The sequence below is a fragment of the Drosophila santomea genome, chromosome X (genome assembly GCF_016746245.2).
Source record: "Drosophila santomea strain STO CAGO 1482 chromosome X, Prin_Dsan_1.1, whole genome shotgun sequence".
In the NCBI taxonomy this organism is placed as follows: Eukaryota; Metazoa; Arthropoda; class Insecta; order Diptera; family Drosophilidae; genus Drosophila; species Drosophila santomea.
Window position 1 is genome coordinate 8,954,096 of NC_053021.2, and position 108,429 is coordinate 9,062,524.

The 108,429-nt window shown below is 43.3% G+C and overlaps 15 protein-coding genes across 32 annotated transcripts; 8 read left to right on the forward strand and 7 right to left on the reverse strand.

Moving 5' to 3' along the window:
• Nucleotides 1–4,571: 4,571 nt before the first annotated feature.
• LOC120456064 (E3 ubiquitin-protein ligase highwire) lies at nt 4,572–48,130 on the reverse strand. Its single transcript, XM_039642654.2, has 23 exons — nt 47,816–48,130; nt 44,877–45,987; nt 44,428–44,814; nt 43,249–44,368; nt 42,486–43,185; nt 42,275–42,414; nt 41,647–42,212; nt 40,535–41,585; nt 40,190–40,471; nt 37,589–40,130; nt 37,382–37,529; nt 37,218–37,320; nt 37,015–37,150; nt 13,315–13,428; nt 12,623–13,238; nt 10,467–12,459; nt 9,927–10,408; nt 8,538–9,854; nt 7,124–8,482; nt 6,678–7,019; nt 6,143–6,607; nt 5,890–6,083; nt 4,572–5,817 (listed from the first exon to the last, which is right to left on the reverse strand). Exons 1-23 carry the CDS (start codon nt 47,884–47,886, stop codon nt 5,328–5,330), a joined length of 15,729 nt encoding a protein of 5,242 aa, XP_039498588.1. The 5' UTR covers nt 47,887–48,130; the 3' UTR covers nt 4,572–5,327.
• Nucleotides 17,026–28,060, forward strand: LOC120456065. Of its 2 annotated transcripts, none has more exons than XR_005616800.2 (6): nt 17,026–17,644; nt 24,386–24,647; nt 24,714–24,871; nt 24,938–25,227; nt 25,309–27,022; nt 27,265–27,404. XR_005616800.2 is itself a non-coding variant. In XM_039642655.2 (6 exons), exons 1-6 carry the CDS (start codon nt 17,396–17,398, stop codon nt 27,753–27,755), a joined length of 2,538 nt encoding a protein of 845 aa, XP_039498589.1. In that variant the 5' UTR covers nt 17,026–17,395; the 3' UTR covers nt 27,756–28,060. The 2 variants fall into 2 exon arrangements, 1 of the variants encoding a protein (XP_039498589.1); XM_039642655.2 differs by having other exon boundaries at nt 25,309–26,396; nt 27,265–28,060.
• Nucleotides 30,108–36,704, forward strand: LOC120456067. The gene is made up of 5 exons (XM_039642656.1): nt 30,108–30,263; nt 34,204–34,579; nt 35,015–35,392; nt 35,455–35,614; nt 35,670–36,704. The coding sequence occupies exons 2-5, from the start codon at nt 34,412–34,414 to the stop codon at nt 36,362–36,364; spliced, it is 1,401 nt and encodes a 466-aa protein (XP_039498590.1). The 5' UTR covers nt 30,108–30,263; nt 34,204–34,411; the 3' UTR covers nt 36,365–36,704.
• A 501-nt stretch (nt 48,131–48,631) lies between the features above and the next one.
• On the forward strand, nt 48,632–49,366 carry LOC120456397 (NADH dehydrogenase [ubiquinone] 1 beta subcomplex subunit 7). Its single transcript, XM_039643226.1, has 2 exons — nt 48,632–48,790; nt 48,856–49,366. Exon 2 carries the CDS (start codon nt 48,857–48,859, stop codon nt 49,208–49,210), a length of 354 nt encoding a protein of 117 aa, XP_039499160.1. The 5' UTR covers nt 48,632–48,790; nt 48,856; the 3' UTR covers nt 49,211–49,366.
• A 567-nt stretch (nt 49,367–49,933) lies between these two features.
• On the reverse strand, nt 49,934–51,199 carry LOC120456396 (transmembrane emp24 domain-containing protein 5). Of its 2 annotated transcripts, none has more exons than XM_039643224.1 (2): nt 51,122–51,199; nt 49,934–51,057 (listed from the first exon to the last, which is right to left on the reverse strand). In XM_039643224.1, the coding sequence occupies exons 1-2, from the start codon at nt 51,128–51,130 to the stop codon at nt 50,338–50,340; spliced, it is 729 nt and encodes a 242-aa protein (XP_039499158.1). In that variant the 5' UTR covers nt 51,131–51,199; the 3' UTR covers nt 49,934–50,337. The 2 variants fall into 2 exon arrangements, with proteins under 2 accessions (XP_039499158.1, XP_039499159.1); XM_039643225.1 differs by having other exon boundaries at nt 51,173–51,192.
• Nucleotides 51,200–51,967: 768 nt separating this feature from the next.
• LOC120456662 (1-acylglycerol-3-phosphate O-acyltransferase Pnpla3) lies at nt 51,968–54,021 on the forward strand. The gene is made up of 2 exons (XM_039643595.2): nt 51,968–52,602; nt 52,835–54,021. Exons 1-2 carry the CDS (start codon nt 52,138–52,140, stop codon nt 53,729–53,731), a joined length of 1,362 nt encoding a protein of 453 aa, XP_039499529.1. The 5' UTR covers nt 51,968–52,137; the 3' UTR covers nt 53,732–54,021.
• A 2,322-nt stretch (nt 54,022–56,343) lies between these two features.
• LOC120455938 (lipid storage droplets surface-binding protein 2) lies at nt 56,344–61,066 on the reverse strand. 3 transcript variants are annotated; one of them, XM_039642466.2, is made up of 5 exons: nt 60,585–61,066; nt 58,791–59,228; nt 58,191–58,241; nt 57,655–57,836; nt 57,234–57,517 (listed from the first exon to the last, which is right to left on the reverse strand). In XM_039642466.2, exons 1-5 carry the CDS (start codon nt 60,775–60,777, stop codon nt 57,374–57,376), a joined length of 1,008 nt encoding a protein of 335 aa, XP_039498400.1. In that variant the 5' UTR covers nt 60,778–61,066; the 3' UTR covers nt 57,234–57,373. The 3 variants fall into 3 exon arrangements, with proteins under 3 accessions (XP_039498401.1, XP_039498402.1, XP_039498400.1); XM_039642467.2 differs by lacking the exon at nt 57,655–57,836 and having other exon boundaries at nt 56,344–57,517; nt 60,585–61,065; XM_039642468.2 differs by lacking the exons at nt 57,655–57,836; nt 58,191–58,241 and having other exon boundaries at nt 56,344–57,517; nt 60,585–61,065.
• Nucleotides 61,067–65,492: 4,426 nt separating this feature from the next.
• LOC120456610 (microsomal glutathione S-transferase 1) lies at nt 65,493–66,350 on the forward strand. Its single transcript, XM_039643525.1, has 2 exons — nt 65,493–65,962; nt 66,052–66,350. The coding sequence occupies exons 1-2, from the start codon at nt 65,712–65,714 to the stop codon at nt 66,302–66,304; spliced, it is 504 nt and encodes a 167-aa protein (XP_039499459.1). The 5' UTR covers nt 65,493–65,711; the 3' UTR covers nt 66,305–66,350.
• Nucleotides 66,351–66,646: 296 nt separating this feature from the next.
• On the forward strand, nt 66,647–67,706 carry LOC120456609 (microsomal glutathione S-transferase 1). Of its 2 annotated transcripts, XM_039643523.2 has the most exons (4): nt 66,647–66,937; nt 67,014–67,049; nt 67,149–67,228; nt 67,418–67,706. In XM_039643523.2, the coding sequence occupies exons 1-4, from the start codon at nt 66,773–66,775 to the stop codon at nt 67,668–67,670; spliced, it is 534 nt and encodes a 177-aa protein (XP_039499457.1). In that variant the 5' UTR covers nt 66,647–66,772; the 3' UTR covers nt 67,671–67,706. The 2 variants fall into 2 exon arrangements, with proteins under 2 accessions (XP_039499457.1, XP_039499458.1); XM_039643524.2 differs by lacking the exon at nt 67,014–67,049.
• A 189-nt stretch (nt 67,707–67,895) lies between these two features.
• Nucleotides 67,896–68,616, reverse strand: LOC120456612 (cytochrome c oxidase copper chaperone). Of its 2 annotated transcripts, none has more exons than XM_039643526.1 (3): nt 68,464–68,616; nt 68,222–68,398; nt 67,896–68,137 (listed from the first exon to the last, which is right to left on the reverse strand). In XM_039643526.1, the coding sequence occupies exons 2-3, from the start codon at nt 68,371–68,373 to the stop codon at nt 68,053–68,055; spliced, it is 237 nt and encodes a 78-aa protein (XP_039499460.1). In that variant the 5' UTR covers nt 68,374–68,398; nt 68,464–68,616; the 3' UTR covers nt 67,896–68,052. The 2 variants fall into 2 exon arrangements, with proteins under 2 accessions (XP_039499460.1, XP_039499461.1); XM_039643527.1 differs by having other exon boundaries at nt 68,222–68,401; nt 68,464–68,574.
• Nucleotides 68,617–68,887: 271 nt separating this feature from the next.
• Nucleotides 68,888–69,645, reverse strand: LOC120456362 (translation machinery-associated protein 16 homolog). The gene is made up of 2 exons (XM_039643157.1): nt 69,520–69,645; nt 68,888–69,452 (listed from the first exon to the last, which is right to left on the reverse strand). The coding sequence occupies exons 1-2, from the start codon at nt 69,520–69,522 to the stop codon at nt 68,913–68,915; spliced, it is 543 nt and encodes a 180-aa protein (XP_039499091.1). The 5' UTR covers nt 69,523–69,645; the 3' UTR covers nt 68,888–68,912.
• A 187-nt stretch (nt 69,646–69,832) lies between these two features.
• On the forward strand, nt 69,833–72,278 carry LOC120456361 (lipoamide acyltransferase component of branched-chain alpha-keto acid dehydrogenase complex, mitochondrial). Its single transcript, XM_039643156.1, has 4 exons — nt 69,833–70,027; nt 70,462–71,136; nt 71,199–71,597; nt 71,660–72,278. Exons 1-4 carry the CDS (start codon nt 69,956–69,958, stop codon nt 71,891–71,893), a joined length of 1,380 nt encoding a protein of 459 aa, XP_039499090.1. The 5' UTR covers nt 69,833–69,955; the 3' UTR covers nt 71,894–72,278.
• Nucleotides 72,279–72,966: 688 nt separating this feature from the next.
• Nucleotides 72,967–95,773, forward strand: LOC120454952 (MAP kinase-activating death domain protein). Of its 12 annotated transcripts, none has more exons than XM_039640730.2 (23): nt 72,969–73,578; nt 76,886–77,023; nt 77,117–77,529; nt 77,681–78,203; nt 78,280–78,641; nt 78,696–78,822; nt 80,417–80,449; nt 81,024–81,118; nt 81,191–82,322; nt 82,391–82,594; nt 82,798–82,848; nt 83,402–83,771; nt 83,832–84,217; nt 84,281–84,763; nt 85,221–85,316; nt 85,648–85,905; nt 85,963–86,202; nt 86,270–86,542; nt 86,625–86,792; nt 90,082–90,090; nt 93,381–93,453; nt 93,536–93,582; nt 94,171–94,497. In XM_039640730.2, the coding sequence occupies exons 2-23, from the start codon at nt 76,901–76,903 to the stop codon at nt 94,348–94,350; spliced, it is 5,646 nt and encodes a 1,881-aa protein (XP_039496664.1). In that variant the 5' UTR covers nt 72,969–73,578; nt 76,886–76,900; the 3' UTR covers nt 94,351–94,497. The 12 variants fall into 12 exon arrangements, with proteins under 12 accessions (XP_039496666.1, XP_039496665.1, XP_039496664.1 ...); XM_039640721.2 differs by lacking the exon at nt 94,171–94,497 and adding an exon at nt 94,779–95,773 and having other exon boundaries at nt 72,973–73,578; nt 77,690–78,203; XM_039640720.2 differs by lacking the exon at nt 94,171–94,497 and adding an exon at nt 94,779–95,773 and having other exon boundaries at nt 72,974–73,578.
• On the reverse strand, nt 78,950–79,624 carry LOC120454955. The gene has a single exon (XM_039640734.2). The coding sequence runs from the start codon at nt 79,512–79,514 to the stop codon at nt 79,065–79,067; it is 450 nt and encodes a 149-aa protein (XP_039496668.1). The 5' UTR covers nt 79,515–79,624; the 3' UTR covers nt 78,950–79,064.
• A 1,134-nt stretch (nt 95,774–96,907) lies between the features above and the next one.
• Nucleotides 96,908–100,054, reverse strand: LOC120454954 (probable cytochrome P450 4s3). The gene is made up of 4 exons (XM_039640733.2): nt 99,752–100,054; nt 99,051–99,504; nt 98,249–98,955; nt 96,908–97,792 (listed from the first exon to the last, which is right to left on the reverse strand). Exons 1-4 carry the CDS (start codon nt 99,900–99,902, stop codon nt 97,614–97,616), a joined length of 1,491 nt encoding a protein of 496 aa, XP_039496667.1. The 5' UTR covers nt 99,903–100,054; the 3' UTR covers nt 96,908–97,613.
• Nucleotides 100,055–108,429: the final 8,375 nt, after the last annotated feature.

Below are 108,429 nucleotides of genomic sequence, written 5' to 3' on the forward strand. Positions count from 1 at the left end.
TGGATATAACCCGTCCTAACTAACTAAACTAACTAACTTAACGAAACTCGGCTTGAGCACTCCGGCACTCGCACTCGCTTGGCTCCCTATATTGTAGGCTTATAGACTCGAAAACGATAGAGATAACGATAACGATAACGAAAACTCAACTCAACTCAACCAAATAGTTAACTCAGCAACAGTAAAGCTTAAGTAAAACCAAAAAGATATAGACAGCAGATATGTGGCCGCTAAACGAAACGACAATCGACAGACCTAAGAAAAGAAAAACGAAAAAATACTAAGATCACAAAACAAAAAAAAATGAAATGATGGTATTAGCTTATTCTGTAGTTGCAAGCAAGGATCAAATATGATTTTCTCGGGCAGTGTAAATACTTGAATTAAAACTTAGCAAAATATGTTAACACACGCCACTCACCAACACTTACAAACAAACAAAACATACACACATATTTTGTGATAAAAAACCATTAGCTAAAAAAACAAAACCAATATGAAAAGTTTAGAGAAAAAGAATTAACCTAGATATTTGTTTATGCTGGCATTTGATAGGCTTGCACTTGGCATATAGTTTATACCGGCAAAATACGAGAAGTACTCTTCGGGTGACGATATACAGTATGGTTGGTTAAATATGAGATTGAGGTGTATGATTATCCTGGGCAGTTTATAGGCAAGGTTTCATTACGTTTAAGTCGCCAGAAACATCGCATCCATCAGTTGGAGTCCACTTGAATCTCGTTCGGTTACCGTTTTGATTACCTAGTTGGTATTTGATAATTATTCGATAATTGATATTTGATGATACTTAGCGTAGTAGAGAGGGGGCAGAACCGGAACTCCCGACTACGGATACTTACATACATACATACGAATTGTCTTCCCTGTATAGTTGGGGGAGTTAGGAGGGGTGGGGGCCTGGATAATCGGGGTTTCGAGGTTCTGTCCGCGAAAGTTACTTAGTTCTAGTTGTAGTTTTTTTCAATTCCCATTCCCAAAAGGGCGGCAAGCCCCTCCCCGTTAAAAACCAAATCAAACCAAAAAGCAATTCAAGTGGTATTAAATCTGAGTAACCAAAACTCCCTCACTCACCCACTCCTTTTGCATATATACGTATTCCCAATACTCTCAACAATGAATCAAAAGTTAATGGATAGCGAAGAATAAACATTTGTTGCATATGTTTAGGCCTTAAGTTCTAGTTGAAAGTTTAACGAATGTAGTGGGCTCACTGTAAATAGGTTTTTTTTTTTTTTGAATAACCATAAATCAAATTTACCTAAACATAAATATATATAAAACTAATTAGTAACGAATAATTAGGCAGCAAACCAACTGAATAAGGAAAGCTAAGACGCACTAGGCCGGAAATGGGAAACGATAAGACGATAGTCCTCATATAAAGATTCGACAGCACTGATACGGTAGCAGTTTAGTACTCGTACTGCTTCTCGAACTCGTTATGTTTGACCCTTTCTCTCGCCAATCTCTCTCTCTCACTCTCTCTCTCTCTATCTCACTCCTCTATGTCTGTCTCTCGCTTTCGCCCCATCCTTTGCATACTTTTCGGGTGTTTTGGACCCAACTACACAGAGCCTTATAAATATAACCTAAAGTAACTAAACCAACTCAAGCAGCATTCAGCAAACTAGCAACTCAGACCTAATACTGAACCTAGCATTAGCATTAAAAGTGAACGAAAACGTGAAACTAAAAATGGTGCAATTACAATTTTTAGATGAAGCTGAGCGAGCAATTTAGTCGAAATTTATATTGAACAATTTATGGGAAAATGGATAGTTTGTGGATTTATATATGCGAATCTCATGTATATACACACCCAGGCAGGAAAAATGTTAGGAAACTGAAGAATAAAGACACCCATTTCAAAGCCCAGATAGGAGATCTTCTAACCTTCGATTTCGCCTAGAAAACGCCCGATTCAGTCTGATATTTATACAGATCGCCAGATGGTAGGCTATTGAAGATCGGTTCGGGATGGTGTTCGGATTCGGGTCCGTGTCCGTCTGCTGGGATATTTTCTGAGCGGCGCCAAAGAAACTGATTAACCATATTATTATTATTATAGATATGTACATGTATATATGTGTACCTCTAGTTACACCTAGAAAGATAACGATGACAACCTATCAAAATTAAGCTTTTATACGCCAGAATTTTTTTCTAAACAACTAAAAAAAAACAAAACGAAAGTAAACTAAACTAAACAAACTTAAAGAAACACTCAAGAATATACACAATTAATGCAAGCCAGAGAAGAGAGCATAATTAACTCACAACACTCAATTAACGAATACCGTTTACAAAAAAAAAGCCCCAAGTGAAAACTAAATTAATTTAAATATACATTATACAATGATAGAAAAAAGCCTTAACCAAGTAAACACGCGCCTCATTTTCGTTTTTTCCATTTATTACGTAAGTCCCACAGCAATGCTAAAAAGAAAAATATTAAGAAATACAAAAAATATAACGGCAAAACCAAACATCCTAAATATATACTGATACCAAACAACAAAAATATTTAGCATTATGCTCTAGACTCTAGACGAAAAAGAACCAAAATTTTACAACAACAAAATGAAATAAGAACAAACGCGATCAAGCAATGTTAAACATTTTCCACCAATTTGAGAAGCATAGTTGCTAAAATACCAAAAAACAAAGAAAAAAAAAGAAGAACTACCTAAAAAGAGAAACCGAAACTTATTTCGAACACGCGCCCTTTGTTTTTAAAATCGAAAAGCTGCCTATTTATATATTTACAAACAAACAAACAAACAAACGAAACGAAATGCGAAATGTAATGAACCTGTAAGAGGATTACAATTAAACTACAAATTAAACAAGCCACTAAACTACTACATAATTCAATTGCAACATTCCATGTAATGAAAATATACCAAAAATAATACAAGCATGTAAAAATAGTTTGAAATCAATTGAGTTTTGGTTCAACGCGCCGAAAACTTAGATACATCGAGCTACGGCTTGGCAGAGCAGATTTACAGTTATATACATACATACACCCACATACATAAGTATATATATACACGTGCATATACGCCGATATATGTACATATATGTAGGTAGTTTATACCATTTAAAGCTTGCTAAGACTCGTCCTTGAGCCACTGTTTAAACGCCAGGAGACAAGCCGCGAAATCGATCAATGAAACAGAAACAGAAACCGAAAAAGTTGTAACATTTATTTGAGAATCGCTGGATTAAAGCCTACAGTTAATGTGTATAGTTACTTGATTATTGCCGAATTCGACCCACACTGAAAAACACACACATACTAACACCAACACCAACACCAGATTCAGGATCAGACAGGCTATAAGCCCTTATTTCTGGGTCTAAAACGGATCGATCGAAAATAAGGGAACTCAATACTAAGAACGCGGCGAAGCAAAGAATGATGTTTCAGAACCGCAAAAGGCGCAGAACAGAAGCTAAGACACAATAAATGAAAAGAAACAAAGAAAAGAGAAATACATACATAAATGTTTTTAAAAAATACGATTCACTTCTTTTATTTTTCCTATGGGTGGCAAACAGACTTATTCATATGGTAAGTAGATCAACGATTGCCATTTGAATTCTTCAGGTGATAGATAAGTGTGCATGCCATCCGAATAAGTATGCTATATATTTTGCAATTCCCTGTGAGGTATCAAGATTTGAGCAAGTAAACAAAAACACCCGGGTGCCTGCTGTGCGTTGTGATGATTCTAATGTCTTAACAAAAAACAATCATATATATTATTAAATAATATTTATACATAATTAACACTATTATATTTCTATTGTTCTAGCTGGCATTTAAAGTGAAATTATAAAATTATAGGTAAGATAGCTGAAAGTATTACGTTACATTAAAAGGAAATAATAAATAATACTAAGTACTAAATACTAAATACTAAATACTAAATAATAAATACTAAATATTAAATACTAAATACTAAATAATAAATACTAAATATTAAATACTAAATACTAAATACTAAATACTAAATAATACTAAATACTTAATACTAAATAATACCAAAATATAGGTGCCCTTCTCTGCGCTTCTCAAAAGTTCTACATAAGCAAACCACTTTTTCGATTTTTTTTTCTATTTAAATACTAAATGTGAGTGAGTGGTGCAGTGTTTTTAAGTGGCAGCAGAGGATATCAACAGTGTGATTTCGACCTACTGGAGGAAGTGCCTGAGCGAGCTATTTTCCAGGAGCTACAACCAGCTGTCAGCTGTGACGTGGAAAGAGATTGAGGAAAGGGGTGAGTACCTGGTGTCTACGACACACCCGAGTGATTACGAGACATAAATGAGTGTTTTTGCCACTGATCTCATTTTGGGCACTTGCCTGTTCTGCCTGTTTGGCTTCTCTATCCTTCGTAGTGAGTGGCGAGTGTGATCGATTGTAAATACCCGCGATGACCGGTGTGAGTGGCACCCGACACTCAAATTTGTTGAGTGTGATTAGATTACTAACCACGATTTTTGATTTGCCAATAACAATGAAAATATACATTCAGAATTGATTTTTATTGCATCCTTCCGTTCGTCGCATTCATAATAAATATATATAATTTAGTTATTTGCAATATATATATAAATGTAGCATTATGTGCCTTTGCTGGAGTGAGGGTGAGGAGGAGTAGGAGGAGCAGGAGGAGGAAGAGGAAGAGGTGGGTGAGGGCCGACAGGAGGAGGTCACGGAGTTCAGAGGTCAGGGAGCAGGAGTATTATGTACACACTTCACGTGCTCTCTCTCCCGCACTCGCTCTTTCTCTCTCTCTCTCTCTCGCTCGCACTCGCTCGCTTGACTCCGAATTGTACATTAAATAATTAGTGAGAGAATTTTTGATCTTTAAATGGGAGATTCGATTTGGTTTGGTTTCGAGTGTTACAAAATAATATTGCATGGGGTTAAAAATATGCTATACGCTATTTGCTATTTGCTATTTGCTAATCTGTAATCCAATATCCATCGTCCAAATATCAGCTGTACCAGAATATGCTAATCCATTTCCGATTTCCATTCCATTTCCGTTTAGTGAATTAATATCTAATGGAATGAAAGTAATATCCATCCCAATTGTGTACTGAGTGTGGGGGGGCATTTCTTCTTCTTGGGGGCTTTTAATCTCTACAAATATGTCCGCGAGTCATCCGACTGGGACCAAACGGTCGACCACATGTTCAGCGCCAGTTCCTTGTCGTCATCGTCGTCATCGTCCTCGGACTCCGGTTGAGTTTCCCACACATCATCACGCTTCATCACTGTGTGTGGCTAAAATGTTTGGGCATTGCGACAGACGCCGCAGCCGAGGGCGAACTCCTCGCCGGTGGGCGGATGCATTACGTGCAGCGGACACTCGTCGCCCAGCAGCTGCTTGGCTTTCGGTCCGGCCGGGCACTGGGGTAACTTGACCTTGGGTATATTGGTCAGTCGCTGGAAATCGTCGTGGCAGGTGTCACAGAAGTGTGTGGTTCCAAAGCAGAAGTACACCGCCACCGAGCAGCAGTAGCGGCACTTGTACTCCAAGAAATCGGTGCCATGCTTGGGACACATCTGTGCCCTGGCCACATCCGAACAACCGCCGCATACCAGCTCCTCCGGATCGAACTTCTCGCCAATTTCCGCATCACAGCGCGCCTCGCCGCCGTAGTACGCCTTCTGGCACTTGAAGCATACATAATATGCATACCGATCCATCGCCAGCTGGGTCATGTTGACGTCTTTGCTGTTCGTGTCCTTTACCACGCCCTCGTACTTAATCCTGCAACAAAGAAAAACAAATTGAGTTGATTAACCAAACGGTTGTAGTTGCCAAACTATTGCCATCGCTTACCGCATGAGAGCCTTGCGTTTGACGTCCTGTTTGAGTCCATTTATCGGCTCCAGGATATCGGCCAGCAGGGGATGCTGGATGTCCGCCTTGCAGATTGGACACAGGGAGAAGCCAAAGGTGATGCGTGGTCCGCTCCATCGCTTCTCCAGTACCGCCTTGCAGCAATGATAGTGAAACACGTGACCGCACTCCAGCTGCAAAATTGTTAGAAATGAATGGCATTTCGTGGGACATAAGCTAGCGTTTCTCTTACATGTATAGAAGGTGCACAGGACAATGCCTCAACGAAGCATATCATGCACATGTCGTCCGCATCCTGGGTGAGCTTCGGATCCCGCAGCTCCTCGGCCAGCTCGTTTTCGCGCGTATGGCACACATGCTGCAGGCAGGGCAGGCACTTTCGCTCGCCGGTGACTCCGCCACACGCATGACCACACGGCTTGGTCTTTAGACACGAGTTGGCCGCGTACTCCTGGCACTGGGCATCCGCACACACGTTGCCGATCTCGAGCAGTCCAGAGTTGCCGGTTAGGCCGCAGAAGCGACACCTGCCCACCGCCTCCTGAGGACCCGAGATGATCGTGTGACTGCCATCACGGAACTCCACCATGGCCTTCAGCGTCTTGGAATCGGCCAGGGCCAGCAGCCAGAAGAGCTTTGTTCGGCCACAGGATTCATGCAGCTCCACACGGATGGCCTCCTCCTCCTCCTTGCACACCTGTAATATAAAATGGGACAATTTTGTCATCATACATATGTATATGGGATACCAGATTATGACTACACACCGTTCGCTTGTGGGAGCGAGTCTTGCGGTTCAGATGCAGAAAACGATCGCAGTCGCCGCAGAGCGATCCACAGGTCTCGCATTGGATGATGGCCGCTGTTTCACCATCGTCATGGTTGCTGCACAATGGACGCGTATCGCACAACTTGGACCACTGACCGGAGGATAGCTTCTCCACGTGGTCACGCTCCAGGACACACAGACTGGCCAGTGCCAGCCACAACGTGGAGGTCTTGGTGCAGTGCTCTGGCGAGCGGTAGATCTCCTCCAGCCGTGTCAGATTTAACACAGATTCGGCAATGGCCGCCTTGGTGATCTGTGACCACTTTTCGCTCAGCTTACCCTGTAGAAAGACAGCGAAAAGTAGGAATTAAAGAGTTAACAAATTGTTAAAGGCTGCACAATAATAAGAATAATTAACTTTCTTAACTCTAAGCCTTCACTTACGCTGGCCAAATCTCTGATGAGACTGATAATGCTCTCCGCCTGCTTGGTGGAAATGACTCCGTTGAGGAACCAGCGCTGGTTGAGGTTTCTCTTCGATTCCTTTCTCGGTGGCAAGGCATCGAACTGGAAGGGATCTGTTGATCCCGGCTCACCGGTGGGTGGTCGTGATCTCAGCTGCTGCACTGAGAGATCTAGGGAACTGCAGAGTCGCACAAAGGCCGGAGTCTTCTCCTGCTGTCCCGCTTTCAGAGCAGCTCCTCCGTTGCCCGTCGAACTGCCGGATACGCCTCCAGAACCAGATGGTCCCGCTGAGGCAACTGTTGTTTTTACCTTCACCTGCAACTGCAGTGACTTGGCAATGACGGCCAGGAATATATCAAGCAGACCCAGACGGCTCATATCGAAATCACTGGCCGACTGATGAGCGATACTATAATCCGCTGGTGGTAATCTTTGCACTCCCAGTAGCTCTGCAAAGCTCTCGGGTGTTATTTCCGGCAGAATGCGGCGTAACAGAGCCGTAACCTGTCGTTGGACGCGATCACTACCGGTGTGCAGGAGTCCCAGGAGATCCCGGAGCAAACCATGTTGCTGGGAGAGATACGAGCGACCAACTACGCTGCCCGACAGAGCCAGCACCATGCTAAGCATCTCGAAGCAATAGGTATCCGGCGCTCGACTCCTCTCCGGCGTAATCTCGCAGCTGGCGGAAGTGGCAGGAGCGGGTGCGGATTGCTGTTGGGGTGACTGTTTCAGGACGTGCGCCAGATTGGCCAGTTCCCAATCCTCCTTGGCTCGCTGCGCCTCCTTGCGAATGGCGTGGACAATGTGAACGATCACCTGTTTCTGCAGGTGCGATAGTTTGCTACGCGAGAACAGAATGCCCACCATGTGCTCCCTAAGATCCAACGAATCGGCCAGAAGGGAGGTACTCGGTGCTCCGCCACTTGGAGGTCCTATGCCCGCCGAGTCCGGAGGCACCAAATCCGAGCTCACATTACTGATCAGTTTACCAAATACCTGGCCGGTAATCAATCGGAAAACTCTCAGGGTTTCCGCCTCACAAATCTGCTGTTGGATGCGAGAGGCATGGCTTAATCGCAGGTGAGACTGGTGCTTGTGATCCGATGGGTCCTCGGCGCCCATTGCTCCTCCTATGGGCAGGCCAAGCAACTTGATTTGGCGCACGCGCAGCGTGTTCTCCGGTCCATGGAGCTCCAAACGGAAATGCGTACAGCTGTCATCGCAGATCTTCGCCGATATCCAGGAGCAGGCCTTTGGATCCACATCCGCCGACTTGATGACATTCGTGTCGCCCAGCGACTGGCCGGCATAGAACACCACGTTGAGCACCTTGTTCTGGAATATGAGTTGTATTAAACCAATGTCAACGTCAGTGAACCATTTGACCTACCTGAATATCTCGACTATTGTCGATGTGCACCAAAAGATAGCGACAGGCGTAGTTCAGCTTGGTCAGTGACAATTCGATGATCTTGCACTTGTTGCGATCCTCCTCGTCGCTCTCCCAAAATGTTTCCGTCGAGTTATCCGTCAGTGATTCCGCCATGGCTGGACGCGACGACACGGTGACCTCAAACATTCCAGACAGATCTGTATAGCAAAGGAGCCGTGCTCCCGCGCCCGATGATCCGCTCGTCGTCGCAGCCGGATGCACCTGATTGTGCTCCGCATCGCAGTCAGGTTTGAGTATCGTGGAAACGGCCATGGCATCGTTTTGCTCATCCGACTTGGACAGTATCTTCGAGATGTTTCCAAATACATGCGAACTATGCAGGAACTGATGATCCGCCTGGCGAAAACGAATGCCAAAGCACTGGATAGCAACCCGTTGCAATGGCGATCCGAGCGGCAGATGGAGCGTTAGATCCGCCACCGATTGCAAAAGCACGTGCAGAGACTGGGTGATTAGATGGGCAAATCTGCCGCTGATCTGGGTATAAGCCACCGGATGTTCCAGTGCAGGTTCGGAGGCCTCGTCGCCCCTTCCCTCTGACTGATGGCCACCGGTGGGATTTAGGGAGCTCACAAACCACCACATAAGATCGTGCAGGCACACACCCTGGGTGACACTGCGCAGGAGCCAGTTAAGCGCTTGCAGGGCATAAATCCTGCAGGCAGCGATTCTCAAGCTCCTACGCATGGCTGCCCTCAGTCGGTCCAGTTCGTGTTTCTGAGTGATGAACGCCATGGCGGGACGGGTGAGCAGTAGGTTGCCGCCACCATTCTGGCCAGCTGACTGATCCAGTCCCAGCGTGCCAGACCCATGATCCTTGCCGCTGCCGTCGCCGCTGGCTGTCTGCATAACGGAAACGCTGGCCAGCAGCTTTTGCGGCACCAGGCGACGCAGATGCTCCGAGGGATAACAAATCAGCAGGGATCCATCACCTTCGCTGGTAGAATTATTCCTTCGCCTGTAGACCACTTTTGGTTGACCCTCCACCGGTGGCGCTTGGTGCTGCTGCAGTTGCAGATGCATCTGATGCTGCTGCTGCTGGTGGTGCGGCTGCTGCTGCTGTGGGTGGTGCGGTTGCGGATGGTTATGCTGGGCCAGCGATGCCCAGCCCTGGCCCATCGAGTAGCTGCGATGGAACTTGGACAGATTGCCACCACCCACTGATCCGGCTGCTGTGGTACCTGGCGCCAAAGAGCCAGAGAGCAACTCGTAGTTGTTCGGTTCGCAGGACTCGTAGGATATCTCCGACAGCGGCTGCGGGCGCGAAAGGTAAGATTTGGTTAGAAAAGGACTTGAAGCTATCACCAATAGCCATCTCATACTCACCCTATCGTAGCCATTATCATTCGAGTTGGGCCCCAAACCAAACATTTCGTATGGCAGATCCTCGTGCCCAGCCGTGCCCAGGCACTCCAAGCACGCGAAGCTTTCCGGCGCCAGCCACACGTTCTCCGGCGCCACCGGTGGGCCACCCACAAAGCTCTTGCGGAATGCTCCACTACCCACACCTGGACCAAATTTGGAGCCACTCAATCGAGTTATACGGCTGCAACGACTGGTGCTCGGCTTCAGATCGGAATTACCCAGCTGGTGTTCGATCACCACGGGCATGGCCACCACGGACATTTGCTGTGGGGAGCGCTTAGAGCTGGAGCTATTGGCGGCCAGGCTACCTGCTCCTCCGGCTGCCGAACTGGAACTGGAGCAGAGCTCCAGCAGGAATGTGGCGTTCTCTCGCATCGTCGTGTACACCTCAGCATTGGCGATCAATGTGGTGGACTTCACACCAAACAGATTCAGTTCGTTTCCTGCAAAGACGATAAGGATTTGGATTGGAATCTACATAGTGTGCATCGAAAGACTTACCTTCGGCGGCACTGGACTCCAGTTGGCGGGCGGCACTGTTGATGTTGTTGGCGCTGCGACAGGAGGCGAGATAACGATCGCGGCACGGATCGCACATCAGGAACCAGGATGAGGCACCTTTGCCACCCTCACCGCAGTTGCCAGCCCATCCCTCGCAGAAGATGCCCACGGAATTGTAGCCCTTGCCTTTGGCCGATTTCCCGCAGCCAGGATGGGCAATCCTCATGTGATAGGTCACGGGCATGGGCAGGAATAGTTCGCAGATTTCGCACCAGCTGCCGTCGTCCTTCTTTTTGCGCTTGCATTTCCTGCCCAGATCTTTCTCCCCGCCGGATCCCTGGTCCGAATTCTTGCCCTCCTTGCCCTCGGTGTCTGCATATCCGTTAAGATCTCGACCGCCGGGTGAGAGCAGCCGGGGCTCCCTCTGCTCCAAGGCATTCGACTGTACAATTTGAACGCAACCGGAGCAGATCTGCTCCCACAAATAGACAAGACATCGCAGAGCCGGCGGCAAAACGCTTACCATTTCGGGCAGAGCCTGCAATTTCTGGGCTGGATCCTCGCCGGAATTGATGGCTGCACCGCCACCACCGCTAAGGAGATTCTTCCGATACTTGCTGCGATTGTGCAGCGAGCAGTTGCCACTCTTGGTGAGGGTTTCCAACGTGCTCGGCCGGATGTTTAGATAGTTACCCGCATTGGCCACCTCCACGGAGTGCCGCTGCTGGGCCTTCTGCTCCCGCGATAACTGCAACCTAGGATCACCGGCCTCGCCGCGACGCGTGACCACGGTGGCGCCCTCCTTGGGCAAACCGGGATGGAATTTGAGGAAACTGGCACAGGCCATTGCATCGTGGACGACGCCTTCGTGCCAAAGGAGGGCAGCAAACACCGCACGGATGCTCTCCGCGAATGAAGGAGGCATTGCCCGTTTGATTGGACCCATGGCGTTCCGCTTGCAAGCCGTGGAAGCGGAAGTGGAAGTGGTGGCCAGCTGCAGTTCGCTTTGCTGCTCCCCCTGACCCGTCGTCGTTGTGGTAATCTGCAATAGGCTCAGCTCATCCTCGAGGCCACTGGTTTCGCTGGACACAACGGCACTACGTTTGGGCGTATGTTTCGGTGTGGAAAGCAGCGCCGCCGTTTGACTGGCCGAATAGTTGGGTCTCCTCATGCTGGCCAAACTGAATTCCGGATCCTGCTCCTGCTGGCTGCGATTGCCATTGCCGCGCGGCGAGTCCTGACCACCCATCGCACGTACCAGCTCCCGCACCGACACGCCGCCGAGTGGTGGCGAATGTGACGGCGTTAGGGGCTGGGATCCATCGACAGCGTCGCCCTTGAACCACTTCTGCAGGGCCTGCAACTTGATGGCTCCACCGCCCACGACGCCAGCTATGGCGGATCCTATGTGGGCGGGCAGTAGTTCAACGGCGGGCAGTGCCTCCTGTTCCGGCTCTCGAGCATCGGTATCCTCATCACCCACCTGCTCCTCCTCCTTTTCGTGCTCCTCCTGCACGTGGGCCTCACGTTCGGCGAGATCGATGTGCTTCGCAGGATAGAGGAAGGGATTGGTGGACTGGTGACCGGCTAGGAAGCGTCCTGGCTTGGTCTTGGCCGGACTTAGGACTGGACTGGGATCCGGTTCTGGTTCGGGACTCGCCTCGCCACTAGCTGACGGCGTTACAGGCGGCTGCTCCTCCTCCTCTTCCTCGGCCGTTGCGCCCTTTCGCACGGGATTCACCTCCTTGTCGGTGACTGGCTGGAGCAGCATCCTGGCCAGGTGCTGATTGAACTGCAGACACCACGCCTCCGTCGGATACCAGCCCATGGTGCAGTGCTGCCGTATGGACTCCGTGGATAGCCGCAGCCAGACGCCATCATCGTTCTCGATCTCATCGATGAACGAGATCACGCCGCCCACCCGCACCACGCCCACCTGTTCCGACTGCAGCGTAGGATGCGATCGTATCCGCAATCCTGAACTGTGACGAGCCTGAAATCGGAATCGAGGATTAAATTATCACCTGATTACTGTACTAATGTTCTGTTCTGTGACTGGTAGTCATTTTTAAAAACTGATAAAATAGATAAAGCTAATAGATAAGATTGCTTATCTGCCATTATCTGTCTTAGGAAATAACAATTGATTTTCCTACCTGAAAGCGGCGCAGCTTGCTGGGCGCTTGTGGCCTTCGCTGAGCGCTGCTCCTCTGAGTGGGCGGTGGGAGGATGCCCTCCTTGACGTCCACGCGGTAGACCTCCTCCAGCGGTATGCCATCGATGGTCACCGCCAGGCAGTAGGCGCCCACCGAGCTGGGCGTCCACTGGACACTGAAGGTGCCATCCTCCATGTCCTTGGCGTTGAGCAGTTCCGTGACTCGTGTTTGCACCGGACTCGCATAGCGCAGCTCCTCGAACGAGTAGTTGGTGTAGGGCTTCATGAAGGTAATCGCCTTGAAGACCATCTTCTCCTTGGAGGTGGGCTCGTAGTTGAGACGCGGTGGTGGCGCCATTCCGCCCCAGCCCCACGTGTCACCGGAGGAGCGACGCATCCAGACATTTGGACCGGTTGCCGAAACTCCGGCTGCTGATGTGCCGGGCGGTCCCGTTCCGGTGGCACTGCCATTGGGACCCGAGCCCGTGGGTATCGCCTTGATTTCAACCTTGAGTTCCGGCACCAAAACCGCATCCCCATACTGATCCCGTATGGTGACCGTCACCTGGGAGGGCCAACCGTAGCGCAGCGGCTCCGTGATGGTGTTCAGCTCACATCTGGCGAAGGCGAAAAGCGGAGTATTAATGGTAATACCAAATATTTGGTTTGTGGGCATGGAATTGGGCAACCTACTTATTGGGATCCAGTCTAGACTCCGGCTGCAGCCAGGCGGCCAAACGGGCGCCCGACGATCCTGGCGCACCGCTGATAAAGTCCTTAAGGAACTGCCGCTCATTTGACTGCGATCTGAAAAGATGGAAATATTATAAGATGCAATAAAGTAATGCCAATAAAAATACGAAGTAAGTAGGTATGTACATATGAATGTACATATGGTATGCATACTTTATGAGTATACAACTTAATTTGTATAGATTTTTCATAGTTTCGCATAATTTGTAATTATGATTGGTAACATTAATTATATTATATATGTATATTATTATAATATATAAATTACATAAATGACTCCAATGTTTAAATAAGTGCTAAAACCGCATTAAAATACACTGCATTGCATATTCTGTATGTACATACATTATGTACGTATGTATGTATTTAGAAAATGCCTTGAAAGTGAACAAATATTTGTTTTCCAACTAATGAAATAATGTTGTAGAAGCATAAATGGGCATACATATAACAGTCAGAATGCATTCACTGCTCTTCGGCCTGGATGATGAGGGGTCAATGGTTAGGGTCACGAACTGAACAGGTAGAATCGCGGTGCACTTAAATCCATTCCATTCCATTCCACTTCAATCCAATCCAATCCCATGCAATCCAATAAGACGCACAGCATCAAAGTTGGACCGCCCGGCTGACCTGCGGTTCGCAGGCGGAAGAAGTGCGGCACGTAGGGCGACTGGAAGTCGTGTGGAAGGGGGAAGGGGGGAGGCGGAGGATGGCTGGAATGGGTCGAAGGGCACGTAACGGCACAGCGGGCGGTGCACGTGTGCGATTGACTGGACAGGCACACACATGCAGCGACGTGTGAGAAAATAAAAGGACGTCGGATTGAACACTCATTCATATGAAGACCGGTACCCACACTTATGTATCCCATTGTTGTCTTATCATACTCAGCAAAGTTATATTACTTTATGATAAGTATTTCGATTACATACTTAATACATAATACCTGATAGCAATGGTACATGATACGTTTTATATGTACATCATTTAAGGATAGAGTAATTGCTTCAAATGCTCTTTAGTCAGACCATGACTATGAACTATCATTATAATGATTCGATCCAATATAAAACTGTGTACAGAACGTAGAATGATATGAAATCCAAATGGAGCTTAACAAATGTTCGAATGCGGTCAACAGGTGACTTAGCTCGTGACAATCTTTCCGCTTTGGAAAATTGGGGGCTGTAACGGTCGCATTTTTGGGGGAAAAAAAAGGGAAATGGAAATGGAAATGGGATGGGGAATCCAACCGAAACACACGCAAAGCTGCGTACACACATTTTTATTTACATAAAATGCAAATAAAACAATACCAAAAAAAAAAAATAAATACAAATGAAAAGGAAATGGGGAACAAAAAAAAGGGGAATGGGGAAAGTGGAGTTTCAGTGTTCCAATACACAAACTCATGGAAGGCGACCCTGCAATTCACGGCGAAACTAAAAACAAAACAAAAGCGATAAATGGGGGAGAAGGAACGAGAGGCAAAGATAGAGAGATGGAAATAACAGCAACAGCAACAACAACAACAAAAAGGGCAGTTGTCCCACATGTGTGTGAAAGTCCGTAAGTGTGCGGGAGCTACCTGTGGGAAACACGTTTCCACTGCAATTTACCCCATTACCCCCCCTGAAACCGCCTCCCATTCCCCCCTCGTAGACAAATGGAAGTGGAGCGGAGAGAAAGGGATGGAGTGATAGGCCCAGGCCGGGGGCATTGAACGAGAGGGAGTGCAACGGGTAGACGTGTGTGCTCCCTATTGCGGCAATGTAATCGTTTATTCATTCATTCATTCAATTCAGTTTTTATCGTGCCACAAAATGCGGAAGAGTTGCCTTGTCCAAAGGGGCACAACAAATGGCAGCAAAATGAAAGTGGGGACAGAGAAAGAGGGAAAGAGGGGATAGCCAGAACGCAAGAAAGAAACAATGACAAATAAAATATATGACATTCATCAAAATCTTTATCGCACACTCAACTCTATGAAGAAGTCGAACCACTACGATATATATGTAATATAATGTGATCGGATGAACAACATTATCGTATATTTATACCAATCGTGATTTCATGAATTCTAAAGAAAAGCCGTCATTCGATAAATACAAATACATGTAATACGAGATTACCGACAAAGTATATTAATAACTAAATCGAACATACTAAAAATATTATAAATTGTACTGATATGAGCAGCAATTTATAAACAAATAAAAACCAATAAAACGATTTTTGGAAACAACTGTCTGTAATGCCTACAAATCGTGTCCTCCAACTCCTGAAAAATCATTGAAACGTGAAAAAATTGAACGTGAATATCATTTGAGTCTGGTAATTAACTCAGGCTATAAAATCACTTTAAATATTTCAAATGATATGGGTATTTTATTGATCGAAAATAATAAAAACGAAATGTTTGGCTTGAGTTCACTCAAATATCTCTGGGGATTCCTCTGGCACGCCCCCATTATAAGTTGATTTTTCTTTTGGAAATCGGGGAGGTTTTCGGAAAGGAAAATATCGTGATACTGAAACACAGGCAGAAATCACCGATACGACGATGTATGTAATAATTGAGTGGTTCAGATAGGGCGGGGAACCCGTATCTCCGTTCAACGCGGAATGATCATCTCTCTCTCTTTCACACTCTCTCCCTCTCTCTAACTCTTTTGCTCTGGAACTTCCGCTTTCCGTTTTGCCGTCAAATTGAACGCGAATTGATTTGCCGCAATATGTGGGGGATGCACCGAAATGGGGAAAAGGGTCAATATCCATTGCTCCCTAATGGCTTCAATTAAATTTACCAACCAATTTCTTCCCTCACAAAACACTTTTCTACTTTGAAGTTTCTACGGACTTATACATAAGTATTGAAATTAGATATAAATGGATTGTATGGATTTTGTAACCAATATTAGAAGAACGTTACAAATTGTGTAGCAAAGTTGTAAGTGGACTATAGGAATATGCATATGGGATCAGAAAAGATAACAATAAAGGGCGACTTTAAGTGGATTTCAGCTGTTCTTGTTCTTTTATATATATGTATGTATGTATATTTCATCGTATTCTTGTTATTTTCTTCTCAGGTTTATCTACTCCAGAGAGTGAGCTTCTTACATACACATAGACATCTATGAACCCGGCATGAAATGAAATAAGAAGCGCAGCTCAGCGGATTTAATTTATCTGAAAGCCCCGCGGAGAAGCCGCGAGATCAGCTGTCTGGGGTCTCGAAGAGGGACCGAGAGAGAGAGATAGAAAGAGCGAGAGAAAGGGAGAGAGAAGAAATAGTATGCAGTGAGAGGCATGCACTGGGAGAAACTATTCCACTTCCACCATTCCTTAATAATAGATCATATACATTGAGTAGCTTTGATTCAATGAGAAGTTTTAAGCTCCGTGTGATTTCAATTATAGTTGTTATATACATAAATGTAATATACAATAAATGTAACGCAGTTAATCAAATAAATACCTCAGTTGAATACCGATTACATGATTCAAGATGCTATAAGGTATACTTTGCAGTGTATTGTCTTATGAGACATGAGAGAATGAGAGAGACCGGGAGAGCCATATTCTCATCGGTAAGGTGGAACATTGAATCGGAACACCAGTACTACTCGCCGATCGCCGAAGCGAGTTTCATTCTATAACGAACTGCCCTCGAGGAAGCAACAAGGTGGGCGCACACAATCGGAACTCGCGACGATCTCATTGGATTGAATAGACGACATATATTACTTTTTTTTTGCATTTTTTTTCTCAAGTTTTTTTCTTAAACATTTCTGCGGATGACGAAGAGCCGCATTAATATGTGTTTTAGTGCGTGCGATCGTGAAAAGAAAAGAAGAGAGGAGATATAGTGCGGAGTGACCTAAGCGGTTTATGTTGTTGAGAAAATCGATTGTCGAAACGAAAACGAAACTGTTTTAGCACAAATAAACAAAATAATAAGAGAAAAGTTTTGCTTAAGTGGGGGCAAAGTGAAGACAAAGTGAAGAAAACCAGAATGAATTTGGAATGGATTACACTGGTCCTATTCGGCATCATTGCTTCGTTTTCTGGCCAAGATGCATTTACCTATCCGGAGCGCACTGATCGTCAGCCCATTTGGGGTGGCTATTCCCAAATTGGTGGGTCGCTGGTGGATGCCGCCCACCGGGAGAATCGGGAAAGCAGAGAGAACAGGGTGGACCTGTGCCAACACTGTTTCTGCACCAATCTTAAGGCCATCTGCGATTACCAGCTGAACAAAACGGTGAGTTTAGGTTTTGTCATATGTATGTTATGTATCACTCATCGATCCGCAGTCGCACAAAACCGCACAAAGGCGGTTTTCAGTATTACTTAATCGGTCATCGCTTTTGATATCTAGATATAAGGTTTTTCAGTTGGCAGAACAGGGACAGAATCAATGTGGTTTTTCTTGGCTTAATTCAAACAGCATTTGGAAGTGACCATTCTAGAACATTCCAGAACAGCAATGGCTTATCTCTTAGCCAAGTTTAAAGCTTTCTACAACTAGAACTTCCTGCAATCGCGTTTGCAGTAACGCTGCACATACATATACATACGTACATACATATGCAAGTAAGGTGGAAAGTGATTCATAACAATATTCCCTATGAAAAAGTGTCACTTTTACTGTGGACATACTGTGACATTATTAAATGGACTTCATTATATTGTTGTTGATAAAACCACTTGATACCAAAAGTGGCCCAACATATTTTATGCTAACACAAGGTGCATTTTAACAACAAAACCAATTTTTATACATTTTTATTGTTCGAATAAACCCTCTAGATGATCTGTTTAATAGATCTCCGATTAAACAGATTAGACAGCCAAATATTTTATCAACGCCGTGCTGATTAATTCAAGTGTGTTTTACAGTCATTAATCAAATGGCGTCGTACCGATAAGATCCTTCTTTGTACCGACATGGCAAAAAATATTTCTCGTTGTAATGCTAACTGAATTTTAAGATTTTCGAAAGTAAAACCTACATATTTTAAAAACTTTTGGGAATCAAGCGGATACTAAATAGATTCAAGGCTTAATTATTTTCACTCCAAAAAAAAACATGTATACAAATTATTTACTGTATACTTTTCTCCAAGTACTTCAAAGATTTTATCGGCCTGCGAAAAAAACAACAATTTTTTCGCTTAATGTGTAAAGTGTAAGGTATTCGACCCTGGAATTTTGGGGGAAAATTATAGTTTTCCGGACTTGAGAAAATGCGCTTTGCCAGCACTTTTTGATTAATAGCACGCCGAATTTAAATGTAAACAAAAGCCAAAGCTGCGTGCAAAATAAAATGAATGAAAGAACGAAATGAAATTAAATGAAAGAAGGCGGCGTCGTTGCCGCTCCCTCTTCCACTTGCCGCCCCCTCTACAAGGTGGAACGCCCCACCCCAAACCCCCTTCCCCCCTCTTCGCTCCACCAACCCGTTTGACAGGTTATGCTAATGAGTCAGGTGTGCGTGTGTGTGTGCATTTGTTGCTGCTCTCTGCGGCTCTCTGAAAACAAAGAGCAAGTGCAAGTGATTGCAGACTGAGTTAATGGATCGAATTCTTACTATATAGACACTAGATAGCAGTCTTTATCACCCTGCATATCTATAAAAATACATACATATATAAAAAATACACATTTTCAAATATTATGTTCCACACAATTTTAGTTGTATATTTACTTATTAGTCATAACTAATTATGTTAGAACTGGGAACACATTCATTAGCTATATATTTCATGACAAAAACAAGTTATTGTGTGAATAAGGTTAACGATCTTGCAGATCATATGAACTACAGTTCATTATACTAATAAGCATATTAAAAATGCAAGTGATTGCTATTTATAATTGAATTTCCACACCGATAAGGATAAGGGGCTGCAGTAAATAGTGCTTTAATTAATTTACTTAGATTTGCAGTCGCAGGCACTTAGTGTTATACTTGTCATATTTAATTGAAAGCAACTATAAAGTATTTCGATTAACAGAAATATGAAGGTCATTTTAATTATTCGGACTACGTGCGCGTATATAGATTTAATTGAGCAGGGAATACATACAATTCGAAAATGATTTTGTTATTTATTAAGCCAATATGTTTAGAAAACAAATCAGAGTGCCGTTCCAAGAACTAAAAGCCGTTTCTACACACAAATCAGTAATCAATAATCCAAATGCTCTACTTTTCCGCTACTCAAGATCTGTGTTTATATATACATACATATGTATGTATATGGAAAAGACATATGACCTATGCATGTTTTGTTCGCTCCGATCCAAAAATATATCTTCTAGTTCCATAATAGATGCAGATATGCCTTCTATCGCCTCTATCGCCATCCAAGCCATTGGATTCTGCACTTCCTCAGCAATTGAGTGAACTTAGATGCTTTTTTTCCAGCGGATGTGGGTGACACTTTCCCCACCCCCTCCTTCTGCCACTTATCGCTTCTTTGTGAGCGATTGAATTCGAGTATGTGCGCCGCATGTGTCGTCATCTTATAGATACATAATTGTATTTATTTATTTGCTGTGTGGGCCTGCAGTTCAGTATCAGTTCTCTGTGTGCAAAGTGGACAGAAACTGAAAGCGAAATGAAAATCGAAAAACGAAGAACGGGTGGATAACAACAGAACCAAGTGGCAATGCATTCCACCCACTTTTCCTACCCAAATAGCTCCCTTGAAATCTATTGATTGACAGTAATAAGCCAGAGAGACCTCATATATAGTGTCGACAGCTGGAGAACACTGGAAAAAAAACAGGGCAAACTCCTCGAGGCAAAAGTGGTTTAAGCATATGCAGCTGCACTGCGAGAAAAATTTGCATTAATGCTGGTGTTACAATTGCTAATGTAAACATTCATTGCTTACTATTTTGTACTGCAAAACTGCTGCTTTTATTTATATTTCAAGTAAATGCAAAAACTGCAATATATTTCAACATTTTCTAGCTGTGCAAGGAAAGAGGAATTTGAGGTGGGGGCTTATTTTCGTTTCGAGTGTTTCTGCATTAGTGGAATGCGCCTACTTAAATTCCCATTTCGAATGGCTACTTAAACTACTTGGGACCAAATGTTATGCCTGTGAGCTGCTAAAAATCCATCAATTGCCTCAAATTGAATGCTCGTTCCACAAAAACAACAATAAACCAGCAACAAAGTGAGACGACGAGGAAAAGCGGAAAAAGAGGAGTGTGAATGCAATGAGGTGGGCCACAAAAATACATGTACATACAGATATCATGGAAAATCAGAAGTCAGCGCGCTAGGAGGTATCTAAATGTGCACTATTTGTAGGTAAAGATACAATATACAACATGCAATATACAAGATACAAGAGATATAGAGCTAGTAGTAGGAGAAAATGTGCATAAGATATCATTTTGCAAATAATTCCGTCAATCGGTAAACAACTTTCGATTGTTTACACAAGCCACACAGCCATTGAAAGCCACTTCGATATGGAAATGGGTACAGAAACATTATCAAAACATATGCACTCGATGTGTGTACACACTTTGGCTGCACAAATCTGTGTCCTAAAAACCATAAAACCCCAAGTCATTCGGGATGGTGTCATTTGTGAAAATCAAAAAAAAAATCGTATGTTATCTTAAGATATAATTCTCGATAAATATTATATGTATTATTTCGTATTTGGTTGAAAATTGATAATATGATAATATTGAAAATATGATATACAAGAAAATGAATGGAAAGTGACATATGGATACTTTCTGTTTTAACTTATAATACGAGTCCCAGACATTCGATAAACAATGTTAGTTTGATTCGCAAGCCAAGAGGAAGTTACATAAATGTTGTTTATAAACATGCAATTGGTAAACAGAAGGATGTTTCAGTGTCGATCGACCGAATAAACATTTTTGCAGTATAGTATTTTCATTGGAGAGAGCAGTTTTCACCACTTCAACTGACCAAAAAACATTTGCTAATAAAAAACGTAGGTGGTTTTCTGTTTTCGGTGCAAAAATGCCAGTTGTTAGTTAATGCAATAATACGTTTTGCTCCAACTACTGTTTTGTAAACTGTTTTCAAACGCAAAAACGCAGTATTATCTAATTATTTCTTGAGTACAAAGGGAGTGAATTATGTGTTATGTGTTGTTTCTCGGAAAAGAAAAGAATTCTTCTTTGCCAGCAAGTCACGTAGTCATTTTCCAACCGAACGTGTCAAGTTTGCATTATCTTGAATATACCGATAATGCTACGATAACACACCACCAGATGCACTCGCTGCAGGGCATGTGTGTCCTGGGAAATGCATTGGGAAACTCCTTTTCCTACCATTTTCCAGCCATGTGACCAGCATGCCATTTGAATTTTTGTTTTCGGGTTTCGGTTTTCTTGGGCGCATAAAATATATAAAGAAATGAAGAGATATAGATACAGATACTGAAAGAGAGCGAGGTGGATCATAATTTATTTTTAATTGGCTTTGTTTGGTTATTTATGTTCTGTTTTTGGTTTTGGCACTTCCAGCCAGGCGACGGCAGCTATTTCCGCTTGTCTGCCACGCCTTCCGCCCCCCACCCCGGCCATCCTATATCTTCCAAAACTCCATACCCATACTCCATACTCCATACTATATGATTCCGTTCCAAAAATATATCGCTTAAAGTTGTCGCTACGAAAAAATGCCCGGAAAATGTGAAAATTGTGAGGCGGAATCTTTTGGAGAAAAGCGCCCTTAGATATATCGGTTTGGATCAGACAAAGAGTGAGAGATTCTATATATAGAGCGTAGATGTTAATATATTGACCATATCTACACAGTGAGAAAAATCTTTATAGAAGATACTTCCTATCTGAAGGTACATACATATATTGTGAAATTGAAGCAAAGTTCTGTTGGGCTTTTACTTAAAGTTCGAATGTATGACTTATCTTTAGGAATTTTTTTCGTATATATAGAAGCTACGGATGTGGATATATATATGTTTAATTCTATGACGATATATGGACGTCGACTGACGAGATGGAACTTCATAAACTTTTTCAGATATTTTGGCCACAATTTTGTTTGTTATTCCTTGTCGACTGATGGTTCCCATAAACTTGAAACCGAATGTGGACGATGGGGCGGAGAATGGGAAATGAGAGGAAAAACAATGTAAAAAAAAAAAAAAAGAGGGAAAACGGGGAAGGGAAGCGCTTGGAAAAACTGTCTGTCAGACAAACAAGCAAATTAAAACTCACACGTAATTGAGACTTCCTCTTTAAGAGGAGAAAAGAGCGAGAAACTGGAGCAATTGAAAGAAATTGCGCCCAAAGGCGTGTAACAAACAGACCGAGAAGAACAAAAAAAAAGGGGGGCATTCAGCAGGAAGAGGGCAAAAAAAAAAATATTAAAATAAAAACAAAAATCCTAATAATAATAATAGTAATAATAATAAAAACGAAAGCAAAGAAGGCCACAAATCTCGGAAAGAAACCAGCGGAAAACCAGGAATTGTGTGCTCTGTGCCAATGCAGCTGTGGGGGGGCTAAAGATCCAGATTCAGGTTCGGATCCAAAGACATTGAACCCACTACAGCAAGCACAGCAACTTCGAGGCCAGACAAAAGAGCAGGTGGCCAGACTTTCCGATCGAGACGTGCATTTTAAGTACACCATAGCCCCCTCCGTCAACAGTTTCATCATTATTATGTGTCATTGTGTCAATATTCAGCAATAGTCAGAAGTACAAATGGCTTAGATTTGTTTAATTTCTTTTGGATTTTTTGTGATAATAAATAATGCGTATTATTGCTGGCTTTGTTTATTGCAAGTATTTCACAAGAAGTGAGTTAGTCACAAATCAAACAGAATTGGCATAATAATACTAATACTAATAAAAATAGTAAATAATACTTTGAAACGCTACATTTTCTATTAGAATTTCCGTTTTAGGCAATCAAACGAAAATTTTTCTTTTAATTCATATTATTTAACCAAATCACTTCAAAATGATCCAAGATAATCTGAAAGCACATGTTCCTCATAAAAAAAAAAAAAGATCTCTGAAACCCTGGGATTTCTTGAGAAATGCTCCGCTCTACACTCTGCTAGGCTTTCCATTCACTTAAGGGCCGAGGTAATCCAGATTCATTAACGCAATGAGCACGATCTTTGGCACTTCAGTGTGATCGCCAACACGACCATTCACCATCCACCATCATTTGCGACCATATGTCGTGGTGGACATCTCGTCAGTGGCCATCGCCAGCACTTTGGGTTGCAACTATTTTCACTTAATTTAATGAGAAAATTGCACCCTCGGGTGAGATGGTTCGAATGTGAGTTCGAGTTCCACAGCTTGGGGTTCTGCTTCTTCAATGGAGCAATGAACGTTGCGGTCAAGTTGTCGTTGTTGTCGTCTGATGTGGCTGCGTTGTTACTGCTGCTGCTGCTGTTGCAGTTGCTGCTGTTGCTGCTGCTGTTGTTGCATCTCCCATTGTTGCTGTCGCAGACACTGCGTTTAAAAATAACACTAGAGTGAGGGATACAGACCGCAAGAAATGTAAGTCAAGCGGCACAGACCCCCGGCAACAGCAGCTCCAGATGAACAAAAAAAAAAAAAAGTAGAAAACGAAGAAAATTGCAATAGCTGCCGAAAAGTGAGTCATATTCGGTAGATAAGCTAGCTCCTAAAAGGGTTGAACCATGCCAACAAGTTCTAATTCTGCAACAGCACAGATACATATGTATGTACATCAATTGAAATACTTTCTTACTTCGTTATTTATTGCCAATTAATTAGTTAACAAACAGCTAATAAGTATGCCATTAAAATAAGCTAATGCAGCTTTAGCTTTTATAACATATGTACATAACATATATGATAAATAATAAGATGAAATAAGCCGTGATAAGAAAAGAGTTACACATTATGTGTGTTGAATCAACACGGAATATAAAATTGCTAAAAGTTTAATCATTTCTTATCTTGTTTATTTATTGTCTCCAACAGCTCTCACACGAATTTAACGACAAATTATTGGTGCCACTGAACATCAAATATATTGAGGTGCGACTGACTGCTGGCACCCAGTTCGTGATGTACGAGAACTTCTTCCAGGACAACCAGGTGAACTACTTTGGTGTGATCGGAGTGGGGAAAGATGACCAGGTGGAAATAACCAGCAATGCATTTAGCCACAACAAAGGTGGCTATCCCAGCATCGAAATACGAAATGTATTGCGCGTTTTTTTGCGTGACAAGTTCCTGACAGGTAAAAACGATCAAAGTATTTTCTATCTGGATCGCAGCATTAACAAAACAAAATTATACATTTCAGGTGCGGAATACAAGCTGCTGGTGGAGGATGTGGCACAGTTGACCGTATTCTCCAATGCCCTTCAGATGACCAATCTGGACTGTTCCCTCAAGCGGATCAAGCAGCTGAATATGATGAAGAACGCTTTCAATCCCGGCGTTGCCAAGTATGGAATAAATGTGAGTCACTTGTATAAAATCGTATATGTATGTATATGTTTATTCATAAATCCATCGTTTCAACAGCTCCGCGTCGAGGATTCGTACATCAATCAGCTGGGTATCTTCGGCGTGTCCATGGGCAAGGTGAGCCTATTGCGCTGCCACATCGACATGATCATGAGCAACGCCTTCGATGTCACCAGCATCAAGGAGCTGATCATCGAGGGCTGCAACATCTCGGTGATTGAGACCCAGGCGCTAACCAACAAATTGCACAGCGATAAAGTGGCCATTCTGGACACGGTGATCGGCACGATTGAGGGTCAGGCGATCAGCCAGAGCGGTATAACCACCATGATTATGTTTGGAAATACGTGAGTCTATATATATATAAATATGTCTATGGCAATTTTCCTGCTCCATACTAAATCATTTTTCCCTTCTTGCCCATACAGAATCACAAGGATACGTTCGAATGCCATTCAAATAGCCGCCGTTAGTCTGTTCATACGCAACAATTCAATGAGCCACGTGGAGCCCAATTGGTTGAGTGTCAGCCAGGCTGATCAAGTGGAGATTGCAAATAATCGCTTCCAGGACTATGGACGCTGTGAGCTGAACATTGGCTCCTCAAACTGCAGTTTCCGCAACAATATACTGCAGAATCCGCAAGCGGGTAGCCTCAATTTCACCTGTCGCGTCCACCAGGTGAGCGTGGGCAACGAGTGCACGTGCAACAAGTCCTGGCTATCGGAGCTAACCGATCACGATCTGGAATCGGAGATCATGTGCCAGGTGGCAGAGCGTGATGGTGACTGCTTCAATGCCACCAATACGAATGTCCGCCGATATGTCAACGAGGCGTGTAGCAGCAATGTGACCCGTTACTGTATGGCTGGCCAGTGGCTGACCAAGGCGGACAGTGATCAGTTCAGCGACTCCAAATTGACCATCAAAATGATTGCATCGGTGATTGTGATATTCACCCTTTTGCTTGTTACCATTGTCTGGGTGAGTGCCAAGATTTGGCGAAGTGGATGTGGCACCGCTGGCGGTGGCAGGGCCGCTGATAAATGCCTAATCGAGGACGACATTCGCGAACAACTGTGCCGCCAGGCAATGGAACTGAGCGAGGGCAGTGCCGCACGCAAGGGTATACTGAAGCTGATCAACGGTCATCTGGGCAAGAATGAGTGCTACGAAAGGATCTTCTTTGTACTGGAAAACATGCCGCAAAAGTCGCAGTTGATCGAAAACCTGCTGCTTAAGCACATATCGCAGAGTCACCCGGTGACTCCTAGTGACAACAGTGAGTCGTTGGGTGAGGCATATCCCATGGACGGTTACATTTCGAGTGTCGGTGGCAGTGCCATAGCCCATAGCCAACCGCCACAACCCAGCGCGCCCAGTCCCAATCCCAGTGAGGGCAGATTCGATGATGAGCCCATCTACCAAGAGCCCGATCAGCCGCTCATCTGCGAGTACTCAGTGCCGCCGCCGCATTCCGTCGAGGATCCGTACTCGGAGCCGTTCAATGCGACGAGTAAGTACGGCAATGATCAGAACTACAACTACAACTACAACTACAATTGCAATGGCACCAACAACAGGCGTCGTTCCGGGCAGAACTGCCGGTCCGAACTGCAAAAAACCCAATCGAATGCAATAGATAGTCTTTCTCCTCTAATTGACTCGACTAACTGAAAAATACCTTATAATATGTATATAACCATCCAATATTGTACTTATAACCCTAAATGTTTAATTACGTATGGAGCGGATAGTGGTTATTTAATATTTATTATGACAAAATCGAAAACGAATCACGCGAATATCGAAAACTACAAACTTTAATCTGTATATAGTAAAGCATCGGAAGCCAAGAACGTAGACCTAAAGGAATAATACAAACAAATTGCGACGTAAAATCGTAATTTGCATAACTATACACAACTTTAACACAACACGTACATATAGTACGTAAACAACACATATATGTTTTTTTTTTAAGTGTCCCCTCACTCTTACACATGTACGGTAGTTTTAGCACCCAAATATTATTGTATATTCACCCAAAAATTATTACACAAGAAAACACAAGGAGTCGAGTCAGAAACACACATGGGCAAAAAGGCAGTTCACAAATGCGGAACGTAATAACCCACAAAGGTAGTAAAAACAAATCGTAGTTAAATATTTCCAAATGCTACCCTAAAACATGGTGATGGTTTTCAAATTCTCTCTTTCTATAAATATCTTTGGTATATGTATGATGTATGTATGTGTAGATTGTATTTCTATGTGTAACTGTAACTAGATCTATATTAAATTTATATATCAATCCCTTTATCTTGGTGTAATCAGTTTGTAAACTTCTTCTTTTACTGAAACCATACCATTATTTTTTACAGATACGAACGACATGCCACCGGCATATCAATATGCCACGCCCATGCGCATCCTGACACGCCCACGGACACAGCAGCAGCCATCGACGATGGTCAGTTATGCCACGCCCGTTTGGCGGTCGACTCCAAGTGCCACGCCCACCAGCCGCCCGCCCTCGGGAACACAGGGCTCGGCCAGCGCCACATCGCCAAGAGCTGTCAAGGATCTGAGGCAGGCTCTACAGAACTCCCCACAGTTCCATCCCAACCAGCTGACCTCAACGCGCAACCAAAGACAAATCCTGCAGATCCTGCCACCGCACCAGCCGCTCCAGCCGCCGCCCTACAGTCAGAGGTCACTGGGTCACAAGGGTCAGCGGAGGCGCAGCTTCGAGTGCCTCGATGGCGCTGCCAGCCTGGCGGCCATGGAGCACATGGACTCCGGCTCGGATCACTCCGGCGGCAGCGATGTTACCGTCCAAATTGCCGATGTGATCGACTACGCGGATGCCTAAAAGTATGCAGTATCCCCAAAAATATATATAGTATTATATATATAACCATAAATCTGCCACAACTGTCACATCTGCCACCCACAAAGAGTGTAAAGGATGAGATAATAAGAGATAATGAGGAGAGAAAAAAACAAAAAATACCGAAAACACTATGTGATAATATCTGGATATGCAATGAACTGAGGAGCGCTACGCATATCTTAATAGGGCGAACCGATCGAGGAGTTATATGTACCATAAGCTACATTAAGTGAATTAAATTTAAATAAAAAGCCCAACCGACAAATTGTCTAACGATATAATTTATTTTGGGGCTTGACTGCAAATGTACGTCATACGCTGAGTTTTCAAATAATCAATTATATAAAGTAAAAGGCTTTTTGTAGAATACATATAACATTTGCATTAGGCTTTAAATTCAAGCTTTAAATTCCATATTAAATACATTTATAGGTATGATTTCAAGAACGAGAACTTGAAATGAAGTGACAATAGCTCCAGCATTGCAATAAACAAACCGTAAAACATATTCATCCAATTTTCATCGAGAGGGTGGCATATCAAATGGCCGACTACTCAGTTACTTCAACAAAGCACTCGCCGCCTATGAGACATAAATATTAATCGCTATTGGCTTACACAGCTGTTTTGAACAAACGGCTACTATAAACAAGAGCTGAAACTGAAACTGAAACAAATATCAAATTGAAGCCCAATGACAGGGAGAAAAAGCCGAAGCAAAATGCCAGGCGGGTGTGCTGAAATTGCATTTTGAAATGTTGCTTAACTTGATTTGCAAGCGCGATCGTTGCGAATTAAATGTTGTTGCGGCTTTTGCAGCAGCGGCTGCCATGCAAATGCGTTCTAAAAGCCTTTTCGAGTTATTAATGTGCATATATGGTCAGTAAGTCAGTCAGTCAGCCTGATCAGCTTGATCAAAATAAACGCGGCACTGCGAGAAAAAAAGACTACTACCGAAGTATAAAACAATTATCAAGCATGAAAGAATTATAACCATGTCCAAATCGAAAAAGCAGTCTTTAATCAGGAATATATAAGGTATTTTGAACACCTTTAATTCAAACCCATGTTTATATGCTTTCAGTGCAGATGAAAAGAAATGTATTGGCAAAAAGCAGCATAAATCTGTTAAATAGAATAGGCAAATTCTCCTAAACAGCCATAAATATAAAATGCTCAATTTGCCACACTATTTTTTCAGATACAGATATGTGTTCACCTATTTATATAGCCAGCTTGGAAACAACAGTTTTAAGGTTGATTAAACTAGTAATCTAACTCGGCAATTTCCAAAACTTTAGTTTGTATGTACATATTTACATAATCGTATGTATGTATGTGTATGTACATAGCTCAAATCTTGAAAAGCGAACCGCTAAGTGCTGCATGTTTGCCGTGGCCGGCGAGTAAATTTCATTTGATTTGTGTTGATCTACTGTCCACCTCTTCATTCTCCCCTTTCTCATCCTTTTCTTTTCTTCTCTTCTCCTTTCTTTTCCTCTCCACTCTTTTATGGCCCCTCTTTCGCCGCATTTTGCGGGGGCTTTTCAAAAGCGGCAAGTGTCAAGCAATGCGTGGCATCGTTCAATTAAACGCAGCGCAAGAAATTCAGATACTGATTTAAATTAAAATCCATGCTCAACTTCAACTTGACATACACTTAGAAAAGGAAGAGAGCAATGCGGAATTTTAAGTTATAATTTCATAAAGTTCGAAACTTCTAGCCAAACGTAAAAATACCGTTTAATTTTCTGCATTTGGTTTTAATCTTTGATTTTAGTACTTTTAATTAAAGATGCCCAATGCCAACTTGAAGAAAATTTCTCTGAGTGCAGCTAGTAATCGCAAAAATTCTTCACCTTTTTTGTGGTATTTTTTTCAGTTCTGAGTTCTCAGTTTTGAGCTTGCGATCGTTGGAGAGACGCAGCCGCTAAATCGCAGCAGCCAAAGTGGCGCTCGTTCCACTGAAATCCGCTCCAGAAGAGAGCGGAGAGCAAAGTGGAGACTTCAATAGCGATGAAAGCGCCAAAAATGGCGGAAAAACGCTAAGTAAAATAAAAAATGAAAATAAATGAAACTGTTTTAGATCTGAACATTACGTATACGACTCATTGGTGGAAAATTATGCATACGCCTAGTTGAACGGGGGTACAGTTCAGTTTAATTTATTTATTCAGTTCTTCAAAGTTTCGTTGTTAGCACTTTATACAAAACTCAATTAATATGGACAGCGAGCTATCTATATGCTGGCACATTAGCAGCCAAGAGCGCATCACTGATTCTGGCCGGAGGTTGGGCACTCGCGTTCGCCGTTTGGCGTTCGCCGCTTTGGCGCTCAGTTTGTCATTTGCACGCGCTTACGCCGGTTGGCCGCCCAACAAACACAAGCCTTTGTAGCGGAGAAACCGCCGGAGCACTCGCGTGTTTTTAGTTTTAGCAGCTAATAGAAATAAATGCGACTATTTACTTGGGCAATTTGCGACTAAGGTGCGCTTAAACACATCACATAATTTTTTTTTTTTTAAGTGTTTTCCATAGTTTTCATATGTGCCAAAAGCCAAAAGTGTGTTTACGTGTGTGTGCGTTTCTGGAACCGCCATAAAGTTCAAAGTAATAAAAAGTAAAAAAAAAAAAAAGTAATAGCGAGAGAGGGAAAAACTGTTTGCGTTTTGCCTTTGCAAATATGCTGGGGGACAAGTCAAAATCAAAAAAAAAAGATTTCAAACAAACGGAGAGAAAGAATTCTTCCCTCTTTCAGCTCTCTTCTCCCGATTTTTTTTTCGCGGTGATCACGACCCACGCATAAAAAAAACAAAACAAACGAAACACACAAACAAATCAAAGCCCCAAACAAGAATTTAGCATCTCTCCATTCTTGTGTTTTATACTTGTTTCGTTTTTCTTTTTTTTTTTGCAATTCCCCCGGGGAATATAAATTAGCAGTGTGGATTTGTGAACAAACGCCCCCTTGCTAAATAAAATATATATTTGTATATATGTATGTATGTACGTATTTAAATTGGCAGACACCTTGCCATATATCCATATCCATTATGTCCGCTGCTCGTCATCGTCGTATTTTAGATATTTCAAGGTTAAATGACGTCGGAGGAAAGCAAACGTTAAATAAAAATCTGTTTTTAGTTCGCGTTTGCCATAAAAACAGTTTCGGAACGGCAAAAAGTCCAACCCCAAAGTCATTGTTACAAAAATGTATTTGCAATTTGCTCCAAGTCACAGTCAAGACTCCAGAAAACGAACTTTTGGATATCAAATTTAAATGATAAATAATGAAATGGAAATGTTATATATTTTGATTTAAAAATTGCAAGCCAAAGACTTAATTCCCAAGGAATCTAAATGGCTTTTCTTTGAACCATTTTAAACTTTCAGTCGGTTAATTTGTAATGTGAGATATGCTTCACTTAAGGAACTTTTACTTTTATGAAAGGTTAATCAAAAATTGTGCCAAGTGTATGAAAAGAGGTGGCGGAGAACCAAAAGCAAAGCAAATGCACGAGTTTCAAGTAGTAGAAAGCAAAGAGCAGGCTAAAATCATTAACCCCGTCAAGTGGCCTCAGCATTTTACATACTTATACTTTTTCGCTTTTTAAGGCTGGTTGGACCTTTGGCTAAATGAGCTTCTGCGGTACATTCGCTTTTAACAATTATCTTCGGGCTTTGAAAGAAAGTCGGCGACAGTTTTGCAAAAGATAAGATTTGCTAAATTGCTGCAAAGCTTGTAGTTCATTTTTTTATAGCCATCTTTACGGAGAAAATACACATTGAGAAATAACGTAGAAAAGGGCAATGACAGGATTTTGTAAAAAGGTGTAGGTTTTCTAGTAAGGCTCAATGAATGATCATAAAAATAATGTTTTTTTATGTTTAATAATCAAACAGAAACATTTTCGTTTCATTTTTCTTGTTATGCATAAAATGCAAGTTTTAAATGTGTGTTATATCGAGGTAAAACTTGAATTCTCAATGTTTTACCATGACTGATTTCCCCAGACGTAAATACTCCAGTTAGTCATTAAGTTTACCGTTAACGCCATTCAGCTGTGTAAACTGCATGGAGTAATACTTTTCAAAAGCCCTGGTAACGAAACACGCATGTGTCATCGTCATCCTGCGAGAATTGAGTCAAATGTGGCAATCACTCGACTACTGACTCACTTCGTTATCTTATCGGATGTATGGATACAAGGTGGTGATAAGATAGTGCCCTGGAATCGGGTAACCTAGTTACTACCACGATGTGAAGCAGTTCATTGCAATGCTAGCTTTCGATTCGTTCAGTTGTGCTTCGATTAAATTCCAGTCAATAGTTGCAAGTCCATGAAATGTGCTAATTGCCATTCGCACATGTAATTGTGGCCAAAATAACGACTGTGGCCAATGTACATGGTTTAAAAGCTTTGCTGGCCCAATGATTGCAAAAATCCAAAATGATGTTTAATGCACGGCTGAAAAGCCCATGAATATTAACTGAAATATTGCACAATTCCATTTGCCACCTGTCATTATAGAGACGCCAAAATTGTGGATTTTGTAATAGTAAGTAACTATCGGAAAAACCCATTTTTTTAAATTCTCAGTTAGCACTATTGCCACCTTTAAATAAGGCCCAAAGGGCACATCTGATAGGACATAGAAACACTATTTATATAATAATTGCCTCCTAATTGAGCGTAATAAAGGGGCGTAGTCCAAGGGGATTTTATGGACAGTAATTGTACGGATTTTACGGTGCGTGTGCGCGACTTTTTACTCGACAGGAAATGCAATTGCGCTTTAATTCAATTTCCTAACCGCAAGTCAACTCAATGAATGTCACTTCATTCACTTGATTCACTTGGTTCACTTGGTTCACTTGGTTCACTTGATTCAACCCCAAAGGGTTGGCCACCGGCTCTGCAACGCATCCGGAATTCTAAGGCCCCGGCCCGTGGGGTGCAATGTACATACTTCAATGATAAAAATAGGGACAATGAGGTATTATGACTTTAATAATGAATTTTCCTTGTTTATAGTGAGACATTAGATCTGCACTATCTTTACAACACTCCAGTTGACAGTATCTTTCGAACTAAGCCAGTAAAGTACTTCCATCAAACATTGAGTTGTAAAAACAGCGTATTAACCTGTTCCTGGAATTGCATTATCAAAAGTAATTCTTTAAGGGCTTTTCACAAAAGATTTCCCAACTGCAGTTTGCAGTTTGAATATGTTAAGTGGGTAATACGAATATAGCGCTATGTCAGACTTGGCATAATCGTATGTGATTCTGAACTTGGAGCCTCTGGAATGCCCAATCGTGCCGGTTTCTCGAATTCCCCGACTCGTGCGCAAATATTTAAGCAGTCGCCACTTGAGATCGAGTTGGAGACTCAACATTCGACTCTCGGACTTGAGTAAATTTCCCTCTCGCGCAAATTGAGTTCTATAAACAAATGGAAATCGAAATGGCCATAAACAAATAACAAAGCATAATTGCTCATGTTCGGGCTACCATCAGAGACCCAGACGAAGTCTCCATTTCCATTTCCAAGGGCCAGAGAGATTTTCAGTCCACAGTTTTGGTCGATCGTGCATGTGCGACCTCAGAATTCAATTAACGGATGGAGGAAACGGTGGTGATTGGAGGGCAGGAGAAACTGCTGACGAACGAAGTGATCACAATTGGAGAGGGTGTTGTGATTCAATTAGACCCTCGTCCACGTCCACATTCACGTCCACAACTTGAAAAACGAGTGTGTTTGCAGATCGTTGGGCAATATCGTTAGCTGATTATGATCGACACTCTCAACTGCCACCAAAGTAGTTGGTCCAAAATTCGTCTCAAGATCGGCAATCGATCACAGTTGGAAGTTCATTATGTCGTTTCTTGCAACACTTAACTGCCCCCTGAAGCTTTTAGAAGAACTGATACGCCACTTTGCCAAGAATATTCACATTTTGCAGTAATGACCAAAAAATTTGTAGATCATCAGATCAGATTCAAAAATGTTGGAATATAAACAATAGGCTCCTAATCTCGATGCACAGAAATAATATAATAACTTACATATGTTAACCAATTCCAGTTCAGAATACAAAATTTTACGTGTAGAAAGATTTTTCAGTAACGTAGAATAACTTTTTTGAACAACTCGTATCTACTACTAACTAAACTAAAGGAATGACTTCAGATTTTAAATTTCCCCCCAATATATTACTTTCTTATCTTAAAGAAAGCAGAAGTGTGTACCCATTTTTTTCAGTTAGTTTTTGGCGGTTGTGGGCTTTAGAGTGAACGTAGCATCATCAGCTATAAAGAGTGAAATAAGCTTGATTTCAAAACGAGACACACACACACGGCACCCACCCAGACACACAAATGCAAACGCACACAACAATAATACGAGCTTCACGTGTATTACAGATAAGGAACACCTTCAAAGATAAGGCTGGAGCGAAACGGTCTACAATTACGGCGGAGAGCAGTGCTCGGCGGAGCGGATGGTAAACACAACTGGAAAATGAACAAAGAGTGGGCCGGAGAATAGAGAAGGCGAAAAGTGTGAGGGCGCGCAAAAGGCAGCAGTTAATATGAGTGAATAATTGGCCACAGGCGGATCAGTCGACCAATCATGCGGAATATCAGAAATCTCAAGGATCCGACGACATGGACGCGGCTCCTCCTGCCGTTCCTCACCTGCCTACTCCTCGCTGTCCAGGCGGAGCAGGCGGATCTGGCGAAGGTCACCTGCGGGGAGTACGGCAATACCATCACCTGCGACTGCAACAACTCCGACCAGGTGAGTCAGTTATACGGCAAATAACTAATGTTTGCATAGCGTTTGGTAAATTACTGAAAACATTAAATGATATCAGATCATATTATTATGCAAAAATGGCTGACATTTCTGCTAATATAATAGTAGAATATTTTTCAAACTTTTGAGCTTTGCTTATTTTTTGATTTTCTACTAAAATATTGTTTTATAAATAAATTATGACCAAAGGTAAATTAGGCTTTTGCCCCAGTTACCAATGAGTAATAATTTAAGCAACATTTTATCGCCTATTCTTTATCTATAGGCCGAACTGTTAGATTAGTTAGATTGTTGTGTTGTTTCAAACAGATGTTATACATAAATAACACGCATTCCTGGAAGACTTAGTCTTCAAATTGTAGTCCCATAATATTTATATAATTTTTTAATAAACCTCATCCGTTTCTGTATTTGCAGCCCATGGCTTTGCCGATTTTGCGTGGAAATGTCTACATGATTGAGATACGCAATTGCCGCGATCTTCTGGTGGAGGCCAATCGACTGGCGGACACGATGGGTCTGCGCAAAGTGATCTTCCGCCAGGTGGGTCAGCTGGTGCTCCGGGAGCACGCGCTCAGTGTGCCGCGATATGCCAGCAATAAGGCACTGATCGTGGAGTTCGAGCAGACGAACCTCAAGCTGATCGAATCGCATGCCATCAATGGCAACATCGAGGAGATCTCATTCGTGGGCGGGCGGATTGAGCTAATGAAGCCATTCGGCTTCACCACCACCAAGGATAGTGCCATACTGCTCAAGCTGGACGGGGTCACCATTCAGCGCATCGAGAGTCAAGTGAGTGAAAGTATTATATTTTATGGTAACTAGATAACTCCAAATTCTGATTGTTCTCATAGGCCTTTAAGAAATTCGCCGTGGAGCAGATGAGCATCGCCAACTGTCAATTCCTGGGCGATCTGCCCACGCGCGCCTTCTACGAGCTCGAGGTCACCAACGAGCTGAGTCTGCGGAGTAATCAGTTCCAGGAGGTCCACTCCCATGCCTTCTCCTTCAAGCGTAAGTGTTCGTTGGCATGAAATTGTAAACAAAAACTTAATCTGATCTCCCACAGTTGTCTCCAAGTTAAGCCTGAGTGATAACCATTTCCTATCCGTGGACGGTGAGTGGTTGGAGGCACAAATCAGGGATGCGGTGACAGTACGGGGTAACGATTTCGGGGCTACCAGTGAGATCGCCTTCCGCAGCCTCACCGTCCATCGTTCGTATCAGCTGAGCGAGCGCCTGGAGCTGCGTTTCCACAACAACAGTCTGCGCAGCTCACGACCGGGCGCAGATCCTCGGATAGATGGCTCCGCGGAGAGGGTGGCACCACAACCTCTCCGATTCGACAATAGCTTCGCGCTCAACGTACGCGATCTGCGCTATGATAACGCCTGGAGCTGTGAGCAGCTGGACAGGAATGTGGAGCCACCATTGCCGCGAGCGGAGTTCTTTCGACTGCACAGCGATCAGCTGATGTTCCATCCGCCCGATATGGTGGGCCAAAGCCAAATCCAGCCGTATGCCCCGCTGCGATCGCTGATCAGCGATGAGTGCCGGGAGCACAGCTATATGGCCTATATTATATCGGGAAGTGTTCTGCTGGGACTGCTGATGCTCCTACTGATCCTTTTGCTGTGGTGGCGAGTGGTGCAAAAGCGACGACGTCGCAAGCTGGACGTAGTGCAGCCGGAACCGCGCACTTACAAGGAAACCCAGATCGTATACCAAATCGAGAACGCTGGCCTGCTAAAGACTGATTTGTAGACACGCCAAGGAAAGACACATATGGATAGCACAGAGACATAGAGCTGAATGAAGCTAGAGGAGCGGTGGGCGGTGGAGTGGTTGGAGCACCATTGCCATTACCATTATCACCACCGATCATACGGAACCACCAATGCGTGACCTTTCGCTGTACCAAAACCATAGCCTACAGTTAGTCGTAATATATCTTAATCTAATTATTCATAACTCGCAATGTTCGTCAGTTGTAAGTGGCCCATGTAAATAGTCGCATGTAGGCTGGGATCTTGCCCAGAAATATCCAGGTGGGTTAGCCATATCCCACCAAGTACGTATATGGAATAAATCAATATAAAGCCAACATGTGGTGCTCTTGCTATACGGTTACATATATGTTAATGGTAAAGATATTTACCAGCAAAGTCAGCTAATATAATATTGTATACAAATAGCGGATGACACATGAGTTGGACATATAAACAAAAGTTTTATTGGTCCAATGGATTTCGTAAATATTTTTAGAAGCTCGACACATGTTTACAAGATAATCGTAAACTTTGAAAGGGAAATCCTGTTGGAAGCATGTTCATTTCTGCTTTCGATACTTCAATATTTATAAATGCTCTTATTAATTTGTTTAGAAATACATAAGGGTTTAAAAAAAAACTCACCCGATGGGCAAATAGGATTCCAAAGCCTGGTGAACGGTCAACTGGGGTTCAGATAGGGCAAATCCCTTGGAGAGCAGGGTATGATGAGTGTTGATGGTCTCCTCAATGCCGCTCATGTCTTCCACGTCTTTGTCATCTGAAGTAATGAGCATACATATAAATATAATATAAGCCTGAGTAATAGTATGGCTTGGATAAATCACCTGGCAGATTGAGCTCCTTCTTCATCAGATTGGCACTGCACATGCCACCCAAATAGGCCAACTCCTGCTCCAGTCGTATCAGACACGAATTGCTGGCATTAATCTGAGCGAGACGGAAGAACACAGTTTAGAAAGAGATAGTACTAAACAGGAAATTAACTCACCGATGTGGGATTGTCGTAGCCCACGACTAGACACTTGAAGCCAAAGCGATTGTTGTGCGGATCCTGGGCATAAAGTGAGGCTGTTTCCAGGGAGAACTCCACGCAGTTGCCGGGCAGGATGAGGACATTGTGTAGCCAGGTGGAAGCACTAAAACAAAACGAATCATATATGATTATAAATCCTACTTCGGATATGTTCCTACTTACGTATTGAACTTCTTGACCACAATCCACTCCCTGTCATTGGGATCCTGGCTGCGCAGAGGCGTGGAACTGGGCGCGGAAGCAGAGCCCGGCGCATTTCCACCACCTGGACTGCGGCAGCAACTGGCCATGGTCAACTGGACACTGGCGGAGCGTTGGTGCGTGTTCGGCGCTGCTCCACTTCCGGCGATGCCACCGCCTGTGGTGCGTCTCCTGTCGCCCGCACCATGCACATTGTTATCCGCCTGCTCCAGATAGTCATCCACATGCGGCACTGGCGGCGCCTGCGATGCTGGACGCATTGGAATCGACAGGAGCAGGTAATCTTCCAGCTGAGCAGTGCCACACTGCGGGTCAAACTCGATGGTTAGCCACTGCACGCAGGGCGGGAACTCCACGCGATAGCTACTAATGCTGGCACTCTTGTACGGATGATCACTCTCCACCACACAATAGTGGTTGCTGGTGGTGCTGCTCGAATTGGAATTGCCAGACCCAGAGGTCTGGGTAGCAAAAAGAGCCGGCTCCGGTTGTCGCTGATCCTTGGACACGTGCAACTGATTTAGGGCAGCGATGTGCGGCAGTATCTCCTTGATCAAACCCAGTATCTGGACGGAACTCTTTGGATCACTGCAGGCCAGATTGGCAATGTGTGCATAGACCAGTGGCAATAACGTATGGAACATATTGGAGGCGGCCAGATTGAATACCTCCAGCAGCTGCACTGCGGCCGCTTGACTGCCCACTCCTGCCACTCCGCCAGATCCATCGGCGACACTAGCTCCGGAACCGGCAGCCATGCCGGCCACCTCCAGAGGAGCCTCCTCCGAATCGGAGTGCAGATGCTGGGGCATTGACTGTTGAGCTGGTTGCTCGGCGAACTCAAAGTCTGTAGTTCGTTCATTGCCGTTTATCGGAACACTTTGACTCTGACTCTGGCTTACACTCTGGCTTTGGCCATTTCTCAGATCCGCCGATTCCTCCACTTCGGTGGCTCCGATCTCAATTTCCATCTCGAAGGGATTCGTGGAACGCTTGTCGAACTTCAGCGTCTCCATGAGACCCTTGCTGAATGACTCAATGCGTTTGCCCAAATCCCTGGCCGTAGACAGCTGCGGATCTAGGGCTGTTGGCAGGGCAGCTGTCCTGGAATTGTTCGCCCAATTGATGTCCATGTGCTCCTCGATGGGTGTGATATTGTGCTCGGAATCGATGGTCTGAGTGTGATTGGAACTATTATCCGAAGGCGAACAAGATGCAGCCATTGCATTGCGTGCCAAAATCAACAGTTCAGTGCACTTTTTGGTTATATCAGCGGCGATTTGCAGAGCTGTATCGCGGGTGGATACCTCATGTGGTCCAAGAAGCATCATGCGATCCTCCATGTGAGTGGCCACATTGGTGCCATCGCCCGTTCGTCCGCTGGCCGAGTTTCCATCCTGTTTCATTGGCGTGCTATAGTACAGAATGCATGGCAATTGACCCCTGGCTGGAGTGGTTCCATTGAAGCTAAGATCGCAGGCATAGAAATGGAACTGGGCGCCACATGGTCCTCGAACCGCCGGCATTCCCGCATCGCCAGAGCAAGTTCTTGCTCCTTGGGAGCACAGCCGCAGGGCGTAGCGTGCATTCTCCTTGATGTGCACCGGATGGTCGAATTTAATCTCCGCCAGATCGTTGTGAACCGCATCCTGATCGTAACTACCGGACACCGACTCCAGGGTCTCCCACTTGTGCTGCGGCTGCAGATCCGCCGTATTATCGTACAGCAACTCCAACTGATAGTCATAGCTACCGGATCCCGAGTAAACCATGGCGCCAGCTATGGCCACACCAGGTCGATCCACGGCGAAGGCAATGGCATCGGGTCCAAAGTTTCCGGTATTCCAGGTCCTACTCACATCGCAGCGGGCAAAGCGAGCTCCCGTCGAATGGAGGGTTCTGGGTGGCATGAACAGTTTGTCGTATTCACCCATCGCCGTTTGGTAGACAATCTCGGCCAGAACTCTGGCCAGCAGATGACAACAGTTGTCAATCAGGCCTTGATTCACACACTCTTTACTTCCGGGATAGCTGCCGCCAAGACAGCTCCGGCTGTATATCGCCTCAATGCGGGAACGTATGGGACTGGCAATAATGTCCAGCAGACGCACAAGCACATCCTTGAATGTCCACGAATTACTCAGGAAATCACTCTTCTCCTGCTGCGTGCGATAGATCATTTGCTCCACCAGCACGGGATACGGATGGGCATCCGTGGAGGAGACCATGGGCAAGCCAGAGTTGTCGCTGGGACTGATGATCGACTGGCGTTCGTTTCCAGCCGCACTTAGCAGTGAGAAAGTGGCCCTGAGCTTCACCGATGGCGAGCACAATCCAGCAAGGATCGCACTTAGCAGGCGGGAATGCAAGGCTCCCCTATCCATCTGGGCGAGCAGATCGCACAGGCAGTTCCACTTCAACGAGGACGTCGGGTAGAATGCATCGAAACAGGCCACAAAGCTCAGGTGGCACTCGTCGAGGATCTCCAGCGACAGTTCATAGCCTACAAAGTAGTGGATGCCATAAAAAAGACGTTAACTAACTTTCAGACTTGAAGCTCACCCTCATCCGTGGCAATATCCTTGAAGATGTCATCGCAAAAGATGCCAATGAGCAGAGCTCTTACATTGCCGATGCACTCCGCCAGTTGGATGTTCTCCATGTTGGTCTTCCGGGTGACGGGAGTTCCGCTGCCAGGTGCCACCGCTGCCGAGGCCGATGTGGATGGTGCTCCTCCGCTGCTGCTGGCACTGCTTATCATGTTTGGGGCAACCGATGGCGAGGGGTCACCAAAGTACTTGGCCATTACGGCTGCATTGCCCGCCACGCGCGGTGCATTCTTGTCTGGAAATTGGAGGAGTACATTAGAAAAAATGGGAGCTTCTAATGTAAGCAGATGGGTTTTACCTTTATTTGCCTTAGACGGAACCATCTTGGTAGTGGTCACTACGCCACTACCATGGGCTGCATTGGATCCACCACCGCCCGTTGCCAGCGATGTGGAGGAGCTCCGCTGCGGGTAAATCTCGTTTGTGTACTTGCGCAGCAGGCGCAGACACGACTTGATGACATAGCCGAGGTACTGCAGCGACTGTTGCAGCTGCAGTGGCCGGGAGCGATCGCGCTCCTCGCGCAGCTGCAGCTTGAAGCAATCCCACGACCAACTAAGCAGGACCACCAGGCTTTCGAAGCACTCACGACTCACACTGTTGGCAAAGGCCCGGGAAATACGCTGCACAGGATCGGCGTCCATTTGGGCCGGCGTCTGTTTGCAATCCTGGGTGACCAGTCGGTACAGAATGGCTGGTATCTGGCCGGAATTGACGTCGGTGCCATTGTTTGCCTTCTTGCTGGACTTGAAGGAGAAAACCACCTGATCCTCGGTGGTCACGGACGCCTGACCGCAGGATCCGCAATCGGAGGAGGGTCCTGCAATCCGGGCCCACACTAAATACCATCTGCCAGCTACCGCACTGACCGGTTTGGGCAGAAGTATGTGATGTTTGCTCCTGGCACCGCACTCGTAGGGCACCTCCTTGGTCTCGCTAATCAGGATGCCTTCCTTCTCGTAGCCACCACCATCGCCGCCCAAATCGAAGAGCTTCAGCTTGCAACTGTACTCGCCGCGACCGCCGAACATGCCGAAGCCACAGATCACAATATCGGTGTCCGCCGAGAAGCGTATGGCCTCCACACTATGACCGGAGTAGCCCCAACCGCCGCCAAAGTTATCGAACCGGTTGACTACCTGGAATTCACCCGCCTGCGTTTCCGCCGTCTGTTGGGTTTGCTTCAACAGCGGCTGCTCGAAGCATCCGGGTATGTTGTCCTGCGCCGAGGTTAGGATGTCCAGACAGGCGAGTAAGTTCAAGGAGGCCTGCGAGCGGGCCACACGAGAATCCACCCGATCCGGCAAAGATAACTCCGGCGAGAGCAACGATCGATAAGTGGCCGCGTTCTGGAAGAGAGCAAGCGTCTAGAGAAGCAATACAAGAAACTGATTTCATTCGTTAGCTTACCGCTTCGCTCTCGTTGATGTCACTGGCCACCACATTGTGACAGCGCAGTTTCCGTGCAGCTCCATCGAAAACCCAGAGAACATTGTAGGTGGGATCCATGGTGAAGGCCAGTTGCGGTGGCGATGGAACGGGTTCCGGTGAATTGGTACCCTGCTTGCCACCACGACGACTCCTTGGCACTGAACCCGCTGATACCGGTGTTCCAGGAGCTACTACTGCTGCTGCTGCTGCTGCAGCAGATGATGCCACCTCCGGTTGCTGTTCCTCAAAGATCTGATTCCTGGCCTCGTGCATGCTTCGGGACATCTGCTCGTTGATGGGCACTCCAGCCGTGGCTGTGCCCGTCAAGGCCGTAATAAGCGACGACGTGGAGGCATTAGCCGGTGAATCCGCAACTGGAGTCACGGCCACATCCAAATTGGAGTTAATCTCCGGCTGCTGTTGCTCTGGCTGTGCTTGCATCAATTTCACGAAGTTGGTTTGCCCACGATAATGGGCAGTACAGCTGCCATCCCGCCGATTTATGGAGAGCGTGTGGAAGGACAGCGGAATGCTGGGGATGAGCACTATTTCAGGGATGAGTAAGAGATTGGTAAGTGATGTGATCAGTATCTTGTGAGCCACTTACATATCGTCTTCTTATTGGCCACCACATGCATCTTGGGCAGCATTTGTGCCGTGATCAGGGATTCGTCGATCTTGATAAAGGTTTGATCTCCATTGGCTCCAATCCAGGTTACCTTCTTGCCATAACAAGGACCCAAGCCACTGCAAAGTATTAGTATAGATAATCATTAGCAATCATTATTCTACTAATTCATTCGGTTTTTTTTTCATACAAGACGGCTCCGGGTGAACAATTCCACAGGAACTTCTGACGCTGGGTGAGCACCGGCAGCAGTGGAGGCATCTCCTTGGAGCCACTGGGCTGCACGTTGCCTGGCGATTGGGATCGCTCCGGTCCAGGCATACCCACTGGCGCAACTGTTGGCGATCCACCTGCTCCTCCATCAGATCCAGGACCCACCGGAGAGTCATCATCCTGGGGCGGTGGCTTTAATCCATAATCACTGGGCAGCCGTCCCAGTTGCCCCTTCTGGTAATTGCCAAACGTGTAGACCATTCCTTTCGATGTCAGCAGTACGGTGTGGTTGCTCCCAGCGGCCACCTGACTGATAGCACCGGGCACCTGGACCCGAACTGGTCCGCTCACCGGCTGCAGATCACCACTGCCCAACTGACCATACTGATTGCTGCCAAAAGTGTAGACTTCACCGGCCAAGGTGAGCACCACCGTATGGTGCAATCCACAAGCCACCTGCACCACAGGCGATGAGCTGGTGAGCTGCAGCAGCTGCGGCGCCAGCGGCGCCACTCGAGGCGGATCCTTGTCCAGGTCAGTGGGCGTGGCAGCTCCACCTCCGGCGGCTCCTGTTTCCAGTTCACCCTTGCGCTCCTTGCGACGCATGATGAGGGTTTTGGAGCGCTGCTGGCGCTGTTGTACGTCACTTGGTGGAGGTTTCAGTTCCGTTTTGGCCTCTGCAAGTAAAGAATGGTATTAAACATGCAACTAAGGATTGCTTGAACGGCAGATGAACCCACCATCGCTATCCTGGAGGGCAATGCAGGCGGCGCACAGTCCACACTTGGCACAGCCCGCATCGCCGTGGCCACAGGGACATATACTGCCCGCCAATCGCTGATCCAGTGGTACATTTAGAGCGGAGACGCAGCTAATATTGTATCCCGTGCATTCCCGACAGATGACGCACACGCGGCACTGACCCTGCACCAGATTATGATCATCGTAGTCGCACAGCGTGGAGAAGTCCAGCTTGAGGCGCTTGTCCAGCGGCAGCAGGGATGCAAAACAGGCGGCTGCCGTTGAGGATGAGGCAAATGGCGGCACATCCTTCACCGGCTGCAACTTGTTGAATATCCTGCCACACTGACCCTTGTTGTTCAGCCCGAACGAGAAAAGCTGCCCCTTCGCATTTAGGGCCACACAATGCGCCTTGCCCAGCGCCACCTTGGTCACATGCTGGTCCAGCAGCTCACTAACGAAACCCATGGCATCGCAGTGGGCTGTATCCTTGCCGTACATGATCAGCTTTCCGGTTTTGGTGACAAATGCAGAGGTGCCATTGTTGCAGGCGGCATGCACCACCACATGGCCATCGATCTTGGTCATCTTCTTCGGTTTAACCGCCTTCGGTTGCCTACGGTTCTTGCTGCTATCTCCATCTTCACCGCGCCGCGCTGTACCCGCAAAGAAAACGGTGCCATCATCGTTGACCAACAGTGAATGAATGCCATCATGTCCCACGGCCACATGGACAATATTGGCCGCCTTGGAGATGACCAGTTCGGTGAGCTTGAGTGTCGGCGTTCGACCCACGCACTTCAATCCGAGGGCAGCCGATTTTCCATAATAGTAGACCCGACCATTACTGGCCCGCACCAAGCCAAACTCCTTGCCGCAGGCCATGCCCATTACATCCACATCCGCATCTCGGCAGGGAGCGGGTAGCTTTGGCTCGAAACTATTGTGGGCCGACTGGATGCGCTGGATCTGATACTGATTGAGCAGCTCATCCTCGAAGGCCGCGTATCCCAAGGTCCGGAACTTCTTGCGCGCCAACTGCAGCGGCAGTTCAAAGGGCGGCGGATCAATGTTGTAGCTATTATGGTACAGATTCAGTTTCTTCACCACCAGTGTATCCTATTAATAAATATGCTCATATAGTTAAACATTTACATATATCGAAAAGAGATACTTACATCGCGATTGCTGCAGATGGCGTGCAGTGAGTCGTCGTCCGTGAAGAGCACGTAGTTGAGTCCTTCGCGCATGTGCAGCATGCTCAAGGGACTCATCGCCTTGATGGCCAGCGTGTCCAGGCCCACCATTTGCAGTTGGTCACCGGCACTGCGGCGACAGGTGCGCCGAAAGTAGAGCTGCCCGCCACTGTAGCCCAGCCAGGCGCTCCTCTCGTGGCTGAAGTCCTCATTCTGGGCATAGACGTGACCCTTGTAGGATCCCCCAAAGCCAGTGCCGATCTTCAGCAGCGTTCCGCCATAGAGTAGATAGACAAACACTCCATCGCAGGCCATTGCAGGCGAGGTGATGGGAGCACCTGTGCTCAACGGCGGCAGCTTCAGAGGAAACTATAAAGAAAATGGAAAGTTTATATGTAACCAAACATAAAATAGCCAAGTGCATCACTCACCTCATCAATCAGCGAGTTGTGCGGCACTCCGTGGCTGTGGAAATCCGGCCTGGTGGGCTTATTCAACGCCGCACTGATCACCGTGTGCTGCAACGTGGCCAGTACCACCGGCAGCTGGACAATCTGGGCGGAGAGCTGACGCGGCGTCATCAGCATGGCGGCAATGGCCTTGAGCATCTTGCCCGTATCACCGCGAGCTATGCACAGTCCCAGGAGCGCGGCACAGGCCATGGCCGACCAGTTGGCCTCCGCACCGGTGGCCGAATTGAGTGCAGCCGGCATGGTGGCCAAATCGAGTAGGAGATCGTACAGCGGAATGATTAGCTCCTCCGGTTCTAGCTTGAAACTCTCCGGCTGCTGTCCCTGGATGACGTCCAGCAGTGCCTTCAATGCCTTGGTGCACAGCAGCGGATGAACGTGCCGGGCATCGGCGATGAGCTCGAAGAGACTGCGCAATCCAGCGCCCACAATCAGCGGCACTGTGGCGTAGACGGGCTCCCGTTCGGTGGGCTCCTCCGTGTCCGAATCCGCATCGCTGTTGGCGCTATCCCGACGTGGTCGCTTCTCCGCTGGCAAACCGGGTCCTCCGACCACCACCGGCACTGGAGCCGGTACCCGGCCATCGACAATGACGCCAACTGGTCCACCAGGTCCGGCATTGCCAGGCCCAACGGCTCCGTGCATGGCCAAGTGGGCGTGGCAGGAGCAATCGAGAAGGTTGCTTATCATGCAGCTGTGGGCACACATCATGCAACAGGCTGAGTTGAGGTTATTGCTCCACTTCTTCAGACTCGAACCGCCCGGGCCACCGGCTGCTCCGCCCTCATGGAACAGGGAGTAGCGGGTCTCTGCCTCCAGCACCGTGGATCGAATGGCCGAGAAGACCGCGAACTTGGACGCATTCGGATCGAGTTCAATGTGCGCCACCGGAAACGAGGGCAGGATCATCAGTTGTTCCTTGACCAGCGGTGGATCCAGTGGATTCACCAGTCCACCAGCTCCCGCATTCCCCTCCAGAACCGCTGCAGCAGCTGCCGCGGCCATTGCGGCCGCCGATTTGTCCTTCCGACTTTTGCGTTTCGTTAACACCTTGCGATCGTGTTGCATTTTTCTGAAACAGGAAGAAAAATATGGGTTTAAAAATATTCTACAAAATGTATGATCAACTTGAATTACAAATCAAGAAAAAATTAAGATCGAATAAGCTATTCAGAAAATCTATTTCAGCTTCAGGAACACAAGTTCTAAAATTCCTTAAAAAATTTCTTCAAAATAATATTTTGTAATAAAAAAAAACACATTTTTGAATGAAACACCTCTTTTCATTTTTTTTTTTTATAAATGTGTATCTGTTCGACAGGTGGGACATATATTTTGTATTTCCCACTTTGAAAAAGGTATACACGAATACTGTTATTATTTTGTAAACTATAAAATAGTTGATTATTAAAACGCGCGAATTACTTGCCAACTGACTCACTTGAAAAACAAAACTTATGCAAATATTTAGGGACACTAATGCAACTTCAAGTCGTAAATCAAAAACGCATCCCAACTAACTGAAAGAGGGAACAAGCTTAATGTTGCGAGGTCCTGGCGAAGGATTTGCATTTGTTTTTGTTTGCCTATAGGAAGCTTTTCGCTCTTATTGGCTCTTATCAGCCTGTAAGCTTTCATCCTGGATGGCGGTCGTTATTTTTGGACGACAGATGCACATGAACACATATCGGGCACCAAGGTGCAAGCTTTTGGGTCTACAAATATACACATGTGACCACTGATGCGAACGTGTGCATCCGGAACTTTGTATCCTGCAGCTGACAGGTGGTTTTCAATACAGTTGGATGCATCTCAAATGCGGTTCATTTGCGCGCCATTTACCCACAAAGTGGCAATTACTGGGAAGTACATGTTTATGTAAGCTTGTTGAGAATTATGTGTTTGAAACACTTTATTTCCAGCAATTAATGAAGTGCACTTAATTAATTTTCAAAATTAAATAGTTATATCAAATGTAAATATTAAATACAATGTGTAATACTTTTGAATACAAGTTCCTTTGTGGAAAAACGACCAACTCATGGAACACGAAAACCCCAAACCTTGGCACAAAAGATTAAGTATTCTAAAGCAATTTAGCAGCAATCAATAAAAACAAGACAGTTTAGCACGCCTTCAGCTAAATCGATGTTCTTGAGCTGAGTCGACCTTTTGCCAACTAACTGTTGTCCAGGTGTACAACTAAGGTAACCTTAAGGCCAAGGTCCCAAATTGGCTAGAGCACTTAAAGTTTGTATGACAGCTATTCCTTTAAGCCCTGGTTCAATCTTAAAACTCCTATATATTTTGATTTGCAGGTCTTGTAGCTGCTATAATAGTGAATGCTACTCAATATATTAGGTTTACCTTAAAAAATGCACGATTTTTCATAAATACTAGCAAAGGTTTAAACTTTAAGCCTGACCCAGCACACATTTTCTTGCTTTTAAATATATTTTAGTCATTAAAGTTAATGTTCTATTCGGCAGAACGCAGACCCCAATCGTTTGATATGATTTTCCAACGATAATAAATTTTTGGCGGGTTAATGGGGAGAGACATCCATCGCCCCGTGTGCCATCAGTGGGTTAATGCAGGTCGCGAGGCTCTCGGCAGTCAGCTGATTGCGAGCAGCGCTCAGCTGTTCGGCGCAGGACTGTCCACTTCCGCCCGTTGCAACCCCCAAAAATCGGGGGGTGCTGCGACGTCGCGGAGAGCGAATGTGAAATGTGTAGGGGTTGAAGACCCAGATTGGAAGCCGAAGCCGAGTGCAGCGATCGATTTTTCAACCCCAAGTCGGATGGGCTGTACGGAACGTAGAGGGGATGTAGAGGGGTTAGGGGGTGGGAAGTGTATGGGACTCCGGGACATCTAGTTATCCAGATGCTGGCGGGGATTACCTGCGCGTGTTGTTCGTGTACAGCTCGTAGAAGTGGTCGCCATACTTAAGCGGATTGAGCAGGCCAACCATTTTGGCCCGATTTCCCGTTAGATCCAGTGCTCCAATCGATATTTTCTATATATTCTAATGCTCCGTTACCGTTACCGTTACTGTTGCCGTCTACCGTTACAACGTTATGCTCACTCTCTCCCGTTTTTCTCTTCTCTTCTTTGGCTAATGATTTATATTGCACAGCGGTTAAACGAAATATGAATTAACAACTAGAATTGAACTATTTTGCCGAGCATCGTCTGGCAATTTGAGTGCCCTTTGTTTTTGCCATTTGCCTTTTGTCACTTTCACGCAAAAAAAAAAGGAAACACACACCGAACGACAACGCAACGGTACAATGGGAACGAGAGAACTAAAAGTTTCGTCCCGCTCTCTTCACCCCCTTGGATGTTGTTGTTTTTGTACGCTTCCTGCGAGAGAGGGTGCTCAGCTGTGCGGGAGACAGTGTTGGTAAGAAAATGTCCTATTCGCGCGGCTTGCCGTCTTAAATATTTCCGAGCTTTCCGATTAAAGTTTGGTCGGCGTAAAAAGTATTTTAAATTGCATACACAATAATGGCATGTTGCCCACGAAATAAATTTTGATAAAGCAGATTTGAACACTACCTTTCCGGCACTTACCAAGGTTTTTCAGTTGTCTATTATGACACTACGCATAAGTATCAAGCCTGAAATTGCGCATTTTATGTTCAACTTTGAAAATCCGTTTGCCTTTTCCTTATAAGTTCCGTTACAAAAGTTTACATTTTAAAATATTTCAGTTTCATTACAACACCTCAACTGTTTGTTTAGTGCTGAAAAACGCCGGCGCAACGCTAGCTGGCAACTCTGTCTAGCAGCTGTCACAGCAACAAAAACAACAGGGGCAAGAAGAAGAACTTTGACAGCTGCGGCGCAACCAAAATCGAAGAAAAACATTTTACGTAATTTAATTGTGCGAATTTCAATGGCTTGCGAGTGTACTAAAACGCTTTTTCCCCACCCGCAGGATGGGCAACGCGCTGACGCACTACTTGAAACCGGACGTGATGCCCGGCCCGGATGTGGTGCCCACCTTTGACCCACTGCTGGGCTTCGAGTCGCGCAAGGAGCGTGTGATGATCGCCACCCAGGAGGAGATGGAGTCCGCCAAGCTGCCGCTGGAATTCCGCGACTACTGCGCCCACCTGGCCATCGCCTACCAGGCCTGCCGCAGCGACACCTTCCCGTTTGTGTACAAGTGCGCCCACCAGAAGCACGAGTACCTCACCTGCGAGTACGAGGACTACGTGCTCCGCATGAAGGAGTTCGAGCGGGAGCGCCGGCTGCTGGAGCGCCAAAAGCGCCTCAACAGGGCCGCCTAGGCTTAAGCTAGACATCCCTATACAAAAACACCCCCAAAACACCATCAGGTGACGCTCCTGGCCGCGGATTCACTGCCACTGCCCCATGTTGCAAGCTAGTTTCCAGCGGAAATGTCAATAAACAACTCCATGCTAGTAATAATGCGGATCTGCTAACCATTTTTTTTTTTATTATCCATTAAACGATTGAAAAACTGTTCAAAAAAAGCCGACGAGTGTCTTGAAGATGTGGATCGTGAAAAGATCATCGATATTTAAATCGATTTAGGTGGATGAGCCGTGGGTTCAAGTTATGGATGTTATTGGCAGCTATAGTAGATCTGAGCGGATATATAAATAAACAAATTGATGTATCTCCCAACTCGAAAAGTGTCACCAGTTGAATTCATTCAAAGTGCCTTCAAAACGAAATATATCCGATTCTCGACAGCGAATAGAATATAATCAAATTGAGTAGATTTCACAGATTCCAATTGTCAGCGTGGTTCCTAATGCAATTTTTGTGTTCACCTCAAATAGGTAATTGGAATACAATGGCCTTTGGTCGTCAACAAGTATTCCCTATCTAAGCAGTTGACAATTTTTAGAACATTTAACAACTGTGAGATAGCTGCAAATATTCATACAGGAAAAGTCTTTCAACCAATTAATTTTTAACTTGGAGGAAACCCTTCAAAAACGTTTCCATTTAAGCATAATTATTAAAGAAATCAAACTCCCGTGTAGGCAGTAAAACACCTTTTATTCACTGGTTTCTGCAATTTTAAGCTTAATATCAAACTCATCTCCTGGCTTAATCGTACAATTGCTTTCGTTTAACAATGCAACGAACATGCGCGCACACACAACACACCCCGTATATCACAATCACACACCCGCATATCTAGAAATATACGGAATACTATATCTCCTGACTACATAATATATGATATATATATGCATATGTATGGAAACTAACGAACTACTGATGATGGCAAGTGGTTTGTTTTATAAATTACATTCTAACTAGTGGGGGAGGATCCAGCTGCCGGATGGCTTTAACTCATTCAATAAATGCATCCTCGTTGCTCCGGCACGCAAATCTTTGGTAGAGGCTTCTCCTCGGCACCAGACACAGGACCGACCCATCAAATGCCCAATTTGCGCCACAGATTATGCATGCGTCCGCCGGTGGCAAAGATGCTGCGCAGCATGAACACCTGGATGAGGCCAACACCGATCATGGCGCTAATTTGCAGCATAGACCAGTGGTTGACCTTCTGGAAATTGGACTCGGCCAGATTGCGATCGCGTGCCTCGTGTGATCGCAGGACATCCTGCAACTGGCGTGCCTTGTTGAGCTGCAGACGAATGCGTCCAATGAAGTCCATGATGTCCTGCACCTTCATATCGTAATACTCGTCCCGTGAAAGACCCGTAAGCTCATCCACCTCGTTCCACTGCGTGTCACCCTGTAGCTCCTCGCCCTCGCGCTCCACAATCAGCTCGAAGAACACCGTCTTGCGGTTGAACATGCTGAAACTGTTGTCGAAGCAGAACCGATAGTCGCCCTCCTTGGCCACCTCGTGGCGATGGACATTCTCCGGTTTCTTGAAGTCACTCACTATCACCAAGCCAATGGGATCCAGCAAAGTGAAGCTGATGTCCAGGTCACCATGCCCGCCATCGATTACCTGGTACTCAAAGTCGATGGTCTCGCCCTGACGCACTGAGTGGTAGAGGCACTCCGTTTTGCCGGCGTCCACATAGACGGTCATCTCCTTGTCGTAGGCTTCCGCATCCTGGACGCCCAGCAGAAGTGCTGCGACGAGAGGGAGCAGGACCAACCCAGGCATTCCCAGCCAGATCTGGACGCAGTGACGCAAAGGTAATGAGTAATGGTGGCTAAATTTAGCCGGCTCTTTATCTTACCGCTTGCATTGTGAGCTGTTTAAACTAATATTAAAAATACAAAATGCTTACCGCGGCAGTGTGCCCGTTTACCGCGCAGAGATTGGAAATTTAAAAAGCGTTCACATTTTTCGCCAAGTCAACTACTTTTTTTTTTAGCTAGATTTGGCTATTTTTAGATTCTGCGGTCTTATACAATATCAAAATAACAAAATTTAGTTTTTCAAAAGTGGGCATAAAAATTTAAATATATTAAAGAATTTTATTGAAGTTTTAACGCCAATAGCTGGAAAATAATTATAGCAACTCATCTGAAGGCCTGAGTTGCCATGGCTCCTAAAACTCAGTGATTCAGACTTTTCAAGTCTTGGTCCATCTTACTATAATAATAATAATTATAGCAACTGGGCTCTGAATAAAAGCAATAACGACGGCAAATTTGATAGATGTTCTATAATATATACAAATAACTTAAAACTAGTTTTTATTTAATTAAATTTTACATAGATTTTAGAATCAAGATCCGGCAACGCTGGTAAATAACGGACTCTGGATAAGCGGCAAATTTAAATGTGAAAATTAAATGTACCTAAAACCAAATAAATTAAAAAACAAAATAAATCCATAATTTAAATCAAAAAATTTAACAAACTATAAGCCCCTGAGTAGAGGTACGAAAATGGCTTGACCACTTAGTCCTGTGGCTTTAAAAATGGAATAAGGAGCCAAAAATCACATCAAGATGATAAGAAATCACAAATGTAAAATTACAGTAAAGATTTTAAATAAAACAAAATAGCTTGTGTTGTTTGAAAACCCTTTTAATCAGTATTTTATTGTATTGAAAACTACTTTGCAAGGTCACACTGATCAGGCCTAGAATAAGCTCGAAAGAAAACTTGGAAAAATAGAAGAAAAAACGTCAACAAAAAATCGGAAAAATCAGGCGAAAAAGAGACAGACATACCGGATTATATGTCAGTTTTAGCTGATCACGTGAAGTGATTATTTGCCACGAATAGGTTATATTCGCAACGATGAAGATCCGAACCAGGAGGAGTCTTTCCTTTTCCGGCTGTGGCTTCCTGGGCATCTACCATGTGGGCGTGGCCGTCTGCCTACGCCAACACGCCCCCCAACTGTTGCTGGAGAGGATTGCCGGCGCATCCGCCGGTGCCTTGGCCGCCTGCTGTCTGATCTGTGATCTCCCGCTTGAATGCATGGCCGGGGATTTCCTGCGAGTTGTCCAGGAGATACAACGGCATTCGTTGGGCGCCTTCAGTCCGTGGTTCAATCTGCCGGAGTGCCTCCTCGAGGGCATGCGAAGCTGGTTGCCTGAGGATGCCCATCTGCTGGCCAGCGGACGGCTCCATATATCCCTCACCCGCGTCAGCGATCGCCGCAACGTGGTCATGTCGGAGTTCAGCTCCCGGCAGGAGCTCCTCCAGGCCCTCATGTGCTCGTGCTTCATTCCCGGACTTTCTGGATTGGTGCCTCCGCAGGTGAGTTTCTTAATTATTATTGAAAACATTAATAAACCTATTAGAAGCAAATATCACGTACATTCTTTAAAATATCTAATAACAATGAAGAAACGTAGGAAATTTAAATGTTTTTGCGTAGGCAATTTTACTCCCGAAATTAAGATGATCAAAAACGTTTAAACGAAAATTTCAAACCAGGTGTTCAACTTGAATATATGTATGTATATATATGAAATATATGTCTTATCAGGTACGCGGAGTTCGCTATATGGATGGGGCCTTTTCCGATAATCTGCCCCTGCTGGACGAGCACACCGTCACCGTAAGTCCATTTTGCGGGGAGAGCGACATATGCCCACGGGATCAGAACCCCCATCTGCTCCAGCTGAACATCAATTGGGCGAACACTTGCATCCGTTTGTCCCGGAGGAATCTGCGTCGCATGGTGCGAATCCTGGTGCCGGGCAGAGCGGACTTCATGGCCAATTTTTGTCAGCAGGGCTACGATGATGCGCTCCAATTCCTGCGCAGGAATAGCTTTCTCAAGGAGGGTTTCAGGGTCCAGGAGAAGGGCATGATTAGTTGGATCCACGAGCAGATGGAGAGGGAGAAGGAGCTGCGTGAGAGCCCAAGGGATCTTGAGAAGGAGCACATAAATCGCATGACTATAAACAAGAAGGATATGCAGCATAAGAAGCGCAGGAACCGTAAACATAAGACTCAAAGACAAAGTTCACGAAGGACCAAGAAGAACCAGCAGGAAAAGATCAGGGACGAAAGGATTTTGGAAATGAAGATTAGAAATAACGAGAAGGACCACCAAAAAGACGCTACCAACACGGATAATCTGACACCGATCAGAGAGAAAGGTCTGGAAAAGAGGCCTCCAGAGGAGCACGATCACTATGCCAGTTCACTCATGGGCTCCACCTGGTCGCTCCTGTGTCGCGTATTGTTCGCACCGCCGCTGGCCAGGCACATGGTCCAAGTTGTCGCCCGCCATCTCAGCCAGAGTCTCACGCTCTGCGAGCAGCCGCACTTTGATCTCGCTCTGATGCAGGCACCGGCCGCCTGTTACGCTTCGAGCACCTCCTGCCCCCCATCGACGCCACTGGGTGATAGCGATAACGACAAAGTCAAGGCCTAACGAGTGTGCGAGGCCAGCCAAATTGAATCGGAAGATCAGGTGGCTGAGGAGTCGGCTGGGGTAGAGGGGACATCCGGCGGCGTTCATTAGGCGCCATTAGCTTTATCAGCGATCGTCAATCGATCGGTTTCCAATTGATTTTTATGTCTGTTTCGCGCAATTACTTTTATTTAATAGACAAACTTTTTCCGCGTTCTGTTTTCTCAAACATCGTATTTTTTAATGTTTTTATGTACTCTGACTGCTGTGAACCAAATAACCAAAATAATTGTAATTAATAAACTCGATGTTGATGTATTGAAAAAAACAAGAAAGGATTTTAAATCCAATTTAAGTTAGTACACAATATAATTAAGAAGTCCACAGTTAAATTTATTACTTATTAACTTCTTGTTAAGGTCCTAGCCAAACCAAAAAAAAAAAAAGAAATCTGCGAAGAAACCCAAAATAATTGAAATCCGCTTGCTGCGTTGCACTCGATTCTTCTATCCGAGTAAACTGATATAACCTCCAGATCCGAGGCTCTGACGCAGATTCTTATCAGCAAGGTGCAACGCAAGAGAGGATGATGCACGACAAGATCAGAGAAGTCGGCGCAATAGTACCCATATATGTATGTACATATGTACATACGAGTTTGTGCAATATCATACTCAATAATCAGAAGCGAGAGAATGAATAATAAGAATCACGCCACTTTCTGCACTTTGCCCCTCGGCCATCTCGCTCGCACTCGTGGTGATTAAAGGATGACACGCCCCTTACGCCGCAGGCGGGAGCTCATCCTTAGGCTTTATCGCCCCCCCTCCCGTTGCAACTCTCTTCCCTGGGACTCTTTCCTCCCATTTTTCTGCGTGTGTGTGTTTTATAAAGTCATTCATTTTTTTTTTATAGTACTTACTCTTGATTACGTTTATAGTTGGAGCGCCTTTATGGGCACACTCTCCGCTCCCCTCTTTCTCCGCGATAAGAATTGTCGTTGCCAGGCGAAGACTGGAAGACCAGACCTCGTCATCGTCGGCATCTGAACGGGGAGATCGGCTGGGGAGACCAGGTCCAAAGTCCGTCTCCATTAACATCTTTACACTCGGTGGCCCCCCCGTAGACGTATACACACCTTGCGGTTGGCATTCCCATTACATTGGGCTGTCCCATAACGATCGTTACCTCCATGATCATCGAACGGACCGACAAACGATCGGTGCATTGCACTTTCACCGAGGATCTACCCATCTAAAATGTTAATTGGAGCAGTAAAGCTTAATGGAACTTATAGAGAATATTCACTTATCGTTGCTTGAAGAAGAACGAGTCTTCAATCGGAAGAATCGGATTTACCTATCAATATCAATATGTTATGAAGTACTACAATGACAAAGCCAGTATGAGATGTTTTTGTGTTGTGGACAAAGAGTAGATTTACTTATCATAATGGTTGTTCTATCGAAAAGCCTCTATAAGACACAATCAAGGCTATTACTGGAAGGTATTTTCAAATGGAATTTTTTGCGCTAATACGTGAATAATAGGGAGAATCGGTCATTATTGAAGTGCTTAAGCTTCTCAAATACGATAAGATTTGGGAATTTCTTTTCTTTTTAGGTACCAGCTATCAGTTACAAATATTTAGTTTCACAAGTGTTGGAGTTTTTTCTCCATGTGTATGCCATATTACTCGACTGCGGTCTCGGAACCCGTCGAACAAGTCATGGGTTCCATGGGTTCCACAAGAAATACCAATACCATTAGCAAAGCCCTTTTCTGGCCAGACTAAACTCATGAATATTTTTAACCCAAATGCATTGTGCAAAACGCAAAATTATGCCAAGTATGCTGAGTCTGAGTCTGAGATTGATTCCCCAGGCGGGCAAACTGGAACCTAGTCCAGACTTTGGACAGACTGAGCCCATGGCATGTTCCCTCTTGTCGGGAGCGCAAATTAAAGCGATCGGCCAGACGTGGAGCATACAAATGAGTTGGGGATAGGGGATACGGATTCGGTGGTGTAGATTCAGGGGAGTGGCGAAGCCAACTGAAATGAAAAGGAAACTCAGAGAAGCCGACGTCGACGTTTTGCCCAATCTACAAGACGGATAATTGCACGGCCATTAACGCCGTCATTATCGACAGGGACCAGAGTCACAAGTCCACTGGGCAGTGGACAGTGGACAGTGCGGCTCAAGAAAGTGGGATCTTGACTTTGGAAGTACTATCTAGCCAAATAGTATTTGTGGTATAATACTCCACTGAAGTGTGCTATAAAACTAGAAAAAATTACTAACATACTACATTCCTAATATGAAGCACATGGTCTTAGTTTCGCAAAGCAGCGATTTCCGATTTCCAGCAAAACGCACTTTAATATCACATGTTCGGAAACATGGCATTCTCGTACATATAGCCGCCTTCTTATCAGGCCAGCAAGTGCTCCATAAATTCATTCGCTGCAGCGTTTCGGCAATTGCGAGGACTGAACTCTACACTGAACTCTAAATAAATCAGCGGACCGGAGAGTGCTGTCCCGATAAGGCGCCTAATCAGATGGGGGGCAGTAGGAGCTATAGCGCTCCTCCTCCGCTTATCGTTTACAATTGAAAGAAATTCGTTGGCAATTCTCTTGTTCTTCGTTCCAGTTTTGCGTTGGTTCTTTTTATTAATATTTAATATTATCAATCTAGTTGTTTAGAGCAAACATTATGGCTAGGTTCTCCATACAAATGTGTGGGGTGGTGTGTGTGTGTTATGTATATATATATATAAATATATATATATATATATGTGGATATATATTAGGCATAATTCATTTTCATTAGCAATTAGACATCATCTGGTTGGGCTCCCAGCGAGCGTAAAATGGAAATTAAATAGAGATAGAAATAGCATTAGGTATTATATTACGTATACGTAAAGCTAACCGCACTACGCCAACCGTGTGCGTATGTTTCTCTTTATATGTATATGTATCATATATCTGCGTATATATTAGGCATATATAGGTGTGTATACATTATATAGTATTATTCAATGCATGCGTGGCACTTTAGCACAGCTAAAATTGACGAAAAAAAACGCTCTCTTCTGACTCCCGATCTCTGCGACTACTATATCTTACAAACTAGGATTGGTGAGGGCTATACTTCAAATAAATATTTACAAAGCAGATGGCGCAGGAGGTGGGGTTCTTGGGTGTGCGTTCGAATAACCTTCTCAACTTTAGATGATCCTCTATGGTAGTACTACTCGTATCGGCTAGTACTCAATGAAATATTACGCAAAAAAAAAAAAAAGAAATTATAAAATACATTATAAAATGGGCGGCTTGGGTGGTAGGTAGGGGGTATCTTAGGTGGTGAGCGTGTGTGAAAGAGGATAATATCTAGCTATAGATATAGTTGTAGATGGGCTGCTGTTTTTCCACTACTGAGACGTCACCGCCGGCGCCCGTTTGCTTTTGGCCACATTTAGCTAAGAATGGCTAGGCCACAACAGCCTTGTTGTTGCTGCTGGAACTGGTGCTAGTGGTGGTTCCAAATGGCGAACAGGTGTCGCTGCTGCTGCCGCCAGACTGCTCCACATTCGTGCCCATCGACGAGTTAATAAAGTTGATGTACTGATGCAACTTGAGGGCAGCTATCAGGGAGCTCAGATAGTCGTTGATGTTGCCCTTCTGGACCTGCTTGATCTGTCGGGAGACATTTCGATAGACGCGACGGGAGATCTTGTTGGATAGCCGTCCAACCGTCTGTACTGTGTGTAGGACTGGATCCTCGCTGGCGGGAACTGGCACTACAAGTAAATGGAGGAGAAGCAATCACCATTAACGAGGGAAGCCAGTAATTGTAATTTGAGTATTTGTTACGGGTTATAAACAAGTCATTGATTGATTAGTAATAGTGGCGCTGTGTGGGCTGGTGTGTGCTTACCATAAACTTGTTGAGTTCCCTATCGATAATGCCTACGATCTCTGGATTTCTTCTAACGTACTCAACAATTTCGGTTATGATTTTCAGGGACATGGACAGAAATACCGTCGAGGCGGCCACTAAGAATCTATCATCAATCTCTTGATCGTGATCCCGGTCGTAGCTCTCCCCAACAACAATAACTAACAAATGGCATAGAGAAAGAGAGAGAGATATTAATTTAGAAAATTAATTGGAGGGATGGGTGGTTAATTAAAGTTAGGGGCGGGGGGACATAACCAGGATCAGAATCTGGGTTTCGAAAAATTTTTAAGGCTAATCAACATTTATCGCTCGTCCCGAAATCGTAAATATTTCTGTATATTATATTCCCATTTTGTTCTCGTTTTGTGTGTGAAATTATCGCCATGCTTGATTAGTGTTCATGCTTTTTTATTTACTTGCTATTTTTATGCTTATTAGACAATGTGTTAGTGGTAGACAAACAAACAAACGATCGAACGAACAAAAGATCAGCTCGGGGATCGGAAACTTACTGTCATTTTCAGAACTCTTGCCATTCCTCACGACGGCATTTTGTTTATCATCTGAGAATTAAAAATATTTACGATTTATATTTAGTATTTTGTTTACACACCGCGCGCAAAAAAAAAAGTGAGGGCAGCAGAAGGCAAACAAGCTAATTTTAAATTTTTGGGCCAACAGATGAATATTGTACGGAGCCAATAAATAATAGTCTCCACCATCCAAAGATCTCAAATAAAACGGAGCTAAATAGTACTAAACGTATTCGCTCTAAAGACAGTATTGTTAATTTTTAAAATAATTTTTTTAAACATCTTTAACTAATTATGCTGGAAGAACGACGGACAAAACTATTAGTTATAGTGATGTCAATGATCAGATGAAATTGGTATTAAATAAATAAAAAAAAAGTAGTTTTAAACGTAATGAAATGTACAACACGATTTTAATTTAAATTGCTTCAATTATCTTACATTTTAATATTAAACTTAAATTCATGGCAATGAGAAAGGCTAATTAAAAAAGGCTACGGCTCCAATAAATAATATATATAAATTGAAATAACCCAAAATTTGCCCTTGTATTTTTGTAGGTCTTCCTTCAAAACTCACCATTATCTTCCTCCACATCCGACTCGCACTTGGGGAAGTAGTATTCCAGGAGGCGCTCGGCCAGCGCCGTGGTGGTGTCCACTCCGTTGACAGCTAGACTGCCGTACTGGGTGGCCAGCACCTCGTTGGCCTTTTGCCAGGCGAGATCCTTCAGAGAGGCGGCCTTCTGCTGGCCGGCTGCCTTGAACTTGACGACGCGCTCCAAATGGGGCTGCACCACGTCAATCACCTTGCTCTTGGCCTGGTTGTAGATCTCCTGTGGTGTGTCCTTGATGATCGGTGCCTTTACCTCCAGCTTATCGATGCCCTTGACCAGGGTCTGGTCGACATAGGAGATGGGTCTGTCCAGTTTAGTGACAAAGGGGGCCGCCGTTGTCACCGCGCGCGTCACACAATCCTCGGCCGCCGTTAATGCCCATTCAAAGACACGATTTTTGCCTGAAAATAAGAATGGTTGACATTATAATGAGGTATACAAATTGTTAATCAGAGTATATGTACATTAATACCAATTATTATTTGAAATTTAACAGCCAGTTTAATCTGGAACTTCTAGAATTTCTAGAATTGGCTAGTAATACATCATATATGTGACACAGTACTTGTGGAGAGCGCTCTTATCAGTTGCAACCGTAATAATAATAATAAATGTGTAGCATTTCTGGTTGATAAGCAACTGCGCAGTTCACGAACCCCACGGCCCCTTGGACCCCTATTCTATCTGTCTGGGGCCCCGACAGTTTAGACTTTGATAGTTCGTCACTCGGCAAACACATCATCCAATTCCAATTCCAATCCCAGCAACTGCAGCAACAACAACTGCGAAATATCACAAACAAGTCGAAAGTCCAACTAGATTTCTTGTTGTTGCTGCTGTCGACGGTGAGACCCCAAGAGCCTAGCATCAGTGCTGTCTGAGTTAGTTTTCATCCAAATCTAGCTTTTTTTGGACATCGGTAAATCAGAAATGTTGTTTACAAAGATCTGTTATTTCAAACTAAAATGCACCAGTTTAATTGCAATACTAAACGAAATAAGTAACATATTGAACTAACTAATTTACTACTGTTTACTATATTATAGTATTCTAGCTATAAATTAAAGTGCAACTTTAGCTTAATTTTTGGTCCGCCCTGGCAACACTGCCAGTGCCAGTGGCGTGGCCATTAGTTCTGCTTTGCTTTTGCTCTCATCAAAACGAGCCCCCTTTTGTTGTCGACGCCTCTGCGGCTGCAGCCTACGCGAGGTGGCCTTATTGTCGCCCCCCGTTCTCTCTTTCGCTCTCTTTTGCGTTGGCCAAGTGTTTTATTATTATGTAAATTTTAAACGAACTTTGAACGCAACGCGTCACGAGGGCAAAGTGCCGGCCTTTTTGCTTTTTTAATGATAGGTCATGGTTGTTGTTGCTGTGATTTCGATTATTGAACGACCGGCAATCAATTTATATCAATTGAGTTTAATTTCTGGCCAATTAAACGAACAAAATTAAAAAAAGAACACAAAAAAGAGTTGTTGCTGCTGCCCTCTATATGCGTTTCGAGTTCGAATTGCAACTCGAATTAAAATGGCGAAGCAAAGTCAAAAAAAGCAACGGTTTCGGTTTCGATTACGGCTTTGAGTGCATATGGTCGCTGCAATTGTTGTTTTTGCTATTTGCCTCCTCCTCCTCCGGTCGTTTATTCTCTATATGTGCCGTTAGGCGTGCCAAAGTAACGGGACTTGGCGAGTTCAATGCACCCGGAGGAGGTCTTATTTTCATTTTCTTGTTTTTCTTTTTTTTTGTGCTGCACTCACCTTTTACTTTTCCGTAGACATCCTGGGATTTGTCCCATGCCGCATTTACCACGGGCAATTTGATGATCCTCTCGAGAGACTCGAGGTGCGGCAACAGGTCCTTTGCATCCTTGGGCTGGTCCACATCGTTCACCGCCGTTCCATTGCCGGTTGTTCCGTTCCCGGTGGCGTGTTTCTGCTCTGCACTGGCCATGATCTGTTCTCTTTGGTTCCTCTTGCGCTGCTTTCTGCTGCCTTTTTTCACTTTTTCTTTCTTTCGCTTCTCGGTCTTTCGCTATCAAGCTCTTTTGCTTGCCACCGCACTTTTCTTTTGGCCTCTTACTTCTTTTCTTTCACGAACAAAAAAACAGCTTAATCTGCGAGTGAGTGTGCGAATGTAGGGTTTGTGTGTCTGCGTTCTGGAAGCACTTTTTATATTTTATTCCAAGCACTTTTTGGCACGTCTGCTCACGTCTGCTCGCTGGGACTCTCTGACTGATTTGCAAGCTGCGCGGCTGGTTTATTATATGAGCGAGAGCCGCCAGTGTTGCCAGCGCCGAGCAACAAAAAAGCTATGAGCGACAGTGATGCTGCAGCTGGCAAGTAATGTATAGGGAAATTTGAGAAAAATAGCCAAAAAGTTGTTCAGCCACCTGTTGATTTCTCCAAGTTTTATGACTAGTGGAGAGTCAAAGGGCGTTATGAAAAATTAACCATGAACTTTAAGAATATCGTTTATTTGAAAATATTGTCTTATATTACTAACAACTGCAAAGTTCTGTAGTCAACTATTAAGCAATTTGTTATTCAAATATGCTGAAATGAACTAAGAAAAATTTCTTTACAAAATCTATCTTGAAAATAGCTAGATCGATTGGTCCTGAGTCGCAGTCTTCACTGCGGAGAGCAGAGAGACTTAAAGCGAAACATTTGAGATTAGGACTCTCTTTGGACTTCCATATAATTATCATATGAATAATTGTACTTTAAGTTTTGGACAGTACGCGCAAAAACGAAATGTTTTAAAATTTATATCAAAACTCATCGACATTTTACAAATTCTAATAAACTGATATAATGTACATATGTACTACATAAAACATGGTTGTTTTTATTGGAAAGGATAGTTTTTTTTTTTTTTATATGTTATATTATAATCATTTTTAGAGTAAGAAAATGTATTATTATTATTTTATTGAAAAAATACTTATATCTTAATCTGTAAACATATTTATATTTCGAAACTGATTTTAAAGTTTTGCCGATCCTGACACAGTTCATAGTGCAATTCTTCTTTGTTGTCCTTGGAGGGGGTTTAATTCTTCTGCCTAGAAAGCAAGAGAGTTGAAGAGAAAGAAAGAAATTTGGGGAAAGCTGAGAGACAGCGCCTATGTTTGTTCGGCATGCTTGACAACTAGATTAATTAATACGTAGTGTCGGGCACAAACAGAGTTTAGATTGAAGAACATTCCATTATATATATGTACATATATATGTATTTTTGTGTATGGGGGCACTTCGATTATCAATGGCCAATGGGCACCACCACGCAAAAGCTTCGTGCGACCTTTGAACCCCTGCTACGGCATCGATAATACGCCACTGCACAGTCACACATCTAAGTATGTACATTCAATATTCTACGTAATTATTGCCGAATGCTGTGTAATTCGCTTGGCAATCGGCAATCCAAAGTCCGATGGGTGACAAAACGAAAACAAATTACGAGAACTACAAGCGAAACGTGCTAGCCTCCGAAAGTTAACCCCTAAAAAGCGCCACCATCCCCCCTTCTTTTTTTTTTACCACGTTTTTTGTCCAGGAATTCAAATATTAGAAAATGCGTTTTGCTTGGATTTTTGTTCAAGCTCTTCTATGAAAACTTCATCACGACAGACCGTTCTCGATCTTTTGAAACATCTAGATTCCAAAAATCCAAAATGGGTAAATGCCCTGACCTATGAGCTATATAAGGTAATTATGTCTGTCTGATAAGGTTTAACCAGAACGCATACCACTAATGCGCATATTAGCCAGGCCCTCGAGATGGGAAGGTTACCAATGGCCAGTCCGTAATTCCAAAGTCCGGGACTGTCGTCACAGCACTGTTTATGTTGTAACCAAGAAGAGCAGGTGCTGGCCTTATCGTCACCACTCGGTCTGCCCTGCGATATCGGACGTAAATAAACCAATGTAACCGATTCGATCAGTTTGTTATAGTTATGTGAAGTTTTATGCGGACTTTGTAGTCGTGGTATCTGGACATTACAATAAACGAAGGAAATCACTTCAAACATGTTTACCTAACTGATTTCGCTGGCAGATAACAAAGATTACTGGAAAATAATAAATATTGCAGGGTTTGTAACGAGAATATTACGAAGCAATTTTATATTTCCTTTTTGTTTTTTGTTTACAGATAATTAGGTTAAGCAATTCCGAGCTAGGGCAAAGTGAAAAATTTGGAAATGGAATCTTGAGATTAAAATAAAATTTTAAAAACCGTTAGAAATGATCCGCTATTATATGATTGTACATATATTTCACATCAACAGAAGTTATACGGAATCGGAATAATCCGTTCAAGAGCTACATACGGAGCCGATTAGCAGTTGGCCGCACGTAGACAAGCCCCAGACCGTATACTATAGGCTATAGGCTCAACAGGCCCCAGTACGCATAAAGTATATATAAAGACATGTATATATATATATACATATGTATTAATATATGTATACATATATGTGTATATTTACAATCGTCCGTTATCGAGACCCAAAGAGTGTACGTCTGTGGGTATTTTCCCAAATGGTTGAGCCTAGAATTCCATAGGATTTCGGAATTTTTGCATCTAGTGCCAAATTTCAGGGGCCTTGGCATGATCTATATATAGAAGGAGGAAACATTCAGGTAATGATGACATATATTGGACTTTGGATCAGCGGCGTGAGTTGTGAGTTCCTCTATATATGTACATACATGTGAAAGGCGAATGAGTCGCTTGCTGATTATATTAAGTTTTTATTTCCTTTTTTTTCGTACTGCTTTCTAGATGGATTGTGCTTTGCAGATAAGAAGGTTTTGAATACTTTTTTTATACTCTGCTTCATTCATTTAATGCCTTTGTTTTATAATTGTCGCCGGTTATCGTTATGAGGTATAAGCCTTTAAGCCACCTATTAAACAAAGTTCGCCATGCTTATCGCAATCTAGTGACACACGGGTTCAAATTACTCGAGAGTCCAATTGCAGAGGCTATTAAATTCTTGAGATTCATTAAAATGGGCCAAAAGACCTAGAAATTCAATTGATGGGTGCTAAACTAGTTGTGTAAGCTTTTGAATTAAGGTAGACCTAGTCGAATACTGGGGACAGCCTTACGTAACTTGACCTCTGCTCAGCTTATCCCAATGAAATTTGGTATGCAATTACATTATTAAATATAATAAAGTCCCCAATAAAAACGTTTTCTTGCAAATATCACGCCTAACATATGTGTCATGAAATATCCCAGTTCACCGGGTTGTTCGACAATCGGATTTAAGTATATGCAAGCACTATGAAAGAGGGGAGCTCGGTGTAAGTCCAATACGTCATGGGGCGAAAACCCACAGAAGTCTAGAAGGGACAAGAATGCCGAGACCACAAAAAGTCGTCTGGCGGTTTGGACTTTGGACGGTTTACGTGATGTCGTCGTCGTACGATGACGATGCCTTTGAGATTGAGAAAATTCGATGCTGCTGCTGGAGCGTGTGTTCCATTAAAAACAAAAAAAAAGAAATACATAATGAACGCAAACCAGAAATTAAAGAACTCTGCGACTAATTTTAGAAGGGGCTAAAGACCAATTCATGTGAATACGTCATTGGTTGTAGATAAATGGGTGCCTTTGTACCATGGGGTGCAAAAGTGGTTCAAACTTGTTTCGACGGCCCCAAACTAGAAATAAAACCCCAGTTACTAGGCACTAAACTTACGTAACTTGACTATGTTATTAAACAATATCTGTAAAATTTAATATACAATTGTACTTCTTAGAAACTAAAGGTATCATAACGCTATTTGCAAGAATTTTCTGGCTGGTACCATAGTTACTAGGGTCTAGTCTTTCCTAACTATACTACTGAATAAACAATACAAAATTCAACTGAAATAAAATGAAAGTAAGGGTTTACAATATCGTTTGCGAGAATTTCCTAGGTGCAACCTCAATATCTTGGGAGCACTCTTATATAACTTGCCTCCAGAGCTATATATCTCTACAGGGATATATATTTCTATGGGAAACTTGATATGTGGTATTGTATCAGGCCAGGCACCCTGCGAAATGCGTCTGTGCCCCAGATTGTGGGGATCACATCAGCCCTGTTCCGAGTTTGAGTGGGTCTCCATTAAGCAGCAGACATCTAATCAGACGGCGAATTGCCTCGTTTCAATTCATATTCGTCTGCCTGAAAGACGTTGACAAACCAACCAATGACTCTACAAGCATACGCACATGGATATTCGTATATACATATATATTTTAATGATTTCTGTGGTTTTTGTACACAAGCTGATAGTGATAATATACATAGTTGCCCCCACGCATTCAAAGCGTGGAAATGTTCGCTCTCTTATTTTCATATCTGTCTGCTTCCGTTTCCCCCGTCCCTGTCAACGAATTGGTGATAATTTTCTTTAAAATATTAAATTGATATTTAATTGCAAATGAGCTGTGTAAATAATTACTAGACATTCAAATGAATCGAATGATTTAATATTAATTAACTGCCATGATTAAAGTGTTTAAAGTTATCAGAGGACGCTTGAAATATAGGTGGATCCATTCATGTATAATTCGCTGAGAAGCGAGCGCTAGATGGCGCCTTGAAATCTTATGCTACTACCATGTAGATAATATGAAGAAAATTTCGTCTTATTATAAAGATAGTTATTCTATGTGGATTATGTTTGCCAAACTGACCTTAAAAACGGCTAGGAATACCACAAAAATTGGGTCGATTGGTAGTATTTGCTTTAAATAATTGATAAGGCGTAAATGAGGCCAGTTAAGGGAACCATGTCACCTGTTGTGCCTCCTCCGCAAATCGGCTACCTGGGCCACGCAATCACCTGGGAACTGTTGACGGACAAGGAACTCTCGCCATGGACAACGGACTGACTGATGCCACGCCCACTGCCGCCGCCTTCCGGCTGATTCTGCTTAGCAAATCGAATCCCGTAATGGGCTGCTACATGTTCTGGACCAGTCTGCTGGTGCTCAAGATGCTCGTTATGTCGCTACTCACCGGCCGCCAGCGAATGAAGACCAAGACCTTTGCCAATCCGGAGGATTTGCGCCTCAGTCGGAGCCCGGAGGTTCGATTCGGGGATCCCAATGTGGAGCGAGTGCGACGGTGAGTCTTAGGCTTATCATTAATTATGGGGATGCATAAAACAAAATTATCCAACTAAAATAAATTAATCTATTTAATCTCTTTTTCAGGGCCCACCGTAACGACCTGGAAAACATTCTGCCCTTTCTTCTGATGTCGCTGGTGTATATAGCCAGCGGACCGAATCCCCTGACCGCTCGTCTGCTCATTCGGATCGGAGCAAGTGCCCGACTGCTGCACACGGTGGTCTACGCCATCATCCCGGTTCCGCAACCAGCAAGAAGCCTGGCCTTCTTCACCACCTTCGCCATCACCTGCTTTGAGGCGGGCTACGTGCTCGTCTGCTGCATCAAGTACATTTAGACCACTGCTGACCCCACTTAGCCAACTAACTACTAACTACTCACCCACTCGCATTAACAGCACCAGTTGTGTCAAGGTACAGATTTAGGTACTCATTTTCAGTTCAACTGATTATAAATGATAGGAAATACTCGTTCAATATCTAGGCTTAAATATACATCAAAGTTATAAGTAATATTCAGATTACAATACTTTTTTTTTTTTTGCATACATGTAACATATGTTTTAAATCTTAAAAAATCGATTTAAATAATAGTGTACCCTGCGTAGAGGTGTAGTTTAGCTGGCCCACATAAATATAATAGAGATACTACTTGTCCCATGGCTGCACAGCACCTTAGATTCAGTTCGACGCAATTCGTAACCAGTTTGATCGCATGCTTATGATCTCCACAATGAGCTGAGAGTGCGGCCTTACCATTTGTCGAAGTCGGCTCAAAGCGAACGCACACACATTCCGCATCCGCCATGTCGGCCGCAGCTAGTAATTCGAGCAAGATGATGACATCGCCGGGCGATATGTTTACCCTGGAGAATCCTGTCTTTTGCTGCTATCTTTTTTGGTCCACCGTCCTGGTGGTTAAGATGCTGCTCATGTCGCTGCTAACGGCCGTGCAGCGTTTCCGGTATAAGGTAAGGCTATATGATGATATCTTTATGTCGCTGCACTTGCTCAAAGTTCATGATCATTCCACCATTTCATTCACAGCTGCTGGCAATCTTACCGCTGGCACTGCGGCGCAGGGTAAAAACTAAAAAGCTCCTATCATCGTGAACACATTAGATTATTTTGATTAACCTGTTTTAGCCCCGTTCTAAAAATGGTTATTTTCCGCTGTTGTAGATCTTTCCCAACCAGGAGGATCTGTTCTTCAAGAATCTCGAAGTGCAATTTGATGATCCCCATGTGGAGCGGGTTAGAAGGTGAGTTGTTACCTAAAATCTAAACTCGAAATCCTTTAGCTATATCGGTTAAAAACTAGCATTTAACACATTTACCATACATACGCGTTTGTATTTCACTTAAACATGATTTAGAGAAGTTCGACTGTAGGCTATAAAACTTCAGTTTAATTAATTTCACACTTTAGTAACCGTTTCTTAACTTTTCAGGGCCCATCGGAATGACATGGAGAACATTCTGCCGTACTTTCTTATGTCCTTGATTTACATCAGTACCAATCCCAATGCCGATGTAGCCTGCATACTGTTTCGGGTGGCCTCCGTTGCTAGGATCATACACACTCTGGTTTACGCCGTTTATCCGGTGCCGCAGCCATCGAGGATTCTGGCCTTCGCCACCATGCTCCTGATCACCTTCTATATGGCCGCCGTGGTCGCCTTGCGCACCCTAAGCTTTATCTGAATAAATTCAAGTCCCTTTCGGCTTAACTCTCACATATAACATGATTTTTTAAAGTTTGGATAAAGAGGATTAACATTACGTTTCCAGTTTCTGGGTTAACTGGGTCAACTGCCAAATTTGTTCTACAAACATAGTGTTACAAATAAACATTTTCGTCATTTTGACCAATTAAATGCTAGCAAACTGCTATTAGCCACATCCTTGAACAAGAAAATTACAAACCGGTTGGCTTTCAATTAATTTAGTTCTATAATTAGCTTGAGATGCAACAAAAACAAACAGTTGAAGGGACTGGGTACTAGGGGAGTGGCACTGGGCGTGTGTGCAGGACTAGTGTTATCCTATAATCCTGGTGCCCTCATCCCAGGATGTGTCGGTATATCTAGATATTGAAGCCGGCATCGCGCATGCACTTCTTGTGCGCCTCTATCAGCGCCGAGCAGTTCTCCTCGCCGTTCTCCACAATGCTGGTGGGGATTGGTTATCGAAATTGGATAAGAATTCAGTTGTTAGCCATGTGGTTGCGTCATGGGAACAAGGTGTACACTCACCAGGCGTCACGTGCCCTCTTGGTCTCCGGACAGGCGCAACAGGCCTTGCACTTGGGCTTCTCGCCGGATGCGGAGGCTGCGGATGCGGTGGTCACCGGCTGGGCGGCCGAAACACTTGGAGCTGCGACTCCCTGGGATGCGTTGTTGCCCATTCTTCAATAGGAAATCGTTCAATAGCTGCTGAAAAACAATATTTTGGATGTTACTGAACGGCTCACGTTTGTTTATATAATAAAACTGACTTCGAGACGGATATTTCACCACAATTCGGTTTATCGGCACACAGCACACGAAAATAACTAAATTCAAGTTCACCGAACAGGGTTGTCAATGGCTGACAAATATCGCCGTGAGTGCAGAGGGTTTGTTGTCGGTTAAACTATCGTTACACGTTGCTTATTATTATTGAGGAAATCTGTTGTGAAATCTGTACTGTATTCTAGTATACAACTATTTTCAATTGCAGATATATTTGCAGTATATTTGTATAAGCATTTATGCGGAAATTTTTTCGTAGTTGTAAAGTTAGTCAATAAAGTCATGAGTTTTCTATCTAGTTAAGTTTCTGAATTTAAAGCACGTCGTGAAACCATGTGACAACCCTGTCATTGTCTATCGATAACAAGCAGTGCTGTTCAACAGCAAAATGAAAATGTCAACAAACAATTATAGTTTTTAATTTACATTTATTTTATGTTTCCATTTGCTCGCTGGTTTCTTTTTTACCCGACTCCTCCTTCAGCCGCTGCAACATGTTATAAGAGACCAGGTCAAGTTTCAGGTGCTGTACACTGAGCGCACTGCCGTCCCAATCTCTCAGCATTTTCAGCTTGAGGGGATCGCAGAGGTTCATCAGTTCCAGGCCGCCACTGCGGAATTCGTTGCGCTCCTTCTCCAGCGTTATGGTGATCACATCTTTGCGGGCAGCATGCTGATTGGCCCGATGTTTGCCAATCGACTGCTTTAAGTTGATCTGCTCCAGCTCCTCGTCGAATCGGGTGAAATAGAGCTCAATCAGATCCTCCAGTTCCTGCGGAGTCAACGGTTCGGTGCGTCCCTCATCGATTTGTCCGAGAAACCAGCTTAACTTCTCGCCGGTGATGTTGCTCTTGATGGCATGGCCCAAACGGACCTTATGCTTGTTGTTTTGGCGACGTGCCTTCTTGCCCAGCGCCTTGGTTTTCCTGCTGTTGGGGTGTTTGCATTTCTCCAGTTCCTTGCGCAGGTTCGTCTAGAGTTTTAAGATGTGACAACTTCAGTTTTACAGATAAATTGCTCAGCATTTACCGCGCACTTACCATTTTTACCTCTGCTATTGTTATTCACGTTGTTAGTCTAGTATTGGTAAACATGTGCAAGCACATGGCATGCACGATCAGCTGGATCTCTAGGGGTGGACACTTTCGCGATGATCGTAACTATAAGTATCGTCTAATAAAGAACTATTCAAAATATTTTCTGGAGAAAATAAAAAGTAATTCCTAAACAATTTAATAATTTATTTTTTAATAATTGATTAACTTTATTAGTTGGGTTTGTCATTTTAAGTTTTGCATTGGTGATCTTGCAGTTATATCGATAGCTTGTCCACCTCTTCTCAGAATCATATGTTGCCGCATGACAAACACACAAACACACACAGGCACAGCTGCTCGATCGCATGAGGCTAAAACCCACGATTCGAACCCATCCGCCTTTTTTTCCTTGCATTTCTAGGTTCCCAAGTCCCGCTAAATGGCAACACACCTTCTCCGAAACGGCGCTACCTGTTGGCTGCTCAGGAACTGCATTTCCCAACATGCCACGGTAAGTAGCCCCCAACCGCCAATCGATGGCCAAAAGAAAAACAACACAGCCGTTATGTAATCTCACAAACACCTATTGTTCGTGAGAGCGAGATAGAAGTACATATTTCTACACTCTTCCAATCGGAGGAATTTGTTTTCTTACACAGAGGAAAAAAATGGGATCAAAGATCGTCAAGGTCCAGATATGTTGGAATATATTCAAAGAGTAGAATATTCTTAAATTTTAAATGATTTCTTTTTAATTGTTCAATTTTTAAAAATGTAATATATGTGTATGGAATGTTAGTATTCATATTTTATATTAGTCTTTATTATCGTTTTTCCCCCCAAACTCTAAAATATCGCCAGGCATTAATAATTGATTTATGGAAATAATTTTATGGTTTTAAATTTCAGATTGCTATTTAAATATTATCCTTTTCTTTTATACAGTTGAGACGCTGCCTGCATGTGACCTCCAGCCTGGACAAGACGGTCTCCTTCAACCTCAGCGACATTGGCGAGGGAATCCGCGAGGTGACCGTCAAGGAGTGGTTCGTGAAAGTGGGCGACACCGTGGAGCAGTTCGACAATCTCTGCGAGGTGCAATCGGACAAGGCATCGGTGACCATCACCAGTCGTTATGATGGCAAGATAACCAAGATTCACCACAAAATCGATGAGATTGCGCTGGTCGGCAAGCCTCTCCTCGATTTTGATGTTGTGGATGAAGAGGAAGATGAGGCGGAGGACTCTTCCTCGTCTTCCACATCTTCCGATAGTTCTGCCAGTGAAAAAGAGGAGAAGCAATCAGCTGATGGCGCCACACCGACAGGCGGTCGTGTGATCATACCCGCCACGCCCTCGGTACGTCGTCTGGCCAAGGAACACCAGTTGGATCTGGCCAAGGTGCCAGCAACAGGAAAGAATGGTCGTGTGCTCAAGGGTGATATTTTGGAGTTCCTGGGCCACGTTCCTCCTGGTACCAACGTGCCACATCCCACACTGGTGGCCAAAACGCCAAGTGCTGCCCCCGCTGCAGCAGCGAATGTTTCTGTGCCTGCTGATCGCGTCGAGGTGCTCAAGGGAGTTCGCAAGGCCATGCTCAAATCGATGACGGAATCCCTGGTAAGTGCTTCTCAAACTTGGTCACTGATTAATTAATGATTAAACTATTTTGGCCGCCATAGAAAATCCCCCATTTTGCCTATAGTGACGAGATCGACATGACCCAGTTGATGCAATTCCGTAACCAACTGCAGGCGGTGGCCAAGGATAATGGTGTGCCCAAGCTGACGTTCATGCCGTTTTGCATCAAAGCTGCCAGCATTGCGCTGTCCAAATATCCGATTCTAAACAGTTCCCTTGATTTGGCTAGCGAATCGCTAATCTTTAAGGGCGCCCACAACATAAGTGTAGCCATCGATACGCCACAGGGTCTGGTAGTGCCGAATATTAAGAACTGCCAATCGAAGACTATTATCGAGATAGCCAAGGATCTGAATGCACTGGTGGAGCGCGGTAGGACTGGCTCCCTGTCTCCGGCAGACTTTGCCGATGGGACTTTCTCGCTTTCCAACATAGGAGTGGTGAGTACAATTGATACATTTGAATAATTGCGAAAAATATAATGTTATGGCGAATCTTTCAGATTGGCGGTACCTACACACATCCTTGTATAATGGCACCCCAGGTGTCCATCGGAGCTATGGGTAGGACCAAGGCGGTGCCGCGATTCAACGACAAGGATGAGGTGGTCAAGGCGTACGTTATGAGCGTTAGCTGGTCCGCCGACCATCGCGTTATCGACGGCGTAACCATGGCCAGCTTCTCCAACGTATGGAAGCAGTATCTGGAGAATCCTGCCCTTTTCCTTCTGCACTAGAGCGACTTTAACTCGAAAACGCTCATTTTTACGGATGACGCTTTTTCCCATGCATTTATATAGACATATCAAATATTGTAAATTGTACGACAATCTGCTTTGAGCTGGAACATTCGCCATGTGCCGCCACCCATCCCCAAAATGTGCATTTATAGGAGGTAAGCCACTCTGAGCGGCTCCTCGATTACTTTAAGCTCCTGGCGCACATGGCTAACTTTCCGTTTATCCACTTTTATTGTTGTTAACCTGCATTTATATATCAGTTTTTTTTGTTTAAGTTTGTTAACCAACAACTTACGCGTACAGTTTAACTGTAGTGCATGCATTTATATAAAAGCTTTGTTTTAATGGCTGTCCAATAAATATCAAAAACGGTTTATGTAAAGCCACCATCTTATTGCATATTATCCGTGGAGCTAAGTGAGTTTCAAACTGTTTGTAATTGTCTTACAGCTTAATCTTGTGATGCCTTGTGTATTCCTTTCAAGCTGGCAGTAAGTTTGCTGTTGTGGCTGTTCTTAAAATCTGTTTCACTTAGAGGTTGGGTACAAAGACTTTAAAAAAACTTTTTGTATAATATAGATAGATATTGTAAACTGTGTAATATAGATAGTTAATGGTTCAAATTCTTTTTGGTGTGCCATGAAATAAAATCATGCATCCTTTTAAGAACCCTTTCGCGTTTAACTTGCCTAACTCGATATGCGTATATGTACATACATGCGAGCCTTAAAACTTTGTTTCGCTGCAGGTTTAATTTAATTTGTGCATCCTGTTGTGTTGTTCAGCTACTCCAGAGCCACCAGAATCAAACGTTACTACAAATATATATGTATATGCATGTGTGTATATGTCGCTAAATGTTTGCCTAATATGGGCAAAAGTGCCGCTAAAAACTTAAGCTATAAAGCTAAGACCAACCATAGTTAGTTTAAAATTTTCATAAATAATCATTTTAATGCGGACCTAGTAAGTCAAATATTCCGTGACAAAAAAAAACCGTGACACCATGCGAATATTACAAAAGTTTAAAAGCAATGACATGATTTTTCATATTATATCCTTTTTAAGAGATTTCTCCCATATATCCTATATACGTACATATGCGCAAAAAAGCTAGTTTCCAAAAGCGACGAAGTGCCATCACCGAAGTAGCATCAACTTTAATGTGCGGGACATGCGCAGTGTTGGCCATTAAACGAGAATCCAACAAGTGCGGCATGGAAATGCTATTCGGCAACCGACTTCGTGACCCTTCGTATCGCCTCGTGTTACTCGCAACGGTACTTTTCCAGCCCGAACAGAGCAGAGGAATTTCAACACCACCACGCACATTGCAGTGGGAATGGGATTGGTTTGGCGTCCTTTGGCTAAGTTGCTTCGCCCGACAGCCAGAAAATTCAGTCACACCACGGCCATCGCGCAGTCAGCTACAGAAAACCAGAAGCTAACGACCTGCTATGCAGAAGTCCTTCGTCTGCAACTGACCACGAGAGCTGAGCAAAGAAGAGCCTATATATATATATTTTTTTTTTTTGCTGTTTTGTACAATTGAAAAGACATAGGTATAGTGATTGGTCCGGTGAATATTGTGCGTGTTTAGCCATGTCAGCAAAATGCAACTCTCCGATGGGAAACTACCAATAATTAACTGAAGAAAAACAAACAATAACTAGCAAATTAAGGTGAGTGTTTTAACAAGGAGCTCTCGAAAATTGAGCCCCAAAAGTATTTATACGTACATGTACATATATTGTATCATTGTTGTTTCTATTCCGCCAACGAGTGTGTATTTTTTTCGTTCTTAACGATTTTTCCAGTGACCTTGTTGCGTACGCTAGAACGTACAAATTTACTTGGTATGTGTATGTGTGTGTCGCTGCTGCTTAGCCTTGTCCGCCCCCCTTTTATCCACATTCCGCATATACACACACACATACACATCTCGGTGTTGTGTTCTGCGCATATATTTTGGGACCAAAATCGGTAGCATACTTTTGAGCGCAGAGCACTCGGAATTTATGCGGGAGTTTTGTCAGGGCCGAAAAACCCGGACATCCAAGGCATTTTACTTAGCATATTGCTTGTTCCCGGGTTTTTGCATACCATGGATTGTATATACAGCCACAGATGCGTCCACGATAATAGCCCCCCAAAAAAACATGTACCCATAATTGACTCAGCTTACATTATCTGCAAACATTATAGTAGGGGTTGTTTCACGACACTTCCAATTAAGAACAATTATAGACATGACTATACTCTTGTATGCTATAATAGTAAGCTGATATGCACTAAAAGTATATTTCTATATTTCCTTAACAATACATGAATGATTTATAGAAGAGAGCTAAATGATAAATAGACTAATTTAAAGAGTTCATTTTAAAATTAGAATACATAAATTTGGAAAGACATATACAGATGTTGCAGTGCTATTGTTTTGAGCTTTATCGTACTATGATTGGGCCATGTTAATACCCGAATGATAAGACCATTGGGCATCAACATTTGTGGCCTGGCCTTGATATCTGATTGTATATACTATATACATATGTATGTATGTAGTACATGCAGATGTACACAAACATGGATGATGTGGCTTCAGCTTGTTGTCAGGGAATGCAATTGCCGAGCCCTTTATTGATTTTATGATACCATGGCCAGGAGGAACCACCATCCACCACCCGAAGTCCAGTGCCCCGCCCCCAGCGGTGGCACGTGCAAAACAGAAAAACAAGCGGGCCAACAACAAGTCATTCACACCATTGGAGTAGAAGTAGGAGATGCACATGAAACAGGACAAAAAAAAAAAAAAAAAATTATAAAAAGTAATGCCGAAGTAGGAGATGTGGGTGTTGAATATAAATTGCAAAGCAAAAGTCGACTGCCATACAGACAGGCCGCCCACTCTAAGTGGCTCGAGTGGTGACAGGAGGGCTTTCTCCTCAAGCTCCGTTCAGCTTCCATGAACCTCTTCCTTTTCTCTGACGCGCTAAATTCAGCGAGGAAATTCCATTGCATTCCGTTGCGTTGCGTGTCTTACCCTGAGGCGCGTTACACGACCATAGGCGCAATTGGGGCCTAGATGCACGACGAGAAACGCTTTTTCTTTATCCGGCTTAAAGGAAAGTACGATTGTTATAAACTCCTATTGTGCGTTTCCAACAACAAATGTATAAGGCGCGCATTTCCTGGCTCTCTGTTTTTTCTCTACACACTTAAAAGACAAAATTGTCTTTCTTGATGTAATAGGACGCCTTTAAAAATAGTTTAGTTGAAATGTTTAGAAATGTGTAGAATGTGTAGTTCTAGTAATTCTTGACGTTAAAGAAGTATTCAAAAACCTCACCACTATGTTAGGTACCTTTTCAACGTATTTCATTTCATTTATAAGCCTTGTAGTCAGAAAATAGGTTTGGCGCCTCTCAGGAAGGACACTTCCTTGTTAGGACTTTCAGTCTCAAGTGACGGGTAGATGTTCTGGGAGCACTTGAAACCACGCAATCAAACGCATGCCACGCGTCACATCTCCGATTTCGATGGCGGATGATTTCATAATACGCACGCTGTCCACAAAGTTGAACAGTTTTTGGTTAATGACAGTTACGCTGTTATCCCCGCTACTCTGGACTATTTTTAACCTCAGTCGAAACAGAGTCCAGGAATGGGAAATAGGGATTGGTATTAATATTGTAACGCCTGTCACGTCCAGGCTGATGTCATTTCGCGGAGTCTGCGGTCTGCGGAGGATGGTATGGGGTCTCCGCAAAGTGGCATTAACTCAGTGGATTCTTTTTTTTTTCGCGAAACGCGTAAGATGGGGGGATTGGGGTTGCAGCTGTAGCCTTGACATGATTCGCCCTGACATGTGGTGGGAGGTGGACTGATGAACTGGTTGACCAAGTGAACGCGGGAGTCCTTTGGTGGAAAACTTTTCCGCGCCCCCAAAAGAATGCACAAAGTGCTCCACTCTCTCAAGTATTCATGTTTAATGTGAAATGTCTGTGTACTTATATTACATGACTTTGAAAAGTTAAAGAGCCTTATACAAAAATAATAGACCTACATTAAGAAAAAAGGAGGTTCAGAAAGCGTATAATAAATTAAGTGCTCTCAGTGAATGATGGGTTTCATTAGAGAATGCCATTGTTCACTTGGTGCCCAGCCCATCCGATTAAGAAATACTTGACCAATTCCGAGTGCGCGATGTCTGTCAATGATATTCATTTGTGATGGATGCGCTAATGTTGGTTGTCGATTTTAATATAGCATCGCCTGTTTTTCTCCCATTTTCTTTCATTTTCTTCATTTTTCCTTGTCCTTGGGGCAAATTCCACGTGGCGAATTGCAAAGGGATTCGCATGCCAAGTGGGCTAAATTGGCATTCTTTCGACCACCCACAGTACATTTAGCCACCTTATGGGCCCAGAGAATCCAGCAATAGCTCACTCCCGCTGACGTCAATGGGGATTTGCAATTTGTGATTGGGCACTTTAAAGTATTTCTGCTTTGACATTCAATTTACTCGACCTAGCTTTGTTTGCCCTCCCCAGCCTGTCTTCATTGGCATCCCACCTTATTTATCCCTAGTTTGCCAGCGGCAAGGTCATGAGCCAACAAAGAAAGGGCCACTGGGTTGACTGACTGACTTTAACCCGAAATGTGTGGAAATCCCAGTGGAGCTGATATGCCTTGATTAATTTGATTTGACTGAAAAGATGCGAAAACTAGAAAGTCATGTTTAAGACTTTAAACTTACTTACTCACTGTAAAATATAATAGCTGTGTAAGGAAGTAGCACGACAACTACTTAGTTAGGTGTCCCTGAAGAGGGATTTCACTTTTTAATAAGCGTCGCCTGACTGCTAATGATATCAGCCTTGAAACTCTTTTACATGCAACAGTCCTTGGATAAATAATCCTTTCGTCGTCATCCTTACTGCCATGGCAACTCATGTTTTCCCATTTCTCCTTGCCTTTCAATGACAGCAAACACAATCCAGGATGTCGGACCAGCAGAAAGCCTCCCTCTGTCCCCGTCTGGTGGACTACATGGCCATTGTGGGTGCACACACGACGCCTCCGATGCCAAAAGGACTGCAGGGCCTCAAGGCCCCGCCAGTGCAGGTAAGTCGGCCATTGATTACGTGGGTTACTAGGATCTGTGACGTCCTCTAGAGGCAGAATATTTGGCTAATGTTTAATTGTTTTCTTACACAGGTGCCCGACCTGCTGCGTCGCTATCCCCCATCGGACCATGCGGATTTCCCGCTGCCCCTGGACATGGTGTACTTTTGCCAGCCGGAGGGCTGCACCAGCGTTGGACCACGACGCACTGGCTCCGCCATTCGGGACATGACCTCCTTTGTTTTCGCGCTGACCGACAAGGATTCGGGCAAGACGCGCTATGGCATTTGCGTGAATTTCTACCGTCCCATCGAGCGACCTAGTTCGGCGGCGGTAACGGCGGGAGCGGGCAACGATCGTCCGGGTAATGGTGGACCTGGTGGCCATGGGGGCGGCAGTGGAGGAGGAGCAGGAGGCGGCGGGCGCGGTGGAAGACGGTCCTCGGCCTTTCGACGGGAGTCGTGGCGCAAGAGCATGGAACGCAGCTCGGATTCGGCATTTAGCAGGCAAGTGTTGTGTGCCAGTCGAATGTGGGCGTTGTGGTGATAAGAGTATACTTAAAAAAAAAAAAAAAAAAAAACACTTTTCATTGCTAAAGCATGTCTAACGCATCTCAAACCATTTCCATAATAGTTACGGCCTCTTAACTTCTTCTAGCGACTACAGAAGTAACGTAGCGCCTAGCGATTCGGACCGTGAACTGACCTCGCGTCGGGATTCGGACCAGCAGCGCCTGCACTCACACCACTCGCACCACCAGCCGCCGCACCACCCGTCGGCGAGCCCGGCAGTGCCCAAACTTGGCCTGATGGCTCCCTCGGCGGACTCCGAATCCGGCGGCAGTCATTCTCCATCACCACGCGCCTCGCGTAAGAGGACGAAGCTGCGCAACCAGTCGCTCACCTCGCTGTGCATCATCTCGCACCATCCGTTCTTCACCACATTTCGCGAGTGTCTCTTCATCCTGAAGAAGCTCATCGATGCCTGCAACGAATCCTCGTCGCCGAAGCGGGTGGGCGCCTCCCAAAAGATCAACCGGGACAATGTGTGGACAGTGCTGACGGGCCATGTCAGCGATGCTACGCCCTCGATTGTCCTGCACGATGTGCGCGAAATCGAAACCTGGATCCTGCGGCTTCTCTCCACGCCGGTTCCTGTGCCGGGATCGACCAGAGTAGAGGTAAGTTCTTAGGATCATATATTTATAGTGTATATACCTATCATATATTTATACTTATCATATATTTTCTCTCCAGGTTGAGGTGCTGTCGCCGACGGTGCATGAGCCACTGCTATTTGCACTGCCTGACCACACTCGCTTCTCCCTGGTGGACTTCCCGCTCCATCTGCCGCTGGAGCTGCTCGGCGTGGAGACCTGCCTGAAGGTATGGACCCTGATTATGCAGGAAAACAAGGTGCTGTTTCAGTCGCGCGACTACAACGCCCTATCCATGTCGGTAATGGCATTCGTCACTATGCTGTATCCGCTGGAGTACATGTTCCCGGTCATCCCGCTGCTGCCCACCTGCCTCAGTTGTGCGGAGCAGCTACTTTTGGCACCCACGCCCTTCGTCATCGGCGTGCCCGCCTCGTTCCTGGTCTACAAAAAGAACTTCCGGTAGGATAATGAACTTTTTATCTAAGAAATTGTATCGTAACATATTCCCTTTAGTCTACCGGACGACATTTGGGTGGTCGACTTGGACTCCACCAAACTGACGCCACCGACTGGTGGCTACGAAGAAATACCACCGCTACCTGAGCCCGAGGGCACCATTCTGAAGAACCACCTCAAGCAGGTAAGCACAAAAGCCATATCCTCAGACCCCTGTATATAACCAAATTTCTGAAATCTAATGGATGCAATGAAAAGAATATTTTTTAAAAATTTTGGAAATTCACCCAACAGAAAATATATAAAGAGTGTTCATGCTTTAAAAGTACTATTTTACTTGCATAATGAGGGCATAAATATTTTTGGTTTTTCTTGCTTGCACTATGTAATTTGAGAAATGAGAATGATGAAATTTAACGTGACAGCTCAATGTAGGTTTTCCAGGGTAGACTGGCAGTTATGGAGAAGATCGACGCAGTGGTCGTAGAGGGCGGTGTCCAGTTGGCGCAGCTCCTGGTCCTTGTCGATGTCGAGGAAGCGCTTTAGTTTGTCCATCTCGTTGCGCATTTTGAACACGATGCCAGGTAGCATGCCCTGGGCCTTCTTCACCACTTGCTCCTGGATCTGCAGACGCCGCTCGTTGACTCCCTCGCAGCGGAAGCGCTCGAGACGTTGGAGTTCCAGCTCCCGCTCGTGGTCGTAGTGGGTCTTCTGCTGCAGCAGGTGTTGCAGCAAAGCCCGATAGACAATCAGTTGCTCCAGACGTGGATCCGTGTAGACGTTATCCGTAGGACGACGCTGGAAACGTAGCGTGGCATTATGGCCCGTGTCGTTGGCCTGCACGGCCGATAAGAGTGCGATGTGGGGACTGTACATGACTCTTAACCGATCACAACTGATGGGAATAAATATGAATATATATGCACCGACATCGGGCTAGTGATTCGAATGGAAGTCAATGATTTGACTAAAGTAAAGTAAAGTAAAATTCAAGACCTTCTGATACTTTGAAATTTTAGTAAAGAACAGGAACTCGAGATATACTATTGAAAGACAATATTAAAGCAAAGTTTTGCAACTTTTTCAATACGTAATTGTGTAAATTTAAAAAAAACAGGTGAATTTCCAGAATTTAAAGAATATGTTTGTCTACTTTAGGCACTTTCCTGCGGTTTCCGCGATTTACATTCCATAAACGTTATAAATAATCGCGGCACACAACTGGATATTGCTTTTCCATGTCTATTTACCCGATGTTAACTGAAAATGTATCTGCCTCTGGGGAGAATTCAAACCCAAGGGAATAACCCAGAGCAGATGCATGCAAAAAGCGACGGTTACTCATTGTAGCTAACGTTATCGCTGTCATATAATCGTTATCATTGCTCCATTCAACTTTGGTGTGATTGTTTTAATTCAAATGATATATATCTTACCACATTCTGTGGCTCGTCATACGGCAAATATATGAAGAGAGCACCCCGGCGATATTATAATTTAAATTTATTTCTATATCTCATTGACAAACTCCTCTTACACTTGTACAATTCTCTATCTCTCTCTTTCTTTTATTGTTGTTTTTTTTTTGTGTACTCACTGCCTCTCTTTCTGCCTATCGATGTGTCCATCTCTGTCTCTACTTTAATACTATACTTTTTACACTCATGCATTATCTGTTATATGAAATTTATAATACTCGATCACAACTTTAACTACAACAACTACTACTACAACAACAACAACAACAAATCGTATATCTCCAACAACAACATGGGCAGGCTATGCTATTGATGGATGAAGCTGGACTTGGTGTAAATATCGTTCGCAAAAATGTTAACTACGTTTGGTTTATAGTTATATTTTTGAGTTGAAACCGTTTGTACATACTAAACATAATCCATATTTATTATACTAACTATATGTGAATAATCGTAACGAAAAAGTACTTGACATAGAACATAGAACTAACCGCATGCACAGTCATTCTACATAGACGTAACGACCTTCTCTTAATGTTGAACTTTCAAAATCGGAGCTCGAAGTCGGGTTTTCAATTAGCTAGGAAAAACTTTCAAAGGGTAGAAAATTGAAAAAAAATTTCACCCGAAACTCCAATCATATTATCAACCTATCAGTCGCTGTCTTTAGTGTTACGTGTTTCGTGTGCATGCCCTGCCAATCTTTCCTTCTTCCCCTCAAGTTTATCAACTTCTATAACAACCCTGAGTAACTAACTGTTTTACTAACCGACGTGGCCTTATGCCGCCTCAAAGCTTTCCAAAAAAACCCCAAAAATCTTATAGTTAGACAAGTTGAAGTCCTAATTTAGATGGCTAGTCTTTAAATTGATACCGTGCTAATTACTTTAAATGGATTGTTCCATAGGCACTTACCTCGATGACGGCCACCAATACGGCGGTGTCCTCACAACAGCTATTGCCATCGGTGCGGGATAGTCTCCAGGAACCACCATTGCTAGGGTAAGTGGATATGATTAGTAGAGATGTAGAGTCCGTAAACTGATACTATTTTATTTTCTATCTATCTAACAGGGTTTCCCAAGTGAGACTTCCGCTCCAGACGCCTCCGCACTCGGCGCAGGCCAGTCAACGGAACTCGATGTCCGCCCAAGGAACGATCAGTTCCCGTCAACCGAGTCCAATGAATTCACCAGCACTCAATCCATTCGTTTACGGAACGGATGTGGATTCCGTGGACGTGGCCACGCGGGTGGCGATGGTGCGATTTTTCAATGCTCAAAATACATTGGCCAATTTCGCTGAGCACACGCGCACCTTGCGTTTATATCCACGTCCAGTGGTGGCATTCCAGATCAATAGTTTCCTACGATCGCGACCAAGAGCCTCGCAGTTCCTGAATCTATTTGCCAGGACTCAGGCTGTGGAGTTCCTGGCCGAATGGTCACTAACGCCCACCAATGTGGCGTTTCTTCGTGTCCAGACTGGCGTTATGGATCCCATGCAGGTGGGCGATAAGCCCAAGTGGTTTGCCCACGCTTTGACGCCCATTCGATTTTCTGTGTGGGATGATGGCAGCTCACTAAATGGAGCCCTACGATCGCTAAAACAACTTGAGTGCCAGCCGACGGACGAGAGTGGTTCGGATTCCGAGGGTGCGGACAGTAGTAGCTCATCGTACAGCTCCCTCAGTGATTTCGTGTCGGAAATGGCCTCCTCTGATCTTTCGCCGAGCCTGCATGATGTCTTTGGGTCTTACAATCGGCCACATGTTGTTCCTCAGACTTTATCCTCGAATTTGGACCCGGCCTTGGTGTATCATCCACCAAGCAAGCTGCAGTATCCGGAAGGCATTGCCGATGCGGTGGCCAGCAAAGAGGAGGAGGATGAGGAGCGTGCCGACAGCCCTGTATCCTCATCCTCCAGTCGCTCGGATCTGAGTTCGCCCAGCTTCAATCGCGACTCGGAGTTTGATTTCCAGCCGAAGGGCGGACAAAATTTGGGGTCGACAGCAGTTGGCGGTGGAGCGGCTGCACCCAGTTTCGAGTTGGCCACTCCGTTGGCCATGCGACTGGAGGCCACCATTAAGATGGCGAGCATTGAACAGGAATCTGATACGGGATCCACAGGAAAGAGCATAGCCGCCAGTTCGAAGCTACACAGACATCCCAGCGACTCCGATTCGCGACCTGAAAAGAAGATACCGGTAAGTCTAGGTTTATTGACTCTTCAGAAAAGCGGGCTTTTATCTCAATAATATTACCCAATTTATAGCCACCACTAACGCCACCGGTGAAGCAGCCTGGCGTAAGCAATATCCTGGCCCGAACTGGTAGTTCCGGCTCCAGTTCCAGTAGTCCTGGACGCCAGAGTTCCCAGAGCTCCCTATTCGAGAACTTTGCCTCCCATGCCAAGGAGTTGGTGCGCGAAACAACGCGCCAGAGCAGCCAGGAGGGTCTACTGGCCCACGTGGATAAGGTGAGTAATATCGAGGTTCTTTTAATGGGCTGGTCTTTTAACTAGATGTGCTGTTGTACTATGATCGTTGATCTGATTTTCTTGCCTTTCTTTCCGTCCGTCAACGTGGTTATTATTTCAACTTTTTATACTTTATTTATTTTGAATTTAATGATTTATTTGCGTTGGTTAATTGAACCTGACATAAATGTACCGTACTGTAGCATGCGCTGGACGAAGATCTTGACGACAAAATGCGTCATACCTTCGAAAAGGTTGGTACTCCCGACGCACTCTCCCATCCCATCCAGAAACGATCCACACGCGCTAACATAAACATTGCCATAATCATATACCATTTTTCTATTCATCACACTGCACACCACATACACAATATCATTAATTGAACAACGTGAGTCTGGCTTAAAATCTCATGGTCCCCTAGACTCTATTTGAATGCTATTCATCCAAGAACATATTGAAATTACATAGAATACTTTCTAACGATTTCCCCTTAAGTTTTAACCCACACTTTTTCTCTCATTCAAATGCACCCACACCTCATATCCAAAAAGTACCGTCACAAAATCCCTCCTTCAAGCATCCTAACAACCACATCCTCACCGCACCTTTCCGCAGTTCTTTGATTCCCTCCTGGGATTCGTAGTGCCATTGTAGATTGCTTCAAACTAGACCTCAATCCGGTATCACTAGGGGTTGAGGGACTCAAGCTTTGATTTTTAGCACCACTTAGGCGATTGTGTAGTCTTGGAATACCACTCAATTTGGGTCTTGATTACTAATACGTTTTCGATTTCGGATCCATAGTTTACGCTGCACGCCAAGAAGGCGGCTGGCGAGGCTTCGAAGCAGGCCCTGGAAGTGTCCAAACAGGCGGCTGGGGTGAGCAAGAATACCCTCGAAGATCTCACATATGTGGGCAAATCGACGCTGGGCGATCTCACCAAAACGGCCAAGGAGGCGGCCACCAAGAAGGGCATCATTAAGATCGAGGAGCATTCGGCGGGCGGAACTGGACCACCGCCAAAGTCACCCGGATCCCAGCTGGCCACCCACAAGCAGGTGCAGCAATCTGGCGGACAGGGTGGTGGCAACAACTTCTTCTCCGCCATTGGCACGGATTTCAATGGGCTAGCCTCATCCACATCCACCATGTTCTCTGGCATGTTTGGCAAAAGTAAGTCACACTAAAAGATATTTTAAAAAACATTTCTGATCAAAAATTCTCTTCTTGCAGAGAACCAACAAAAGCAGGTTCCTGTACAGCAAAAGCAAGCTAACGTATCCTCTGGAAAAGCCAAGTCAGGCATTAATTTCGATCCCTTCCCGGGACGCAAGGGACTCGTGGAGCGGACGCCGTTGATTAAGCATTCGGGTCCTAGGCAAACACAAGAGGAGCTGACCCGCCAGCAAAACCAGGAGCGTTCGCATAGTAATGCCGAGAACCAGACATTCCTCAAGGATGTGACCAACCAGGTGCTCGCCGGTGAGGGAGTCGGTTGGCTGAAGCTCAATCGGTTTAAGAAGCTCATGGAGGACGAGTCCTATCGCACACTGGTGCTCAGCAAGCTGAATAAGACGCTGGACAAGAAGATTGCCCCAGATGATCATATTGACGATGTGGTAAGCTTCAAAAAAATGTGCAATATTGAAGTGCCAAAGTAACACCATCGTTTATCCCTGCAGTGCGTGACAAAGCCCGTGTGGAAGGGTATGCTGAAGTGCATCCAGGCCATAGCCGGCGGTTTGGACGTGACTTTTGCGAATTTCGGCCTGGGCGGTATGGCTTCTGTGTTCCAGTTGATGGAGGTGGCGCATACGCATTATTGGAGCAAGGAGATCACCGAGGGCAGTGATATGTCCTCCAGCCTGCTCTCCAGTCACGCCGCCAGTCCGATGGGCAGTAGGGAGAACCTGCGATCGCCCAGCTCTCCAAATGGTTCGCACTCGGCATTGGGCAGTGAGTGGGCATCGCCTCAGGAATCACGAAAGAGTTCCACTCAATTGGCACACGGTGGACCAGGTGGTTCGCATTCGGGTGCACCGATCAACCGGCGATTGTCGTCGGCGGACAGCCAGGATGGTCAGTCCACCACGGAGATGTTCAAGGACATGCTGTCGCAGAAGAGAAGTGCCTTGAAGAACATGCTTACCTCCTTTGATTCAGATGTAAGTTGTGTTGATCGCTACTATAGTTATTTGCGATATGAATACCCCACTCAGCCATTTAGAGCCGTCCATTCCATCCATGCCAATTGTTCGCAGCTTGCCAAACCAATCAAACCAATCCTGTATTTCGCACAGTGTGTATATATTATATATATATCGTATCGTATGTAGATTCGCCTATCAGCATTTCAGTAAATAGCTAAATCAGTACCAATTAGCATATATCAGTATATCCACCAGTATGTAACATATACTACATGTATGTATGTCGCATAGCGATTGTCAATCGATGTAGTCTGCCGATCCTACGATCCTCCCACCGTAACCTCTCAACCGTATCTATATATATATATATATTCGTAACCGCCACCCGTTCCGCCTACATCCCGTATCGTTACCGTCCAACCGATATACCCGATTGTAGAGTACTCTAACACTCAGTGTGTGTAATCCGTAGGCTGCTGGCTCCACGGGGGCGCTTTCCGTTGTCAGCTTGGGCGTCCGCCTGCCCTCCAGCTGCCGATCCACGGTCTCAGACACCGAGTACGAAAATGTAAGTACCCCCAGCGGTTCAAAAATACGGCAAGTTACTCAATTTAACCATGGAGTTTTTGAAGGAAATGAAATTAATATTCTGAAGTTGGCACAAAAACAGAAACCTCCTTAAACCGAAAGAGAAATCTGAGTGCCATTAAAATCTTCATTCGGGAAATCATTATAAAATCTCCTTTGCAACCTTACCAAGTAATTGAGTTGTCTACCATTTCCTGTAATAAGCTTTTGGGTAGACATTTTAATCTTGAGAGTCCCCATCCTCTATTCTCCCAAATCAGGTCTAAAGTTCAAAACGTGCGACTCAATCTAAGTTGAAATTCATTTTGCAGACAACCACGTCAAAGGATTCGAAAAAGAGTTCTGGCAATCTGTGGTCTGGCAAGTCAACGCTTAGTGCCGGATTTCGTTACACTGGAGGACACCTGATCAACACTTCATCTTCTCCCTCGCCGGACAGTCCGCGGGTGTATCTCTTCGAGGGACTGCTGGGCAAGGATCGCCTCAATCTTTGGAACCAAATGCAATTCTGGGAGGATGCCTTCCTCGATGCTGTCAGTCAGGAGCGTGATATGATCGGCATGGATCAGGTGAGTTTGATTCGTATAGGTTCCCTCTATAGTTTTAACATTTCGCCCATTTTGCAGGGTCCTATTGAAATGATGGAACGCTACAAATCACTGAGTGAATCGGAGCGCAAACGTCTGGAACACGACGAGGATCGTTTGCTATCCACAATGCTTTACAACCTGACGGCCATCCTGGTGATGCTGAATGTTACCAAGGACGAGATCCGACGTAAGATTCGACGTCTTCTTGGAAAGAGTCATATTGGCTTAGTGTACTCCCAAGAGGTGCACAATGTGGTCGATCAGATAAATAATCTGGTAGGTCTTTGGGATGGCTTCTTACATCATATGTATATATCTTTTATAAAATACACTTTCTTTGCAGAACGGCAATGACATTGATTTAAAGCCTCTGGGCTCGCGATTGCTGCACCGCCAGAGCTTCACCGTTCACCAGGGTACGGATGTAAATGGACCACTACGATTCATGGAGGTGCGGGATGATGGTCTGGTACTGCGGTCAGTGGATGGCACCATTGTGGAGCGCTGGTGGTACGAGCGGCTGGTCAACATGACCTATTCACCCAAGACCAAGCTGCTCTGCCTGTGGCGCCGCAATGGCGGTCAAACGCAATTGCACAAATACTACACACGAAAGGTGGGTGTTATTATATTATTATTTTAGTTGGCATAGTAAACTTATAGCACATCATTACAATGTTTACGCTTTTTCCGTACAGTGCAAGGAGCTGTACAATTGCATCAAGGAGGCCATGGAACGAGGTGGTACACCCACCAATGTGCCCGAGCTGGGCGGCGAGTTTCCCGTTCAGGACATGAACACGGGCGAGGGCGGCCTGCTGCAGGTGTGCCTCGAGGGTGTCGGTTTGTTGTTCTCCAACAGCAAGGTGAGTGCCTGAGATATATTGATTTGCTATACATCGAAAATCGAATTCCCCACCAACACTTGGCATACACAAAACATTGTAACACATCCAAAACTTATACACAACCAACCAAGCTTCATCTCCGAATGCCTCAAACTACTAGTATTCGTTTTTTTTTTTTCGTACACCACTCCTCATCAAGCAACGCATATATATCCCAAAACGAATCCCTCAAACCAGATCCATATCTAATTGAGTACAGATACACTGTAAGCTTATGATAAACTTCCTTAATCCGAAGCATAAATGAGAGACCTTGATATTATTTCACCAAACAGCGAATTGAAAAGCAAAAAGGGTGTCACCTGAATGGTGTTGATCTGGGTCAACATACAAATGGAACACCAGACCCCAAAAAATGACGGGATTTACATACAGAATAAAGAAAAAAAGAGATATACTCGTATACGCCTCAATTGGATTATCCAATATAACGCTACATATGGTATTGACCTGGGTCACCCAAATAATCCAGACTTAAACTAGGACTATACTCGTACAAACTCGCGTCTATCTGTCCAGATATCGATACATACTCCCACTGCCTTCGTTTCAGTGTTTCGTTTTCAGTCGTTCCGTTTCGTTTGGTTCAGTTTTCATTTCAGTCTGGCTTTCTTTGGGTTTTTTTTCCTTACAACATATAATTTCGATCAATTACCGATAATTTTCTTCTTGTGTGTGTGTATCGACTGCATCAAGATCAAGGGCCCTCTCAATATACATCTATATGTATAAATATATATATCAACTATGTTTCGTTTTCAGTTCGTCCCTTTCCGATATGTCTAAACTACATATGTAATAATAATTTGAATGATGAACAGAAACAGATTATAAGAGACTTGTGTAGGTCCGCCCAGTCTGCTTTAATAATATTAATAAAAAAACATGCTATGGTGTCTATAACCGAAACTGAATGTGAGAATATATGTTAAATTCTATATTCCTGGCCATGAAGGTCGGGATATTGGACTTCATCGACGCCTGAACCGATTCTTTTCGGGTCTTTTCATTTGTTAGCCATAACCGGAACCCCGTCTCCACCTATCCAACTACCCAAGCTAAACCCATCTACGTATTATATTTTACCGATCTCTCTCTTTATCTATCTGTCTCGCTCTAACTCTTTCTCTTTTGTTCATTGGCTTTGGTTTTGGCATTTTATTTTGACTCGCCTTCTTATATATCTAATTATATTATTCCTAAGTCATTATATAATCCACAAAAAAAAATTTAAAAATCAATCGAATCTTTTATCTTATCCAATTTCTAATCGATCAAGTGAAAGTATATATGAACAAATAAATATATATATGCAGAAAAATCCATCTATATCATACCCATATATTGTGCTAGTGAATGTACTGAATGCTGTATTCATTATACTCTCTATTTTATTTATTATCTAACCGATTCAATGATAACGCCATCAAAACCAATAGCAAAAGAAAAATAAGAAATCCCAATTCTCCTTTTCATTCTTTTCGATTACGATTGTCATTCTAACGATCCTTACGTTTGGTTACTTATACTCACCGTTTGATATGTTGATATTGTCATCTTATTCTCATTTTGATTGTCTTTATTATCGATTACTCAGATAACAAATTACCGATTTACGATTACCCATTAGTATCGTTCCTAAGAGTACTGTACTTCATAGAAAACAAAATCGATATTTGAATGTATGTACCCTCGAAGCACCCACGACAAAAGTGTTCCTCATATCCACACAAAAATCGATTTACCCTATGAAAATCTAAAATCTAAAACTACCAGCAATTATTAAGTAACATTTAAACTAGGTTACAAAATACACCTGTACCTCGACTATTTCGACTAGGTCCCTCGAACGTTGTTCGAGTCTATTCGATTTTGTATGCCTTTTTTTCATTACTTTGGCAAAGTGGTTTGTTTTCTGTATATAAATAAATAGAATACCCTTCATTCTTTGATACGGGGAATATTAAATGCAGCAAAGTGGTATAATTGGTTCTGGGTCAAAACTAAGGTATAATGTTAATTTTGTAATTTTATTTTCATATTTTTTTTAATAAACCTTTCGGAGCTCGCTATTGAAAACAAAAATAATGAATCTATATATATTCATATATATGACATAGAAAAAGCAATGCATCAAAAGAAAATTATTAAGCAAGAAACATAAATATTCTAAGCTGGTAACTTTTGAGATGGTCCTTGTTCAAAATCTTCTAAAGTGCTTTGTTTTTTTTTTCCCCGTTTTGCGTTCGATTTGGTTGGTTTTCATTTGAGTTTCCTGTCTGGTTTACTGTCTCTATTTCTGCTATCTCTATTAACATATCTGCGTATATACATATATAAATATATTTATATATAAATATATCTGTCTCTGTCTGTCTTTCTTCTAAATCTGAATCTTTCTATTTTCCGTGTTATATATGCGATATATAAGAAGTTTTTACGTGAGCTCAGAATTTTCTGCCTTACGCCATTTTCGATTCCATTGTTCCACTCGTTCCATTTTAATTCGATTGCGTTCTTATATTTCGTTTTTTTTTTATGGTAGTGATTTCTTGCCAAATTGTTCCTTAAGTATGATAACCAAAAACAACAAGTACAAACAGAAAAATGAATTTAAGCTATAGTAGACATGTCCTACCCCATGATATCTCCCCTGTTACCGTTGTAAAGCCGATAAACAATACCGATACCAAAACCAAAACCAAAAACCGAAATTAAGAAATTCCCAGAAAATGTCCCACCGTCTTTAAGCAACCGACTCTAACATAACAACAACAGCAACAACAACCACATTTCATATCGTTTCTATTTAGTCTATCTACAAAAAAAAATCAAAATATACAAAAATAATACAAAATTCGCCAGCAATTTAGAAATTTGAACAGAAAATAAAATGAAACAAAAATATTTGAATGAACAGTTTAAAAAACAGTTTTCTCAACTTTCCTTTTTATAATTTTCTTTGTTGTTTGTTTGATATTCTCTGTCGAACGCGGAACGCTGCACCGTTGCTCGCTCTCCCTCCTTTGTGGACCAACCAAAAATCACGTTCCGTATTCGGGACGTAACGATCCGATCCGAAACCAAACCGAACCGAACCGAATTGAATTGTATTATTCCAATGATTGGTCTACTTTTCAAACGATAACAAAAACAAAACCCAAAAACCAAATCAAAAATCAAAAATCGAAATATAATCAAAAATCTATGATAAAACGATCTGAAAATGTCTGAAAAAACGATAAAGGATTTCGAGGTATTGCAATGAACCAATTTCTTGTTATATTTGAACTTAAATTTATAAGCAACTATTGTTCTTTAAATACCCTGCTGTCCCACTACCCAACCGAATCCTTGAACCTATCCTCTTTTTCCCCACCTCAACCACTCACTGAACCAAAATGTCCTTTTATAAGAAATCAAAGAAAAATAGAAAATATATATTTTTGTTTGCGTTGCCCTTTAGTTTTAACTTGGACTCTTTTGCGTTCATAAACACTTGATCTTGATTTTATCCTTCACTTTCACTCACCCAATAAAGGTAAAAACCAAAAAAGTATACAAAATAATCTGATATGGCATTAAACAGTTAATAAAAAAAAGAAAAAACAAAAACCAAAAATTTGTAGTTGATATTGAATTTAAACCTTAAGCCGCAAATGATATATATAGCATAATGTAAATTATTTACCCATATTGTTTGTGTTTTATTCTCTATATCTCTCTAATCCAACTGAGATTTTCGTTTTTAAACTGTTGGTTGATTGATTGGTTGGTTGGTTAGTTGGTTTGTTTGTTGAATTGAACTTGATTGACTTGAATTGAAACTGAGCCGTACACTTTGTATACCTTAATGCCGATTACCGATTGCCGATTATCAATTGTTGACTACTGTTATTGATTAACGTTGAATTTACCCGTTTATCAGTTGCGCCCCCCAGTTGTTTACACGTTATCGATTTTCATTTACCAAGCCACCAGCGATTTACGTTTATTTTTTATGTTAGACAGCACACACTTAATATAACACAAGACCTCAAAATAATGGTCACACTGTGCTCAAAGGAAAACCTCCAGACTTTGAACTTAAGCATGCTTGGCACACTGCACTGTTCAAGTGCAATCACTTTAAAGTCCTTGCAAGGACTGCACCAGAATTCACAACAGTTCAACACGATTCACTCCACTTGCATATGTCCCAGTCTGTCCGATATCTTTTCTATACGTACAAAGATAACCATTTAACTAGACATGATCACGATTTTAGTTATATAACACACACACACAAAAATAAAATATATCACCAGCTCAGACTTGAATATACACGTGGCTGAATTAATCCATTCAATTTCGTTTCGTTACTTTCCGTTCTGTTACGCTTAGTTCCGTACCATTATGTTTCGTTGGTTGCGGCCTAAGTTAGATGACCTTTCACTTGGAGGGAAAGCAGCCCCCTAAGCACTTAGAAAAACGTTTGAAAATGATGCAGGGTTTGTTTAGTGGTCACACAAATAGAAATACTCTCATAACTTTGCAGTAAACCTAAGTTTTTAAATAATACAGTATACAGATCACTACAAATTAATTACAAACCCTGTGTCCAAACTCATTTTGCTTTTACGTTTCCTTCTACTTCCCTTATAGAGTGTGCCAGACAACCAAAACCGAGTTACCAACAATAGACCAATAAAGATTACTTAGTGTTGATTTTGAGTTTGCTTGTGTAGAGTTACTTGTTTAGCAAAGAATTAAACACCAATCGTAGTTGTAGTTTATTAATTAAGAAACTAAAGGAAAGTATTAAATAAAATGAGACAAAAAGTAAATGATACCGTACATTTAGAGGAAAAATACCCACTTAGAAACCCCATTAATATAGTCGTAAGCTAAAAACCACAACTGCTGGCATTTTCGTTTCAATATCTGTAAGCTATTGCTAGAAGTCTGGCTTTCCTGCCCTACTTTTCCCATTCTCTCGCAATCTATCTTTTTCTAATTTAATCATTTTCAGCCTGTCTCTACCTCTGTTTACCTTTTGTTTCTTTTAACCTTTGATATCGAGCCAAAGAAAAAAAAAAACACAAATTAGTATAGAGTAAAATGATTGAGTAGGATGCTCAATATTGATCCTATTACGATTATATTCACTGGTTCTTAGTGGTAGCGCCACATGCTGCATGCTGTTACACGTAATTCTCCCCTACTCCCATATCACCCATTTCCCAACCGACAAACATTAACCCTATTAAGACTACAAAATCTCTATAAATCCATCGACCTATGAATCGATTGTACCAAAAGTCTCTACCTAAATCTAATTATTGCTTTTCACGGAATTAAAGGGTTGCTTCCCCTTAGAAAATTATTTGACATAACCCCTTAATAAACGAAATAAATATTTGTTTAAATAAATTTTTTTTTGTTATTATAACAACTTCTCTAGAGAAGTACATACACTCGGACACCCAACACTGTACCTTAATTTATTCATTTAGCGTTTGTAATAGTGCGAATCGGGGTTGCTCAGGTGAACAACTCTCCTAAATATATACCATCATTATGAATAGAACCAATGCCCAATCCATATCCAAAATTCCAACTACCTAGTAGACGACCATCTCACAAGTGCTAATTGGAAACGTCCTTTATCAAAAAAGAAAAAAAAACAACTTTAAAAAATTACAATTTCTTTAAATATGGAAGAAAAAAATATTTTTGATCAAAAATATCAAGTAAAACAAACTAATTACCAAACTTTCATTTGATTTTGCTGCATTCTCTTTCTGTCTCTAACTCAATCGGTCTGAATCCCTTTCTTTGAATTTCTTTAAGTCATACGTTTTGCCATTCCATTTGATTTAATATTGCGTTTGGGTTTGTTTCGTTTTAAGTCCTGAGCACTGATTATCGCCAAAAGCACTTGATGCGTGCCGTGTACATAAATGAATGTCGTTAACTGTACTTGGTGTCCTTGTCTTGCTGCCTGCGTCGATTAGATCGATAGGATTGACCAATGCGCTTGCGTAGCATTTAGCTTTTGTTTGCCTGCCTGCCTGCCTGCTTGCTTGTGTTACAATACCGTACCGTACCGTTTCGTTTCGTTGGGTTGGTAACTGTACTTTTGACGATACACCTTTATGAAAAAGAAAAAAACCAAAATATGAAAACTATTTAAGGAATCCGACAAATACCTCCCAATTGTTATAATTTATTACATTTTACTGCCCACGCGTAAATGCTATCTCTCTTCCAACGCTCTCCAACTATCTCTCTCTAACTCCCACTCTGCCTATCACCCAGTCTCTTCCTCTGTTGAACAGCGTTTGTGTGAAAGCTTTTTGGTTTGAACCACTTTATGATTTGCATTCCGTTAACGTTACTTTAAGTTGCGTTCCGTTTTGCTTGATTTCGTTTCGATTCGTTTCCCCCTTTCCGTTATGTTCCATTCTTGCGCTCCGATTTGTAACGGAGCCTTGAAGTCGAAGAAAGAATGACCGTAGTCAGGCATTGAAGCATAACTAATTCCATTCTCTGCCCGTATTTCAGTTCTTCGTGCGATTGGACCACATCCGCAAGTGCTTCACCCAGAAGGGTGGCATTTTTGTACTGGAGGAGTACAGTAAGTACTGTATAAGTAGTGCCCCCTGTGCTTGTTTCCACACTTAAGTAATACCATTATATTTTCTGTTTTTTTTTTTCAGATCCCAAGACGCGCAATCTCATTCAACGGAAGTACCAGTCGAGCATGGTAAGTGCCTATGTGCCTAAACTACAATTCAATCACTATTCGCCAACACAGCCATCATGCACTGTATTCCACTTGTTCCGAGTTGCATCCCGTTCCGTTTCGGAACTATCAATAATCGAATAACTGTACATAAACTTGCTTAAGCCTGCCGAGTTATGCAAATTTCTGTACAAATCAAATGTGAACCCAAAGCCCATTCTCAATATATATCGTAATATCAAGCAACATATATGGAGATTTCAGAATTTGTTTACCACTGTATGATATGGCACATGCAATTGCACCGACAGTTTGTATATACGATATTGAGATAATCTCTTTGATTTCAACTTTTCTTTTCTTTCCGTTTCCGTTTTCGTTTCCCTTTTTGTTCTTTGCATTCGTTTTTTGTGAATATATTTCTATGTCAACGACAACTCAACTACTCAACAACAAAAAATGCCTGCAACAACAACACACATAACACCAATAACACCACTCATATATCATCAAACCCAAATATAAAACGACCACACACCGAAAAATAACCTTCACCAATTGAACTTGAAACTGAAATCGAAACACCCAAATGTGTAATTAAAACCAAAGGCGTCGGAAATTGTCTTGAGCTTTCATCGCGTGACCTCCGTGCAGTTTGCCTACATCTGTCATCTAAATAACGAGCGAGGTACAGTCACCAACAAAAGCATAGCTGGAACGATGGAATCGGATACATCTAAGCCTGTGGATACACTGGACGCAAAGGAACCACCGATGGCGAGCGTTTAAATAATGTGCCTAATCTGTGAAATCTATGTAAATAAAATCAAAAATCCTTTTTATGTAACTCCTTTGTATGTATGTACTTCCTGTAACACCTGAAAGAGAAACACCACAACAAAAATCAGAGCATAAACAACAAAAATAATATTTTGTTTTGGCTTATTGTGATTTTTTTTTAAAAAATAATATTTTCCAAATATATTCACTTTGTTTCTTTTTTTTCACTTAATTTTGTTAGTTGTCTCTACTTCCAATTTTGCGAGTCGCATGCTTTTTATCATGCCTTTTTGCCTTGTTGTGATGTGCAAGCACCACTCACCCAAAGAAAAACCACCCATCCACTTCACTCAAAAAACGAAAAAACACTGTTCACACTGAAAAACAAGAAAGTGGCCATTAAAGCAGCACTTACAAATTACGTATACGCTCCGTAGTCCGATCAGATTTGCTACTCGGTGCTGTGCGTATTCTCCTACGTGGCCGCCGGTCAGGATCAGAAGAAGAATCCGGTGGTCATCACGCCGCAAATCCAGGACATTCATGCCCAGCAGAAGCAAAAGCACCAGCAGCAACAGCAGCAGCCGCAGCCGCACCAAACACATCAACCGACGACGCAACAACATCAGACAGCAGCAACAACAGTAGCGTCTGCAGTGCCCACAACAACTGCTCCAGCCGGACAAGCCAATCCCAACAGGATGAGTGGCAAATCGCAAGCTGGCAGTATCTCCATACGTCACACGGTGCCCATGCAAAAGCCCACCATCACCATGTCCACGGTGCAGCCGCAGGCCAGGATGCCCGTCCAGGTGGCAACCGCATCTGTTCCGGTCACGGTGCCCGTTCCCCCCACTCCCGCACCACCCACATCCAATCCCGGCAAGCTGCCGCAATTGCCGCCGCGCGTACCATCGCAACCTTCCACGGAGAGCCTGGCCTCAATTTCATCGCCGCCTCCAAAGCTACGGACACCCCTGTCCGCTCCACCCGGACCACCGCCGGCCATACCGCCGCGCACGGGCGCCATTTCACGGAGCGGTTCGGTACCGGCGGCCCGATCCTTTGTCCGCCAGGCATCGGCTAACTCCACACCGCCACAGTATACGCCACAGCCGCCGCCGCCCTTCGTGATACCCAAGCGGCACAGTGGACTGACCAGGGCATCCACATTGTCATCTTCCACATCCACATCGGCATCGGCATCGATGTCATCATCGTCCGCCTCCAATCATCATGGGCATTCACAGTCGCAGCAGCGCGCTAGTCACGGCAGCGTCGCCGCTGTGCTGCAGTCAATGCCGGAGGCTGAGCCCGGTTACGGATCCGGCTCCGGTTCGATATCCGGCTCCAGTTCCGGCTCCGGTTCGGCATCGGGCTCCATTGCCAGCGCTTCACCGCAGGCGCATCGCAAGCACTGACGAAGGAGTTCGTTCTTCAAGTTTGGAGGCGGCGGTAGCGGTAGCGGTGGTGGAGGTGGAGGTGGAGCAGTGGGCGGGGCCAATCCAGGGGCAGGAGGCGGTGGCGGTGGCGGTGGCGGCGGACAGATGGGCGAGGAGCCACATCCACATGCCCATCGACGTGACGTCTGCCGCACCATCTGCATCCCCTGGCTGTGATCCCGGCAGTCGACCGACTAAGACGGTTCATCATTCCAAGCGCGGCTTTCCCGATCCCTGTTAGCCTCCACAAACAACAGCCAGAAATAATTGCCACGTTTATGCGCATAACTAACTATATCATTATGGAGGAAAAATTGATAAGCGGACTAAGTAAAATACCTTTATCGGAAAGAAAATCGGATATGGAGATTTTGTCAAAATCTTTTCTAGTGAAGAAAAATTCAGAAGAAAATTTCGAAAAATTCAGAAGAAAATTTCGAAAAATGTTTACATTTCCTACCGTTTAGTAAAGCAAGGATAAATTCAAATACAAGCGCCACTTAAAGAAGTAGCCATATGATTAAAAAAAACAATAAACTCTATGAATATATATATTTAAAAATCAAATATTGGTGAACAGATTATGTTAGAAAATATCAACGATTTGCTGTTTGTAAATATACGAAGTATCAGAATGATCAAAAACTTAAGCTTGCGCATAAACGTGGCATAGCCCTCGGTCACTAGAGCCAAAGTAACAGTATTTTACAATCTTCCACTCCTCCTGCACGGATCCCGAAAGCCCCGCGATCCATCAGCTATGCTATATACATATGTATATTGCATATATATATGTACTTTATTCGAACCTACGTTAGCCATATCATATCATTAGCCGCCTCTAACTAATCCCATAGACGAATTGTTTCCTGCTAAGCTTTAAGGCAGAAAGCGCCAAACAAAACAAAAAACTCGCTTACACCTACCTAAAAAAATAGATAATGACAAATATATATACACATACATATATATACACTCAGATCGGGACTTGACTTCATAGCGAGCCCTTTGAGAGGGCACAACAACCGAAACACAAACGGAAATTGAAGGCAATCTAGTTAGGGATATAGTATACTATACCAACTAAATACAAATACAAACAAACAAAGAAACAAACAAAATAATAATATAAAAATCCAAAAATATGTTTATGTGAATATCTACCAGACAACTACGGTCATACATAAAGTAAATATATATAAATATATATTTATGGTAAAGGAATTTAACTAGTTGTACAAGAAATATTAAACGATGGTATTGCAGCAAGAAGTGGTCCTAAGTTCAGATCTATTGGGATCGGTAGTTTAAGGAATTGTCAGGGAACACGAGCACGGACGACGGATAGTTTTGGATTTACGGGGACTCTGGAGAGCAATAAGTATGTCTGTGTATGTAGTTTGTAGAAGGAGATCGTCGTACACCCAAAATACACATATATATATATATATATAAAAAAAGTATAACTATTTTTTTGTTTGCTGGCTCTGGATGTTAACCACAAATAAAGCCCAGCACCCATATACATGCACATATATATATACCTCTTTAGCCGTGTATATATGTATATGATCGATTGTATTTTTCAAAGTTCAAAGCGAAAAATAAACAATAAAAAAAAAAAAAACAAAACAATGATCCAAGTTTTTTCTAATCTATATGGCAAGGTTGTACGTGATAAGAAACGGGCCCCCAGCTGCGCCTTTCAAAGTGCGTCACTGTGCCAGAAATGTTTTTCATTGTTCACTATATCGTTAGCTTAACTTAATCTAGACGATGATGGTGGCCTAAAAAACTAGAAATCATAGATAGAGATAATGGCCTTATGCTTTATGGCCTTATGGTTGCGTTCTGATCTCGTGGCAAGAGCCGAAGTCTAATGCCATTTCCACTTTTGGTCACCAACTCGGCCAACGGCTGTGGCTGATGATCCTCGTCGGGCAGAAGGCGATAGCTTCTCAGGAGCGTCGAGAGCGAGGTCTTCAGCTCCAACATGGCGAACTTTTGACCTGAAAATAAACAAGTTAAGTACATAAGTACTACAGTAACTACTAGATTCGCGGTGAAGCCTTTTCTCAGATCAATTAGCTTTTAGTCTTTAAAATAATATTTAGCTGCATTTTGTTGTTATAAGTACTCATCCTATGTTTATGAACTTTGATCTGTGAGGTGTTTGTATTTTGAAATAATGCTAGCATTATCAACAAATAATTTATAAATATGATTTAAGTTCTCTAATAATAAAAAAGTCTATTTTAAACTGCTTAATCTTCTTGTGAACCGGGCATCCGAAAATTTCCTGTTCTTATCACTTCTTTAATTAAGAAATGTTTTTTTGCAAAGCAAATTCGTATGACCTTCACCCCTATATAATACGAATTTTAAATCACAATTTCTAAAAACCAAAAAATCAGTTTTACAACAAACTTCTGAAGTAGATAAGGTTATTCCCTAGGTGAACTTACCAATGCAATTTCTAGGTCCGGCGCTGAAAGCGGCGAAGGCAAACGGATGCATTTGCTTCTCGTTGAGCAGGAAGCGATCCGGATCGAAACGCTCGGGATCGGGGAAGTTCTTGGGATCGCGATGGAGCATGTAGATGAGGCAGCTTATGGACGCGCCCTTGGGCACCGTCAACTTGCCCACTTCCAGATCCTCGAGGACCTTCCTTGAGAAGAACGGCACCGAGGGGTAGATGCGCAGCGTCTCTTTGATCACCGCCTCCAAATAGGGCATCGATTCCTTCTCCCTGCCCTCCAGTTCAGTGGCCTCCTCGAAGGCGCGCTGCTGCACGGCAGGATTTTTGGACAGCAAACTCAGGGCGAATGCGATGGCCGAACTGGTGGTGTCGTGGCCCTCGAACATGAAGGTGTCCACCTCCTCGCGAATATCGGTGTCGCTCAGCTCCGCACCGCCCTCCATTTGGGTGAGCAGCAGCATGTCGAGGAAGGCCAGTCGCCGCTTGGCGCCCACATCGTCCTGATCCGCTTCTGGGCGGGATTCGTTGCGCTCCTGGATCAGCTGCTCCCGGCGCAGCCGTATCACCCGATTCGTCTCTTCGTGGAGCACCTTTAGAGCTGCCGCCCGTTCCTTTCCGGGCTTTGTGTGCTTGAAGAACACGTTCAGTCGTTGCCAGAAGGAGAAACTCTGCTTGTGCATCACACGGCAAATACTGAAAGAATGATTGCAGTGATTTTAATAAAAAGAAAGGGAAATTCTGCGCATTAAACAAGTAGGTTTTAAATTAGTTTTATTATGTATACTTACGATTGAACAGCTTGCACATACTCGGAGTCGCTCTGCAGCTGGGCGTGCTTCTTGATGCCCATGGCCGTTTCGCAGATGGCGTCCAGGGCGAAGAGGGTGATGTATGGATAGATGTCGAAGGATTCGCCATTGGCCCTGGTACTCAGACGACGCACCAGGATGCGGCAGTTCTCCTCCATGGGCTCCTTGAACTCGCCAAGGATGCGGAAGTGGAAGCCTGGAGTGAGGAGCTTTCGGCGACGATGCCAGGACTCGCCGCCATTCGTGAGCAGACCCTTGCCCAGCCAGGGCTCCAGCAGCTCGTAGTTCCGCGACTTGGTTAGCAACTGGTTGTTGCCGAGCAGCTGCTTGATGTCCTCCGGATCCGTGAACATCACCATCAGATCCTTGCCAAACCAGATGCGGAATACCGGACCGTGCTTCTCCCTCAGCTCCTTCAGCCAGTTGAGGATCTCTGTTTGGTTTTATAAAGGAATTCAATTAATTAAATAATCATTACAAAGTATAAAGTGAATATGAGGCACGTTTACATGAAGCAACATTAATTCAGTTTAAAGTAGAATTAACGACCTTGTAAGTTATGCCAATTGCATGCGAGTAGAATTACAGCAGCAAGGGCAACGCTGCGTATGCGTAATAAAATGTAGAACCATTTCATAGGTATTGAATGCACTTTTTCAAGTCTCTTTGCACAAACTCACCGCCTTTTTTTACATTTTCAATCAGTTCGCCAATCGTGGGACCCGGCAGAGTTTTCGCAAATCTCTGTAGCCTCAGAAAATTGAGAATCTTGGGCAGATAGCGCAGAAAAGCAGCCCAAAGGACGAAAGCCAACAGTGCCAAAGTGCTCATTTCGCCACCGTTTTCAGTTTAGTACTGACTCAACGACACCAAGAATGACTGCAATATAAATCAAGTGAGAACTTGGTAAAGTGATGAATTCGCGAACTTGAAGTTTTAGCGAACTGCTCGACGGTGCGGCTCGTTTGCAACTAATTTTCACTCGGAACGCTGCTGTCTGATTTGTGGGTCTGGGGTTATAATATGCGGCGTACATATGTGGTATATGGTCCGAGCTCTGGGTCTCGACAGATAGCAGATCGCCAAGGTGGGGCACTCTGGATGCCCTCCAATTGGCGATAGGCGGACACCAGGTTTATGACAACGGACAGCGTTTACAAACTCTCTCATTTCTTCTCTTTGTGCCAATCGTCTTTTTTTTCCTTTTGATCGGACCACTTTTTGACCTACAAACAGCTACAAAATATTGCGTAGCCAAAACTGATTAATTGTTCAAAGTACGCCCCAAACCACTTTGGTCATAAGCAAAAATTTACGTGCTCGAAACTTGATTATGTCGGAAAACAAACTAAAAAAACGCAACATTTTAGAGATGTGCTTAAAAGATGAATATTGCTATCTTATTTTCATATACTTCATCTATATTGTACATATATGTATATACCATACATATTATATAAAGTAGTAGTTTTTTATACAAGTAGCCACGCTTTAGCTGAACATGTCAGCTACATGATTAAATGCAATGAAAGTATTGAAAGGTATGCATACGATCGAACAGGTGTAGCGAATCGCTCGCCAAATTGAGGATCCCAATGAGGTGGACGACGGAACGTGGGGGTCTATATCATCGCATAAGTGCGGTGCCAAAAACGAGTTCTATTACACCGATCGTCGTACGAACGGCAGAAATGAGGTTGCCGTTGACCCACTTAGAAGATGTGGTTGTCTTTTAAGTATGTTACAGTAAAGCTCCCCTTTAGAACAGGTTCTTTTTTCTCTTCATCTTAAGTTGTAAAACAAAAAAATTCATTAAAAACATTAATGCTGTTGAGGGCAAAGTTCATCTTTTTCACTGAAATAAACTAAAATTTGCTTGTGTTCCTTTTTTCGCCAAATCTTATCTTGTGAAACTATACAAGGCGGTTATATTTCAACAATAAAACTTATAGTTCACAATGCTGTTTACCGGCTTAGTAACTTAAACTAGCGAAGATCACACACCTGGCAAACAAAATTAATCAGTGTAATTAAGTGAATGTGATAGTTTAACCTACGGGCTGACTGATTACTGCTTGAGTGATTAATCTGATTATAGTATAATTTCAATAAAATGCATTGTTCACATCCCAACTATTTCTAGGCTGTGCATATAAGGCTTATCAATTGCGGATGGCATTTGTTGGAATTCATAGCTGGAGGTTAAATGCACTTGAGAAAAAATTAAAATTAAATTTAAATAATAAAAGATAGATATTTTAATATTTATTGGATTAATTTGCATGTTAAGCTTGCTACATTTGCATGCCCCAAGAGCTTTTTGAATATTTTCAAATTATTTGGAATACTTTTAGGCTGCGACAGTAGATCTAAGCTTTTTCTAATGTTGTGATGGGAGTATTTAAAATGTACTAGATTAAATTTCAATATTATCCAAAACATTATTCATACATTATTCACATTTATTTGTATGTTTTTGAAATTAGAAACATATGCTTTTATTTGTCTTTCTTTGTGTTGAAATAAACATAGTTAAATTAGACAAATTTTTACTTTATGTAAAAAAGAAATTCCTTATAAAAGATCATAAGCAGTTGGCTAAATTTTAGAATGCTAACCTTTAGTAGGCATATCAAGTGTGTGTGGGCACATTGCCAATGCCCATGTCAACAACTGTTTACTTCGCAAAAACAAGTGAATAGCCAGCAAATAACCGGCCACAACATGGTCTTATAGGGTGGGTCAAGGTCGAGCTGGACTTCGAGCCGGGCGCCCAGTTGGCCAATAAGTGTGGTAGCCAAGGTAGCAAAAAATCCAGGGGAGCTCCCGCCGACGATTTCGCATATGGACGTGCTGACAGGTGTTGGCCAAATCGGCTAAATCGGCCAAATCGGATTCAAAGAAAACTAAACAAATAAATAGAGAAAAAAAAAGGTAGATGTTCAAAAGCCAGCAGCAAAGACCCTTAGATTAGATCAACCTGAACCGGTTGCCAATTTGGGCCCGTTGGCTGTTGTCTTCGCCACAATTAAAGGCAGTTAAACAGAATTCAGCAAAAACCGATTGCCAAATAAACCAAATTGTCAGCAAGAGCCAAGCCCCAAAATACGATATAGCTAAATATCTGTGTATATAGCCAGTATGTGTCTATAGCCTTGGCATGCCAGCGGATTCGCTGAAGACGGCATAATTCAACAAGAAAAAGAAATTAATTATAATATGGTAAACAAACTGCAGATGGGTCAGCAGAAATGCCATGGCTAATAATGAATCTTAACCTGTTCGGCAATTTAGAATATACCGGATCGACCCTTAAATGGCAACCGAGTCCAGAAATAGAATTACGTACCGGTGTGCTTAGCATATTCCGGGATTCTGCTGATTCATTATTTATGCATAAATTTAAGATATTTGTTCACTCGATTACCCCTTCATGAGTTTGGAGACTGTACAAAGTCGAATTTAAATAAGAAACTGCTAACGCACCATGATAATTGAATAAGAAGAAACAGAAAGTGGATATGGATATACACAATTATTCCAACAATGAGAATCTGTATTTTGACACATTGTTTATTCAATTTAATGATGTTATTGGTTACCTTCTAAAGGTGACATTACCTATAAATTGGCTTTAATAAATGCCAAGTTGATAGCGAGAAGGGTACTATCCATTATAATAACACTATGTAGAACAAATCTTTAAAATATTTGCATTTTGTTTAGAGCCAAACCTGACCTAAGAAAAACCTCAAGTTCTATATTTTAGGCAGTCTCATAAAGAATCGAAACAGCGCCATTAAAACCACTCTCTCTATGCAGATCGTTTTAAAATCAATTCAGTCTGAATTCATTGGCCCCAAAATAGACGTGTCAATGACTTGAGTCAACGTTGGCCAGCCTCAGATATACAGATTGAATGACTCGACACTATATATAGTATATGTAGTATTATATCGGGTGAATAGGAAGATCTAATGGGCGGTACAGACGTTCAGCTTCACCGATTACTATTTGAACTATATTCGAGGAACTCATTGGATGTATCGTCTTCTGTTTTCCTACCACGCCCCAATGCTTCGCACATTTCCGGGTCGTAAAAATCGCACATAATCCCAAATTTTCGGTTTACCGCATCCCATGGATTTGGGAATAAAGGCGCCGCATTGGCTATAAGTGCGTAAAGCTGAAAATTAAATGTATGCAAATGCTGAGACTAGTTTTTGCCATCGCACGCATCCCATCATCAATCTTAGTCCGGAATATTCGATTTGGCAAACCACTTTCGGAACTTGGACGGGATGAGATACGGATACTGGTATTTGGAATGCCAGAAATGAGAGAATCAAACATTGAATATCAATTCTTCGATTCGATGGGTAGATTCTGCCAATGTAAACACGCAGCTTTGTTTTAGCGCTTTTGTTGTGGGGCCTTGAACCTGCGAAGGGGGAGGCTGATCTCAAGCCATCTTTATGAATTGGCCAAAAGCAAACAGACAATCGTTTCCATATGAGCGTGGCTATGTGCACATACCTTTGGCGACAGTGCGCGACGAAAATGGATGAAATATTTTCAAACAAATTTAAAAAAAAATTAAACTGTTGGAAATATATATTTTTCTCTTTGCTGCAAATTTTTGAAATTACATTCATTACCACACTCATATTTGAGACACGTATCAAAAAAGTACAAATAAATTATATTCAGAAATATGTTATAAATTTCGTTGTAATAAGAAATATACATATAAATCCAACCTGACTTACAGCTCTGTAACGCACTGTACACACTGTAACTACGGTTCGCTTGGATTTTTTCGAGGCGTAAAATACGCGAACATAAATCGTTTTTATGGCATTTAAATTGCTGCCCGCTCTTCATCTTTGCTTGGCTGCTGTTAGTTGTTCGTTTTTAGCTATTCACTTGTACATTGTGGACTTAGTTGTTTGGTTATGGACATACAAGTACGGAGTGGTCATGGAGGTATTTTGTGGCAATGTGTGCTTGATGTCGGACTTCCTTGTTCTTTGCCCACTTTTATGATGCATCCAACAACTTGGAAGTGTAAATATAGTAGCTATTATTGCGGAACATGGCTTAAACTTCCTTAAAAATCGTGGAACATTCACTTCCACTTCCACTAACTAAGGTAACAATTAAGTCATTGAATCGGGAAATGGGCGTTACTATCAGGGTTTTTCTGGAGGTCTTTCTGAATTCATACTACGTATTTGCTTAAAGCAACGAAACAATATTCTAAAAAGTATAGATGATTATTTTCCAACTATTAAATTACATAAATTTATGTTGTCATTTAATTATTTTTAACTAAAAATACTCATATTCAAAAACTGATTGACATCTTAGGCATTTTAAACATAAATAGCTAGAGGGTACATTTTTATGTGTCGCGTGTCAGTATTTTGAAGAGGAAAAATGATTTAAAGACCATCAATCTTAATTTCTGTTTTAATTCTATGATCTTCACCCGGAGCACAAAAGATCGCTGGACTTCTTGAAAGTTGTTTGTTCCGGAGCATAAACCTGTTTGTTTGCCCCCAGGTGCTGCAAATTTGATGATTGTGGAGTCATTATGCGAATTAATTGCTCATTAAATTCATGCATTAAACAAATTTAAATCAAAATTCACAACCCCAACTAGTTGTGATGGCGACTAAAATAATGTTTTGTCGGGGAGATTCTAAAAAATTTAATTACATTTAATTACGCAGTGCGATTTGAATTTGAACTTTAGCATTAGTTCAACTCGTTAATTGGACAAAGAGCCATTAAGCTGAAAACTTAAAAAAAAGCAATAATAAAGTTTAAATAAAATAAAGACCGAAAAGTAAACACGAATTCAACATGCAATGTGAATTGGATGGATTTGATGTCCGGTGACGTGGTCACTTTTTTCTTTTTTTTTGGGCCTGGCTAAAAGCCAATCCCAATTCGATTCCGAGTTGGAATTAGCCAAGCTACATTGCCCTTCGAGCCAACAAGACACTTGGAGCTGGGCTATCAGCCAAGCCAAGAGCCATCGACATCATCATATGCATATCGTGGGCCAACTCAAAATACGAAATACGACAAAGAAACTGTTTAAAATTCCACATACAAATCGTTGCAGTGGCAGCCGTTGAAAGCGAAATTGAAGCCGAAATCGAAATTGAAAATGAAAATGGGTTACAACTGTTCAAGGTCGTTGCAGGAGTTGGAAACCAAAAAGCGAAAGCGAACCAAAATGTGGGGGGTGGGGCTGCTTGAAGAGGTAAGAGGGGAAGGGGTAATTTTGAAAAAATCTCGTATAGAATTATTATTTAAAATTTATAATATTAAATGTATATCTATTAGAGTAAATTGGAATTATATTTTTATATATATATATATATATATATATATATATATTTATATATATATACTATAAACTATAGATTTAAATTCTATATTTATCACAATTCATTTTGAAATGCATTAACTAAAAAACATAACTTTCAGTGTGATGTACGCATAACGCAACACAATCTTTCCACTGTGGCAAAACAAAAGACTTAGACAAGAAACTCACTTGATGGGCATCATCATTATCATCCGCATTTATGATCATCGTTGTATTGATCATCAAAATGCATAGGCGAATGCAGGGGCATTTTGAGGCACTCTTAACCCATTGACTTCCCACGATGACCCATGCACAAGTGGATTTTTGATTGGTTTGGAAAACCCAAAAATGGGAAAAAGATGCGTGCGTGAAAAACGAACGCACATTTGTTTTAATTTATCGGTGATTAAATGTATTCATTACTATGGCAAAGAGCCCAACTGAGCATTGGCTAATATATTTATTTATTTTTAGGAAAGTTCATTTCTATGTATTTTTCAACAATACTAACATGACATTATTTCTTCTTTTAATTGTTTTTTAATTACACACATTCTTTACGCAACTCTTGATTATTATTTTTTCTGTGCAGCCACTCATTAAGTTCCATTGGCATTATGCACTTTCTGCTTTGCCACTTTTTTACGCGTTCTAAAAAACCAAATCACTTGTTCTTCACTGACTCTGCATTTTCTGCACACTATTTATTGTTCGATTTGCAACTCTATATGTGTGTGTTTTTGAGCAACAAACATATTTGTACACATGCCAAACAAACAGATACATCGTGTTATCAATACGCCCCGTTGGTTTTTGGCCGATCCACGAGTGTTGCCATCGCATTTGATGGATTTGATCTTTCGCCATTGGATCGCTGATCTTTTGGATGTCGCTGGTGCATGTTGGACACCACACTGTATGCTTACTATACACCATTTGGTAACAACTCTTTGTTTTCCCGGGGAGAACCGGTTCGTGTGGTGCATTCGAATGCATTTGAAGCGCCGCAAATGGGGGAAGATATGAAATGGCATGGCCCTCTCTGTTTGCCCAGACAAACAAGAATTCTAGATGGCTAATGGAGTCGAACAGCCGGGAAAATTCGCACGAAATGCCAAAAAGCCAAGACGGCAACATTTCAATTGGCAAAGCAGCCACGCAAACTTCACAAAATTGCCAAACTTGAGTCAATCAGTCAGTCACTCAGGCAGTCAGTCACTCCGTCCGTCAGTTGGTTAGCCACGTTTTAAAGCCGCACGTCGAGTGTTGCACGTTGCCGTTTGGACGTTGGTTGTTGCCTCTTGAAAAATCAAAAATCAAAAATCGCAACAGCAACTTGCAACTTGCAACTTGGCCTGTTAATGAGTCGCCGTCGACGTTGGCTCTTGGTTCCGCGGAACCAAACTCGCTCAGATTGCCACAGGCCCCCCAACAGACATGGCCAAAACAACCGCCACGCAGTCGCAGGCACAGGTGCATTTAAAAAAATATTAATACTCTTTAATTACCAATTTAATTTAATTCCATCTTAAACCAAATGAGCTTACCATTTCGATGTCAATTGATCTTGTTAGTAATCAGTAGAAATACTGTCTAGTGTATTGCCTTCTAATGAAAACCTTATAGAGATTGTAATTTCTATATGCCCTGCAATATATTTTTTTTATCAGTGTAGAATCATAGCGGCAGCCGCAGAGTCAATTGCCACATTCTTCCTTTTTTCGAGCCGACGAAAGAGAATGGTTATTTTCGCATACCCTGTAAATCTAGTTCGTTTTAAAAGGTAGTTCAGCACACATATATATTTCAGAACATTATATTTGACCTTTAAGATAATATATATATATAAGATAATATATATAGACAGTTTAAAAAGCAATATTTTACTACCCAAAATATCAACTTGTACTAGAACCGCATTATTTATTGTGGCTTATCTTGCTATTAATTTATATCTGAAAGTAGATATAAAGTTGGACATTTTTTTTATTCTAAAAAAAGTGAAAAAGTAATTTATAGCTAAATGATTTTTTATACATTTTGGCATGGGATTATTTATACGTGGGAAATGATTTGTTACTAACCGGATTAATGGGTATGAATATTTTCTGAAAATGTAGTATCTACAAAGTCGTAAGCCTCGTTGCAACTTTTTAAATACGTATACTCATAGATAAGCCTGCGGACATTTGGGGGACGGCGATGTGTGTTTTGTTTATGTTTATGTTTTTGGTTTTTGTTTTTGGTTTTTGTTTTTGGTTTTTGTTTTTGGTTTTTGTTTTTTTTTTTTGGTTTGGTTGGCACTGCTCTGGTTCCGCTTGCAATTGGCGCCTGTTGCAAGAACCCGCTGGCCAGATATGTCCAAAGCGATATACATATCTGTGGATATAGCACTGAGTACCGGGTATATAGCCACATAGCCATATGGCTAACCGAGCTGCAAATTGCCGGCGTCGGGTCGGCTTGGGTAATTTGATATTGGCAACCAGACGAGAGACCGGACCGGACTCACTTTCAGTGGATTTGCGTCAGTTTCTATTGCGAATGTGATTTGTGATTTGCCCCATTTTTTTGTTTTTTTTGGTGGTGGAAATGATAAGTTCTAGAAATTTTTAAACATCTACATTTTTGTTTAGTCATTGAAGATTCACCCGCAGAACTTCAAATCATCGAAACGAGTTATTGGCCCATGTCGGCAATTTGGCTGTAATTATTGGCTTCATTTCCAAACTTTTTGCGACTAGATGTCCAGAATGCGATTGATCAGCAAGAAATTGTTGCGAAACATCTTCATGGCCAATTTGACCTCAAAGTTTTGTTTTGTTTGTTAATAAGCTTTTTAAGCAGCTAAGCTGATGTTATTCACCTTTTCTTTGGAATCTTTCACCGCTTTCGATTCTGTCGCGTCATGCCAATTTGCTAAATTTCCCTTCTATTTCGTACACATATGCAAAAAATAAAATGCAAAAAAAT

Excerpts from the sequence above, each read along its gene's own strand:
- LOC120456065 (XM_039642655.2), top strand. The coding sequence starts at position 17,396 with ATGAATTTGGAATGGATTACACTGGTCCTATTCGGCATCATTGCTTCG. Across the intron at positions 25,228-25,308 it reads ATGATTATGTTTGGAAATAC|AATCACAAGGATACGTTCGA; the intron begins GTGAGTCTATAT and ends TTGCCCATACAG. Across the intron at positions 26,397-27,264 it reads GGAGCCGTTCAATGCGACGA|ATACGAACGACATGCCACCG; the intron begins GTAAGTACGGCA and ends TATTTTTTACAG.
- LOC120456067 (XM_039642656.1), top strand. The coding sequence starts at position 34,412 with ATGCGGAATATCAGAAATCTCAAGGATCCGACGACATGGACGCGGCTC. Across the intron at positions 34,580-35,014 it reads ACTGCAACAACTCCGACCAG|CCCATGGCTTTGCCGATTTT; the intron begins GTGAGTCAGTTA and ends CTGTATTTGCAG. Across the intron at positions 35,393-35,454 it reads TTCAGCGCATCGAGAGTCAA|GCCTTTAAGAAATTCGCCGT; the intron begins GTGAGTGAAAGT and ends TTGTTCTCATAG.
- LOC120456064 (XM_039642654.2), bottom strand. The coding sequence starts at position 47,886 with ATGGTTGGCCTGCTCAATCCGCTTAAGTATGGCGACCACTTCTACGAG. Across the intron at positions 13,429-37,014 it reads GAATCCTATTTGCCCATCGG|ATCGCAGTCAAATGAGCGGC; the intron begins GTGAGTTTTTTT and ends CCATCTTTTCAG. Across the intron at positions 6,608-6,677 it reads CTCGCTCCCACAAGCGAACG|GTGTGCAAGGAGGAGGAGGA; the intron begins GTGTGTAGTCAT and ends TTTATATTACAG.
- LOC120456397 (XM_039643226.1), top strand. The coding sequence starts at position 48,857 with ATGGGCAACGCGCTGACGCACTACTTGAAACCGGACGTGATGCCCGGC.
- LOC120456662 (XM_039643595.2), top strand. The coding sequence starts at position 52,138 with ATGAAGATCCGAACCAGGAGGAGTCTTTCCTTTTCCGGCTGTGGCTTC. Across the intron at positions 52,603-52,834 it reads CTGGATTGGTGCCTCCGCAG|GTACGCGGAGTTCGCTATAT; the intron begins GTGAGTTTCTTA and ends ATGTCTTATCAG.
- LOC120455938 (XM_039642466.2), bottom strand. The coding sequence starts at position 60,777 with ATGGCCAGTGCAGAGCAGAAACACGCCACCGGGAACGGAACAACCGGC. Across the intron at positions 59,229-60,584 it reads TGTCTACGGAAAAGTAAAAG|GCAAAAATCGTGTCTTTGAA; the intron begins GTGAGTGCAGCA and ends TCTTATTTTCAG. Across the intron at positions 58,242-58,790 it reads GGATGTGGAGGAAGATAATG|ATGATAAACAAAATGCCGTC; the intron begins GTGAGTTTTGAA and ends TTTAATTCTCAG.
- LOC120456610 (XM_039643525.1), top strand. The coding sequence starts at position 65,712 with ATGGACAACGGACTGACTGATGCCACGCCCACTGCCGCCGCCTTCCGG. Across the intron at positions 65,963-66,051 it reads AATGTGGAGCGAGTGCGACG|GGCCCACCGTAACGACCTGG; the intron begins GTGAGTCTTAGG and ends TCTCTTTTTCAG.
- LOC120456609 (XM_039643523.2), top strand. The coding sequence starts at position 66,773 with ATGTCGGCCGCAGCTAGTAATTCGAGCAAGATGATGACATCGCCGGGC. Across the intron at positions 66,938-67,013 it reads TGCAGCGTTTCCGGTATAAG|CTGCTGGCAATCTTACCGCT; the intron begins GTAAGGCTATAT and ends TTTCATTCACAG. Across the intron at positions 67,050-67,148 it reads CGCTGGCACTGCGGCGCAGG|ATCTTTCCCAACCAGGAGGA; the intron begins GTAAAAACTAAA and ends CCGCTGTTGTAG.
- LOC120456612 (XM_039643526.1), bottom strand. The coding sequence starts at position 68,373 with ATGGGCAACAACGCATCCCAGGGAGTCGCAGCTCCAAGTGTTTCGGCC. Across the intron at positions 68,138-68,221 it reads AAGAGGGCACGTGACGCCTG|CATTGTGGAGAACGGCGAGG; the intron begins GTGAGTGTACAC and ends AATCCCCACCAG.
- LOC120456361 (XM_039643156.1), top strand. The coding sequence starts at position 69,956 with ATGGCAACACACCTTCTCCGAAACGGCGCTACCTGTTGGCTGCTCAGG. Across the intron at positions 71,137-71,198 it reads AATCGATGACGGAATCCCTG|AAAATCCCCCATTTTGCCTA; the intron begins GTAAGTGCTTCT and ends TGGCCGCCATAG. Across the intron at positions 71,598-71,659 it reads CGCTTTCCAACATAGGAGTG|ATTGGCGGTACCTACACACA; the intron begins GTGAGTACAATT and ends CGAATCTTTCAG.
- LOC120454952 (XM_039640720.2), top strand. The coding sequence starts at position 76,901 with ATGTCGGACCAGCAGAAAGCCTCCCTCTGTCCCCGTCTGGTGGACTAC. Across the intron at positions 77,530-77,680 it reads TCGGATTCGGCATTTAGCAG|CGACTACAGAAGTAACGTAG; the intron begins GCAAGTGTTGTG and ends AACTTCTTCTAG. Across the intron at positions 85,317-85,647 it reads CAGACACCGAGTACGAAAAT|ACAACCACGTCAAAGGATTC; the intron begins GTAAGTACCCCC and ends TTCATTTTGCAG.
- LOC120454955 (XM_039640734.2), bottom strand. The coding sequence starts at position 79,514 with ATGTACAGTCCCCACATCGCACTCTTATCGGCCGTGCAGGCCAACGAC.
- LOC120454954 (XM_039640733.2), bottom strand. The coding sequence starts at position 99,902 with ATGAGCACTTTGGCACTGTTGGCTTTCGTCCTTTGGGCTGCTTTTCTG. Across the intron at positions 99,505-99,751 it reads TGAAAATGTAAAAAAAGGCG|AGATCCTCAACTGGCTGAAG; the intron begins GTGAGTTTGTGC and ends AAAACCAAACAG. Across the intron at positions 97,793-98,248 it reads CGGACCTAGAAATTGCATTG|GTCAAAAGTTCGCCATGTTG; the intron begins GTAAGTTCACCT and ends GTTTATTTTCAG.